The sequence below is a fragment of the Leucopleurus acutus genome (assembly GCF_964270905.1).
Source record: "Leucopleurus acutus genome assembly, chromosome: 17".
In the NCBI taxonomy this organism is placed as follows: Eukaryota; Metazoa; Chordata; class Mammalia; order Artiodactyla; family Delphinidae; genus Leucopleurus; species Leucopleurus acutus.
Window position 1 is genome coordinate 18,059,977 of NC_139159.1, and position 144,179 is coordinate 18,204,155.

The 144,179-nt window shown below is 41.3% G+C and overlaps 3 protein-coding genes across 5 annotated transcripts; 2 read left to right on the plus strand and 1 right to left on the minus strand.

Moving 5' to 3' along the window:
- Positions 1-284: 284 nt before the first annotated feature.
- ELOC (elongin C) lies at positions 285-16,705 on the minus strand. Of its 3 annotated transcripts, XM_082859028.1 has the most exons (5): positions 16,514-16,546; positions 8,644-8,728; positions 7,432-7,485; positions 5,385-5,528; positions 285-502 (listed from the first exon to the last, which is right to left on the minus strand). In XM_082859028.1, exons 3-5 carry the CDS (start codon positions 7,433-7,435, stop codon positions 312-314), a joined length of 339 nt encoding a protein of 112 aa, XP_082715154.1. In that variant the 5' UTR covers positions 7,436-7,485; positions 8,644-8,728; positions 16,514-16,546; the 3' UTR covers positions 285-311. The 3 variants fall into 3 exon arrangements, with proteins under 3 accessions (XP_082715154.1, XP_082715155.1, XP_082715153.1); XM_082859029.1 differs by lacking the exons at positions 8,644-8,728; positions 16,514-16,546 and adding an exon at positions 16,687-16,705; XM_082859027.1 differs by lacking the exon at positions 8,644-8,728 and having other exon boundaries at positions 16,514-16,624.
- Positions 16,706-22,757: 6,052 nt separating this feature from the next.
- On the plus strand, positions 22,758-29,173 carry TMEM70 (transmembrane protein 70). Its single transcript, XM_082859024.1, has 3 exons — positions 22,758-23,074; positions 24,325-24,430; positions 28,542-29,173. Exons 1-3 carry the CDS (start codon positions 22,865-22,867, stop codon positions 28,997-28,999), a joined length of 774 nt encoding a protein of 257 aa, XP_082715150.1. The 5' UTR covers positions 22,758-22,864; the 3' UTR covers positions 29,000-29,173.
- Positions 29,174-34,344: 5,171 nt separating this feature from the next.
- LY96 (lymphocyte antigen 96) lies at positions 34,345-64,990 on the plus strand. Its single transcript, XM_082859025.1, has 5 exons — positions 34,345-34,916; positions 47,801-47,890; positions 52,920-53,048; positions 63,858-63,910; positions 64,545-64,990. The coding sequence occupies exons 1-5, from the start codon at positions 34,805-34,807 to the stop codon at positions 64,641-64,643; spliced, it is 483 nt and encodes a 160-aa protein (XP_082715151.1). The 5' UTR covers positions 34,345-34,804; the 3' UTR covers positions 64,644-64,990.
- Positions 64,991-144,179: the final 79,189 nt, after the last annotated feature.

A 144,179-nucleotide genomic window follows, 5' to 3' on the forward strand; every position in this document is an offset into this window, starting at 1 on the left:
CCTAAATTTCAGCATTTACTATATCACCACTGCTCTAATTTTAAAAATCACATCCAAAGGATAAGGCAAAACCACCTACGAATTGGCATATTTGTTTATTTCTCAATTTGTGAAAATGTCCTTAATTTGTTGATGTAGCAAACAAATTTCAACTCTGATTGCTATGCAGAAGAACAGAAGATAATCTGCTTTGCAACGAACTTTAAAGTTCAATTGCACACAGGCAACATGCTATATATGAAAAAATTACTAACTGAACTACAGGTATTAAATACTGAAAAAAGTTAACAGTTTATTATAATTTATTTTATTTAACAATCTAGGAAGTTTGCAGCCATCAGCAGTTCCAGTGCAATTTCAGGTGCAATTGGAAATTCAGGAATCTCCGTGGAGCTGTTAGTGTAGCGAACCTTGTAGGTAAAATACATGCATACTTTTGATAGCACATGTGAAGGGATCTCTCTAAAATTGACTTCATTAGTTTCGTTCTCAGCAAATTGACCTGGAAAAGAAAAGGAATTTGTTCGTGATACATGGGCTGACCTGTGTTCCTCCAAAATTCATATGTTTAAGTCCTAACCCCCAGTACTTGAATGTGACTATGTTTGGAGATAGGTAATTAAGGCCCTAATCCAATATGACTGGCAGCCCTATCAGAATAGGAGATGAGGCTGCAGACACACAGAGGTAAGACAACAATGGGAAGACATAGGAAGAAGACAGTCATCTACAAGGCAAGGAGAGAGACCTCAGAAGAAACCAACTCTGTCAACACCTTGATCTCTAATTTCCACCCTCCAAAACTGTGAGAAAATAAATTTCTGTTTAAACCATCCAGTCAATGGTACTTTGTTATGGCAGCCCTAGCAAAACTAATATAATGCAAAAAGGATAAACCCAACTAGCATCAAATGAAATATGTAGATTTCTGAGTAGAAACATAAAAAAAATCTTTATTAAAACGATTCAGTCTAGGGAATTAAGTACTTATAGACCAGCAAGAGCTCTGTGCTATGTTGTCATGTAAATATAAATGATAAGTGAAAACACTATCCTTAAAGAATCTTTTCAAGAGAGTAAATGCATTGTTTTCCCCTTTAGTTTTTAAAAATACGGTCATGTTAATGAGCTCTCATAAGCTACTTCCTCCCTTTGTTTAATAACAGTTCATACACTGTTTTTAGTGATGTCTCAGAATTTCTTTAGCTCTATGATTTCTTTACTATTGGGATAAAATATTTTCTTGGCAGTCTAACACTAGCACTGTGCACTGAATATAAAAGGCAGAAAAATGTACTTTCTGAGAATGTAGTATTTTAAAAGTTTTCTAGTAATTGTCTATTGGTTGGGGGTAGGATGGGATGCGGAGAAAGGAAAGAAGGATTCAGCAGATAATTCATAGCAATGAGGTAAATTTTTGTTTGCCAATAACGAAAACTCTCTTTCTTAAATGTATGTATGAAATATTACCAATAGGCACTTATTAAGCCTTTGACACTAGACAAACATTAGTGTTTTCTTTAGGTGAAATTCGTATAACAGGTGGGAATATAAATTGGTATAGCCACTATGGAGAACAGTATGGAGGTTCCTTAAAAAACTAAAAATAGAGTTAGCATATGATCTAGCAGTCCCACTCCTGGGCGTATATCCAGAAAAGACGAAAACTCTAATTCGAAAAGATACATGCACCCTTATGTTCACAGCAGCACTACTTACAATAGCCAAGACATGGAAGCAACCTAAATGTCCACTGACAGATGAATGGATAAAGAAGATGTGGTACATATATATATTGGACTACTACTCAGCCAAAAGAAAAGAAAATAATGCATTTTGCAGCAACATGGATGGACTGAGACACTGTCATACTGAGTGACGTCAGACACATAAAGACAAATATCAGATGATACCGCTTACAAGTGGAATCTAAAAAAAAAGGGTACAAGTGAACTTATTTACAAAACAAGTAGAGTCACGGATGTAGAAAACAAACTTATGGTTACTGGGTGGGAAAGAGGGGGTGGAATGAATTGGGAGATTGGGACTGACATATATACACTGCTATGTATAAAATAGGTAACTAATGAGAACCTACTGTAGAGCACAGGGAACTCTACTCAATGCTCTGTGGTGACCTAAATGGGAAGGAAACTAAAAAAGAGTGGATATATGTATACGTATGACTGACTCACTTTGCTGTACAGCAAGAAACTAACACAACATTGTAAAGCAACTGTGCTCCAATAAAAATTAATAATAATAAAAAAAAGAAATTCATATAAAAGCCACCAACTTAAGATGTACAATTCAGTGTACATTCACAATGCCGAGCAACCATCCTCTCCATCTGGTTCCAAAACATGTTCGCCACCCCAACCTCTGGAAAACACCAACCTACTTTCTTTCTCTATGTTTTTGGGGGCTTTTTTTGCCACATTGCGCGGCTTGCACGATCTCAGTTCCCTGACCAGGAACTGAACCCAGGCCACAGTGGTGAAAGCACCGAATCCTTAATCACTAGACCACCAGGGAACTCCCCTCTACTTTCTGTCTCTATGGATTTATCTATTCTGGATATTTCATACAAATGGAAGTATACAACAATGTGTGTCTGGCTTCTTTCACTCAGCATAATGTTTTAAGGTGCATCCACCTTGTAGCATGCATCAGTACTTCATTCCTTTTCATGCAAACATTAGTTTGGTGCCGAAAGTTTGAAGCTTCAAAGATAAAACTCTTGTTTTTAAATTAAAGGAGATCAGACTTTGTAAAAATCCTTTAATCTCAATTTTTAGTTAAAATTTTGTTGGCATCGGGATTTTTCCCCTAAAGTACATCCTAGTTCTGTCCAGTAGAAAAGTCTAAAAGCACTTCAACCCAGGAGCAATGAGTATTGCTAGCACCCACAGTGGGGTATCTAAGTACCATTTTCCATTAAAATATCAAACCGAAAAAACCCACCCCCCCAAGCCCCAGGGCTCTTTAATGAATGGCTGTTTTTAGGATTGAGGAATAATGTACAAAATGAACCTGAGAAATTTTTTTATTACAGAAAGTAGTATAGCTATTCAAGACTAATAAAACTGTGTCAAAAGGACACAGGAGCCAACCTGATGTGCTCCTTCTGGCATAAAAACGGAGCCGTTTGAGCATCAGTAAGAATGACTGCACCTAACTGAAAAATATCCAATAAAAAGTATATATGCAAAAAAAACAAACAAAACAAACACTCTTTACTGTTGGAGGATACTGGAGAACCAATTCTTTACTCTGAAAAATTGCATGTAAAGGGGAAAAAAAAAAATCAAGCATTTATCTTTTCTTTCCCATACAGACTATATTTCAGCGTAACCAAATAGTTCTTCTTTATAGGAGAGTTCTAACTAATAAATGCAGAAGAAATTACAGAATTAGAAAATCTCTGTTTTATAATTCCAAATGAAGTAAATCTCAGCAATAATCACAGTGAATGCTAAAACTAAATATTATATGAAAGTCTGACTGGGGAATTGCTCATGGACAAACCAGCTTGATAACTCTGGAACCCACTAATCAGTCTTGACATTGCTAAAAGACGTGATACAATAGGACTACAAGAGTTCCACCTATAAAGTATTCTTGCTAGAAAGATAAACTGGATTCTGTTCAAGGCTCTAGAGTTCTAATTATGAATTTACAAGATGAAACATGATTAAGTATAATCTGGATGTGGACATTATACAAATAACTTTGTTTCTAGTAAAATTGATAGTCTGAAAAAAAAAGCAGGGGGGAGGTTGCAGGGGGACTATCATAGATTTTGCAAGTGAAATAACCTAATGTCAGGAATTTGCTTGAAATACTCTTTTAAAAAAAGTTAGGAAAAAAAAAAAAAGTTAGGATAATAGACAAAACAAAACTGGCAAAATGTTGACAACTATTGAAGCTAGTTGATGGGTACAGGAAGGTGTGTTATGCTATTCTCTCCAAGTCTGTGTATGTTCTAAAATCTCCATAGTAAAAAATATAGAAAAGGGATTGCAAAGGATCCGAAACAGCCAAAACAATTTTGAAAAAGAAAAACAAAGTTGGGGGCCTCACACTTCCCAATTTCAAAACTTACTACAAAGCTACAGAAATCAAAACAGCGTGATACTGGTATAACCACAGATACATAGATCAATGGAAAATCGAGAGCCCAAAAATAAACCTACATATCTATGGTCAGCTGATTATCAACAGGGATGCCAAGACCATTCAGTATGGTCTCTCTGACAAACAGTAATGGGATGTCCACATGCAAAAGAATGAAGCTGATTCACACTATATGCAAAAATTAACTTAAAATCAAGAACCTAAATGTAAGTGCTTAAAACACAGCTCTTGTAAGAAAACATAAGGTAAATCTTCATGACATTGAATTTGGCAATGCATTTTTAGACAGGACTCCAAAAATCAGAAACAACAAAAGGGAAAATAAATTGGACTTCAACAAAATAAAAAACTTCTGTGCATCAAAAGATACTATCAAGAAAAAACAGCCTACAGAATGAAGAAAATATTTGCAAATCATTTATCTCGTAAGGTATAAAGAATTTATAAAGAACTCTTAATAAAGTTCAGAATTTATAAAGAACTTATAAAGTGTCCAGAATTTATAAAGAACTCTTAAACTCAACAACAAAAAGACAAGTCAATTAAAAAATGGGCAACAAAATTGAATAGATATTCGTCAAAAGAAAATATACAAATGACCAGCAAGCACAAGCAGATATATTTAACTTCATCAGTCATTAGGGAATTGCTAAGCAAAATTACAATGAGATACCACTTCACACCCACTAAGATGGTTACAATCAGAAAAATGGAAAATAACAAATGTCAGGGAGGATGTGGAGAAACTGGAAGCCTCGTACACGGCTGGCAGGAACGTAAAGTGGTTCAGCCACTGTGCAGACAGTTCAGCGTTTCCTCCAAGAGTTAAACACAGAACTACCCTATGCTCCAGAAATTCCAACCCTCAAGAAAAATTTTCTTGAGGTAAAATGGGAACAGTAGATATGTGGGAAGCAATAACTTCTATAGGTAAACTTTACATGTAACCAGGAGCAAAAATCACCAGAGTCCTTCTGTGGTGAACTGACCATGGAAACATAGGAAAAGGATCCTTCCTACTACAAAAGAATCAATTAGGTTTTATTGAAACTATGGTAAATAACTGAAAACAGGAAATAGCAGAAGCCACTTTTTTCCCAATGCAACATAACCATGCAGTAATTAATGTTATAACAGTTACTGTCTTTCTTTTAATGTTATGAGTCATTTAATTCAACTTGAAAACACATTCATCAAACATTAAAAAAGTGAGGATATATTAAGAGGAAATAAAGAAATGTACCTACCTGGGCCACTCAACATGGCTTTTATTGTTCCTGATGTTAGCGCATGTTCTCTTTTCACAATAAATTCATGACCATCCGAAGATATCAATTTGACATACATGGCGTCAGGGCCCTCACAGCCACCATAGGTTTTCTCTTCTCCATCTAAAGTATGTAGTAAGATAATTTTTGAATCACAAAATTTATTAAAAATAAACAGGTTTATCAAGGTTAGTATATGAATAACTCAGAGCAGAAACATTTCTGGAGAGTAATAGCCACCAAGATTTTAAACTTTTTAACTCCTTATTATTCTCTAAATATTTTCCAATATCAGAATAAACTTTATATTCAAGGATGTTTACTTTATTTATTTTTATTTTTAATTTTTGGCCACATGGCTTCTGGGATGCTAGTTCCCCAACCAGGGATTGAAAATGGGCCACAGCAGAGAAAGCGCCAATTCCTAACCACTGGACCACCAGGGAACTCCCAAGGATGTTTACTTTAGATGAAAATTTACCAGTATTTTTCATGGAAGTATTAACAATTTGTGAACACAGCAGCACATTTAAATTTGAAGACTAAAAGAAAATATTCAAATAGTAAAACTTTAATTCTATGACCTGAAATACTCATTTTTAAAGTAAGATGCATAGTGTGTTTATGAATAAATGTTCATATGCCATGTGAGCGCAACTTCTGACAAGCCCCGTATTCTAAAATTTAGGGCCTTCTTTACTCAGCATTTTACTCTTGATCCATAAAAAAACGATCAAAAATTTTTACTGCCCAGTTTAAATTATTGCATGAATATTGAAACAATGACTACAGACAATCAATCTTTAAAAATTCAAAGTAGAGGTGAGGTAGCTACCAGCTATCCTCAATGCCACCATGCCGGCTTCAGCCACAGGAATTGGCTCAACGTAACTTTCTGAGGGAGTATGTATTTTTATACAACCCTTTAAGATCTTTTCTCACACGTATAACTTTACAATTTTGTACTGACAGAATTTTAATTTTTATGGTACCAATATCTGAAAGAAAATACCTTAAGGCTTATTCTAAAAACTTAGGAAGACTTAGCAAGGAGAAGTACAGAGGATGAAGCTGAAGTACTGTTCAGTTACAAACATCCATTTACTCATTCATTTGTTATTAATTTAGAAATCCCTAAAACTGAGATTAACAAATATCAAAGTCACTTATGTACTATCACTGCCAAAAATGTTTAACCTGAATCTAATGAGGAGGAAATACTCAGACAAATCTAAATTTAAAAGAGTCATGAAAGACCTCACTCCTCACCCAATCCCAAAAGTAGGGAACTGTTTAAAGAACACAAAAGAGATAAATTAATGGAATAAGTAAATTCTTGATTGGACCCTGGATTTAAAAATAATAAACCCACTGTAAAGAACACTATTGAAAAAGCTGAAATTCTGAATATGGACTGAATTACGAGATGCATGCTTAAGCATTTAGGTGTGGAGTATTACATGTACAATTAATAAATAGAACAGAAAAAAAAGCTTATGTGTGTTTTTGTGTGTATATAAACACATACAAACATATACACGCAGGAAAAGCAAATATGACAAAACGTTAACTAGTGAAGGCTATAGTGTATTATTCTTGCAATTTTTCATAATAAAAAGCTGGGGGACTCATAAAGATGCATGTAACTTCTAATTATAGACTATTCAAGAGTACAGATTTTTAGCAGTTTTTGCCAACCTCTGAGAACAAAAATAAAAATTATCAATTATTTAAATTTATACTTCCAGTATTTTTTTTTTTTTTTGGCAAGAGAAACCACTTTCTATGTATGTTGGGAGAGTTTCTAATTTCCTAAGGTACAATAACTAGCAATCACAAATTAAATTTGGCATAATAATGTTACTGATCTGCTTTTCAGAAATATATAATAAACATAAGCTGCTGATTTAAACAACTAATTTCAGTCTACTCTACTTTCTTACTTGCATTCACTGACTTCAAAGGCCTATCTTTGAGAAGAAAGCTTCAACTAATTGAACTACAAAATGACTTTTATATAACTTACCCATTATGTTCTTATGAAATTCTACTTTGAGTCCACAGGAACTTTAGTAGTTTCCTGAAATATAACAATACTATATTGAGATTAAGGCCAGAATAACATGTTTTCCCATTATTTTTTAATACGTCCTTGGTGTTACAAGTGCAAGGACTCTCTCTCTCTGCTATGTAAGTTTCCCAGCCACCACAATATGGAACAGTATCAAGTTTCTGAACATCTGAGAGAAGATGATCACCTCCAGGACAGTAAAGTCTAAATACAGATTCCCCCCCGCCTTTTTAAGTTAACTATTCTGACAACAGTTCAAAAACACATATGTTGTTCCTTAGGAGCTGAACTGAACTTGAAGGAGACACCCTTGGCCTTAATCATCTTTGTATACTATAGCTACTAGATACTGGTAAACATTAAAGCAAGTATCTGCTAAATGAATGACAACATGATAAATCCAAGGACGTGAGGTAGCTTTCCTGTGAATAAAAAAGGTAAGGCTTGCCCTCTTCTTATGTAAGTGTGCACATCTATAATACATTTTACTGTTCCATCCCTTCTGCACAGAGGCTACCAAAGTTCTGAGATTTAACAACGAAGTGTTAAAAAAAAAATTAATTTTTGAGAAATCTTAAATTTCATGAAAGAAATGACTACCAAAGGAAAAGAGCTCATGTTTTAAGTAATTTGTATTTTAACAGCATTTCTTCGAAGGAGGATTTTTTTATCCGAATATTATTTTTTATGTCATTATCAGAAAAACAGTGTATCCTAATTATCCTGTTCTCTAAGAAATTCCTGACCAATAAACCTATGTAATCCCTCACCTTAAAAAACATCATTGATGTATAGAGAAGCTGAATGCTCCAGGTGTTGACAGAGTCAGGGGAAAAATTAAATGTTAGTCTAGAACACTCCCCACGCATGTAGGGAGGTATTTAAAGTACCATGTCTAATGTGAGAGAAAGGCAGCAGGGGCAATGTAACGTTTTTACCAACCATTTGAGGGCCTAATGAGTGTAAACATTGCATTAAATGCCTTGCATACATTGTCTTATTTTAAAACAACACTTCCACAGGGGAATTATCATTCCCATTTTAGAGATGAGAAAACATGAGGAGGCTGCTACCTGCTCAAGGCTTCTACAGCTTAAGTGGCAACATGAGAATTTAAACCTGGGTAGGTTTGCTTTAGAGCCCACGCTCCCTTCCATTATTCCATACCACCATGGTAACAAATTCTGGCTCCTGTTAAAACTTCTTTTCCACTACTGCTGAGAGGTGCTGATATAAATCCTTAGATAGTTAGCTAAAATTTAAAAACAGTACTCTGTCATTTTTTGGTCATAGTAGTAAGCAATTAAAAAATTTATCAGTCATTATTATTTTCTTCTGTTCATACTGCTTTGTACTCCTTCTAAAACACAAAAAAAGGAAAACATGCTAGAAAAGCTAGAAGAAGAAGAATTTCAAGTGCCAACTTTTCTCTGGAAAATCTCCAGAGCAAAACATCCAGGTTGTTTACTTAACCAGCAGTAGCTAAGCAACCACGAAAAGTCACACCTTAGAAGCCCTTTGGGTAGCAACAGTTTTTCTACAGACTTCTTAATAGAGTAAATCAATTGCATCATTTACACAAGGGTCAAGGTTGCGGGAGAAGGGAGCTCCCCATCACTAACAAAGAAAGAGTAAATCAACACTAACAATTAGGAGTAAACACTGATTCCTACATGGAAGTTAAAAATATTTGAAATATGATTAAATTTGGACTTAACCCACAAATAACCTATACAAATCTAAGTTTGGGGCTACAAAATCTCAGTGTGAACATCTGAACATCTACTCCATAACCGAATTAGGTATATATGAATTAGGTAGGTAAGAGGAAGTGGCTCAACAGTGGCTTGAGAATAGTTCCAGGCAGAAGACATGAACAAAGGCTTGATGTCATTGTGCTTTTAGAGTGTTATATATAAACATTACTTTTTTATAGTTTTTTATTTTTTAGATTTTTATTATCTAACAAATACTTAGAAATTCTAGGTGAGCCTAGGGCCTACACTGAAATCAGTTTTTATCCTAGTATCTTTGAACACCGAAAAGATCTTTAAACAGCCCATCCCTTTTCTGATTTGAAATGTTACCCTTATCATATACTATATTACTACATGGATTTCTAGACTGTATTCTGTTCCATCAATCTGTTTATACCTGACCAACATCCCCACTGTTTTAATTACAATAGTGTGATAAACATGTTTTTGCTAAGGAGTTGGCAAGTCCACATTTCGTTATTACACATTTCTCATTAGGTCTACTTTTAGGTACTTTACAGTTCCCATTATGAATGGGATCTGTTTTCTCGATTATACTTTCTGAAAGGTTATTGCTGGTGTTTTAAAAGAAAACCTTTTAAATTCGGTAAGTTGAGCTTGTATTCCATGATCTTCACAAACTCTTATTAGTTCTAATAGTTTTTCAGCTGACTTGCTTGGATTAGCTAAGTAGATGAGAGCAACAGCTGCAAATCTATTCTTTGTATCTTTTTGCTTTTTTACATTGGTTATTTACCTGGAAAAAATAAGGTTAGATGTCTAACCGACATCACTCACAAAAACACACTACAGTTTAAAGAACCAAATGTAAAAAAACCCACTGAACTCTAGAAAAATAGCAGAAGAAAAAATACAAATAGCTCATAGACCTGTATAAAAATGTTTGACCCCAATGATAATAAGAAAACTAAAACATTAAAACTTGCTAAGAACCAAGTTTTGGAGGGAAGGGGAAATGGGTGATACTAAACAAAAATAGTATATTTATACTTTTGAAATATTATGGGGCAGTGAAAAGGAAAAGTTAAACCTATGTATATAATAACATGGAAATACCAAGATAAACTGTTAATTTTTTAAAAAGCAGATTAGAATGATAGGTACAGGTTGATGTCATTTAAGTAAAATGAGGGATTTCTCACCTATTAACCTCATGTTTTCTGCTGGAAAAAAAAAATATAAAAATAACCCTGAATAGCCAAAACAATTTTGAAAAAGAAGAACAGAGCTGAAGGTACCATGCTCCCTGATTTCAAATCACTACTACAAGCTACAGTAATCAAGACAGTATGTAAAAAACAGTCACATAGATCAATAGAACAGAACAGAGAGCCCAGAAATAAGCCCACACTTATATGATCAATTAATCTATGACAAAAGAGCCAAGAATATTCAGTGGGAAAAAAGACAGCCTCTTCAATAAATGGTGTTGGGAAAACTGGACAGCTACTGCAAAAGAATCAAACTGAACTACTGTCTCATACTATATATAAAAATAAACTCAAATACTTAAATGTAAGACCTGAAATCATAAAACTCCTAGAAGAAAACAGAGTGCGTTCTCTGACATTGGTCTTAGCAGTATTTTTTGGGATATGCCTCCTCAGGCAAGGGAAACAAAAGCAAAGATGAACAAATGGGACTACATCAAACTAAGTAAAAAACTTCTGCACAGAAAACAAAACCATCAACATAATTAAAATGCCACCTACTGAATGGGAGAAGATGTTTGCAAACAATCTGTCTGATAAGGGGTTAATACCCAAAATATATAAAGAACTCATGCAACTCAACATCAAAAAACCCCCAAACAACCCCAATTAAAAAATGAGCAGATGGGCTTCCCTGGTGGCGCAGTGGTTGAGAGTCCGCCTGCTGATGCAGGGGACACGGGTTCGTGCCCCGGTCCGGGAAGATCCCACATGCTGCGGAGCGGCTGGGCCCGTGAGCCATGGCCGCTGAGCCTGCGCATCCGGTGCCTGTGCTCCGCAGTGGGAGAGGCCACAGCAGTGAGAGGCCCGCGTACCGCAAAAAAAAAAAGTGCAGAGGACCTAAATAGACATTTTCCCAAAGAAGACACACAACACACAGACAGCCAACAAATACATGAAAAGATACTCAACATCATTAATCACCAGGGAAATGCAAATTGAAACCACAACGAGATGCCACCTCAGACCTGTCAGAATGGCTATCATCATTTTTGGCAAGGATGTGGAGAAAAGGGAACCCTCACGCAGTGCTGGTGGGACTGTAAATTGGTGCAGCCACTATGGAAAACAGCATGGAAGCACTACCATGGATCCAGCATTCCACTTCTGTGTATTTTTTATAAAGATAACAAGAACACTAATTCAAAAAGATACACACACCCCTACATTCACTGTAGCATTATTTACAATAGTCAAGATATGGAAGCAACCTAAGTGCCCATCGATAGATGAATGGATAAAGATATGATACACACACACATACATGCTACAAGATTACTCATATAATGGAATATTACTCAGCCATAAAAAAAGAATGAAACCTTGCCATTTGTGACAACATGGGTTTTATACTAAGTGAAATAAGTCAGACAGTGAAAGACAAAAACTGCATGATTTCACTTATATGTGGAATCTAAAAACCAAAATGAATGAACAGACACAACAAAACAGAACCACACACTCACAGATACAGAACAAACCAGTGACTGCCACGGGGGAGGGGGGTGGGGGAATGAGTGAAGTAGGCAAGGTACAAACTGCCAGTTAGGAGTCCTGAGTCATGGGGATGAAACCTACAGCGTGGGGAATATAGTCAATAATATTGTAATATCTCTGTACAGTGACAGATGGCACCAGACTTATTGTGGTGATCATTTTGTAATGTATAGAAATATAGAATCACTATGCTGTGCACCTGGAACTAATGTAGTGCTGTGCGTCAATTATACTCCAATTTTTAAAAAAAAATCATAAAAATACGTGTTTGAAAGTACAAATAACTAGGAAACTATGATTTAAAACTGATTTTTAAAAAGAAACAGGTATGTGGAACTAAGCCACTCACGAAGGAAACAATCATCAGTCAGCGTGATGACTTATTCTTAACAATACGTAAGAATATGATTAATTTGGAAAACAAAGTAAATTACATTAACCAAAAATTATCTAATGTTTAGGCCTATTTGAAGAGGCAAGAAGAGCGGCTTTGGCCATTAATACAAATTGACAGAAGTTACACAATTCCAGTTTGTAACAAGACATCAGAGTATCTTGCCTAGAATGTGCTTATAGTGTCGCTGAATTTATTTATCTCAGGATGAGATAAAATTCTCATTCTGGCTTATTCAACTTATAACAATGCTCCTATAGTACTTAACTCTTGTGCAGGCAGTTTTAATACTTTTGGCAAAGTAACTCAGTGTCGTTAGAAGTCCATATTTGAATTTCTACTCTGCGCATTTCTATCTTGAGACCCAGATAGGTCAAATGATAAGACTTCTGTTTCTTCATCTCCCAAATGAGGAAATTGGACTCAACTGTGCCTAAAGTTCCTTCCAGCTCTACCATTTCATGACTGAACCCATGTGAAATTCACCCTCCCTCTACAACAAACTGCCCATAACTCCCAATTTCCCACTTTATTAAGCAAGAGTCACTCCCACACAGCACACAACTCAAGAGCTCTAGAGTGCTGTGTGTTCCCACTGAGGCTGTCTTGTCTGCCTTACCCTGTAACCTACCTAATCTCCCTCTTAGACAATGATCTCTGAACTCCTTTGTTTTGGTCTAAAAAGTATGAACAAGTACTTCACTATATACTGTGTACCTAATTATAGATTCTACACACAATAAAATAATTAAAAAGAACCTTTAAATGATGGGCTGAAAGTAAACAAATATAAACCCAACCCTGACCTTGCTTCATCCCACTGTGAAGAGTTCACGAAGACTGGCACCATGCGTGCCTCGCAGCCCTTACACCCTTAACTCCCTGCCCTCTCCTCTGACGTAGCTACCCACCCAAATCTCAACCCTGGCCAAACCCGACTCTCCACCGAGTTCAGCCCTCAACCAAAGACTGAATTGGCTGAAGAAAAGTCACAACCATTGTGACTGGTCTCAATTTTAAATTTATGGCCACACACTTTAAACAGATACTTGGTGTCGGACTGATCTTCCTACCTAGTCAACTGGCTTTCCTACTCTGAGAAAATTCACGGCATCCCCTAAACCTCCAACATACCTCTCCTCCCTACCCTGACAACTTCACTTATTTCACCAGCAAAACAGAAACAAGTCACTTCAACTGCCTTATCTTTCCACCTTCATCCTACCTGCATCTATATACCATATACTTCCTGTTTCAAAAGTTGAGTAAAAATCATCCTTCCTATGCAAGGCCAACCTTTCCAGCTAAGCACAGTGATCCAAGGACTTTGTCCTGCCACAATTCAACATATCAAAATGCTGTAACATCATCACTACCATACACTTCTCTGTAACCCATACTGATCAGACTTTTTAGACCTCTAGTCCATTCAAAGTGCTCTTGTCAAATTTCAACTACTTGGTCACTGGGTCAATTTTTTTTTATTAGTTTATTTATTCATTTAAAAATATTTATTTATTTATTTGGCTGCACGGGGGTCTTAGTTGCGGCATGCATGTGGGATCTAGCTGTGGACCAGGGATCGAACCCGGGCCCCCTGCATTGGAAGCGTGGAGTCTTGACCACTGGACTGCCAGGGAAGTCCCCTCTGGGTCAATTTTTCATCATCATCTTACTCTTAGGGTTTTACAGTTGACTCCGCCCTCTTTTCTGAAACATTTTCTTCCCTTAGCATTACAGATGCCACACCCTCCTGGCCTTTCTGCTTCTGTCACTGTTTGCTCTTCCTCTGACCCGAGTGCTCCCAGACATCTGCCCTCTTCTCCATTAATACTCTTTACTTGATGTCCTCTGGTCCATAGTTTTAAATATCACATGTAAAATATGACTCCAAGATTACCTCCCTAGCCTGACTTCTCCCCTGAGCAACAGCAGTGGATATCCTACTTGCCTACTGCACATATTCTGAGCAGTATAAAGTCATCCACCTGAGTACACTCTATACAGAACTCCTGCTTTATTCCTCAGAAACCAGTTCACCTGCCCCAGTCTTCCTCATTCCAGTAAATGGTGCTACTGTTCACCCAGATGCTCGGGCAAAACAGGTGACTCCTCCAAATTGTTTTTCGTCCTGGGGCAAAGGTAAGAACCATTTGGCTCCACCTTCAAATTACATTCCAAATCAGACCACTTCTCACTAACTTCCAACTCTACATCTCTAGTTCAAGCTACCACATGGCAACTGAACTACTACCAGCCTCCTTAGGAGCTGGTTATTCCACTTTCCTCCAACTCTCAGTTTGCCACTCAGCAATCAGTCATCAAAAGCATAAGCCAGGTATCACTCCCCTGCACAAAATCCTCTAATGGCTTCTCGTTACAGACAGAACAAGGACTGTAAAGTTCCATCTTATTTACTCCTTGCTAACCACTCTGATCTCATCTCCCATCACTCTTCCTTCATTAACGTCCAGCCATACTGGCCTTCTAAGTATTTTAATAGGTCAAGTTCATTCCTCCCTTAAGGTCTATGCATTTACAGTTGCTGCTCTCTGAAAAACTCTTCTTTCAGATCTTCATTATTTTAGTCTCCAGGTAAAGCATTAACTCCTCAGAGAGGTAGGTCTTCCTTGATCACTTCCTTTCAAAAGCAGACACCACACCCTAGTCCTCTAACTTAATCTAACTCTAATCTAGATACAGTCTCTTCACATTTATCACCACCTGAAACTGTATTTGCTTACATAATGTATAGCCTCTTTCCTCAAGCTCGGTGAGGGCAGGCCTCATTTAGTACCTAGCATACAAAAGATGCTCAATAAAGAGTTGAGTGAATGGCACTACTGTTTTCTTAATCACCAAGGCTTGAAATTTTGAGCATCACTGGGTGAGCTTTTTCTGATCTTATTTAATAATGGAACAGTAAACATTTAGGACAGGTTAGCTGAAATGCATTAACACATACTAGTGTAAATACAAAGATTTTCCAGATTATTTTCTAGTACTGAAAAAAATCTACCCAAAAAACCCAAACAAGCAATTTATAAGATATAAATATTACTTTGGAACTTGATATATAGAACTGACTATAACTTCTGACTACAAACTACTGACTATATTACAGAATTACCATAATGTAATGAAACTAGTATCTTCCATTTGAAATAAATTTATATCCATATATATTTTTTGGAATGGTAGATAGTTACTAGGTAAATCTCACACTTAAGAAAAAAAAGGACAGTCATTTAAAAATTAAGTATGAAGCCAAAATCATCACTGGCAATAAGCACTTAATACCCACGATGACAGGGACCATAGTTGTCTCCTTGCCACTGTATCTCCAAAATGAATGAATCCACGTGTGAACAGTGATATTTCAACATCATGAATTATACCACAACTATAATGTCAACGAGATCCGAGACGTATCATTTCAGTCCACTAAGCAAAAAAGGAAACTAGTTGGGGATCAGAAAGCAAATCTGGCAGTTTGAAAATGAGGTTTTAAAACTCTAAAGGATTGCGGTTGTTTTCCACACTGAAGGCGATGCAGAGTAGAAATGCTCGCACTAATACTTCAAACTCCATAGCTGTATTAAAGAGGTTCCATAAGAGAAACTTAATGGCCACTGTACTTGACACTAGATACCTCCTTTCAGATGAGACTGGGAGGCAGATGCACGGCAGCCCCAAAACACCAAGTCGGGCACAGATCACCCAACAAGTTGGTAAACTTCTCGGGGTCCCGCAACTGGGAAGAGCGAAGGCCCTCTTCTATAACTAGGGGCTGACCCCAAGGAAAGAACGAATCTGAGTGCACCCGGGGAAAGCAAAAAGGGAAAGAGACAGGGCTGCCATGCTCCTAACTCCACCCTGCCCGCGTTTAACCCCGAGGAGGCCCAGTCTCGCCGGCCGCCGCCCCTCCTTCCACCCTTTTCCAAGCCCACCGAGCGGCGCCAGGAAAGGTCCCGCCGCCCTCCTCTCCCCTCCCCCAAACCAAGAGCCGAAGAGGCCAGGGAAGGTTAAGAGCTTCCGTTCCTTCCCCGCCCAAATGGGAAGGGGTGGGAAGTGGGATGGCGAGCGCGCCCACTAGGAGCCTCCCCCGTCCCCCACGCAGGCCCGGAGCTCCGTTCCCACCCCAGACCGAGACTCACTCGTCAGCCACGCAGCAACCACAGCCACCGCACCGGGTCCACGCGCACCGCCACAGCCCCTACACCAGGGCCGCCCCCCCACCCCCAGCTGCTTGCCGCCGTGGGTTCCGGGGCAGTTGGAGGAATCACTTCCGCTGGGTCACGGACGCTTTCTACGCGCGGGAGATTAGTACCTAGTGAGGCGGGGACTCCCTGAGTCCGTCGCCCGCCAGCGTCTACAGGAAGTGCGCAGCGTCCCCTCCCTTCTCCCACAGGCCAAGCCTAAAAGGACGGTAGTCCCTGGAAAGTCTCAACCAATCCTATTCTGGGTCTTTTGACTCCCAGCATGCAGCGCCAATCCTGATCTGATTTCCGCGGGGACTGCATCCTCAAAGAGGTGCTGGGGGTCGGGGGGCTGGGGGGGTGGGGGCCGAGGCAGCATTGCATCCTGGGATTTGTAGTTTATCTGGCGGGTAGTGTCGTGTTTGGTTGAGGCAGCACTGCAACCTGGGACTTGTAGTTTCTCACGCTGAATGTTAAGAACCTTGTAATTTTGGAGGTTGTTCCTGCCGCTCGTTTGGGGGTACGCGTAGAGGTCGGAGACTATCTGCAGAGGAAAGATTGGATAGTGGGAGTGCGGTTGCTATGCTAACAAGATCTTTATGAAGTAGCTTGTCTTTTGTGAAAAGTTGCAGAGCTTGTTGAAGAGCATCCCAACAGCTCGCGAAATCGCTGGCCTCATTTCCTCTCTTCCCGGTACCTTTCAGTGTTTACTGAAAACTAACCACGCCCCCACCCCCACTCTGAGGCCTTTCCCCCACCTCCTGCCCCCTCCCAGCCACAGGGTTGCTCAGCTTCTGGATTCTGAAATCACTCACCGAAAGTCCTGCCACCAGTAGTCAGTTCTGACACCATCTTTGTCACTCCACGCCCCCTTTGCCCCTCCTTCCTCTCCTCGCTCTCCCGGTCTCTCCCCGGCGCGCTTCCCCCCAACCCCCATCCACCTATCATTTTTACAAATCTTACCTCCACTTAAGATGGGGTTATGTCCTGATAAGCCCAGTGGAATTTGAAAATGTCGTAAGTCGAAAATGCATTTAATAGACCTAACATAATTTAGCCTAGCTTATCTTAGAATGTGCTCAGAATGCTTACATTAGCCTGCAGTTGGGCAGAAATCGTCCAATGGAAAGCTTATTTTATAATAAAGTGTTGATTATCTTAGGTAACTTATTGATTACTTGTACTGAAAGTGAAAGACACAATGGTTGTATAAGTGTATTGGTTGTTTACCCTCCTGTTTGGGTGGCTGATTAGGAGCTTCAACACCGGGGAGAGAGTTTCATACTGCATATTGGTAGCCCAGGAAAAGATTAAAATTTCAAATTGTGTATGGTTTCTACTGAATGCATATAGCTTTGACACCATCGTATAGTCAAGAAATTGTAAGTCGAACTATCGTAAATCAGAGCCGTTTTTGCTCTCTTTCCCTTGGTGAAATTTAGGCACCCTTCCAGGAAGGGTGAAACAGCTAAATAAAGTTTACCCTCTGTTTACCGGACTGTGGCATGAAAGGAATGTAGGGCCAAGACTCTCACCATTGCAAGTTGCTCAACTCCTGCTGTTGTGTAATGATGTCCGCAAAAGGAAAACAGATACAGGCGATCCAAAGTTTGTTGACCTAATTAGTGACTTTTGCCTGCAAGACTTTTTTAGTTCATCTGGCAGATAAAAGGTGTTGCAAAAGCAATACCGGACAGACCGTCCTGGGTAAATTTTTCAAAGCCTTTGCAAAAATTATTAAACAAAGTTTTTTGGTTATAATAGCTCAGAGTAGAATTTGGTGGGGAGGAGAGGCAATGGGGTGAGAAGAGAAGGATGTGGGCCCATTTTCAATTATACTTTTCCTCCTCTACTTCAGAAGTGTTGTTTTCTCCAAAACTTTCCCTTTTCCTCATTGCATTATCACATGCTATAAGGGTCACTCTGTTAGTTGCCTAGAGAATGATAGAATTTTCCAGGTGAGGCTACTGAAGCCAGCTAATGCCAGATTTAGGGCTAATCTAGTCTAGGACTGTTTTTTAAAAAACACAAAATTTTACTTAAAAATTTTATTTATTATGTAATCAATATAATATATGCTTATAAAATGCAGAAATTGCAGATAAATTTGGTTTTTTAATACACTTTTACATAGATTATACAGTGTATATATATGGTTATTTATACTATTTATTTTCCAACTTAACAAACCTCAATAACCCACACTTCTGTAACCAAAATCTCAACAAGCATCATTTTTATTGTCAGTATATACTTACATTGTCTAAATGTACGACTCACTTAAGTATTTCCTTAAATGTTGGACATTGACCATATTTCCATTTTTAAATCACTTCATGTAATACTGTGTTCAGTATCTGCAGAAATCTTTGACCATGTTTCTATTTCTTTAGAATATGAACATTTTAAAAGATCTTGATAATCTGTTGACAAATTCTTTTCCCCGAAGATTCTCGTAGTTTATTTTCGAAACTAGTAATGTATAAAGAAGCATTTAGGGTCCTTATCAAAATACTAGCTTTACCACAATTTTTCTTTTCTTTTTTCCATCACACCATTCTGCCCTTTAGCTCATGTTAAAGGAGGGGAAGGGGGCTGGTGGATAGGGAGGAAAGACAGCCAAAAAACAAACAAAAAATACATACAATAATGGTGGTCATACATTCTACAAGTGATAGCCATTTTCAATTTTTCCATCACCCTCCATCTTTAAAGGGACCCTCTCAGATGATATGAATGGGGAATCAAGGCTTATTTTGTAAACAGCCTTAGTATCATTCTAAAATCCCACTCAAATAGTATATATTCAAAAATTGTCTCTAAACTACTAGAATCGGGAAATCTTTTTTTTTTTTTAAAGATGTTGGGGGTAGGAGTTTATTAATTTATTTTTGCTGTGTTGGGTCTTCGTTTCTGTGCGAGAGCTTTCTCTAGTTGTGGCAAGCGGGGGCCACTTTTCATCGCGGTGCGTGGGCCTCTCACTATTGCGTCCTCTCTTGTTGCGGAGCACAGGCTCCAGACGCGCAGGCTCAGTAGTTGTGGCTCACGGACCTAGTTGCTCCGTGGCATGTGGGATCCTCCCAGACCAGGGCTCGAACCCGTGTCCCCTGCATTAGCAGGCAGATTCTCAACCACTGCACCACCAGGGAAGCCGAAGAATTGGGAAATCTTTTTAACCATGAATGACACTTTCATATAATTCTATAGCACAGAATTTTCAGAATATCATCTCATTTTAGCTACTTAGAAACCTTGAGTAGACCAAATATTATTATTTCCATTTGCTTACAGTTTCTGTAGGAAGAAACTAAGCTTAACAGAAGATAAAAATTCAGGTTCTCTCTCTCTCTCTCTATATATATATATATTTAATTAATTTTTGACTGCGTTGGGTCTTTGTTGCTGTGCAGGCTTTCTCTAGTTACTGAGACTGGGGGCTACTGTTCATTGCGGTGCGTGGGCTTCTCACTGCGGTGGCTTCTCTTGTTGTGGAGCAGGGGCTGTAGATGTGCGGGCTCAGTAGTTGTAGCTCGCGGGCTCTACAGCACAGGCTCAGTAGTTGTGGTGCACGGGCTCAGTTACTCCACGGCCTGTGGGATCCTCCCGGACCTGGGCTCGAAACCCGTGTCCCCTGCATTGGCAGGCAGATTCTTAACCACTGCGCCACCAGGGAAGTCCCTCAATGTATTGTTGAAGTAATCATACAAAGAGGCCATTAGACTGAGATGGCTCTGATGCCTTGGTAGTTTAGTGAGCAACCCAAAAGCTAAGCCAGATTCAATTCTTATAAATACCTCAAGGTATTTACAACCAATCACAAACAACCAATCACAAACAGCCAACTAGATTTTCTCAAATAATGCAACAGCATAAGCTATAAGCAGGGACTTCCCTCGCGGTCTAGTGGTTAATACTCCACGCTTCCACTGCAGGGGGCATGGGTTAGATCCCTGGTTGCGGAACTAAGATCCTACATGCCTCACACTGTGGCATAAGCTATAACCAATCAAATAATTTCATTGCTTTGCATGTGCATCTTCTCCATAGAAACCTTGCCCCTAGCTCCTGTCAGTGGAATGCTCCTGACCATTTCCAGATTTGGTGCTGTCCGATTTGAATAAATTTTTGCTCAAATAAACTCAAAAATTTTAGCATGCCTCAGTTTATCTTTTTAAAGATATTAAAGAAAAACACTGTATGAACAGAAAAATTTACATACATATCAGTACAATAATGGCTAATTGATATTGTTTGTAATATGAATTACACTAAAACAAGAGTTTTTGAAAGGTAAGTGGAAGATAACTTTAAAAAAGGGAAGTTACAAAGCAAAGACATGGAAACAATCTAAATGTCCATCGACAGATGAATGGATAAAGATGTGGCATATATATATATGTGTATATATATGTGTATATATATGTATATATACAGTGAAATATTACTCAGCCATAAAAAAGAATGAAATAATGTCATTTGCAGCAACATGGATGCAACTAGAGATTATCATACTAAGCGAATGAGTCAGAAAAAGACATATGATATCACTTATATGTGCAATCTAAAATATGGCACAAATTAACCTATCTACAAAACAGGAACAGACTCACAGAGAACAGGTGTGGTTGCCAAGGGGCAGAGGGAGGGGGAGGGATGGACTGGGAGTTTGGGGTTATTAGATGCAAGCTATTACATTTAGAATGGATAAACAACAATGTCCTACTGTATAGCACAGGGAACTGTATCCAATCTCCTGGGATAAACGATAATGGAAAAGAATATGACAAAAGAACGTATATATGTGTGTAACTGAGTCACTTTGCTATAATATATAATGTGCAGAAATTAGCACAACATTGTAAATCAACTATACTTCAATGAACAAACGAAAGAAAGAAAGTGAAGTTATCCATGAAGAAATAATATAATTTTATCCTTCTGGATACCCAGAAAAAAGTAGACAGGATTTGGAGTTGCGAAGGTGATACTATTTTCGACTATTAGTTTGTTCTTCCCCTATGCCAATAACATATATATTTTATTTTATTTTATAAATTTATTTTATTTTTGGCTGCACTGGGTCTTCATTGCTTTGCGTGGGCTTTCTCTAGTTGCTGTGAGCAACTACTCTTGGTTGCGGTGTGCGCGGTTCTCACTGTAGTGGCTCCTCTTATTGCAGAGCACGGGCTCTAGGCACATGGGCTTCAGTAGTTGTGGCACTTAGGCTCAGTAGTTGTGGCTCGTGGGCTCTGGAGCACAGGCTCAGTAGTTGTGGCGCACAGGCTTAGTTGCTTGGCGGCATGTAGGATCTTCCTGGACCAGGCCTCCAACTCGTGTCCCCTGCATTGGTAGGCAGACTCTCAACCACTGTGCCACCAGGGAAGCCTGCCAGTACCATATTGAGTGAAAAACATGGTTCTGAAATAGCAAGCAAAAGCGTCCTTTACTAGTTGGATGCTCATCCCTCAATACTCAGCTGAAGCTGAAGCCTTTGGGCATTCAGAGGCCAAATTAATCATTCTGTCTCTCGGGCCTCTGCAGCATTTTGTAAATTGGTATATGTCAATTATATTTAAGCATTATATTTTAGCTTATTTTTAGGTGTTTCCCTCACTATGTAAGCATTGTGGATTTCCAATTTTCTTCAGTATCTTTGTATCCTCTGCTTCCAACTTAGTCCTGGTAGTTGGCGAGGCGCTCAAGATCTCTTTAACAAATAATGAACGATTGTGTAAACGGATGAGAGTGATTTCCGAAGACAAATTGGACAAGTATCAACATTATATGAACGAGTTCCACTCATTTTCTACCAACCTATTGGTTGGATTAAATTACTATTCATTTTTGTTCAAACGTGCACTGTATTATTCCTCTGTGCCAACAGGTTAGAAACATTTTCCGCAGAGAAAATGGTGTTTTCGGCACAGAAAATGATGCCCACGAGAATGAAAGATTTAACCCTGCTTCCAGGCTTTGTCCTTCGCGCGTGTCTCTCCCCTCTGTCCTTCCACACGGTTGTAAAGAGCGCCAGACTCGGACGAGGGGAAGCAGCGCGCAGGATGGCCGTTTGCTGGTCCTGGCAGCGAGGGTCAGGTCGGATTCGGATCTCAGCGCACAAGGAACGCGTGTGCCCGGGCAGGTTGCCGGCGGGCCGTCCATTCTGCGCACGCGCAGGCGGCCAGTGCGGCCCGCGGACCTGGCGGCGGCGCTGAGTGCGCGGCTCGTTTCTGCCGCGGTCTGGTGAGGAGCTGCGCCTCGGCGTGCTCGGCTGCCGCCGCAGTGCAGTCGCCGTTTCTGGTCACGCGCGGGATGCTGCTTCTGGCGTTGGGCGGCCCGTGGGCGGCCGGACTGCGGCTTGGTGGGAAGAGGACGGCACCGTGGGCAGCCACTGCGCTCCGAGGCCCTAGGGCGGCCGTCTGGCGGGCGGCCTCCTGCAGAGGCTCCTCGGGGCGGGGCGGCGGCGGGGGCGCGGGGCTGTCGGCAGCCGCGACGCTTCTGCCGTGTCGGTTGCGAGCGCAGGTCGGCGGTCAGAGGGCTCGCGGACCCGAGTAAGGGTGGGGGTGGGAGTAGCACCGGGCCTGGGGAGCCCGGCTCTCCCATAGCTTCTCCCCGGCCTGCACGGCGGCTCTGGTGCTGAAGGAGCCCCGTGCTATGGGGCTGGTAGCAGTGGCCGGCCTCGGCCTGGGCAACAGGCCGGTGCTCCCGGGGATCGCAGCCCCCGCGAGTCCAGCAGTGTCCCTTGGAAAGTGCCTATTTTCTGAGCGATTCCAGTCACTTTACAGAGATGGTTGCAAATCCATTGGGCTTGTGAGGACTCTTTTTTTTTTTTTCTGTCCTTGAGCGCAAGCTCGGAAGGGTTAATTTGCAGCGAAATTTAGATGCTCCACGTGGAGACCGAACTGAAAGAACTCGGGAAACCTGATTTTGAATTTGTTCTGCTTTTTATTAGGTGGCTCTATTTTTAGGAATTCCTTTGCTCCCTGGAAAAATGGGATGGAGACGTTAATCCTTCTCATTTTAATCTGAATAAATTGTCTCCTAATCCTGCCCTGTAAAATATTAGGATTAGCAAACATGGTTGAAACTTGGGAGGAAAGGCCAACGCGGGAATTGGAATCTCATTAAATTTCAGCATAAAGGGATTAGGCATGCTTTTTACATCTTGAAGAGTGTGTGTTGTGAAAGTCATTTTCAGAGGTTCGGGCAACTCTTTTGTTCCTGTGAAATTTGATGTAGGAGTTCAAGTAAAATATTTTCCTTGCGAGGAGCAAGGGATGGATACAAGACCCTTGGGGAAAGAGTTATTATTATTATTTTTTTAAATACTAGCTATAGTATAAATATTTTAGAAGTATTAAAAGCAGTCTGGACTTTAAACTTTCTGAATTTGCAGTATTTTACTTACATAATTAAACTTAATTTTTTAAAAAAGCTAATGCATTTAAATCTTTGACAGTTGGCCGAAAGTGATGTGGAGTAGGAGAAACTATTCCACTAACTTTTTACTTGTTTAAGGTCACACTTTAAAATGCTTCTAGCTGGGATGCAAACTTAGGTCTTCAAACTCCCAATTCAGTGTCTACTTGTGAGTGGAATTAAGGAAAGCCATTGTGTTACTCAGTTTGCTTTCTTTAGCTTTGTAGATGATTTGGAAGAATTCCTTACATCACCCCATGTGATAAGTTTTCTTTTTATTATATTTTTCAAAATAAACTTAAAAAATTTAAAAGTTTATCATGTACTCACATTATAATGGTCTCTTTCAATAGATACCTGTTTCTTGGGAAAGATGTGTTCGATGTTTACATACACAGCTTGAAAAATCAGAAGATGGAAGGCTGATTTATACTGGGAATCTGGCCCGAACAGTATTTGGTGGGTAATCAGAAGTGAGGATATTTCCTTTTTTCTCCCCCTTGTACTTATAAAAAAAGGTTCTTAGCATATGATAACTTATTATTTTAGCACTTCGTAATTGCAAGACAGAAGGAAAAATTATAATTTTTTTCTTGTGGTCTGTTGATAAAAGATTTAGAGGTTAAGACCTTTGCATTTTTAGGAGATTTTTAAAAGGTTTTTGTAGACTCTTATGATTTTGTGATCTTATGGCTGGGCACTAAAGATTCCATCCTTTGGTCACCTCTCGGGATGTTTAGCAACAAAATAAAACAACAAAAAGTGTATGTAATGTTTGAATATGCAAAGGAAAAAAATATGGGCGAATACCTCTTAGGAGTAGTTATTTTGGGTAAGTAGACATTTACAGTATATGTTTTTAGATTTTGCAGTTAAAATGAGCAATAATACTTTTATAATTCAAAGATATATTAATTTTACATTTTTTAGGTCATCTTAGAATTTTCAGCAAACATATTTACTTAGTGGTTTTCTAGGTAGTAGGGAGTTATCGTGGAGAAGGAAAGGGCAGTGTATTAGATAGCTACAAGTTTAAAGCTCTTTCCTTAGGTCATAATTCAGTATTTGGTATGGAATATTTTAGTAGGGAAAGTCAGAAGAACTTAGGTTTGTGATTTGTTCAAGTTCCTGAGGTTGTATTTCATTTTATTAATCTTAAAAAAAAAAGTATAACCTGAAATATCTGGAGGATTATTTTATAGCCAAGTTGGCCACAAGATTTCTGTGCCCCATTTGCATGTGTGTTTTTGATCATGCTGGTGTTAACCAGTTGTCTGAAATTTAATCTGGAAATCTGTAAGTTCTCAAGAGTGTGACATTAAAATAGAGTATGTTTAAAATACAATTTTAGCTATTTAAAACTTTCTGGGAATAAGGAGTGATTATAATCACTATTGAGTGGAGTTCTGAAGTTACTGGAATAATCAGTTTTGGATGGTAGAAATTTCTTCAGAAGTCACAACATGAGTGGGCCACTGAGCCTGTGTCTCATCTCTGGATTGAGGCTGGGATCCCTAGACTGATGCCCTTGAGATGTGTTCACCGTGACCCCCGTGGTACCCTTCTTTCTGAATACAGACACCGTTCCTTCAAATGAAGGGAAGGCTTAATCAATTTTTCTCATGTTCCCACTTGACTCAATTCTGAAGAGAAGAGAATATAAATAGGAATTAATTTTAGTGTGGGTACAATATAATATTTGTGGAAGAGCAGAGCTACGCATGATATTCAAAGTTCTAGAACTGTAACCTGTAGAAGAATTTAATGTTTGAGTTCCTTCAATATTATAGTAATAGAAAGTCACTATACTTATCAGGGATTAATATTTTTTCTGTGTAAAACTGAGTGAGAGACATTAACATAGCGGTACCATTTAAACTACCAAATTGGGTCCTAATTTAAAGATATTTGAAGGGACTTTTAGTTGATGGTTCTTGTTAATTCAGCAACAGAAAATTACGGATGTCATAGTATTCTCTTTTTAAGATGAGTAGAATTTGAACATGAAGATGTTGTGAAAGAAGGGCATCCCAGGCACGGAAGTAGTATGAGCAAAGGCATGAGAATATGTTTAGAAAATAGCAATTGCTTCAATCCAGGCATAATAAAGTATATGTATGTATTAGTTTCCTAGGGCTCTTACAATACATTTCCACAGGCTTGGTGGATTAAAACAACAAAAATTTATTCTCACAGTTCTGAAGGCTAGAAGTCTGAAATCAAGGTGTTGGCATTCCGTGCTGTCTGAAGGCTCTAGGAAAGAGCTTGTCCTTGTCTCTTCCAGCTTCTGGTGGCTCCCAGCAATCCTTCATGTTTCCTTGGCTTGTAGCTGCATAACTCCAGTCTCTGCCTCCTACTTCGCACGGCGTTCTCTGTGTCTCTGCTTGTCTTGTTCTGTCCTTTTAAGGATACTCTCATTGGATGTAGGGCCCACCGTAATCCAGTATGATCTCATCTCAACTTTTAATTGTCTGCAAAGACCCTATTTTCAAATAAGGTCATGTTCTAAAGTTATAAGTGGATGTGAATTTTGAGGGGACACTGTTCAACCTACTATAGTGTGAAAGAGTAATGGGGAAAACAGGTAGTTGGAAGGGCTAAGGAGGCTTTTATATAGAAGGCAACTTGGTCCCCATTGAATCCCATGTGTACCAGTGTCATGGCATCTACCTGTGGGGGGAAGGAATTATTTTAAAATTACTAATGCAAGATAATTAAGCCTTCAAGCAAGAGTGATATATGAGAGTGTCTGCTTTGTTATAGCCTCACCAACAGAGTATGATGTCATATTTTCAGTTTTTGCCAGTTTGGGGGAAAAACGGTATCTCACTGTGTTTTTATTTTTTTTAACATCTTTATTGGAGTATAATTGCTTTACAATGGTGTGTTAGTTTCTGCTTTATAACAAAGTGAATCAGTTATACATATACATATGTTCCCATATCTCTTCCCTCTTGCGTCTCCCTCCCTCCCAGCCTTCACTGTGGTTTTAATTGAATGTTTCTTATGATTGAGGCTTAGCATCATTTCATCTGTTGAAAGGCCGTGTGCATTTTTGTTTCATTGAACTGTCTGCTTATATTTCTGGCATGTTTGTTTATTGGGTTGTTGATCTTTTCTTCCCATATACTAGAAACCTTTTGTGTATTGGGGATATTAACCCTTTGTCATATAAGCTGCAAATATTTTTCTCATTTGTCTCTTTGTTTACGGTATTTATGTCCATGTACATTTTAAAAAGATGATCAGATTTATCAACTTTCCCCTTGATTGCTTCTGTATTTTCAGTCATAATTAGAAAAGTTTACCTATTCTCAGATTATAAAGGACTTCACGGGTATTTTCTTCTTATACCTCTCTTATTTTATACACTTAAATCTCTGGATTATTTGGAGTTTTCCTGGTATGTGGTATGAGGGATCGATTGAATTTTCTCTGAATCTGGTTGTCCCAGCACCACTTATTTTAGATTGTATCTTTGTACTATACTAAATTTCTCTATGCAGTTAGGTTTGTGTCTAGATTTCCCGTTTTTTTCCATTGATCTGTTTATGTACGGAGCCACTACCACACTGTTTTAATTATACAATCTTATGTTTTAGTATCTAACCCTCCCCCCTTTTTTTCTTCCTTTGTTTTTCCAAAATGACTTTATAATCAACCCTTCTAGGATCTCAACTTGCCTGTTTTCCAAACAGATGGTATTTGATCATGTTAAAATTGTACATTCAAACTAAGAAAATTTACATTTTAAGTTATTTATTTATTTACTGTGGTAAAATAGACATAAAGTAAAAGTTACCATTTTGACCATTTTTAAGTATACAGTTCAGAAGTCACTGATTTTTTAATCTTTCTAACGTGATAAGTAAAAATATCTCACTATTTTAACTTGAATGTTTTTCCTTGGTAAAGAAGTTGATTACCTTTCCCATATGTTTCTTAACCACTGGTGGTGTTTTTTTGTTTGCTTGTTTTTCAATTTGCTGTTTTAATGCTGGGCACTTAGCCTGAAAAAGCCCCATATTTCAACGTTTTATGTTAGATCTGTGGAAGTGCTTGTTAATAGAGAGCTTTATTTGATTATCTGCTGACTGAATTAACTTTTATAGTATTCATAAAGATTTTTGAGTAATATTAAACCTTTTATTGGGAGCTGAGATAGAAGCCAGTTAACCCTAAAGCGGACTTCCCAGCTGGAGAGGCAGCGCATTGTAATGGCCAACAGCCTGGACCCTAGAGTCAGATTGCCTGGGTTTAAATCCCGACACAGCTACTTGGTAGCTATGTGACATTGAGCAAGTACCTCATATTTTCTCATCTTTTAAATGGGAGTGATGATGATGATAATTATACATCAGTCTCATAGGGTTTTTTCCTAGATTTCATGAATGAAATATGTAAAGTGCTTAAAACAGAGCCTGGAATGTAATAAGCACTATATAGGTGTTTTGGTTTTGTTGTTTTGATGATGATATTGTAGGGAGAAAGGTGGAAGAATAATTGGATAGGTTGATTCTTTTATAAAAGTTAAAAATGTTAATCTTCTCCCATTTTTTTTCTTATTTAGGTGTGAAATGTTTTTCTTACTCTACAAGTCTGATCAGCCTTGCATTTCTACCGTACATTTTTGCACAACATAATATTATATTTGGAAGTCTGCCTTTGCAAATCTTATTTTATGGCATCATAGGAAGCTTTACAGTGATCACTCCAACACTGCTTCACTTTCTTACAAAAGGCTATGTCGTTCGGTTGTACCATGAGGCCACAACAGACACTTATAAAGCCATTACTTATAATGTTGTGCTTTTGGAAACGAGTACAGTGTTCCACCAGAATGACGTGACGATTCCAAATAGCACACATGTGTTTACCACATTTTATGCTAAAACAAAATCACTGTTAGTTAATCCAGCACTCTTTCCAAACCCTGAAGACTATAACCATCTAATGGGTTATGACAAACCATTCACTTTTGATGTGGAAGAAGCCAGTGAAAAGAAACAGCTTAAAGAAGAGAAATGAGTCTGTCATTTTTATGTTTGTGCTTAAATGTGATTTATGTTCCAGTGTATAATAATTGCCTTTACTTATGATTTTTGTTAGTGACTGATTGTTAAAAAAATAATTTGAAATTGTATCACAGAACTTTCCATTTCCAGAGAATTATGTTCCTTTATAATAAAAAAAGTTACATTTGAAAAACAAAACATACAGTACTCTATCATTTGTGTTAAAAGGGTGTGAAAATACATGTATATGCTGACATATGCATGGTTACTTCTATATAATAAGTGTGATTGCCTCTCAGCTGGGGATTGGATGTCAGAAGCAAATGGGAAAGTTATTTTTCCTTTGTGTTTGGATTTTTCTAAGGATATAGATATTACCTTTTCCCACATTGAAAACTCTTTAAAAATTCACGGATTATGGGAGACTGTTAATCTGCTTCCTTTGGCTCAGAGCACAGGTTTTTGCCTATCATCTCTGGCATGGCTGCCCACGTTAAAGATATCCATGTCCAGTAGGGTGTGGTTAGCTCTTGGGGAAGTGGTGACCTAAGTAGTATCGTCTTCAGTGGTTCCATTTGTCCCTCCATGTACACTCTCCTTTGTTACACCCTGACACAGTGGGAAAATTGTATGTACTACACAGATGGATAGTACCTTTTATAAAATAAAAGTCTCCGTGCTAATGTTAAGTTGGTTCTTGTGAAGGATTTTCAGCCAGGAACAAAGGGCCTCAAATCATGCTATTTAGACTAGAAGATACTGATTAAGTGCCTAGAGGGTGTCAGGTACTGGGCTAGTTGCCAGCGTCACAGTTGAGAACAAAACACCCAGTCTGTAGAGAGCTGCCTAACATCTATCACCTGCCACGATGATAAATCTAATCTTTCTGGCTTGCCTGTGGTATGAGGGAGGTGGATGGAGAAGCAGCAGGGACATCACTGGTTCTTAGGGGAAAGATCAAGTCCGAAGCTGCTAGAAGGTTATAGGAGACAGCTTAAGGTAGAACAGTGCTCATCTTTCTGAGACTTAGAGCCTGCCCTCTGCTAGGATCAGCCAGCTTGTGGCCTTAGTAGAGGGCGGGCTCTATTCTTAGATGAACAAGCTGCCACCACCTCTGTCCTCAGTTTGGGCCTCTGCCTGTCTGCTTTTCTGTCCTTTGTCACCTAGATGTGGACCTGTTGCTATCTTAGCAGTTAATGTGATTTATATCTTTCTGTAGAAAGATTATTCCAGGGCTTCCCTGGTGGCGCAGTGGTTCGTGCCCCGGTCCGGGAAGATCCCACGTGCCGCGGAGCGGCTGGGCCTGTGAGCCATGGCCGCTGAGCCTGCGCGTTCGGAGCCTGTGCTCCCCAACGGGAGAGGCCACAACAGTGAGAGGCCCGCGTACCACAAAAAAAACGATTATTCCATAATCAAATACTCATTATCAAATGTTAGATAAATATTAGAAGAAAACAGTGTTGTTAACATGTCAAAGTTTTCTCTCAAGGGTCAGTTTTCTCATAACTTGTTTTTAGTACATCCTGTCTCTTTCTTTAAATGTCCTATAGCCATGCAACCATTTTGTCACCTGTGGAGTGGAGTGAAAATCCTATTTTTATGAGTATCAATAATTCCTCAATTGTTTAGAGAAAAGAAAAAAGGCTTAAAATACTACATGAGAAAGATGACTTCTCAAGGGCATGATTTGGAGTGAGACCAAGATGTAGAAAAGGATCAGCATGCGTAGGATACCATAATGGTTCATCACTGAAATAAGTCCGCAGAAACAGCTCAGGCCAAGGTAAGAAATATATGCACGTCCTTCCATGCTACTTAACCACCCTCTCCCCAGGCAGAGTAATCTTGGAAAGATTAGGAAGGTGGTGAGTCTCCCTCTACCTATGGGAAGGATATTGAGTCAGTTTTATTTGAGTCCCAAAAGGCAGGGTGATCCCCTTGGACCTCTGGGTTACATCAGATAGTGTACCCTTTGATGATAAGATATAATCCTTTTCCTCAACGTAGATTACGTCATACTGAAAGACTTCAGCTTTTGGAAGCAAAAGTAACAAAACGGTCATTAGGTATGAATGACAGCCTTAGCTTGGACACATTCGTTAAAATTGTACTCTGATTTTTTCAGAAAAAGTGACTCGTCATCCAGATTCATTGTTTCATCTAGACCACTTGCCGTCTACTTTTATTTGGAACCAAATCCCAGACATCATAAGATTTCTTTCTTAAATATTTAATTTTGTAACTCTACAAGATAAAGACTTAAAAAAATAACAATACCATCATAATACCTAAGCTGCCCTTGACCCCAGTGTTATCAAATATCCAGTCTACTCAAATTTCCAATTGTTTCATAATTTTCACCCCCATTTTGTTTGGATTAAGATCTAATTAAAGTTCCCACCTTATTCACACTTATTTTCTAAGTGTCTTTTAAGACTTCTAATATATGGGCCCTTCTATATTTTTCACTTTGTTTTTGTTTTTTTAGGCCCTGCCACATGGCATGTGAGATCTTAATTCCCCAATCAGGGATCAAACCCGGCCCCCGGCAGCAGAAGCATGGAATCCTGACCACTGGATTGCCAGGGAATTCCCTCTTTCACTTTGTTTCCCCCGCCACCCCCTGCCCTTTGCAAATCATCTGTTGAAGAAACTGAGTTTTTTGTTCTATATATGTTTTCATGGTCTAGATTTTCTGATTATATCCCCAAGGTGTAGTTTAACATGTTTGTCTGTCTACTGTATTTGTTATAAATTGAGGCTTTATCAGGTTGAGGTTTGATTATTTTGGACAAGACTGATTCGTAGCTGATGTTGTTTGTATTATTTTTCTATTGTTGCATAACAAACTGCCCCTAAAACTTAGAGGTTTAAAACATCAACAGACATTTATGATATTGCACAGTGTCTGTTGGTCAGGTATTTGGGAATGGCTTAGTTGAGGGGGTGTGGCTCAGGTTCTCTCATGGGGTTGCAGTCAAGATATCAGGCGGTGCTCCTGTCATTTGAAGGCTGGGCTGGGGCAGGAGGAACTGCTTCCAAGGTGGCTCACTCACATGACTGACAAATTGGTGCTGGCCTTTTGGGAGGATGTCTTGGTTTCTTACCACATGGATCTCTCTTTAGAGCTACTTGTTTCCCCCAGAGCAATTGATCCAGGAGAGCAAGATAGAGGGCAAAATGTCTTTTATGATCTACTTTGGAAGTTGCACATTATCGTTGTGCAATATTTTCTTAGTTACACAGTCACCCTTATACATTGTTGGAGGGGACTACACAAGGATTTGCATACCAAGAAGGTAAGGATCATTGGGAGCCATCTTGGAGGTTGGCTACCACCATGTTCACCCATCAAGAAGAATACAATGTCTTTCTGTCTCTCTCTCTGTGACGTTAGCGACTACTAATGCTCAGTGCCCACGTTTACTAATTCATTAGGTGTTGCAAAATGGTTATATTCTATCATTCCTTTTTCATATATTAGCTGAAATACTTCTAAAAGTAGAGAAAAGAGTATGAGAAGGCAAGGGAAACTTGCCTCTCTGTACTATTTGGTTACCGGTAGTTCAGTTTCTATAGAAAAGTCGGGATAAATGCTTGATTCTTTCCCTTTATCAGTTTTCAAAATAGAGTTGGTTTCCTAGCATCATCTGCTGATTAGACTTTAAAAAAATTATTATGAGCTGATTGATTTGAATATATTTGATGTATTTCAGTTCATCGCAGTTACTATCTTATTAATGATCGTAATAGTCTACAGGTAGGCTGAATGTTCATGTCTGGAAGCTGTGAATGTTATGTTAAATGGCAAAAGGGATTTTATAGGTGGATCTTGAGTTGGGGAGATTATCATGGATTATCCAAATGGTTCTACTGTAATCACAGGGCCCTTATAACAGGGAGGCAGGATATCAGGGGAGAGGCGATGTGACGATGGAAGCAGAGATGACAGTGCTGAACTTTGAAGATGGAGGAATGGAAGGATTGCAGCTCTCAAACTGAAAAACGCAAGTAAACAGAGTCTTCCCCTGGAGTCTCCAGAAGAACTAGGTATGCTGACTCCTTGCTTTTAGCCCATTGAAACTGATTTCGGACTTCTGACCTCCGGAACTGTAAGAGAATTCATTTGTATTGTGCATATGTGTGTGTGTTTTCCGCATAGCATGGCTTGTGGGATCTTAGTTCCCCAACCAGGGATCGAACCTGGGCCCTTGGCAGTGAAAATTCAGAGTCCTAACCACCGGACTGCCAGGGAATTCCCCATTTGTATTGTTTTTTTTTAAGGCACTAAGTTTGTGGTTATTTGTTACAGCATCAATAGGAAACCCATCTTTGGTCAATGGGACTGTCATCAAATTGGGTGTCTAATATGATAAGATGTTTTAGGCTCATCTTGAACCTTTTCTGCCTCAGACCTGGAAACAGTAATTTCTCTAGAGTATTTGTTCCTTTTAGTGGGAAATGGTATTTTGAGACTACTAGAAGCATTCATGGATTTGTCCTCTTTTTTTCCCCCACTTAAAAAATATGTAAAATACATATAACATAAAATTTACCATCTTAACAAAATTTTTCTTTTTTTGGCTGCACTGGGCAGCTTGTGGGATCTTAGTTCCCTGACCAGGGATCAAACCCATGTGCCCTGCAGTGGAAGCATGGAGTCCTAACCGCTGGACCTCCAGGGAATTCTCCATCTTAACCAATTTTAAGTGTACAGTTCATTAGTGTTAACTGTATTCACATTGCTGTGCAACAGATCTCTAGAACTTTTTCACCTTGCCAACCTGAAACAATACCCATTGAGCAACTCCCCATTTCCCCAGACTACGCCCCACCCCATGGATATTTACCTTAAAAAAATGGGAAAGTAGTACAGTTCTTTAGTAAAACCTTTTACGAATATGATTATTTTCCTCTAAACCTGTAGGTTTTTAAGGCCCCAACTCCATGCTATTTTTTGGCTACTAATCCCAGACCATGTCCTTTAAAGAATTTCAGGTAGCAAAGCACCTAAAGGGGTGGCTGTTTTTCTAGAACAAAGTGAGAGTTTTGGAATGAAATACATTCCACACACAAAATAATGACCATTTTAAGGTATTCCCTGGACCTGTAATTTGCTAAAGTGAATGCATTCTCAAGCCTGGTGAGACCCCCCCGCCCACCATGCAGAACTACAGCTAATGTCCTGTGTCTGGGGTCTCATCCAGCTGGGCTCTACCCTCTGGCTGAACCTGTTGCCGAGCAGAAACACTTTGTGTGAGCCTGTTCAGTTCAGAGCTTTAGGTTCTGCTTTCTGGCCGTGAGAACTGTTGTATAAAGAACTTGTGGGAGGGAATTCCCTGGCAGTCTAGTGGTTAGGACCCCACGCTTCCAAGCCCAGCGGCATGGCCATAAATAAAGAAAGAAGGAATGGGAGAGGGTGCTTAGGGTTTAAAAAAAAAAAAACTTGTGGGAGAGAGAATAGCAATGCAGAGGGATAAAGAGTGCTAGTCTTTTGATCTTTTAAAGAAGACCTACAGGCTGGTTTCTTTACTATTGATCGGGAAATACCTGATTTTGTTTTTAAAGCTCTGTGCTCTCATTTGTATCACGTGTTCGCAAAGAGTACATTCCGAATCATTTTCCTTTCCTCTTGCAGCAAGTGCTCAGATATTAAACACACACACACACACGTTCAAAAGAGGAAACAGTCGGATAGGAACTCAGAAATCATGTGACTGATGACTAAGTTAAATTTTTTCTACTTATTAAAAAGGAAGAGTCTGATGATTAGTTACTGACTGTCCTTGCATTTTTAAAGTTTTGAAGATACTGAATCATGTTCCCATTTATGCTTTTTTCCGCCCTGTTTTCTTCCACATTTACTGAACCTGCAGAGAAACGCTGGATCTGTAACTCCTCTGACACAAGTGTTTGGTACTCCTACTGTGGTAAGTACGAGGGCAAAAGCAGGTACTCATAATGTGAACTGTTCCAAGGGCAAGTTTTCACAGGAACCTTTTTCTGCTGTCGCCGGGATGCAGGAAATGACCGTATGTTCCGGCTGCTGGGGAGGCTGCTGGCAGCAAAAGTGATGTCTGGTTCCTGCCCTGGGTGGATTTTCTCGATCCGTCACTGGCCTCACAGGTCTCTGAACTGTGTTGCACTTGACCTCCAAGTGCTTCTGTCCTTTCTTGTGGTCAGCTATCTCTACCTTGAACCCAGTTTCAGATTCTTCCCAGTTTGGGCAGAACTATCTGCTTCTGAGATTTTGCCTCAGCCCCAAGACTGACCGGGTCTTCTTGAGAAGGTAGAACAGTCCTAAATGCTGCTTGGAATTGATTATAGCTCCAGGCCATGATTTTTTTTTTTTTTTTTGCGGTACGCGGGCCCCTCACTGTTGTGGCCTGTCCCATTGCAGAGCACAGGCTCCGGACGCGCAGGCTCAGCGGCCATGGCTCACGGGCCCAGCTGCTCCGCGGCATGTGGGATCTTCCCAGACCAGGGCTTAAACCCGCGTCCCCTGCATCGGCAGGCGGACTCTCAACCACTGCGCCACCAGGGAAGCCCAGGCCATGATTTTTTGTTTTCAACGTTATGTTGGGTGTATAACAGGTGCTCTGTGTTTCAGGCTGTGGTTTTTGAAGGCTCTTGGAATTACCTCCCTAATTGGATGTAAGGCTGATTCTGTCCGTTATTGTGTGACCTTGAGCAAAGTCTTGAGCCTCTCTGTGCCTCAGCTTTTTTTATCTGTAAAGTGAAAGTGATTTCCGAACCCATTTTACAAGGATTGTTTTGAGGTAAAATTTTTAGCACAGAGCCACATAGAAACAATAATATTGATTACTTAAAAAAAAAATCAAAAAAAAAAAATCAGCCACACTCTAATGCTATTTACTGGTTGGATCACTGTTGTTTTGTGTCATCTTGTTTGGTTTGGTTTTCCCTCTTCCTCTACAAATATCTGCTGGTCTGAAAGCACAGCTTCGGGGCTTGACTACTGCTTTGGTTTGGTGCTTGCGTTGTGTTGCTCACTATAGGTTGGTTTCTACTCACTAGTGGTATCAGGAAGGTTTAAGGGGATGCTCCCGAAAATACTTGCTAGCTGAAATCCTCATGGGAAAAAAGGATTTATGGTCTAATCATTTGGGGGAGATTTACAAATGTACTTTGAGTTCTGAGAAGTTCTGCAATCAAGAAACCTGTTTAATGCCCCGATTTTCAGTTTTATTTTGTTTTACTTTTTGAGTGTGTGTTTACAATCCTGCAAATACACTCTGGCAAATATTAATATAAAGTTACTTCTGGGGGGCTTCCCTGGTGGCGCAGTGGTTGAGAGTCCGCCTGCCGATGCAGGGGACACGGGTTCGTGCCCCGGTCCGGGAGGATCCCACATGCCGCGGAGCGGCCGGGCCCGTGAGCCATGGCCGCTGAGCCTGCGCGTCCGGAGCCTGTGCTCCGCAACGGGAGAGGCCGCAGCGGTGAGAGGCCAGCGTACCGCAAAAAAAAAAAAAAAAAAAAAAGAAAAAAGTTACTTCTTGGGAATTATGGTAATTGCCAGATGTGGGAACAAGACCTAAGTGTATGACTAGTCTCAGGCTGGTGGCTTTTTTTTTCTGTTTGTGATTATGCTGCATTCCCTGAAAATTCCCCACCCCGCAAGGTCAGTTTACACTGCCCTGTTCCAGGCCCTCTTCAGTGCACTCGGCGCTCTTCTCTCCACTTCTTTGGCGCTTCTGCTCCATGCACTGATTATGCCACCTTCTCTGTGCTGTATTTCCTGTGCCCTTTATTTATATAACACTTCATATTATTATTTAGCTTTTAATCTTCCAGTAACACTAACTCAATTTGTCTTCTGATTTGATTTTTGAGGAGAGAATTTATCTGTTTCTCTCCAATGCTGAGAAATTCTGTGGTCCTTTCCTGCTGCCCCATGGATATAGGGACCGTGGAGAGCAGGTGGGATATACAGCTAAGCGAGACCCTGCTTGCTGCCATGCCCCTCTCCCCTGCCCCTGCCACATCAACCTTTCCCTGCCTTAGAGAATCCATCCTGACTGAGATGGAAACGCGTCATTTGTGGGAAGCACTGATCCCTCTGGGTATTATTGTCAGGAAGTTGGTGACGACAATTCAGTCTTTTCTGTGAGGATGATTCCCATTTGGCCAAGCTACTGGGCATACACGGTATACCTGTTTGCTAGGGCTGCCATAAAAAACATCACAGACTGGGTGGCTTAAACAGCAGAAATTTATTTCTCACAGTTCTGGAGCCAGGAAATCCAAGATCAAGGGTCAGTTGGTTTGATTTCCTTCTGAGGCCTCTCTCCTTGGCTTGCAGATGGCTGTCTTCTTGCCATGTCTTCAAATGGCTTTTTCTCTGTATGCACTCATTCCTGGTGACTCCCTGTAGGTCTAAATCTCCTCTTCTTCTAAGACACCAACGGTATTGGATTAGGGCCTACCCATATGACCTCATTTTAACTTAATCACCTCTTAAAGGCCCTGTCTCCAAAGACAGTTACATTCTGATGTACTGGGGGTTAGAACTTCAACATATGAATTTAAGGAGAACACAGTTCAGCGCGTAACATACAGAAATGGCAAGAATTGGCTGTTTTATCCTCCACCTTTGGAAAAGGCAGAAAATGTGGCTGTCTGAGTCAGTCCACAGAGCCCTGGACATACACCGTCCTGTAACCTAGAGTTGTGAGACTCAGCTCTAACCTTTTTCTGGGCTATGGCTAGTCCTGAAACTCAAGGAATTAATGGATTATTTAATTAAACCAATATTCACTGAGAATCTGTCATGTGCCTGTTCTAGACACTGAGGATATTATCTAGCAGTGAACAACAAGACAGAAGTCACGGGGCTTCCCTGGTGGCGCAGTGGTTGAGAGTCCGCCTGCCGATGCAGGGGATGTGGGTTCGTGCCCCGGTCCGGGAGGATCCCACATGCCGCGGAGCGGCTGGGCCCGTGAGCCATGGCCGCTGAGCCTGCGCGTCCGGAGCCTGTGCTTCGCAGCGGGAGGAGGCCACAACAGTGAGAGGCCTGCGTACCGCAAAAAAAAAAAAAAAAAGTCACGGCCCTCCTGGAGTTTCGATCAGTGAAATATTCAGCATGTCAAATGGTGGTGATTGCTGTGAGAGAAAAATAAAGCAGGGGAGGGGATAGAGAGTACAGAGATGGGGATGGGGGTTGCATTTTAAATTAGGACAGGCAAGGAAGGCCTTACTGAGAAGGTGACTGTTTAGCAAGGACAGGAATAGTTGAGGGAGTGAGCCACGCCCATATCCAGCGGAAGGGGTGGAGGGAAGAGCAAGCACAATGGCCTTGAGGTGGGAACGTGGCTGGTGATGGAGGGATAGCAAGGAGGCCAGTGTGGCTGCGATGGAATGAGCGTGGGGGAAGTAGCAGAAGATGACATAGAAGGGAATGGGGAGAGGGTGAGGGCCATGTAGGTCAGGGAACGACTTTATCTCTTACTACGAGTAAAGCCTGGTCTGGCTCCTGGGTTGATAATAATCTGTAAGGCGGCAAAAGTGGAAGCAGGCAACCTGTTGGGAAGCTGTTGCAATAATCCAGGCGAGCGAGAGAATGGTGACTTGGACCAGAGGGGGAGCATTGGAGGCGATGAGGGGGGGTCCGGTTCTGGAAGTATTCCAGCATGGTCCTCTCAGCTAAGTGAGTGTATCTTGACATTTTGAGTGTCCCCCCAACTCCAAGCAGGCCAGCCTCTTTACTGGCCTTTATTTATACTTGCGTTGATATATATGTGTACTATTCTCTAAACTGAAATATTCGTGTCCATCTTTCTGTTTCATGGAAACATCTGAGGTCCATCAAAAGTCCTGCCTCCCGTACAGAGCCTAGTCAAGTCAGTTGAATTTAATCCTGTTTACTACGTCTTTAATAGGCATTAGGTTTCCTTATTATGCTGAGGAATACTGAGAATGCAAAGGTTATGTTAAGATGTAGCTGGTATCTTCAAGGAACTTCTGGCTTTTGTCTTACTTATGTGTAGTAGGAGGGATAACTAAACATATCACCAGGATTCATTTGTTTATTCTACAAATTCAACATGGCCACTGGGAAGTCTAAGAGCCATTTGGAACTAGGACTTTTATACTCCTTTCCAAATCTGTTTCTTCCTAAATCTTCCCTATCTCATCATCCACCTAATTCCTTACCCCCCAACCAGGGGTATCCTTAATTATCTCCCTTATTTTTTACATCGTATTTATCGATGATTCCATTTTTAATATCCCCAGAATATATTCTAAAGCCAACTACTGTTTTTTTTTTTCCTGGCCACACTGTGTGGCTTGTGGGATCTTAGTTCCCTGACTAGGGATTGAGCCCAGGCCATCACAGTGAAAGCACCAAGTCTGAACCACTGGACTGCCAGGGAATTCCCCAACTACTTTTTTTTTTAATTTAATTTTTATTTTATATTGGAGTACAGTTGATTTACAATGTTGTATTAGTTTCAAGTGTACAGCAAAGTGATTCAGTTATACATCTACAAATATCCATTCTTTTTCAGATTCTTTTCCCATATAGGTTATTACAGAATATTAAGTAGAGTCCCCTGTGCTATACAGTAGGTCCAGTTGATTATCTATTTTATATATAGTCCCAAACTCCGAATTTATCCCTCCTCCCTACCTTTCCCCTTTGGTAACCATAAGTTTGTTTTCTATGTCTGTGAGTCTGTTTCTGTTTTGTAAATAAGTTCCTTTGTATCATTTTTTTAGATTCCACATATAAGTGATATATGGTATTTGTCTTTCTCTGTCTGACTTACTTCACTTAGTATGCTAATATCTAGGTCCATCCATGTTGCCACAATGGCATTATTTCATTCTTTTTTTTTTTTTTTTTTTTTTTTTTTTGGCGGTACGTGGGCCTCTCACTGTTGTGGCTTCTCCCGTTGTGGAGCACAGGCTCCGGACGCGCAGGCTCAGTGGCCATGGCTCACGGGCCCAGCCACTCCGCGGCATGTGGGATCTTCCTGGACCGGGGCACGAACCCGTGTCCCCTGCATCGGCAGGCGGACTCTCAACCACTGTGCCACCAGGGAAGCCCTGTTTCATTCTTTTTTATGGCCGAGTAATATTCCATTGTATATTCCACATCTTCTTTATCCATTCCTCTGTCGATGGACATTTATGTTGCTTCCATGTCTTGGCTGTTGTAAATAGTTAAAGCCAACTACTTTTCACTGTCCTTTGCTCACCACTCATGTCACCTTCGTCTCTTCTCTGGCCTCTGCAACATCCTCTTAAATTGGCCTTTCTCCACTTTAATTCTTGCCTCCATACAATCAGTTCTTAGCATAGAGACCAGAGAGATCTTTTAAAAATGTAAATATGTTATATAATGTTATTTCAGTTGCTTAAAGCCCCCCAGTGGCTTTTCACTACAATTAGAGTGAAATCCCAACTTTGTACCAAGGCGTCCAAGACCCCTTGAGGTGGCCCTTGCCTACCTGTCTGATTCCTATGATTCCCATGATTCCCACCCTCCTTCATTATTTTCCATTTACACTGACCTATATTATTATTACGGTTATTGTTTGTATTACCAATATAACAAGCATAAAATTTACCCTTTTAATGATTTTTAAGTGTACAATTCAATGATATTAAGTACATTCACATCACTTTGCAACTATCACCATTATCCATTTTTGGAATTTTTCCTCATCCCAAACAGAGACTCTGTACCCATTAAACAATAACTCCCCATTTCTCCCTCCCCCCTAGTCCCTGGTAACCTCTACTCTCTGTCTCTGTGACTTTGTCTATTATATGTATCTCATGTAACGGTCTTTGTGTATATATGTGTGTGTGTGTTTGTTTTTGTTGCTTGAACATGTCAAAGTCATTGTCACCTATGAGTCTGTACTCCTGATTACAGTGTTCACAGGGTTGGTTGCTTTCTGTCACTCACTTACTGGATACTGTAGTTGAGGTGTCTCTACCCATTGCCACCCCCAACTCCTCCGTCCCCACCGTACACTCAGTCTTTCTCTCATGGCCCTGTTTGATTTCTATATTAGAGTGTCCATTTATCAAGAGCCGGGCCCTTGCCTGTTTTGTTCATTGTTTCTCTAGTGCCTAGAGCAATATTTGGTGCTAAGCAGAAGTGAATAAACACACATTTATTATCTACAGTGTGCTGTGCGCAAGAGACATGAAAAATGAATGAGACATGCTTCCTGCCCTCAAGGTTTGTGCTATTTTTATGAGGAAGACTGACATGCAAGCAAATAATTGTAGTAAACATTTTTTTTTTTTCTTGCGCTATGCGGGCCTCTCACTGTTGTGGCCTCTCCGGTTGCGGAGCACAGGCTCCGGACGCGCAGGCTCAGCGGCCATGGCTCACGGGCCCAGCCGTTCCGCGGCATGTGGGATCTTCCCGGACCGGGGCACAAACCCGTGTCCCCTGCATCGGCAGGCGGACTCCCAACCACTGTGCCACCAGGGAAGGCCCTGTAGTAAACATTTTAAATGACCATTGAAGGATGATCAAGTACTGTGAATGATAGTGTGTTTGTGGCTGTCAGGCTGGGGAGGTGTGGAGGAGTCAAGGAAGGCTTAACAGCATTGTTGATATTTGAATACATTTTGAAGGCAGACAAGGAGTTTCTAGACCGATGAGGACAGGGCATTCCTGTCAGAAGGAACTGCATATTTATGTAATGGAAATTCTGCTAAAGAGGTAAAATGAAGTGCTGTGGTGGTTCAACTCCAGCTAATGCTTCCTCCCTTGATCTCCAATAGTACTTAATACCAACACTCAGGGTGGCACTGGTTTCATTTCCTGTGCCAACTGCAGTTGCCTGGACTGTTGGGTTAAGAAGGATTCTGAGGCAGAGCTCAGTGGGAAAAAGTGCTATGATGGATTCACAATGCTGACATTTGTGGTTGCAGGGGAAACCGGAGGCTCTTGTACTGTGCTTTTGCTGAACCTGGCCACTGCTTTCTTTGGTATTTAATAAACCAAATGTAGAATTTTACCATAAACATGGTGACTTTAAAGTAATAAAGCTATTTTCTGTTAGTTCCCCAACCTTTGCAAGTAAATTAAAAGTCACATGCTATGTACTGTTATGTGATCTTTTGATCCTTACATCTAATTTTTTTAATGTATGGTGGTCTCGTCTTCCTAGAAAAATCTTAGGCTTCCTGACATAAAGATTAAGGTTACACTTCTATGCTCTGCCCTCACTCCACCCTACCCCACTCTGCCTTGCTCTGGTGCTGGCTTAACACTGAGCACCCATAGGGGTATTCTGAACATTTGTCTGATTGCATTGACTTGTCGATGGTTTCATCATAATCAGACCAACTTCAGACATGTGGGAAACTTAACTGAAAATAGAGAATTGCCCTTATGACATACAACATGGCCCTGGTGATTCACTGCTTTTAACGTGTTCCCGGCTTTGCTCCAGAGTCTTGGTTTTCTTGCTCTGAGGGTCTTCTACAAGCTTATCACTGAGAAAGAAGAGACACATTGCACTGTGCTCGGTAATGCATATGGAAGTGCCCACGTTTCAATACCATGTCAACCTTTCATGGTAAGAAAGTTAATAAGTATATTAATTATGCAAACCTTCAAAAATATAGGTGAATAAAAAAGAAAAGAAGGCACCATAAGCCTATCACAGTTAAGAGTTAACCACTATGAACATTCTGATATTTTGGTAAATATTCTTTTAGATATATAATGATATATGTTGAAAACAGTAAAAGTAGAACCATATTGTATATACTGTTGGGTAACCAGCATTTTTTAAACTTGATAGTATACCATAAACATCTATAACATTAAATATCATAAAAATTCATATTAATGACTGTATATTAATTCAGTAAATAGATGCACAATATTTATTTATTCAGTCACCTCTGAGCATTTTTTTACTTGAGATATAATTGATATATAGCATTATATTAGTTTCAGGTATACAACATGATTCGATATTTGTATATATTGTGAAGTGATCACCACGATAAAGCTAGTTAGCATCCATCACCTCACATAGTTAGAATTTTTTTCTTCTTTTGGTGAAAACTTTTAAGATCCACTTTCTTAGCAACTTTCAAATATGTAAAACAGGGGGCTTCCCTGGTGGCGCAGTGGTTGAGAGTCCGCCTGCCGATGCAGGGGACGCGGGTTCGTGGCCCGGTCTGGGAAGATCCCACATGCTGCGGAGCGGCTGGGCCCGTGAGCCATGGCCGCTGAGCCTGCGCGTCCGGAGCCTGTACTCTGCAACGTGAGAGGCCACAACAGTGAGAGGCCCGCGTACCGCAAATATGTAAAACAGTATTATTAACCATAGTCACCATGCTGTACATTACTTCCCCATGACTTATTTATTTTATAACTGGAAGTTTGTACCTTTTGACCCACTTCACTCATTTCTCCAATCTTCCACCCCCTCCCTCTAGCAGCCTGTGTGTCTGTGAGTTTATTTTTTGTCTTTTGAGTGTGTTTGTTTTTTAGATTCCACATATAAGTGAAGTCATACAGTATTTGTCTTTTTTTTGGCTGTGCCACATGGCTGATAGGATTTTAGCTCCCCAACCCGGGCCCTCGGCAGTGAGAGCTCGGAGTTCTAACCACTGGACCGCCAGGTAATTCCCTGTCTTTCTTTGTCTGACTAATTTCACTTAGCACAGTGCCCTCAGGTTTCATCCATGTTATTGCAAATTGGGCAGGTTTTCCTTTGGTCATAATCCACACAGGAATAAACATCTTTGCATCAGATGTTTGTGAACATCCATGATTCGATGAAATGACTGTTAATATAGCTCATTCTGTGAGACTTTTATTGCAGGCAAACTCAATTCATTGAATGAGAGATGTTAACATTAATTTTAAGGGTTGCATTCAGGAGCAAATTAAATAATACTGGTTTAGTCTCTTTCCCCTCCTCCTCAGTGCTTTTATAAGCTCTTCTACATCCTTCTTGAAACTTCTTATTTAGGAAGATTTGTTTATTAACTCATTCATTCATGTATTCAGTCACTTACCATTTACTAGAATTCTAAGTACTTGATGTGTATTTTCTATTTTTAACCAATGGAACATACAGAGAGGTGAGGAGAATATAGAAAGGAAGAGCAATGTAGAAAAGAACAGGTTAAAAAGTATGAAAATGGAACAAGTAATTTTATGAAAATATGTTTTGGGGAGTTCACCCCCTTCCCCACAGTTTAAAGTAATTCACTACCTTCAACCTCCACCTTAACAATGTAAGGGCATTAAAATACTAATCTGTTTACATTATAGGGAGTTTTTTTGGTATTCATACAGTATTTTAAATTTTATTTTACTGTGGTAAGAACATTTTACATGGGATCTACCCTCTTAAATTTTTGAGTGTACAGTACATCATTGTTGACCACAGGCATGAAATTGTACAGCAGATCTCTACAGCTTATTCAGTTGCTTGACTGAAACTCTATGCCCATTGATTAGTAACTCCCCGTTTCCCTCTCCCCTCAGCCACTGGCAACCACCATCCACTCTTTGATTCTATGAATTTGACTATTTTAGATATGTGGGCTCAGGCAGTATTTGTCCTTATATGACTGGCTTATTTCCTTTAGCATAATGTCCTCAAGGTTCATCCATATTGTAGCATATTGCAAAATTTCCTTTTTTTTAGGACTAAATAGTATTCCGTTGTATGTATAGACCACATTTTCTTTATGCATGTATCTGTTGATGGACATTTAGGTTGTTCCCACATCTTGGCTATTGTGAATAGTGCTGCAATGAATTTAGGAATGCTAATATCTCTTTGAGATCCTGATTTCAATTGTTTTGGATAAGTACCCAGAAGTGGGATTGCTGGATCATATGGTAGTAATATTTTTAATTTTTTAAAAATTTTTTTTAAAGAGTAGCCAGGGTGGCCCTTTATTTTATTTATTTATTTATTTATTTATGGCTGTGTTGGGTCTTCATTTCTGTGCGAGGGCTTTCTCTAGTTGTGGCAAGCGGGGGCCACTCTTCATTGCGGTGCACGGGCCTCTCACTGTCGCGGCCTCTCTTGTTGCAGAGCACAGGCTCCAGACGCGCAGGCTCAGTAGTTGTGGCTCGTGGGCCTAGCTGCTCCGCGGCATGTGGGATCTTCCCAGACCAGGGCTCGAACCCGTGTCCCCTGCATTAGCAGGCAGATTCTCAACCACTGCGCTACCAGGGAAGCCCATATTTTTAATTTCTTGAGGAATCTCTGTATTGTTTTTTAGAGCAGTTGTACCATTTTGCATTCCTACCAGCAGTGTGCAAGCATTCCAGTTTCTTCACATCCTTGCCAACTCTTGTGCTTCTTTTCTTTTTTTGATAATAGCCAGTCTGACTGGTGTGAGGTGATATCTCATTGTGGTTTTGATTTGCATTTTCCTGATGCTTAGTGACGTTGAGCATGTTTTTATATACCTGTTGGCCATTTGCATGTTTTCTTTGGAGAAATGTCTATTCAAGTCCTTAGCTCATTTTATTTAATTAATTAATTTATTTATTTTTTCACACACACTGTATTTTATTTTTACAAGAGATAAAGAAACTGACATCAAGCATTGTAAATGGATGACCACAACAAAAGCAACAAGGATTGCAATTACCAAACATGAAACACACTCATACTATGTCATAATGTTGACATTCAGTCCAGTAATCCTCCATTGTAACCGCTCCTTTACTTTGCAGTGAAAATTGATTTGTATATTTTTTGCCTCTGAGTCCTTGTGGGATTTTTTATTTTTATTCAAACAGAAAGTCACAAAAATTATAATCATCCTCATCCTGTATTTTCTTCTAGGGTTTTTACAGTCTTAAATCTTATGTTTAAGTCTTTAATCCATTTTGGATTGGTTTTAATTTGTGGTATAAGATAAAGGTCCAGTTCTTCTTTTGCATGTTTTGCCAGCACGATTTGTTGAAGAGACTGTCCTTTCCCCATTGTGCATTCTTGGCATCCTTGTCAAAGATTAGTTGACAAAATACACATGGATTTACTTCTGGGCTCTCTGTTCAGTTCCATTGGTCTATATGGCTGTCTTTTTGCCACTACCATACTGTTTTGATTACTGTAGCTTTGCAGTATAGTTTGAAATCAGGAAATGTGATGCTTCCTCTTTCTCAAGATTTTCTTGCCTATTTGTCATCTTTTGTGGTTCCATATGAATTTTAGAGTTGTTTTTTCTATTTCTGTAAAAAATGCCATTGAGATTTTGATAGAAATATATTGATTCTATAGATTGCTTTGGGTAATATGGACATTTTAATAACATTAATCTTTCAATCAATGAACATAAGATATTTTTCCATTTGTTTGTGTCTTGTTTAATTTCTTTCATCAATGTTTTGTAGTTTTCAGCATACAAGTCTTTCACCTCCTTAGGTAAGTTTAATCCTAGATATTTTATTCTTTTGGTGCTATTGTAAATGAGATTGTTTTCCTAATTTCCTTTTTGTATAGTTCATTGTTAGTGTACAGAAATGCAACTGATTTTTTTTGTATTTTGATTTTGTATCCTGTAACTTTACTGAATTTTTTGATTAGTTCTGACAATTTTTAATGGAGTTTTTAGGGTTTTCTAGATATAAAATTATGTCATCTGCAAACAGAAAATTTTACTTCTTCTTTTCTGATTTGGATGCCTTTTATTTATTTTTCTTATCTAATTCATCTGGCTAGGACTTCCAGTGCTATGTTGAGAGTGGGTATCCTTGCCTTGCTTCTGATCTTAGAGGAAAATCTTTTAGTTTTTCACTGTTGGGTATGATGTTAACTATGGACTTTTCATATATGGCCTTAATTATGTTGAGGCCATTTCCTCTAATTCTAGTTTGTTGAGAGTTTTTATCATGAAAGGATGTTGAATTTTGTCATCTATTGAGATGGTCATGTGATTTTTATTCTTCATTCTATTAATGTGGCGTATCACTTTAATTGATTTTTGTGTGTTAGACCATCCTTGCATCCCACGGATAAATGCCTCTTAATCAAGGTATATGATCCTCTTAATGTGCTGTTGAATTCAGTTTGCTAATATTTTGTGAGGATTTTTGCATCTAAACTCATCAGGGATATTGGCTTATAGTTTTCATGTAGTGTCTTTGTCTTGCTTTACTATCAGGGTAATGCTAGCCTCATAAAATGAGTTTGGAAGTGTGCCCTCCTCTTCATTTTTTTGGAAGAGTTTGAGAATGTTTGGTGTTAATTCTGACTTAAATGTTTACTAGAATTCTCCTGTAAAGCCATCTGGTCCTGGACTTTTCTTTGGGAAATTTTTGATTACTGAATCAATCTCCTTACTAGTTATAACACTGTTCAGACTTTCTTTCTTTAGTCCTCTGGGGATCTCCTTGGAAAAGTTGGGGCTCTGAACGCATGAACCAATCTCTTCGCTCTGAGTGAAATTGAGGGGTAGGTTAGCTCTTCCTAATTATTCTATGCCAGGAGCAGTGTCTCTTGTGAGAGGTGTCCCGAACCTCAGTACTGAATTGGTGAGTCTGGTTTTACATTCTCCTGGGTGCAGGAAACTTTCGGTTGGTTTCTGATTTCTCACAAAGGGAAATTGTCCGTAAATTGTTGCTGAACTGGTGTGTTTGTCAAGGGAAGAAGGACTTTTTACCCTACCATCTGGCTGACTTTACTCCTCTGGGGAGGGAGATATTTTTAACTACCCTTAATTTTTCTCATAAAATTTTAATACTAAAGGTAGTTGGGGGGGGCTGATATTCAGAATACTTATTGTAAATGATTTATAGTAATTTTATTGACATTTTCTTTATTCCATTTAGATAACTTGAAATTCCCTATTTCAATAAATGCCGAGCCCTGTATAACTTTGAAGGGAGGCCGTGGAAATCTGTATCTTTACTACATTCCAAGTAAGTCCAAAGTTTTGTTTTTGTAGATTACAATTAAAAGGGTTCCAGAAATATCAATGAAAAATGATGGTGTTCTAAATGTATGTGTATTAGTTTTCTCTTGCTATGTAACAAATTACCACAATCTTAATGGCTTAAAACAGGACATATTCTTTATCTCATAGTCTTTGTATGTCAGTAGTCTGGGCATGGCTTACCTGTGTCAGCTTCAGGAGGTCTCCCACAAGGCTGCAATTAAGGTGTTGGCCAGGGTTTCTTCTGAAGGCTCAACTAGGGAAGGACCCAATTCTAAGCTTATGTGGTCGTTGACAGTGTTCAGTTTCTGTCTGACTGTTGGCCAGCCCTCAGTTCTTTGTCATGTGGGCCTTTTCATCATGGCTTCTTGTTTCCCTGAAGTTAGCAAGGGGGACAGTTAACTAACAAGATAGAAGTCACAGTCTTATGTAGCCTAATGATAAAAGTGCCACCCTATCACCTTTGCTGTATTCTGTTTGTTAGAAGCAAGTCCCTAGGCTAGCTCATACTCATGAGGAGGGATTACATAATGGCATGGTAAAAATTGAAATAATTTGAAACTTCTAACCATCTACTAGGTACATCCATTGTCAGTCATTAGATATTCAGCTGATAAGTAAACTTGGGTTTCCATGAGTCAAAGATTTGTGTATGAGTAAGCAAGGACTTTTCTTCCTAAAGGTGACCTTTCTAGAAAAAAATATGTTGATGATATGAAAAAAGGCAATGATTTTTGTTTTGTTTTGTGTTATTTCTTCGTCTTCCTCTCTATGATTTTACTTGCCATCATCTTATAAAAGTTAATTGGGTGATGGTGATAGCATTGGGCTGGATCTGAGTGTTTGTGAAAACGCACACAAGTTTCATCCTCTCCTACCGGTCAGCTGTTGCCTGTAAGGATCCCAGGAAATTCAGTTGTAATCATCATCATTCTCATCGTTGTTTTCATTATCACTATTATCATTTACATCCTAGCTTATATTTGGAGCTTATACTTTAAAATGTGCTTTTCCATAAATAAACTAAAGAAACATATCCCCCTGATTTTAGTTCTCCAGCTTACAGGAAAAAAGGTAGTTGAGAATCTAGAAACGATAGACGATAAACGTATGCTTTAATTTTCCTGAAAACCTGTATCTTGATACTTTGTTTCTGCATTCATTTATTCATTAAAAAATACTTAGTAAATGTATAGTTTATTTCAAGTATTATGCTAGGTGCTGTGAATTCATTGATAAATAAGACACTCTCTTGACCTTCAAGAATCTCTCAGTGCAATAGAAGAGGCAGATGTGTAGATAATATAGTACGATAAGTGAAATGATAGCAATAAGGCTTAGTGGTAGCACAGAGGAAAGAACAATGGGCTGCGTGCTCCACTTTCTTGGCCAAGGGGGAAATAAATAATCTAAATTTTTTTTTTTTTTTTACTGAAGTATAGTTGATTTACAATACTATATTGAGTTCAGGTGTACAACATAGTGTTTCAGTACTTTTACAGATTATACTGCATTTAAAGTTATTACAAAATAATGGCTATATTTCCCTGTTCTATATGATATATCCTTGTTGCTTATTTTATACATAGTAGTTTGTATCTCTTAATCCCCTAAAATAATCTAAATTTTTGCCCCACAAAGGCTCTACAATTTCTTCCTCTTTTCTCAGGTTTTGTTTTCCGGTCTATGTGGGGTGCTTAACCTCTAGGTGTTTGCAAAAGTGATTATTTACATAATGAATGACCTCATTTTCAAGTGAGCCCCTTCCCCTTAACACACAGGAAACAGGCCTTCCAGACCCAAGTAATAATAATACAACACAGTTTCACTTAGGGTTCTCTGAAGAGCAGATACCAAGAAGGAATTAGACATACAAAGGATTTTTGGGGGGGGGGGGGAATGTTTGTGAATAATAAAGGAAAGAGGAAGCTAGAGCAGGCAAGGAGAGGAGGCAGATTGAAGTGTTGGTCCGATACCTTTGAAATGAGAGAGAAGGAAGGAGAATTTGGTAGGATGGTCATCAGACCAAAATGCATCCCTGAGACATCCTCAGCCAGGTCAGTGGGGAGTCTTAGAGCAATGATTGCCTGTCACACGTGTTCCATGATAGGCAGGCGTAGGCTGGCTCTAGTGTCCTTGTTGTGCTCGGTCATTATAGGAGCAGACTGTTCGAGTCTGGCCTCCGGATGAGTGCTAAGATATATCTAAAAGTGCAGTAGCTGGTGGCTGTCTGCCCACTGCCCTCCTCCGCACAGATTCTTTAGAAGGGAGTTTTAAGCAGCACACCTCCATGGCCACCACAAACACCCTAATCACTTACTAAATATGACATTTATATAACATGATATTAATTCAGTAATGAAAGAATGATTCAGTCATGTTTGTTTTTTTTTTTTTGCGGTTCGCGGGCCTCTCACTGCTGTGGCCTCTCCCATTGCGGAGCACGGGCTCCGGACGCGCAGGCTCAGCGGCCATGGCTCACGGGCCCAGCTGCTCCGCGGCATGTGGGATCTTCCCAGCCGGGGCACGAAGCCATGTCCCCTGCATCGGCAGGCAGACTCCCAACCACTGTGCCACCAGGGAAGCCCCGAGTCATGTTTTTTTATGATGCTTTGTAGTTATGACCTGAGTTTCCCTAGAATATACTAGAACATCTGTATAAAATGTGGGCCACATTCATAGAAATCAACCTTATTTTTGTGGCCCTATCGCTACTTAAATTCAGTAAGAGCTATAAGAGCAATCTTGTACCAAAAATAGGTTGGGAATGGAAATGATTTGAGACTTCATAGCCTTGCTAATAAATTATATGTCACTATTAACTAATTGATGTATACAGCTGGTTCATAAGCCTTCCTCAACGTTATTTTCAGAAGTTCCCAAAGTTGTGTTAGGTGAGCTCAAAAACAGTCTTCTTTGCTAAACCCCCGAGAGCCACCACGTTTCTTGTCTCTCACTCCAACACCCACATTGATATCTCTGGCCTGCTGATCCATGCAAGTGGTACCTCACTTCAACCACTGTTCACGTGCCTAACATGACCACAGTGATATCTAAGGACAAGAAGCTTCTCAAGATGTAAAGGGTTGAGATGTCAAAGCAGCACTTCCTTTCTTGGAATCATTGAAGACTGGAATCATAGTGTGTTCCACACAGAAATGGAAGAAGATTCTTTGTTCTGCATTATCATTGGATGCCACGCTACCATGTGCTTGTATCTCAAGGCATCCCTTGTGAAAACAGCTCTTCAACTTCTATACACATCCCTGCTTTGAGAAAGGTTCAGGTCCATGTCCATGGCGTGGGCCACGGGGCCACTGTTTGAAACAGACTGTATAACGTTCTTCTTCTCTACACTTTACCCTGAAAGTAGAGAAGTGGAGACAAGTAAGGAAGTTTGGTGGTACTTTAGGCTCAGAGTAACGAGAGGCTGCATTAAGATAGTGGTAATGGGGATAAAAGGGACACCAGTAGGATCGACCGGGATTAGGAATTCTAGTGCTGATTTGGTGATGAAGATAAGGAAATCAATTTTGGATCTTTTGGGTGTGGTAATAAGTGACATTTGAGTAGAGATATTGAAGGCACACAGGGGACAGATGCTTAAAAGAAAGGTTGAGACTAAAGATGAAGATTTGGGAGTTATTACCCTATGTGGTATTTAAAGCTGGGGAGAGTGTGCAGTGTGAAAATTGAGAAGCACTGAGATTAGAATCCTAAGAAAGATGAGTCAGTGAGCTAGACTGGGGAGAGGAGTCAGAACGCAGAACGGTTGGAGGACAACAAGAAGAGAGTGGTAGCGCCAACACCAAAGGAAGGACAGGGTTTTGAGGAAGGAGCTAGCAGTTCTGTTCTGCATAGCCAAGTTCAAGGTAAAGATGGAAAAACTTTTTTTTAATTTTTATTATGGCTACAGTGAGTCATGGTGACCTTATTAGGAAAATACGTTCCATGAGGTAGTGGTTACAATAATTGTTTTCATTATAAAAGAGATTGTGCATCTTGTCCAGTTGGGCCAACTGAGTAACTTAGAAGAGTTGAGCAAAATGCATTTCTTCCTGGAATTTTCCATCTTCATTGGTAATAAAGAGATCCTGAGGAAATAATAAATAGTGGTAGTGGTTACAATAATTGTTTTCATTATAAAAGAGATTGTGCATCTTGTCCAGTTGGGCCAACTGAGTAACTTAGAAGAGTTGAGCAAAATGCATTTCTTCCTGGAATTTTCCATCTTCATTGGTAATAAAGAGATCCTGAGGAAATAATAAATAGCTCATCTATTTAATTTTTAATCAAAAGGTTCAATTTTGTTCTCCAAGAAATCTTTCATCAAAACAACCTTCTTGGTCTTCCCTTGTGGCGCAGTGGTTGAGAATCCACCTGCCAATGCAGGGGACACGGGTTCGAGCCCTGGTCTGGGAAGATCCCATATACCGTGGAGCAGCTAGGCCCGTGAGCCACAACTACTGAGCCTGCGCGTCTGGAGCCTGTGCTCCGCAACAAGAGAGACCATGACAGTGAAAGGCCCGCGCACCGCGATGAAGAGAGGCCCCCGCTTGCCGCAACTAGAGAAAGCCCTCCCACAGAAACAAAGACCCAACACAGCCAAAAATAAATAAATAAATAAATATATAGAAAAAAAAAAAAAACCTTCCTTTCCCTTCCCTCTCTTTTGAATTTCCTAGTGGAACTATGACTACAACTGGAAATTTTATATTTTCATTTGATAGTTTTCTCAAAAATATAGGTTATTCTATTTTTAGGCATAGCCCACATAATTCTCACTGTGGAACATTCTATTTGATTACAATCAACTAGTGGCCCTCTCAGAACTTCAGTTTTCTCGTCTACAAAACAGGATAATAATATCCACATTATAGGTAGTTGTCATAATTAAATGAAATAATGTAGGAAAAGCACAGGGCATATTTTAAGTATACAGTAAATGTTGGGTTTTAAATATTTATTAAAAAATACCTTATTTGAGTGGCTAATGAAATTTTTTTCTTTTTAAGGAAGAGACATAAAAAGCTTATATTTCAATATCTATGTATCTTTTAAGTCCGTGAATTTCCCAGTGCGCAAACAAGTTATTTGCCGAGGATCTGATGATGATTATTCTTTTTGCAGAGCTCTGAAGGGAGGTAAGCATTCAATTCGTATTACCCTCAGAATAGAGTATAATACCTTATGAGAACGCTATGAAAATTAAATACATTAAAAATGTGAAGTTCCTTTTCTGATAATAATTCTTTATTTCCATCCAAAGTTTTTCTTTTAGCAGTTTAAACAATATTTTACAATTATGTTACTGGATTGTTATTAAGATGACACTTATTTAGTGTGTTTGAGGGATATTAAAATTTTTACCTTGTTCAGATTAATACTGTATATTTACCCTTGGTTATGGTTCTCTGTTTCTAAATATTACATTTATTATTTTTCATAAAAACACAATAGATTTTTCTATGCACTTACATTTGTTCCCTCAGTGTCTTTTCTCCCCTTTTTTCCACCCTGGAATTATTCACAGAATCATAAAATTTCAAACTTAGGAACTTAGAGGTCACTTATTGCAAACCCATGAATTTTTCCTTAATAATTTTTAAACTAGCATTTTAAATAGTTTAAAAAATTCTATGTATCATATTGTCAGATTACCAAAAATTAGAAAATGAAAACAATCAAAAAGTCACAGAATCATATTTCTAAGAACATTTTGTTCTCATTTTTTAATTCATGCATATTGTTATGCAGTTGTAAGTATACTGTACTATAATTATTTTCTCTTTTTTTTTTCTTGCGGTATGTGGGCCTCTCACTTTTGTGGCCTCTCCCATTGCGGAGCACAGGCTCCGGACATGCAGGCTCAGTGGCCATGACTCATGGGCTTAGCCCCTCCGCGGCATGTGGGATCTTCCTGGACCGGGGCACGAACCCGTGTCCCCTGCATCAGGAGGCGGACTCTCAACCACTGCGCCACCAGCGAAGCCCTAATTATTTTCTTTTTAAAAATTAATTTATTTAATTATTTGACCAGATAATCCATGTGGTTTAAAAATCAGAGTATAAATGTTACATAATGAAACATCTCCCTTAGTGGGTGTGCCCTGGTTTACTTAACTATTTTCCTATTAGACATTTAGTCTTCTTCTGATATTTTTACTATTATAAATAATATTATAATGCATATATAAATATTCTCATATTTTAGATTTGAATATTCTCATGTTTGGAAGAAGGAGTTAACACATAACTCCAAGGGAGATTCCTGAGCTTAAATGGTTTGAATCTATGTGGTTTTGTTTACATAAGGCTGAATTACTTTTCTGAAAGATTGTATCAGTTTACACATTGTACCACTGGCAATGTATACGTATAGTAGTTTAATCTCTGTCTTGTTAACGTTGGGCATTATCATTTTATTTTTTAAAATTTTTATTGGGGTATAATTGCTTTACAATGGTGTATTAGTTTCTACTTTATAATAAAGTGAATCAGCTATACATATACATATATCCCCATATCCCTCCCTCTGGCATCTCCCTCCCACCCTCCCAATCCCACCCCTGTAGGTGGTCACAAAGCACCGAGCTGATCTCCCTGTGCTATGCGGCTGCTTCCCACTAGCTATCTATTTTACATTTGGTAGTGTATATATGTCCATGCCAGTCTCTCACTTTGTCCCAGCTTACCCTTTCCCCTCCCTGTATCCGCAAGTCCATTCTCTATGTCTTCAGAACCTTTTTTTTTTTTTTAGATTCCATATATATGTGTTAGCATATGGTATTTGTTTTTCTCTTTCTGACTTACTTCACTCTGTATGACAGACTCTAGGTCCATCCACCTCACTACAAATAACTCAATTTCGTTTCTTTCTATGGCTGAGTAATAGTCCATTGTATATATGTGCCACATCTTCTTTATCCATTCATCTGTTGATGGACATTTAGGTTGCTTCCATGTCCTGGCTATTGTAAGTAGAGCTGCAATGAACATTGTGGTACATGACTCTTTCTGAATTATGGTTTTCTCAGGGTATAGGGCATTATCATTTTAAAAAAAGAAGTTTTAAAAAAACTTTATTAGGTTAAAAAACTTAAGCCTAATTGTTTTTTGTTTGTTTGTTTTTAATAAATTTATTTATTTATTTTTGGGTGTGGTGGGTCTTCGTTTCTGTGCGAGGGCTTTCTCTAGTTGCGGCGAGCGGGGGCCACTCTTCATCGCGGTGCACGGGCCTCTCACTATCGCGGCCTCTCTTGTTGTGGAGCACAGGCTCCAGATGTGCGGGCTCAGTAGGTGTGGCTAACAGGCCTAGTTGCTCCGCAGCATGTGGGATCTTCCCAGACCAGGGCTCGAACCCGTTGTCCCCTGCATTGGCAGGCAGATTCTCAACCACTGCACCACCAGGGAAGCCCCCAAGCCTAATTGTTTTTTATTAACATTTAAAAAATTACTATTGCAGTTGAATGTTTTCCCCTATAATTATTTACAAGTAACCAGTGCCGTCTCTTGTTTAAAAGCAGATTTCAGGCAGTTTACATGCATACGTTAATTTGAGCAACATAACATAAATTAGATAGACAAAAATTAGTTGGGACAAAAATGGAAAATAAGGGTAGAGAATTAATGGAATGAGAGTAATATAAAAATTCTTGACAGAAAGGCTTATACTTGCTTTGACAGGGACATCAATTGGATTATACATTTTTTAGCAGTCAATAAAAAAAAAAGTTTCTGGGAGTTCCCTGGCGGTCCAGTGGTTGGAACTCTGCGCTTTCATTGCCGAGGGCCCACATTCGATCCCTACTTGGGGAACTAAGATCCCACAAGCTGTGCAGTGTGGCCAAAAGAAAAAGTTTCTAAGTAAACCAATCTGCTTGTTATGCAAATGAAGCTTCAAGATATGTCTCCCAGCCAACCAACTCTCCTCATCTCTAACTTGTCTGCCACCCCCAAGCCACATACACATTGTGGAGCTGGCATTGCTTATGAGTCTGGGCTCAGAGCCATAAACACCTGAGTCTGTGTCCCAGCTTTTCCACCTATCAGCAACGTGACCTTGGGTGTTATTGATAGAGGTTAACTCTATCAACCTCGTTTTCCTCATCTGGGAAATGGGGACGGTGAAACCTATTTTACATGGTTTTAAGGATTAAATTAGAGAATGTGTGTTAAAAAGCTTAGTACAGTGCTCAGCGTGAGAATTCTAGAATTATGGTGATTAAATATTCATGTGCATAATAGGATCCTTGTTTTGTTCCTGACTTTATTTATAGTCCTGTCATTTTTATAAGTGAGGAAACCGATGTCTGCAGTGGTTCAGTAACGTGCCCTTGGTCATTTGGAGATCTGGTAATGGAGTAGCCTCCTAACTCTTAAGAACTACTCTTCCACTGGCCATGCTTTCTTTCCCTTTGAAAGAAATCCTCGGGACTTCCCTGACGGTCCAGTGGTTAGGACTTCACGCTTCCACTGCAGGGGACATGGGTTCAATCCCTGGTCAGGGACCTAAGATCCTGCAAGCCTGCACTGTGGCCTAAAAAAAAAAAAAAAAGAAACCAAAACAACAACAAAAAAAATGAAAGAAATCCTCTTGGTAAATTACTGTTGTTTAAAAAGTGTCCATTTCTCTCATACAACAGCTTTACAATTATTTCACTTAATCTCTGTGGGATTATGTTGACATTTATGTGACTTTTCGAGGTTTCACTTTCTTGAGATCAAAGATGTATCAGACTCAACCCAGCCTGCCTGCTTCTTCCCACCTCCCCTCCCTGCCTTCCACAAACATCTGTTGAACCTAATTTGAGCGAGTCATGATTTAGGTTGTGGTGATCCAAAGTTGAATGATAGGTTCTCCCTCTTCAGAAGGTCACTCTGTTCTGGGAAAAATAGTCATGGGAACAAATGTTACAAGGAAATGTCATAAATGCTAATAGATTATATGCTCTTAGTCTTAACTGCATAGTTACCAACTTACTGTGACAGGAGAACTCAGATAAGGCTTCAGAGAGTCTTTTATTAGAATCTTGAGTCTGAGAACATCAGAGAGTGAGGAAAAAGGACATTCCCTGAGAGGAAACAGCATATGCAAACGTATCTAGCCACGAAGGAATATGTTTTATTTGGGGAGTATCTTTTTTGTAGCTGGAGCAGAATGTGTTTGTGGGGAATTGCTGGAGGTGAGCCTAGAAAAAGGGGAAGGAGCCAACATGTAAGTCATGCATAAAATATTGGCCTGCATCTTGTTGTTAGTGGGTGGGGATGACCCACTGAGATTTCCATTTTTGCACATAACTAAGGTCCTTATGGAAGTGTTACCGACCAGGGTTCTTAGCCTTCCCTGATCGATAGAAATTGATAAGAGGGACTTCCCTGGTGATGCACTGGTTAAGAATCTGCCTGCCAATGCAGGGGACACGGGTTCGAGCCCTGGTCCGGGAAGATCCCACATGCCGCGGAGCAACTAAGCCCGTGCGCCACAACTACTGAGCCTGTGCTCCGCAACAAGGGAAGCCACCGCAGTGAGAAGCCTGCGCACCGCAACAATGAGTAGCCCCTGCTCGTAACAGATTCCCTTGCTCGCTCCCTTCCTGAGGTGGGGCGAGCTGGCCAGGGGTCGGCCAGAGGCGTGGCTTAGGTGGTCTGCCCACCCCTTAGGTGGTGGTGTGTGCAGGGGGCATGCGCAGTACCCTGCTTTTGCTTCTGACACCCAGTTTTTGCTTCCGGCTCTTCAGAAGTGGCAGTTGGGGGTTTTTTTGGCCTTTTTGTATCTTGTTGTACATAATTTGCCCCAACTGGGCCTGCATGCAGTTATTTTCCCTCCCTTACAGTTTCTCTATGCTTTGTTGCTGGAGGAGACGTTAGTCCAGGTGCAAGCACTGCAGCAAATGGTCCCAGATCCCAGCCTGTCTCAAAAGGAGGTGGGGTTGGCTGAGGCAAGAAACTTGGATGGAAGGAAACACAGCTGGGAGGTTGTTGAGGGACCGCGAGGGCGGCCCTGGGAGTAAAGAGGAAGAGATGAAAGAGAGCGTATTGAGGAACAGGACAGGCGGGAAGTACTGACTGATCTCATGTGGCAGGCAAACATTAGATCAATCAACAACTGCTCCAGGGCCGTTGACTGGGTGGACGGAAGTGCCTTTATCAGCAATGATGTGTGCAAAAGGAAGGGGCAGATTTTTAAAGAGAAGGATAGCGAGTTCTGGTTTGGCACGTTGGGCTCAAGGCCATTTGGGAACATTCAAATAAACATGTCCATCTGGCAGCCGAATATATGGGCTTAGAGCTCAGGACATTCTGATTTAAGAAGCATTGATGCTGTCAACCGTCCCTTGAAAATTTGGGAATCAAATGAGTAAGGAACATACTCACCAACTTTTAAAATAACTTTCCTTTTTTGGGTTGTTACAAAGGTCATACATTTTTAGGATATGATATTTAGAAAATATGGGCAAGTGAACATAAAATAAAAATTACACATAATCATTCCACTTCTTTTATTTTTAAAAATATTTATTTAATTAATTTATTTTGGCTGCGCCGGGTCTTAGTTGCAGTACGTGGGATCTTCATTGCGGCATATGGACTCCTTAGCTGCGGCGTGCATGTGGGATCTAGTTCCCTGACGAGGGATCGAACCTGGGCCGCCTGAATTGGGAGCACAGAGTCTTACCCACTGGACCACGAAGGAAGTCCCTCCACTTCTTATACACACACACACACACACACACACACACACACACACACCCCTTCATTTCTTTCAAAAATACATTTATGAATAAATAAATGGATATTTCAAAAGTGTTTTAAACTTAATAAGTCTGTTAGCCTTATTTTCAGGATTTTGCAAGGGTTGCTGTAACAAGGTACCACAAACTGGGTGGCTTAGAACAACAGAGATTTATCATCTAACAGTTCTGTAAGCTAGAAGTCTGAGATCAAGGTGCTTGTAGGGCTGTGCTCCCTCTGAAGGCTCTCGGGAAGGATCTGCTCCAGGCCTCTCTCCTAGGATCTGACGGCCCCAGGAGACTCTTGCCTTGTAGATGACCTTCTTCTTCCTGTGCCTTCATGTGGTCTCCCCTTTATACACGTCAGTCTGCATGTCCAAATTTCCCCTTTTCATAAGGACACAGTCATATTCAATTAGGGTCCACCTTAATTACTTCATCTTAATTTGACTGTCTGCAAATATCCTATTTTCAAATAAGGCCATATTCACAGGTACTGGGGGTTAGGACTTGAATATATCTTTTGGGGGGACACTGTGCAACCCCATAACACCATCCCAGGCTTGGGTCCTGCGTCCTGCATAGTTGCCAGGAGACCTGGACTGGACCACTGGTGAGCTGCGTGGATCCCTTTCGGGAACAGCAGAGAAGGGCCTAAGCTGAGGTTCTGTCTTCCTCTTCTCTGACTCTACCTGGGTTCTCTCTTGGCTCCTTCAAGAGGCTTCAAGCTAACTTCCCATAAGAGGAGAGTGGGAGATATGTCTTTCTCAGAAAGAAAGACAAAACAGTTGAAAAAAGAGGGCTACTCCACAGAAGAGGTTAGAGCTCCTTCCCGCGTGACCTGGTAAACATTTGGGCAGTTCCCCCAGATAGAAATTTGGGAGTTACTTTTTTTTTTTTTGGCTGCACAGTGTGGCGTGCGGGATCTTAGTTCCCTGACCAGGGATTGAACCCGTGCCCCCTGCCATGGAAGCTCCGAGTCTTAACCACTGGACCACCAGGGAAGTCCCTTGGGAGTTATTCTTGATTTCTTCCTCAAACTCAAGTCCCATCCATCTCCCTCCCTCCCTCCCTCCCTCCTACAAAGCTGACAGGGTTTGCTTCACAACCAGGGCCCTATACTTAGAAGGGCTTCACATTTGGGGTGTACTATTCTGGGATCACAGTCTTGAGATGCTTAGTCATTTTATCTTTGAGCGTGTGTTTTGTACACAAAGTGTGATGGGACAGTGGTGTATGTGCCCACCTCCCCTGGACAGGTTTTGGCTCCCTGCTGCTCACTACCTGCTGGTGCCCTGGGCCCTGTCTGGCATCTCCCCTCTCATCCCATCCAGTGACGCCTGCCACCCTGTGCCCCTGGTGGAGGCCTGGAGCAGGGAGGGTCAGGGTCAGGCATGGTATCCTGCAGTGTCTGGGCTGGGGTATGGCAGTGGCCGCCCCACCTAGGCTGGCAGCACCGCGGCCCTGTTTAGTGGGTGACTAGGTGGGGGCCAGACGGTCTCCCCCGCGGCAGGCAGCTCGTGGAGTTATTGCACAGAGGTTGCAAAACCTTTGAGGGTCACTTGTGGATCTGCAGGCCTGTGGTAAAGAAAGATGCCCGATTTGGCTTCCTTGCCCCGCTCTGGGGTATGAGGCATCTGGCAGCATGTGGGAGGGCGACCCTGTCAGGCCAAGGCTTTGCACAGGTGTACCCCCCCCACACCCCCAGGTCATTGTGGAGCAGCCCCTGGGTGCCTGTGAGCTTCTACACTTACCTTGCGCCCTGTGCCAGGGAACATTCCCTCGGATTCTTTCATGCCTGGGGTACCTTCTCTTCCTCCTTCCAAACTCCCTGAGCCTGGCTTAGGTCCCTTTCTCCTCATCAGCTTCAGGCACCTTCTGGGAATGAGCCACGAAATATAAATTGCGAAACTTCAGTGATTCTGCCTCAGAGTTAAGTGCTCTGATATTTGTGTTTACAGTCGGCATTGTACAATATAAAGGGGAGTAGTAAAATTCATGCTAATGATTAAAATTTTTGTTTTATTTTGAATACATTAAATAGGAAACAAAAAATATGGCAGTGACTGTAGTTAGCGCTGCTGTGTGGTGTATCTGTAAGTTGCTAAGAGAGTAGATCCTAAAAGCTCTTATCACAAGGAAAAAAACCATTTTTTTCTTTCTTTCTTTTTCTTTTTTTGGTTTTATGAGGTGATGGATTACCATGATAATCATTTGGCAGTGTATGTAGGTCAAGTTAATTATGCTGTACACCTTAAATTTCTGTGCTATATGTCAATTATATCTCAATAAAATTGAAAGAAAAAAAGTTTAAAACTCATGACAAGTCTAGAGAGAGGGAGAGAGAGACTATGGAAGAAAGGAAAAGACTTTATATTTTAGTACCTTTAATGGATGTTTCCCGTGCTTTCTGAATAAGTGCCCTCCCATTTTCATTTTGTGCTTAGCCTTGCAAATTATGTAGCTGATCTCGGAGCCAGGTATGCAGGGACCAGGTAGTACCAAGAGCTGGAAATTCAGAAGTGGCCAAAGCAAAGCCCCTGTCCTCATAGAGCTTGTAGGCCAGTGGAGGAAACAAGACGGTAACTAGGTCACGAAAGAAGATAAAGATGAAAGTGAAATAAGATTCAGTTTACGATAAGTGCTCTCAAGGAAAGCAGCAGGATGACGAGACAGAGCATGATGAGGGAGGTTACCTGAGATGGAGGTCACGGGAGGCATTTACCTCCTTTTCTCTTCACCACTGTCACTGCCTCCTGGACTCTCACGGATATCCCTGACTTTCAGTGCTCCCCTTAAATCCAGCTACTATACAGTCACATGACTCATCTCTCTAAACAAACTCTGACCATTTCACATCCTTGGCTGTTTCCCTATCACCTCCATTCTCTTAGTGTGGAACCTGAGTGCATTCACGCTTACTTCTTAGCACTCCTGCTGCTTCTTTTTTTTTCTTTTTTCTTTTTTTTTTTGCAGTACGCGGGCCTCTCACTGTTGTGGCCTCTCCCATTGCTGAGCACAGGCTCCGGACGCGCAGGCTCAGCGGCCATGGCTCACGGGCCCAGCCGCTCTGCGGCATGTGGGATCCTCCTGGACTGGGGCACGAATCCGCGTCCCCTGCATCGGCAGGCGGACTCTCAACCACTGCGCCACCAGGGAAGCCCCCTGCTGCTTCTTTGCTTTAATAACATTGAGCCCCTTGCAGGCATACATGTAAGCTATACTGATTTTCACCTTCCTGCCTTTGCTCCTCTTTTTCCAGCCACCTGGAATGTACCCCCTGCCTTCCTTCCTATCTTTTGTGACGGACCTACTGTCACAATAACAATAATATTAACATCAACTATAATATTCATAACATTATCATTATTATTTGCAAGATGCCATGGGAGGGGGGTCTAGAAAGGAGTAACATTTAATGTTATAATAAATGACATTTGAATGTTAATGACATTTAATGAGTGCTATGTTCCAGGCCTTGTTCTGAGCTCTTACATGTATTAACTTATATAGCCCTTGTGGACAGAGAATGTCACCTGCCATATCAGTAAACAAAGAATGTTGTGGCCATCAAGGCTTCAGCCACTGCAGCCGCCCCCTCCCTTCCCTCCCTTTCCCCCCCACCATGGTAGACTCTGAGGGGTTTCAGGATGGAGAACATAGGATACCGGCCCTAGATAGTTAAGGTGCACATCAAAGGAATGATTCAGTGAGCCCAGACTCTTGCATCTTCCCATACATGGAAAAGTGCTAAATTCATGAACTTGAGAGGTCTGGTTTTTCTTTAATTTACAGTAATCTTTTGATGTTCCGACTGCCTCAGTTTTTTTTTGGAAAAACTTCTATACATTCTGGCTCCTCGCTTACCCCTTTGGAGCAGTGCCTCAGAACTATCTGAGAGACTGTCTCCCAGGCTTAAGTCCTCAGTACATCCACCGAATAAAGCATAATTCTTAACTATAGGCTGTGCATTTTTTTCAGTTGACACTCTCAGAATAATCCTATGAGGTAGGTGTTATTATCCACTGCCTCATTTCACTGAGGCACAGAGAAGTTGAGTGACTTGTCCAAGGTCACACACTGAGTAAGTAGAGGAGCTGGGATTCAAATCCAAGCAGTTCAGGTCCCAGAGCCATCACTCTTAACAAAAATGCTATCCTGCCTTTATCCTTACTGCATCTTTTCATTGCACATTGTATTTGGAATGGTTTCTTTTCATGTCTGTGTCCCCAAAAGACTTTAACTCTTTGAGGGAAAGGATGGTATTGTACTAACCCTTGTATCCCCAGTCCCTGGTACATAGTAGGCTTTCGATAAATATTGGTTGAACTATTAAATTTGAATTGGATTAGCCTTGAATGAAGGATCATAAGATCATGAAGATATGATCACTTTACTAAGTTCAAGAACCAACATCTTAATGTATTAGTACCCCTAATAACAATACTCCCAGAAGCAAATAAATAAATGCTTATTTGTGAGAAATGAAGGTATAGATGTAGACATAATCTGTTCATTTGCTGGTAAGGATTGTCTTTAGCCAACCTGGAGAAAAATAATCAATACAGTTTGCACTTGACTATTTATATTACTTTAAGAAAGATTTTTGGTCAATACTGCTTTTGTTAGAGGTTCAGAACATTTCTCTTTCTATCCCTACCCTGTAAGTTCACTCCTTTGTTGTTTCTGACTGGGTCAGTGGAGTGTGGTTTTTCCTGCATTTCTGACTCTGTCCCACAGCTTCCTCAGGGCCAGGCCCATGGCTGTGCATTTCAAGTGACTACATAGCTAGGCTTCTCGGTGGTGGGATTGGAAGGAGATTTGGTATCCTGGCTGCCCTCCCAAATCTCTCCTCCACCTTTAGGAAGATTTTTCTTTATCATTCCCTGCTAAGAGGCAGCAACAGTAAATATGCACATACGTAACTTGGGATGAAGCATATTAGCACTAGCTTGTTCATCATTCATTCATCATTGAGACCAGTGGGCCTTACAAGTTTGTATCCGCTAAGGGATGAGATATAGGCTGATACTGAGAGGGGCTCAGTGTGGCAGAAGAAGCCACAGGAGAATCGTAGCCAGGGTATAAGATTCATTATTTCTCTACGATTTTGCTTGGGATTGCTTCTGCCGGTAGTAAAATTGTAAGAGGTGCACTGCGGACTACAAACAAAAAAAATCACCTGATGTTAGCCAGTAACTTTTTGTATTTTGGTTGTAGAGACTGTGAATACAACAATATCATTCTCCTTCAAGGAAATACGATTTTCTAAGGTATTGTTCAAGTCATTTTGTACTTCCTTAACCTTTTGCAGTAACAGATGTGTTAAGAATTTGAAACAAGCGATTCACAGCTTCTAAAAATATCGATTCAAGATTAAGATGTTCAAGGCTTTTTTTCACTTCTTTTTGGTTTTCGATATTTTGCTCTTTCTTCTTTCTGTGGAATATGGAAAAGATAGAAAACTTACACCAAAGAAAGCCCTTTTTAAATTTTATTTTTTCCTTCCAACATACCTTGCTAAAAGTAATGCTCATTGTTAATATGTTGAATGATCTTTGGGTGAAAGCACTGTAGGACCATTGTGTATAACTCAGTGACTGCCTCCATGGATAATAATGATGTAATTTTAGATATTTGCATTAGAAATGCAATGAAATTTTGCACATGTTTCACTTCTGGTAACTATTTTAAGATAAACATTAATAATGCATATTCTTTACCTATTTTGTTACAAATTATATCTAATGTTTGAAGATTTCATAGGCTAGGCTAGAAAACTGAGAAAGTAAAAACCAATTCAATTTAAATGGCTTTCTCCTAGTAAGATAAAATTCTTATAAAAGTCTTACAAAATAGAAGCATCTAACATTTTATATTACTTGTATTTCTTACTACTCGTTTTAGGGACGATACGATTGTATTACAGAAGCCATTGCTGGGAACACTGAAGAAAGGCTCCTTTGCTTGAACTTTACCATCATATACCACCCTGATTTCAGTTAGAATAAATCGAGTATATGTTTTTATTTTTCAAAGGTTTCATTCTTCATTTAAAATCTTTTTTTTAATTAATTTATTTTATTTGTTTATTTTTGGCTGTGTTGGGTCTTCTTTGCTGCGCGCAGGCTTTCTCTAGTTGCGGCGAGCGGGGGCTACTCTTCGTTGCAGTGCACAGGCTTCTCATTGCAGTGGCTTCTCTTGTTGTAGAGTACGGGCTCTAGGCGTGCGGGCTTCAGTAGTTGTAGCACATGGGCTCAGTAGTTGTGGCTCGTGGGCTCTAGAGCACAGGCTCAGTAGTTGTGGCGCACGGGCTTAGTTGCTCTGCGGCATGTGGGATTCTCCCAGACCAGGGCTCAAACCCGTGTCCCCTGCATTGGCAGGCAGATTCTTAACCACTGCTCCCTCAGGGAAGTCTTTTCACTTAAATTTTTTTTTGCACAGTGTATTAGTTTGCTAGGACTGCCATAGCAAATACCACAGACTGGGTGGCCTAAACAACAAATTTATTTTTCACAGTTCTGGAGGCTAGAAATCTGAGATCAAAGTGTCAGCAGATTTGGTTCCTTTTGAGGCCTCTCTCCTTGGCTTGTAGATGGCCTTCTCCTCCCTGTATCTTCACATTATCTTCCCTCTGTGCGTGTGTCCTAGTCTCCTCTTCTTATAAGGACACCAGTCATATTGGTTTAGGGCCCCCCTGAGTGATATCATTTTACCTTAATTACCTGTTTAAAGACCCTGTCTCCAAATCCAGTTGCATTCAGAAGTACTGGGGGTTAGGGCTTCAGCATGTGAATTTTGAACGTTCACAGTTCAGCCCAGAGCACACATAGACACATAGCCCATAATACAGCCTCTTCAATCGGTCGACTTCTCTCCATTTCCTGCCTCTACTCTGGGACAAGTTGCCAGCATTTCTCCCCTGGACTCCTCTGCTGCCTCCTGACTGATTGTCCTGCACCTGGTCAGGTACCTCAGGTAAGTTATCCTCCACAAAGGTAGTTTCAATAATACTTTCAAAATACAGGTCCTGTCACGTCACTGCAGTGCAAATGGAACAAAACAAAACAAAAACAAACAAGGCCCTTCCTGTGGCTTTTGATGCCTTTCGGGATAAAGCTGGAATCTTTCGGAGAGTATGCCAGGCCCTGCCCACCCTTTCCCTCTCCAGCCCCTTTTCCCACCACCCTCCCCTTGCTCTCTGTGTTCCGGAATGTGCCATACTCCCTCCTACTCCAGGACCTTCACCCACACGGTTCCCTCTACCTCAGCCCCATGCCTCCACATTACCCGACCTTTACCCCTTATCAGTAACAGGTGTGGATCTTCACTGGCTCAGGTGCTACTTTCCCAGGGAATTATCATCAGGTAGCATGAAGCACACCTCTTACACTTTTTTTTTTTTTGTGGTACGCGGGCCTCTCACTGCTGTGGCCTCTCCCGTTGCGGAGCACAGGCTCCAGACACACAGGCTCAGCGGCCATGGCTCATGGGCCCAGCTGCTCAGCGGCATGTGGGATCTTCCCGGACTGGGGCACGAACCCGTGTCCCCCGCATCGGCAGGCGGACTCTCAACCACTGCGCCACCAGGGAAGCCCCTCTTACACTTTTGATACTGGACAGAGGCAGTCCTGAGTAAAATTCTGCAGAAACTATATAACATGGAGCCAGGCTTCCAGTCTCCTGTGGCTTTCTTGGTCCCCCAGATCCCTTTCCTCCACCCACCTTTACCTTATCCAGGCAGGGCCAGCTTTCTTTGTGATATGCTTTTGTCTACCTGTGTCCCTTCCTTCCAGTTCTTGACACTCCTTTTGTCATTATATCAATCATCTGTCACAAGACTCAACTCCATGATCCCAGGCGGGGTAGTCAGCTCAGTTTTGCTCAGCACTCTTGACCCAGCACCTAGCATAGTACTTAGGCTTGAATTTGCTCTGAATCCATATTTGTTGAATGGATAAACAAACATTTTCTTCTTAGAAAATATTCAAATAATAGGTTAACTAGAGAAAGCAATATTCTGCAATCATTCAACTAGTATTTATTGAGCTCCTGCTATATGTCAGGCCCTGTTCTAGATGCTGGGGATACAGCATTTAACAACCCAGGCAAGACATATCCCTGCCCTCATTGAGTTTATATTTTTGTGGGAAGAGACTGACAACTAAATTACTTTAGAAGTGAGCATGCTTTGTAAGTGCCATGAAGAACAATAAAGCAGGGCAGGGTGTAGGGACCCGGGTGGGGAGGTAGTGATGGTTGTGCTTTCAGATAGAGTGCTCAGGAAAGGCCCCACTGAGAAGATGATATTTGAAAGAGTTGAGGGAGCAGGCCATGTGGCTTTCTGGGAGTAAAGGCATTGTAGCTGAGAGAACAGCTGATGGAAAGACCCAGGGGTCAAGGAAGAACAGGGAGCTGTTCAGATGAAGTGAGTGAGGGGAGATGAGGTCAGAGAGGTGTACGCGTTGGCAGTGGGTAAGCACGTGCGGTAGAGTTTGATAGGCCATTGGTAGGGCTTTGGCCGTTGCTCTGAATGAGATGGAAAGCTCCTGGAGGGGTCTATGTGGGAGAATGATGTCAGCTCACATTTTAAAAAGTCTTATTCTGGCAGCCATCTGCTTAGACATGGGAAAAAACTAGGGAGCTTTTTGTGATCATCTAAGTAGGAAAGGAAGGAGGAAGTTGGGAGACTTTTGAAGTAATCCAGGTAAAAGATGATGGAGGAGGTGGTGAGAAGTGACCTACAGTGGATATATTCTGTAAGTAGAGACAACTCCAAAAGTACTTTTGTCAATGGATTGTATGTAGGACATGAGACAGAGAGTGGAGTCAGGGATGATTCCAACTTTTTTGCTTGAGCAAATGGAAGGATGGAGTTGCCATTACTTGAGATGGTGAAGTCAGGGAGGAGCACGTTTTAGGGGGGGAAACCAAGAACTTCGTTCTGGACATGTTGAGATATCGTTAGACATCCAAGTGGAGACTTCCTAAAGGCACTGGATAAATGAGGAGAGGTCTCCTGGGCCGGAGATCGACACTTGGAAGTTGCCAACATGTAGAGAGGGGTGTTGAGAGGGAAAGTAAGAGGTCCAAGGATTGAGCCCTGGGGTTCTCCCTCATCGGGGAGTGGGAGGTTTAGGAGGAGCCAGCAAAAGAGAGGGAGTGGCCATGGAGGTAAGAGGAAAACCTGGAACGCTGGCCTATTGGAAGTCAGGTGAAGAAACTCTTTCCACAATTTTGATCTGCTGATCTGTTAAATAAGATGAAGACTGAGTGTTGACTTGGATTTTGCATTGTGGAGGTCTGTGATTTGATAATGTCGCCAATAGAGAGTCCCCTGAATTTTCTAAGCATCAGTTCCAACCATGTGCCGCCCAAATGTAGGGGTCATTTATTAAGCTCTCTGCAATGCTCTGTGCAATCCCCACTCACTAAGGTTTGAGGTAGGAGGGCAGGTCCTTACCCACCTCCATTTCGTCCTTTAAGAGGAGGGGTTTGGGTTGAGGGTCACAGCACAGCTTTCTCTAAAAACACTTCCACAAATCTCCTTTAAGATCCTCCCTTGCATAAAAGATCCCTTGACCCTTTTTTATACTTGATGGAAATACTTTTATTACTTGATGTAAATATTTTTTATATACTTCATGTATGATAGCTCATTCTGTAACTTTTGAACTCTTGAGGGGGTTCCAGAGCTGGGGAATGGGTTATCAGACATTCCCTATTCCTTGATGTTGTTCTGCTATAGCCACAGCCCTAGCTCCAGGAATGGATCCTGATTTGCTAGATCAGCCAGTCTGGGGTATTCTCCAGGGAATTATTGGTCCAGTTGGGCACATGACTGAAATTGGCTCAGTCAGACGGCAAAAACATACTAAAATTCCTTGGCCGGCTCACTGGATATAAACAAGGAGGATATTGCCTCCATTTCTGCTGACAATCATCTGATGACCAAAGGGGAACCAGACTTTAGATGAAGCCAATGCTGTGGACAGAAGAATAGAGAATTAGAAAGAACCTGCCACTCTGCAGACACTGTTGAGTCACTGAGTTAACTAAGCCAGACCCTGCCATACCTCTGGACAGTCCTGTTATTGGTTTAGTGAGTTGGAGTCAGGACTCTATTACTTGCAGCTGAAAGCATTCTCGTTGATTTACAACTACGCGGTCTGACTCATCCCAGAAGTCAGGTTAATTTCAGATTCTGTAACTCCCTTTGTTCCCTTCTCACTTTTTCCATTGCTTTTTTTTAAAATTTAATTTTAAAAAATTGAGGTGGCATTGATTTATAACCTTGTATATTTCATGTGTACATCATTATATGTCTACTTCTGTGTACCCTGCAGCAGGCTCACCACCAAAGATTTAGTTTCCATCTGTCCCCGTATGGTTGATCCCCTTTACCATTTCACCCTCTCCCCACCCCCCTCTGGTAGCCACTACTCTGTTCTCCGTATCTACAGTTTGTGTTTGTTTTTTCCATTGCTTTAACCCTTCCATTGCTGATACTTGTGGGGCAACTTATCTATTAGGCATAGTGGGCACAGTGCTTAAGGCCCTCAAAAATGTTTTAAAATTGCCCCTCCCCCTTCAGTGTTGACCCTGAACCCTCTTTTCTTTTTATGTTTTGGGGGAGGAGCCACCACATCAGCAGCCATCATCAACCAACCAGTGGGATCTACTTAGTGGTAAGTGGATTAGCTGTTTAAATGCTAAGGGTCACTGGCCTGACCACACCACAGCAAGGCCACTCAGGTTCCTGCAGAGATGGCCTCAGTTTCCACCTTTGCCCCCAAATGTTTACTTCTTGCCTGATTGAGGAGGAGGGTTTCAAGACCCCAGATTGGAGGCCATTGAGCTCTTACCCTGCCTTGCTGTGTAGATACATGATATGAAGTGGGGATGGGGGGCTAAGGGGCTCTGACTGTCAGCTGGAGATACTTGCCTCACGTAGATCAAGCCTTAATGTTTTTCTCACATCCTAGTGATAGCAGACCCTACACCAAGTGGATATCAGAGTTAATACTGTGAGGAGACAAAATAATGAGAGTAGTTTTACCAAAGATCATAAAATATCACATCATGTCTGCATTTTACCACTGATTTGAGTACATCCTTAGAAAACTGAATGTAGCAAAAACCCAGGACATTTTTAGAAATTGTATGCTCTCTAGCAACTTTGTGTGAATTTTTTTACAAGCACTGCTTTTTGTTACATAAAATGTTATAAAAATAGAAGCAAATGTTTAAAAATTTTAATTTTTCTTAAAATCAGAATTTAAAAAACAAATATAATAACAATGAATATATAATAATGAATCTAGTCTGGGTTATATTCATCTTTATGCCAAGTCAATTATAAAATATACTTTATTGTTTTTTTTTTTGTGGTACGTGGGCCTCTCACTGCTGTGGCCTCTCCCGTTGTGGAGCACAGGCTCCGGACGTGCAGGCTCAGTGGCCATGGTTCATGGGCCTAGTCGCTCCACAGCATGTGGGATCCTCCCGGACTGGGGCACGAACCCATGTCCCCTGCATCAGCAGGCGGACTCTCAACCACTGCGCCACCAGGGAAGCCCCCTAAAATATACTTTAAAAAAAGTTTTATTTGTTTATTTATTTGGCTGCTCTGGGTCTTAGTTGTGGTACATGGGATCTTCGTTGCCTCGTGTGGGATCTTCAGTTGCGGCATGCTGGATCCTTTTAGTTGTGACATATGGGATCTTTAGTTGTGGCATGCAGCCTCCTTTAGTTGTGGCACGTGGGATCTTTGGTTGTGACATGCAAACTCTTAGTTGCAGCACGTGGGATCTAGTTCCCTGACCAGGCATTTAACCCGGGCCTCCTGCATTGGGAGCGCGGAGTTGTAACCACTGGACCACCAGCAAGTCCCTAAAATATACTTTTTAATATATGTATTTTTGAAGCAGAAAGGGGGCCCATGAAAGCAAAAGCACTAGGACCCAAGAAAGTCGTAACATGGTTCTGATGCTTGGTTACTACACTCTCTGCTTTGGGGACTTTTGCTAATATTAGAAGGTTGCTAGATGAATAGACTTCTTCAGTGTTTATTTAATGCCTATTTTTTTCCAGGCACTGTGCTAGGCCTTGAAGATGTGGAGGTAAACAAGACAAACAAGAATAGCTCCTCCCTTCACAGAATTTTTGATGTAGTAAGAAAATCGAACAACAAAACAAGTGATTATTGGAAAATATGATGGGGGGTCATTGTTGGAGGGGAAGAATAGAGTGGTGGGGCAAGAGACAAGAGGAGAATTGAATCTAGTCTAGGGGATGGGAAAAGATCTCCTGGAGGCAGTGACATGGAGGCTGAGAGTTGGAGGATGAGTTTGAAATTAATCCAAGTGCTATATTCCAGGCATAGGAAAGAGCAGGTGCCAGGTAGAGAGGTGAGAGAGATACAGCATATTCAAGATGTTGAGAACGCCTAATAGTTACTGATGCTTATCATGCCAGATGGTGGCCACTTTTCTAGGCATTTTGCAAGTAATAAAGCATTTAATCCTCATAGCAATCTAAGAGATATGTACTAGTATTATCACCATTTTACAGGTGAGGAAGATAGAGAAGAAGCACAGAAAATTAAAGTAACTTATTCAAGGTTATGCACCTAGTAAGTGGCAGAGCTGGGGTTGGATCCTGACAGTCTGGCTCCAGGCTTAGGTTTCTCCTCTTCTTTTCAGGTATAGCTGGGAGTTAAAAAGTGAGAGAGAGAGAGTTGTCGGAGGTGAGGCAGGGGACAGCGCTGCATTGCTGGGCTGTCCTTTGCCCTCTTTTTTTTTTTTTTTGCAGTACGCGGGCCTCTCACTGTTGCGGCCTCTTCCGTTGCAGAGCACAGGCTCCGGACGCGCAGGCCCAGCGGCCATGGCTCACGGGCCAAGCCGCTCCGCGGCATGTGGGATCTTCCCGGACCGGGGCACGAACCCGTGTTCCCTGCATCGGCAGGCGGACTCTCAACCACTGTGCCACCAGGGAAGCCCCTACAATTGACATCTACTCTTCTACTCTTGCCTCTCATTCCCCAAACCCTCCAATGGCCAATCTAATCATCCTTAGAATGAAATCCTACCATGTGGCCCATAAGACCTGGCATATTCTGGTCCCCAAAGTCCACCCTTCCAACGTCATGGCCTACTTCTGTTGGCATCTTTCATTTGGTTCTGGCCACACTATCTCCTTACTTTTCCTCCAAAATGTTTAACACATTTTTATCTCTGATCTTTGCAATCATCCTTCCCTGAGCATGAAATGTCTTCCAGATATTTACATAATTTATTCATTCTTTCCATTAAATTTTCTGCTCAAATATAACTTCTTCAGAGAGTCCTTCCCTGGTCAGTCTATATAAAATAGAACCCACGGGCTTCCCTGGTGGCGCAGTGGTTGAGAGTCCGCCTGCCGATCCAGGGGACATGGGTTCGTGCCCCGGTCCGGGAAGATCCCACATGCCGTGGAGTGGCTGGGCCCGTGAGCCATGGCCGCTGAGCCTGAGCGTCCGGAGCCTGTGCTCTGCAACGGAAGAGGCCACAACAGTGAGAGGCCCGCGTACTGCAAAAAAACCCAAAAACAAACAAAGAAAAAGACACTCAAAAGCTGGCTTGAAATGTTCACTGTCCAAAACCAGGTCATTTAGTGCATCAAAATATATAAGAACAGTAATAGATTATTATCTATTAAAATATGAAGAGTCTTTAGAGGTGTACAAGTAAGTAAATAAAAGAATAAAGAAACAGGAGAGAAAGGAGTATTCTTTCTTACAGTAGAATACCAACTAGTAATGAAGTTAGAAGGAATAATGGAGTTACAAAATTACCAGATTTTAACCATCACAGTGAAGTTTTATTCAGGCAAGAATCATCAATGAAAAAAAAAAAAAACATCATCAATGGATGCTACATCTAGGGAGGGAAAGCCTGAAGAGAAAGGAAGTGTTTACCCAAAGTATCCTCCACCGTTACTTATTAATTACAACAGGAAAAGTAATAACTATCGAGTGGAGAAATGAGAAAACACCTTCACAAAGCAGTCACAGTTAACATCACCAATAAAGTGTAAGTGGACATCATGTGTCTCCCGATAGGACTCCTTGAAAAGGACACAATGCCATTCATCTAGCATTGCAGGCAAAATGCACTGAACTTATCATGAGGACACATTAAAGAAACACAAATTGAAGATTATTGTATAAAATAACTGTTTTCTTGCCAAATGCCATGTCATGAAAGACAAAGAAAGGCTGAGACATGGCAACTAAATGAAATAAGTAATCCTTCATTGGATCCTAGCCCAGACAAAAATTGTTCATAAAGGAAATTATTAGGACAATTGAGATGAAATGTGGACTACATATTAAATTCAAATTCCTTATTAAATTTCTTGATTTTAATAATTATACTATGTTTATGTAAGAGAATATCCTTGTTTATAAAGGGTAAAGGAGCATGGTGTATATAATCTACTCTTGAGTGGTTTAGAAGAAAAAATATATATGCACAAACATATTTTATATATGTACACATACACACACATATGCAGAGAGAATTATAAAGCAAATTAGTAAAATATTAAAAATTGGTTAATCTAGGTATACAAGAATTTAACCATTCCTGCAAATTTTCTGTAAATTTAAAACTAAATTCTGAAATTAAAAATTTATTTTAAATGATCTGTAAATAAAAATTTTAAAATTAATTTGAAAAAAAGAAATAAACGGGCATTGGCGTTATACTTATTTAGTTAAACTAACAGAAGTTGAGATGTGGACTCACTCAGAATTCTGCTCCCTTACACAAGAGCCCCAGTGTGTTCCAAAAAGAGTATAATACTCAGGTAAGATGAGAGAACTTGGAACATGGTAGGTTTACCATAAATATTATTTGTCTCCCTTAACGTCCCACTTCCATGTTTTCTTTTTTTATATAATATATTATAGTAATCACACTATATTGACAGTTTTTTTCTTTTTTTAGTAATTTTATATTTATTTATTTATTTGGCTGTGTTGGGTCTTAGTTGCAGCATGTGGGATCTTCATTGTGGTGTGTGGGATGTTTTTGTTGTGGTGCACGGACTCTCGTTGTGGTGCACAGGTTCCAGAGAGTGCGGGCCCAGTGGTTGCGGTGGGTGGGCTCTCTAGTTGTGACGTGCGGGGTCCAGAGCGTGCAGGCTCAGTAGTTGCGGCATGCGGGCTTAGTTGCCCCGCAGCATGTGGGATTTTTGTTCCCTGACCAGGGATCGAACCCATGTGCCTTGCATTGGAAGACGGATTCTTAACCACTGGACGACCAGGGAAGTCCCATGTTTTCTTTTATAAACTACTCAAAGATGGAAATTTCCAGTGCTTTAGAGCGGAAATCAGAGCCTCTAGGCTGCTTTTTTTTTTTTATCTTCATATATATACATATATTTTAAAAAATTTTTAAATTTTTTTAACTTTTGACCCCCTTCACCTATTTCTCTTACCTTCCACACCCGGCCTCTGGTAACTACCAGCCTGCTCAATGTATCTATAAGCTTGGTTTTTGTTTTTGTTTAGATTCCACATATAAAAGAGATCATATCTATCATATTTGGCTTTCTCTGTCTGACTTATTTCACTTAGCGTAATGCCCTCCAAGTCCATCCATATTTTCACAAATGGCAAGATTTCCTTCTTTGTTATAGAAAAATAATATTCCATTGTTTACATATATGTGTGTGTGTGTGTACAAATATATATCTTACATCTTCTTTATCCATTCGTTCATTGACAGACACTTAGACTGTTTCCATGTCTTGAGTATTTATTGTAAATAGTGCTGCCATGAACATTGGGGATCATATATCTTTTCAAGTTAGCATTTTTGTTTTCTTCAGATAAATACCCAGAAGTGAAATTGCTGGATCATACAGTAGTTCTATTTTTAATTTTTTAAGGACCCTCCATACTGTTTTCTATAGAAGCTGCACCAATTTACATTCCCATCAACAGGGCACAAGATTTCCCTTTTTTCTACATTCTCTCCAACGTACTTGCTATTTTTTGTCATTGTGGTAATAGCCCTTCTAACAGATCTGAGGTGACATCTCATTGTGGGTTTGATTTGCTTTTCCCTTTCATTGTGGTGTTGAGCATCTTTTCATGCACCTGTTGGCCATCTGTATGTCTTCTATAGAAAAATGTCTATTCAGATCTTCTGCCCATTTTTCAATTGGATTGTTTGTTTCTCAGGCCTCTTTTTTATGTCAGTGGCTTTGTCTGTCACCAGTCACTACTGCTTGTACTGCTGTGCCAGCTCCAGGGTCTGGCCAGTGCCTGTCAGCCACTGGGTGGGCTTCAGATCATGACTGGGTCATGACCAGGTGGGCAGAGTTCTCTGTCACTGGTCTAGTCCAGGTGCACAGAGCCCTCGCTCTAGTTGGTTTGCTGATGGAAACCAGGAAACATTGATCCCAGACCTGGATCCATCACGCATCTGACCTCAGGCTTTATCATCCTCACCTGTCAAGTGACAGGTTTGGACTGGATCATCTCTAAAGGCCATGGCTTGAGGAAACAGGAAAACCTAAAACATGATTTACCCTCTTAAAGAATTCTATTACTTTCTAATTTTATCTTGGGTGTTTTATGTTCTTAGAGCATAGAGAGTTTATATAATGTGAGTCAAAAATTAGACATGAACCCAAACCCTCACTTTCCATTTTAAATTAAATTTTTGTTCACAGAGAATAGTGGAATATTAGGAATGTAAAAGAAATCCTTCAAGTTGACAACCCACTGGGTACAAGACGGCTGAAATGTATGAGACAGAAGCCATTTCTTCTTCTTTTTGTTAAAAGTAAGTTAATGTGGTTAACTCATGACTGTTTAAGAGGGATAATTTGCTCAGAGGGAAGAAAAAGTGGTCAGCTTTGAATTTTTAAAGGGAAATTATAAGGCAATGTAAGTCTGTGAGCATCTCAGCTTCTGACTGTCCCTGATCAAGCTCTTATATGCTTTGCCTTCTACCCAGACACACCTCTTCATCTCTCTCAGAAGAGTACTGTCTGATGATCTTTGTTCCCTAATAACTGTGCGCAAGAATAGATATGATTCCCCTTTCATTCAAAATATCTGCCCTGAGTTCTATTCTGTGCCAGGTGCTGTGCATGGAGGATACAAATAGAAAACACTTCCCTGGCTGCAGGGCCTTCACAGGCTTGTCAGTCCAGAAATTAGAGGATAAAAATTGAATCAAGCAAAGATCAAATGGGAAAGAGTGGCTTCATGCCCTAACACTACTTAACAATAAAAATCTCTCAAAGAACAACAGGTGAAAATGAAAACAAAAACACAAAGGGTACAAAAAAAATGCCAGTGACAAGAACAAAGAGATTGTTCGTTTCCACTTGCAGCATGGTGACTAAAATCAAACATGGACATTTGCATTGTGTCCATGGTCTATTGTTTTTTTAAAAAAAAAACAACTTCAGAAAGAGTAAACCAAGTACAAATAAATTACTGAGAAACTTTAAAAGCTCTTACCTGTAAGTTATTATTACTGTCAGTCAGGGTCCCAGCAGAAAACATGGCACATTTAAATTAGGATAATTTAAGAAGCCTTTAGTAAAGAAAGAGTTTGCCGAGGCCCGGGTGTGGGGAAACCATGAAGATTAGTGCAGGACCCCAGGGCTAGGAGCAGAGGAACTCCATTATTGCTTTAGGTCAAGGGTAGGGGACCATGTACAGGAACTGGGAGGTAGAGGGTCTGTCTGACGGAAGCAGACATCCCCTACATCCTTTATGCAGCTAGACTAGCCAGGAGTAACCCCACAGGGAGGGACTTCACTCTGCTTCCTCCCTCAGATCTCCTGCTGGGGTCCCCGCTGGCTGAACCCAGTGGAACCAGAAGGCGTGGAAGCAAGCTTTATCCTTACAGGTCAGCCCCCAGGGCACAGAGCAGGGCGGAGAAGGGAGGGGTGAGTGGAAGATGTCCAGAACAACTCCATGACAGGAAATTGAACGTCAGCATTCACAGCCAATGTTTGACAAAATCCTAGAACAGGTCACTTAATGGTTACTGAATGTGGATGACACACCGTGACAGGGCATCCATCACAAATTTTGCCATGTATTAGGGACACCTTTTCCAAATTAGTAAGGCAGTGTAATCTAAACAAAAAGGGTGTTCTGCATGTGAGAAAAACCACTTCCTTACTAACCATAAGCAGGAAGCTGTCCTGAATATTTTTTGGTATTGTGTGATCAATAACAAAGACCAGGAAAGCCTTACTAAGAAAGTCAGCCTATTCTTGGAGCAGGCTCTGCTAAATCGTGAAGGGCAAATGATGAATTTGCCTTTGTCATCCTTCCCCCTTTCTTTCAGCAATCCCCCATCTCCTTTCCTACATGGCTGTTTGTGTGTTTGTTGTTTATCAGAACTTTTTATCTTCATGGCCTTTTGCGGAAGGTGAGCATGTTTCCTGATCCACTCATCCTTTGGGGATTTTCTACAGGAAAAGATTTTGTTCTAATTTAATGGAGGAACCAGTTTCCTGAACCAGTTCCCATCCTTAATAAGCCCCCAGGAACAACAACACAGAATCAGAGGGTTCAAACAACATCATTTGACTTCTTTTTTTTTTTTTGAGATAAGCACTGTTATTTTTCCCATTTTAAGGAGTATCCACTGTCTATAACCATGCATTCTATTTTCATTTTACTTTTAAAATTTTATCAAAGTATAGTTGATTTACAATGTTGTACTAATTTCTTCTGCAGAACAAAGTGACTCAGTTATACATATATATATTCTTTTTCATATACTTTTCCATTATGATTTGTCACAGGATATTGAATATAGTTCCCTGTGCTATATAAACAGTAGGACACCTCGTTGTTAATCTGTCCTATATATATAGTTTGCCTCTGCTAATTTCAAACTCCAATCCTCCCCTCCTCTCTGCCTCCCTCCCCCTTAGCAACCACAAGTCTGTTCTCTATATACGTGAATCTGTTTTTGCTTTGTAGATATGTTGATTTGTGTTGTATCTTAGGTTCCACATAAAAGTGATATATGGTCTTTGTCTTTCTCTTTCTGACTTACTTCATGTAGTATGCTCATCTCTAGGTCCATCCTTGTTGATGCAAATGGCATTATTTCATTCTTTTTGATGGCTGAGTAATATTCCATTGTATATATGTACCACATCTTTATCCATTCATCTGTTGATGGACATTTAGGTTGTTTCCATGTCTTGGCTATTGTAAACAGTGCTGCTATGAACACAGGAGTGCATGTATTTTGAATTATAATTTTGTCTGGGTATATGCCCAGGAGTGGGATGGCTGGATCATATGGTAGTTCTATTTGTAGTTTTCTGAGGAACCTCCATACTGTTTTTCATAGTGGCTGCACCGATATACATTCCCATCAACAGTGTAGGAGGGTTCCCTTTTCTCCATACCCTCTCCAGCATTTGTTATTTGTAGACTTTTTAATGATGGCCATTCTGACTGGTGTGGTGTGGTACCTCACTGTAGTTTTGATTTTGACCACGCATTCTAAAACACCCACTATTGCTTATATATCATGGCTTAAACTAAATCTTGATTTATTAGTTGTAATTTACCATTTGACCTCTTTACACAGCCAAAGAGGCATGGTGGACCCTGCCCCTCACACTGTGCTTCTGGCCCCATGACTTATGGGTGAGCCCAGAGGCCGACCCAGGAGTCTTTCTCCACTGGAAACAGTAGAAAGACTCAGCACGGAGTGACTGAAGGATGGAAGAAGATCTCAGTGGATCAAGTTGCCTCATTTTGAAAGTTGGGTAAAGCATGGTGCCCAGTAACACAATCTTTGTGCACAAGACACAAGAGAAAAGCTATTCTGCTACCTGAGTCCAGTGACAGGCAACTGGTGAATAAATGCCGGGTGTACTGGTCAGGCCTGGCTTTGCATCCTGGCTCACCGCGAACTGTGTGATTTATGCCTCCATTTTCCACTCTAAAATACGGCTGATAATAACATTTACCAGATCAGGTGATGGTGAGGATTACCAGCCAATGCATGTAAGGTGCCAGTGCCTGAGGTGCAGTCATCTCTCCACAAATGATGGCTATGAGGATGATAATCAAGATAATTCAATCAACCAAAGTATCGAGTCAGATCCAAGTCCAGGTTATTTTAAATCTCAGGCATGTTTCCCATTTGCTCTCTTGCTTCTAGTCTCAGGCTGTTACCCAGGCCAGGCTTAGATCTCTCTCTCTGCTTAACTGGTCTTCCCGCTTCTAGACTTGTCCCCTCTTACCTTTCCGTCACTCTGCAGCCTCAGATTCTTTGTCCTCACCCCTTCCCACCTATCACGTCTCTCCATTGAGTTCTACTTCTCCATCTTTCAAACCACTCTTCTAGGTCTTTTTCTTGCTTGCTTGCTTGTGAGATACAGCAGGCATGCAAAAAAAATGTACAAACTCTGTACACAGTTTAAGGAATGATCATAAACTACTCAACAACACTGTTGCTCTCCAGAACCCTCTCCACTCCTGTGTGCCCTTCCTTGGTTACAAAACCAGCCCTCTCTCCAAGAAGTAGCCACTATCCTGATTTCTGTGATAACGGTTTTGCTTTTCTTTTTAGTTTTACCACCTATGTATGATGAATCACTAGACGATATATCTCACTTTAGTGAATCCAAGAAGTTCTCTTTTTTTATATTTGAGCATATCTGAAGTGGAGACATGCTTCTGATGATGGCTTGTCAAGGTTTCATTGGCAGCACGTTTTTTCTTTCCTAGAAGAAGAAGTATAAAATATAAATACAATAATATAAAATAATGGTGTGTTTTACAATTAGTGGCACCTTAGAGCTGATGTAGACTAGTTGTGCTTGCTTTTGAACCATATGAATGAAATTATACTGCACGTGTCCTTTGACCTCTGTCATGTTTCTTTTTTGGATCAGCAGGATGCTTGTGAGACCCTTTCACTGTTACTGCAGGCAGTTGTAGCTTGTTCATGTTGTCTACTACAAACAACAACGCTGCCATGAACAGTCTTGTGCCAGTGCCCTGGGCTCACAGGGGTTGCAACACTAGGAAAAGGCACCATAATTTCTCTCTCAACCACTGCATTTTTTTTTGTTTCTTTTTTTTGGCTGCCCCGCACCGCTTGAGGGGATCTTAGTTCCCTGACCAGGGATTGAACTCAGGCCATGGCAGTGAAAGTGCAGAGTCCTAACCACTGGACCGCCAGGGAATTCCCTCAACTACTGCAGTATTATCCAGACATGAGCTTAACATTGATCCCAGCTAGAGCAGTGTGTTTGAAACACAAATCTGATCATCTTATTCTCCTGCTTAGAACGTTTTGATGGTTTCCCACTGTTCTCAGACTAAAGATTGACATCTCTGATACAGCTTTCAAGCCCTCCAAACGCAGTGCCAGCTCCCACCATCATTCTTCTACATTTTTCCTCTATGCTCTACAGCTACAGCGGTCTTCTTTCAGTTTTTTCAACAAGCCTCCCCCAGGCCACTCCTACCCACCCCACCCCAGCTGGTTAAGTCCACCCATCCATCAATCTAAGCTCTCACCTCAACTCTTCAAATAAGCATAGGTCATGACCCTTTACTGTGTCTCCTCGGAGAACTCTCTTCCTTTTAGAATATGTATTAGATAGGACATGGATCTGCTGGTGCAACAGAGACTCTGGTGACATTAATGTGATAGAAGTTTATTTTTCGCTCAAAATACACCGTGTGCCTAAGGAGCTGAGGACTTGTCTGGAGGCTCTGTTCTGTCGGGAGCCCAGGATCCTTCTGCCTGTTGCGTTGACATCTCTAGATTGTTGCTTACCAGCCTGCTCTAAGATGATTCACCACCATCTCACATTCCAGCCGGTGGAAGGAAGAAGGAGGGAAGGGAGGGCACAATCACTCCTTTTAAGTGTATGACTCAGGAGTTCCAATGATTACTTTTACTCACCTCTTACTGATCAGAAGTTGGTCATGTGGCCACACCTAGCTGTAAGGGAAGCTGGGAAAAGTAGCCTTTATTTTGGTTGTCATATGCCTGGCAGTGAACCTGGAGATCTGTTCCTATAGATGGAGTGAATGGATATGGGGACACCTAGTGGTCCCTGTGGCATAACACCCAACCCTGACTGCATTAATTAGTCAGGGTTAATGTATACACTACATTAATTAGTGTAATTACTTGATTGACGTCCATCTATCCCACCAGACTGCAATCTCTACAAGAGCAGGGACCATATCTATTTTTGCTGACCATTGTGTCCTCATCATCTATCCCCATGCCCGACACAGAGTACGACCTTAATAAATATTTGTTGAATGCATGCATGAATGAAGAGATTGGGTCTCTGACTACCTCTTGTTATTTCTGGTGTCACACTTGACACTCCAGCCAGACCAAACCACTTGTGGTTGCCTTAATCCATTCTCTATTAAAAAAAAAATTTTTTTTTTTTTTTGCTAATCTGAAAAGCAAAAATAGTCACCTCACTGTTTAACTTTCTTTGAATTTTGAGATTACACACATTTTTCACATATTTCCATTAATACTTCTTGTTTTGAGATTTGATATGGCCAATTCTAACAACATCCTTTGAAGTACACTAAGAGCTTAACACAGTAGATTTTAGTCAAAGTTAGGCAGCATACTCAGGCACCTGCTTAATGAGGAGTAAAATATAATAATGCTTGGATTAGAGCTTTCGTGCAATTCCACCTGAACGCTCTTTCTTAAACCTGAGCTTTCCACAAGAGTTGAGAAGCAAAGAGTTAAAGGTTACATTCCCTGTTTAGAACCTGGAAGGTTGGCGTGATGTTGTGATTTATAATAAGAAATCTGTATTTGGTCTTCCTCTCCTTTCTGGCACAGAGCTCCTAAAATCCTTGGCATTTCCTAAGTGTTAAGAGCAATTAAGGTGCCTTGATAGATACGCATAACAAACCCCTTTCAACCACACCTGTTTATGTTAATGAGGTGACTTTTGGAAAGGATCTAAGGTTAGGGGCTTGTTGCCAGGGGAATGTGATTGGAGGGTTGGAAATTTCAGTCCCACCCCCTGACCTCCAGGGATGGGAGAGGGGAGAGGGGCTGGAGGTTGGCCAATGGCCAATGATTTAATCAATCACGCCTGCATAAAGAAGCCGCCATAAAAACGCCAAAGGAAGGGGTTCAGAGAGCTTCCAGGTTGGTGAATGCAGCTACATTCGGGGCCTTACACTCCACGGGGACAGAAGCTCTTGCACTGGGGACCTCACCCTATGTATCTCTTCATCTGGCTGGTCATTCGTATCCTTTAATATCCTTTGTTATAAGCTGTTAATCTAGTAAGTAGACTGGTTTCCTGAGTTCCGTGGGCCATTCTAGCAAATCAATCAAACCTGAGGTGGAGCTTGTGGGAATTTCCAATTTACAGCCAGTTGATCAGAAGCACAGATAACAAGCTGGACGTACGACTGGCATCTGAAGCGGGTGAGTCTGGTGGGACTTGGCCACTAACCTGTGGCATCTGAGGCTATCTCCAGGTAGATGGTGTCAGAATTGAGTTAAATCGGTGGGACACCTGGTAAGTGTCCTCTGAGAATTAAGTTAATTTCCTGATGGTGTGGAAAAAAACACACCCATTGGAGATGGTGTTTTAAATTGCTCTTTAAGGTCATATCCATGAGTTTCAGCAGTCAGTAAAGATTAATGTTGTATTGATAACTGAATAAGTCTGATTAAGGCACGGTGGGAAGGATGGCCAGCTCGCCCACAATTACCCAACCACACCACCGACTACCAGATATTTTCCTTTTTTAAGAGACAATAGGAGTATAGACGCACAGGGATTAGAAAGGGTGGGATTAGAGCACCAGAGGGAAACAGTCCTTGAAAACGAGAGAAGCGCAAAAGGGCTGCAGATCCAGCCACTGGTTGAGTTCGCACTTGGCATGAGGACCTGTTCAGGTCACAGCAGCAGTGATTACCAAAGGAGACAGACAAAAGACAAGTACAAGAAAGAGCTGAAACCCCTAGCTCTGTGCTGACTGCCTTCGCGTCTGCATGTCTCCGGCAGTCCGTATGCGGGCGGCCGCCATGATGCTGTGTCAGTTCCAGGCCACAGCCACCAGCCGCTGCAGCGCAAAAATAAACAGAGGAGAAGGCCGGCTTGGAGCTGGAATGGGGAGGTCGGCTCTTCCGGTGGTCAGCAGGCTTTTTGCCTGACGCTGATTCTCCCAGCTCTCTGGGTGATCTCACCACTCAGGGGGAGGCGGGAGTTCATGTCAGCAGAGTGGAACAGACTCCTTGTCCCTTCAAAGTTGAGAATGCTACTTTCTAGACCCTTCCATATCTCCATATAAATAAACCAAGCCTGGAGAGTCTCCAAGTCACCTCTGTTAAACAAGACAGAATTTAAGCTTCTCCTGAGAGCTTTCTGGTAACCTGATTTCCATTCCGGTGAAGAAGTAAAGGTACGCCCACCAATGTGGTGGTGACAAAGCAGAAAATATATGAGAAGCTGCCTGTGGACACGTGTTCCAGTGGTTACATCACACACATGAATTTCCTGTTTCTTAGTAAAATAGATACGAATACTGTCACATTGAAAATTCACAAAGTTCCACGTGTTTGGTTTCATCCTCACCTTCTTTGTTTTTTTTCTTTTTTTATAAATTTATTTATTTATTTTTGGCTGTGTTGGGTCTTCGTTGCTGCGTGTGGGCTTTCTCTAGTTGCAGTGAGCGGGGGCTACTCTTCGTTGCGGTGCGTGGACGTCTCACTGCGGCGGCTTCTCTTGTTTTGGAGCACCGGCTCTACGCGTGCAGGCTTCAGTAGTTGTGGCACACGGGCTCAGTAGTTGTGCCTCACGGGCTCTAGAGCGCAGGCTCAGTAGTTGTGGCACACGGGCTTAGTAGCTACGCGGCATGTGGGATCTTCCAGGACCAGGGCTTGAACCCGTGTCCCCTGCATTGGCAGGCTGATTCTTAACCACTGTGCCACCAGGGAAGTCCCCTCACCTTCTTTGTTGATGAAGTAAAGTAAGAATTTTCTATCCAAAAAAAAAAAAAGATAATAAGAGTATAAAAAATATGAAAGACTTTAATATGGACACACTGAATGAAGCTATAGGAAAAAAATGGAAATATGTGACGGTGGTGGGATTTAGGTTTTATTATCGTTATTTTAACATTTTTTAAAATATTGTTGCTAATGAAGGTAAATCACAGCACCATCACCATCTCCAAAACATAATTACCACCACCAGTTCTGTTAGCAATGTCCTTTTAAAAATACACAAGACCTGGGAATTCCCTGGCAGTCCAGTGGTTGGGACTTGGGCGTTTTCACTGCTGGGGCCTGGGTTCAATCCCTGGCTGGGGAACTAAGATCCCGCAGGCCACGTGGTGCGGCCAAAAAAGAAAAAATACACAAGATCTATAAGATATTATGGATAATAGAGAAAAGGAGACGGGCTGTTCTAAATATAAGCATGAATGTGGCCAGTGTGCGGAAGACACATTTTCCTGTATAAGATTCAATTATAATTCTGAAAGCCAAGAGAGGAAGCAATAATTCCAGGGAAAGGAAGTAAAGGGCTTCTATTTCCTTAGTGTTCATGAGCAGGCATGGACATTACTACTAATGAGAACAGCATGCTTTCAGACATAAAGTACGTGCATGCGTGCCAAGCTTCTGTGTGCAGATACCCAGCACAACTCCAGCAGTCGGGAACTCAGCAGTTTTGCTCCTGAGCCACACTGAGAGTGACCGCTTAAAAAATTCTTCAGTGACTGCTCAGAAATGCATTTGACTATAGATGCCCCAGTGCACGCATATTTCCCGCTCATCATGTCGTTTAGGAAGCTTCTCCCTCGTAATGCCAAAATCTTCAGCAGGGTTCAATTTTACTCACTTCTCAATTCAAATGCCTGAGTTTTTCAAGTTCAACTACTGTCTGAATAAAATTTACTCATACAGCTGTTTAGAGAGGCTGAATGTGCAGAAAAAGAAAAAGAAAATGACTTGGTAATATCGTTGGGGAGAGAAGATTATTTCAGAGCAGGGAAGGAGATTTGGGTAGAAGGACAATTTTGACCAGTCGGAGGATACCACATGAACATGTACATGTGAGTGTGTGTGTGGGGGGGCAGATAAGAGGGGCTAAGAAAAGAAAGTAGACTTGTGACATAACTGCCTCTATTACAGTTTTATAAAAGCACTGGTGGCAGCCCTGCATAAGCAGATGTATCTGGAAGGCGGTAACTAGCTTCCTCCAATTTAGCCCAGTTTGCCCTGACTAGGCTGATGGATTTCTGACCCTTCCTTTCCTCGTCTGATGGAGGCCTACCCCTCTGGTATTGGAAGGGACAAGGGCAAAAAAGACAAAGGAAGGGGCAAATGCTCAGAACTTACAGGCAGTGGCACCTGGAAACCAGGCACCCCTTTGGGGACATAGTTGAAGCTTCAAGCCCAGCTACAGAAGGAATGAGTGGTTGGTCGTAGCAGGGGCTCCAGATGCTACTAGAAACGCACCTAGAAAGTGAGGCACCTGGGAATGATGGGAACTTCATTCATAGGATGCTTACTTCTCTGACACCAATTGCATCAATAAGAGGGATTGCAAATTCAGATCCCAGATCAGACCAGATAGAGCCTGCTGCGTGTAAGATAACGGGGAGGGGTGTGATTATGGTGAATAGAAGCACTTGAGGACATTGTAAATTTACTGTAGGGAGATGTAGAGAACAAACGTATGGACACCAAGGGGGTGAGTGAGGGGGTGGTGGTGGGATGAACTGGGAGATTGGGATTGATATGTATACGCTAATAGGTATAAAATAGATAACTAATAAGAACCTGCTGTATTAAAAAAAAATTTACTCTAGGGGAACAAAATTTGCCACCCCAAAATGTCTCTTTGATATGCAGATTGTTTCAGGCTGAAAACAATCAAATTCCAAAGAACTCAAGAAGAGACTTTGACCTTCCCCCTAACTGCCTGAAAAATGTGGATAGAGGACCTGTTCCAGGAAGGGAACCATCACCGTAGATAACTATACAGATGACCTAGGTGTGTAGACGGGGAGGAATCTAGCAAAGTCTGTTTGTTAAAATTCCTCTCTGTGTCCCACTGTCCCTGCATATTCCGGAAAACATTTGTTTACCAAGCATTTGCTTTTTCATCTCCATGTCAGTTGCCTTTCTCCCCTTCAAGTTCCCAAACCACTATCCCCAACATCCTCTTTTGTCTTTAGCTGAAAACAGTATTTAAAGTGAGGTTTCAGCCATTTTGGTGAGTTACTCAGTTTTCCTGGGTCTCTCACATGTATACATGTTGTTAAACTTTTGTGTGATTTTTCTCTTGTTAATCTGTCTCATGTCAATGTAACTCTCAGACCAGCCAGAAAAACCTAGAAGAGTAGAGGAAAATTTCTTCCTCCCCGACATCATCATATGAGAATCCCGGCCCAAATTATTCAGATCTTCTGATATTTCAGGAGAAAGTATAAATTTGAATTTTTATGCAAAAAATTTAATCACAGAATGTTGGCAATTGATTTTAAAAGTTTAAAAGTACCATGTGGGACAGATTTTGGTGTACCTGCCAAACCACATGTGCACATCCCACAGCCCCTGAAACTCAATATGCCAAAAATGGAACTCATTAGTCTCTGTTCCCCATTTCAGTGAATGCTTTCACTGACTGCCAGTAGCTCAAGCTAGAAAGATGGGCATCAGCCCTGATTCCTCCCTCACCCTCACTCCTTACATCCAACTGGTGACCTAGCTATGTGGATTCAACTTCTGAAATCTCACTTATATTTGTCTCCTGACCTACTCTCACTGGCTTTGTTTAGGTTTTCACAATTTCTTTCCTGGCCTAATCCATTTCTCAGCCTTTAGTCTCATCCATTTCTTTTTTTAAATGAAGATTAAAAAAAAATTTTATTTTGGCTGCACCGGGTCTTAGTTGTGGCACGCAGGATCTTTGTTGCAGCACGCGGACTTCTTAGTTGCAGCATGCGTGCGGGCTCTAGTTCCCTGACCAGGGATTGAACCTGGGCCCCTGGCATAAGGAACGTGGAGTCTTACCCACTGGACACACCAGGGAAGTCCCTAGTCTCATCCGGGAAGTCCCTAGTCTCAACCATTTCTAATCCTCTAGTGACCTATCTAAAATAAAAAAATTGAAGCAAGTTATTGCTTTGTGCAAAAAATTCCATCTTCCCTACTACCTGTTGGGTAGTCAGTGTCCCCTGCATCGGCAGGCGGACTCTCAACCACTGCGCCACCAGGGAAGCCCTCAAGTTAATGATTTTAGTGCTTTTCCATGTATGGAAAGATGTAAGAGTTGGGCTCCTTGAAATTATTCCTTTGATATGCATCTTAACTATCTAGGGCCAGCGTCCTGTTCTCTGGCCTGAATTTCCCTCAGGACATGCAGCTGTGGGAGACTGTAGTGGCTGATGGCTTGATGTTGGGCAAATTTCATTGTTTACACCTTCCTCCTCCTGTTTCATGCTCAGATGCTGACCTGCCTGCAGTTCCTCTAAGGGTCGAGCTGTTTCATTCCTCTCTACCTTTGCTCTCACTGCTCCTATTATCTAGGATAAATGCCCTTGCCTTTCTGTGTCAGGATGTGTTCAGTTCTAAGTAACACAAAACCCAATTCAAACTGGCTTAAATAATAAAGTAGGTTTATTGACCTATGCAAATAGTAGGGTAAGCTTCAGGGTTGGTCTGATCTAGTGGTTCAGTGATGTCACCAAGGACCCAGATTCCTCTTTTTCCAGCTTCTGTTGTCATGTCTTCATCTTAAGGCTAGCATTACAAGACAGCCGCTGTCAACGCCTGGGCTACCTGCCTCTTTGGCCACATCCTAAATAGGGGTAGTGGTAGAGGAGAGAAGAAAATGAGGTAAACATACTTTAAAATCTTTGATCTGTACAATTAAGATACGTGCCTTTTATAATATCTAAGTTATAGCAATAAAGCATTTTAAAAAATTCTACATTACTCATCGATACATTCTTTCTTTTTTTTTTTTTTGTGGTACCCGGGCCTTTCACTGCTGCGGCCTCTCCCGCTGCGGAGTACAGGCTCTGGACGCGCAGGCTCAGCAGCTGTGGCCCACGGGCCCAGCCACTCCGCGGCATGCGGGACCCTCCCAGACCGGGGCACGAACCCGCGTCCCCTGCACCGGCAGGCGGACTCTCAACCACTGCGCCACCAGGGAAGCCCATCGATACATTCTTAATTGGATCTGTGTCTGTGTTTTTGATTAGACACTTCTGAGACTGAGCAGATGTAGCCTAATAAGACACAGTTACATGTGAATATTATATATAAGTAATCATAATAAAATTACCTTTGCAGGCTTATCTCTAGCACTTCCCAGCATATACATTCCATTCCAGCCAAATTGGATTACTCATTCTTCCTTGAACATCCTGCCCTCACTTCTTTATCTTTGCTCATATTCTCTTTATATTAATTTTTCATAAGTTAAATCACATTTTAAATGAACCCAAAAAGCTTCCTTTTGAAAGGAATCAACTTGTTAGACCTTTTGCAAAATGAAAAATCTTAAATTCTCACTATACCATTTATTTTTTGGAAAACCCCAGATTTTCATATATTGAGCTTGTACAAAATGAAAATCTGGTTATCCAGAAATGTTCACAAACAATAGCTAGTAAAAGTTAATAGCAATAATAAAACCAGCTAAAAGCAATAATTCCGAGAGGCAGTGTAATGTCGAGGAACAAGCATAGACTTTGATGTCAGACGAATATGATTTTGATTAGTTTTTGCCACTTACCAGATGTGAATTCACCTAAGTCAATTAGATTCTTTTGGATAAATAGCAGTAGCTTCCAAAAATCACTGATAGTAATGGGTCTATGTCTCCTTTCAGCTTTTCTGTCAGTTTATAATGATAGCAAGTTTTAGACCAATTTCAGTCACACAGAGATATTTATTAATAAGTGGACCCGGGGCTTCCCTGGTGGTGCAGTGGTTGAGAGTCTGCCTGCCGATGCAGGGGACATGGGTTCGTGCCCCGGTCCGGGAAGATCCCACATGCCACGGAGCGGCTGAGCCTGCGCGTCCGGAGCCTGTGCTCTGCAACGGGAGAGGCCACAACAGTGAGAGGCCCGCATACAGCAAAAAAAAAAAAAAGTGGGCCCCAAAGAGTCATTTATACATTCTGTGCTCTGTGCCCCTGTTCTTTTAGGTCTTCCAACAGCATCTTGCGGTAAATGCGACAACCGTCTAGGGACAGGATCCAGCTCATTGGCTAACTGAAGTCAGATGACCAAAAATCTTCTTAATTGGTGGCTAAATTTGGGACTATTCATTCAGGAATCATGCACCATTTCTAAGGGTATGAATACCAGGGCTTGCTGGATTTCTATGCCCTGGTCACACATGGATGGAAAAGCCTGTGAACTAGTTCTTGAACCACTAGTTTCACCACTGAAAAACCATTTATAACCCCACTTTGCTAGTAAGTCACATTCTGTAATTGATCAGAGAAAACGATTGCAGAAGCTCTGATAGTCCTATATTGGAGCGTATCCTTTTGCTGCCGTGTTAGCTTACCACCCTGAGTTCATATGCCTAATAAGACAATCCATTGCTTCTTGGGTATAGTGAAAACGAATACTCGTACTTTACCCCATTTATGCTGAAACATTTGAAAGTAAATTATAGACAAAACAACAGTGTTGGTAAGTTATTTTTCCTCTCAGAACTTGAGACCCTGAGATGGGTATCATATTTTATTTTATTTTTTTTTAAATTAATTAATTTATTTAGGTTGCACTGGGTCTTAGTTGCGGCACATGGGATCTTCCTTGTGGCATGTTTAGTTGCGGCATACGGGATATTTAGGTGCGGCATGAGGGCTTCTTAGTTGCGGCATGAGGGCTTCTTAGTTGCAGCATGCATGTGGGATCTAGTTCCCCAACCAGGCATCGAACCTGGGCCTCCTGCATTAGGAACGCAGAGTCTTACCCACTGGACCAGCAGGGAAGTTCCTCGTATTTTCTTTCTCATCACTTCTACCATCCCAAATATCTGATGAGCTCTGATAGTTTGCACAGCTCTGGATAGGTGCTACACATGATATTAAGATTAGGAATAGAGGAACTTGGACTTTTGTAACCTCTTGGCCAGGGTAATGTCCTCATTTTACATTGTTCTGTGTAACGCTGTGTTGAGAGTGTTCCAGTCTCTGCCCCATCACACCTAATTTTGACAGGAAGAGCAGTATAGATACATGAATCATAATACTAAAGTATAATTTTCAAAAGGTTAAGAGACATGGATTTTATGCAAATGTAAAATAAATATGTCAGAGGTTTTATTCAGCTCATTCATTAATGGGAGAACAAGTAAGATGTTGTAACCAGTTTAAAGGGAATTTGAAGAACCGACATGCATAGGTAATGAGGAATGCTGAAATGAATTTACTACTGGATCCAAATCTGGCTAATATTCTATAGGGCAATAAAGTGAAATATTTGGGGCTCATCCTTTTTATAGGATGGAAATCAATTTTATCTCTATTGGCGAAATTCGTTTGCATTGCTGCAGACAAGAACGTATGCCTCATTACATCTTAACTTTTAATTCCACAGAATTGAAAGAAAGCCTAGTCAATAGATAGACACCCATATAGAATCAATAATTGGGGAGGCTCTATACAGTGTTTAAAAATATGCCCACAAATTCTTTGATACTCTGTGCTTCAAGAGGTGGAGCTTAACTCCTCTCCGTTGAGTGTGGGCTGGATCTGATGACTCACTTCTAACCAACAAGATGGTGGAAATGAGAGTGTGTGATTTCTGAAGTTAGGACATAAAATACATTGTAGCTTCCTTCTTCCTCTTGTTTATTTTTTTTTTTTTGATACGCGGGGCTCTCACTGTTGTGGCCTCTCCCGTTGCGGAGCACAGGCTCCGGACGCGCAGGCTCAGCAGCCATGGCTCACGGGCCCAGCCGCTCCGCGGCATGTGGGATCTTCCTGGACCGGGGCACGAACCCACGTCCCCCGCATCGGCAGGCGGACTCTCAACCACTGCGCCACCAGGGAAGCCCAGTAGTCCTAACTTTTGACGAGCTTGTGGCTGGATGGTGAGGCATAGAGGCAAGGGTAAACTGATATCTATACTACGTTCAGAGATGAGAGAGTGGCATAAATCATGTGATGGAGTGATGCATGTCACGTGCTGTCACATTTAGAGAAGAGAAACTCTTCATGGTTGAGGCTGTCAGCACATTCATGGATGTACAAGAGGAATATGCTCTTGGCTTCTGCTTGCCACCTCTACTTCTTTTTCCTCTCTCTCTCCTGTTTTTGTTTATTCCTGGGTTCAATATTGTCATTGTATCATCACAGAATTCTGAAGTCTTAAAGGAACTTAGAGATTATCTACTTACAGATGAAGAAACAAAACCAGAGAAGTCAAGTGTGTCATCACAGCTAACTTCAGTAGATGCACAGTGAAAAGGATTGATCATTTGGTGGCCATTAATATAATAAGATTACATGAATAATAATATTGATTAATAATTATAAAAATTAATTTTATGGGTAATTGGTAATTTCAGTCCAAAAAATCACTAGTTTCTTAAATATTTTCCATCCCGAAAGATGGGGGAGCATGGGTGCTTATGTGTCATGCACTCATAGGTTTGCTTAGTAGATGCCAATAAAATTCTTCATTATGACTATTTCAAAACTTTCTGTTCTCCTCCAGCCCGACCCAAACCCCATTCTGTGATTTGAAATCACTGGGGTCCCAGCAAAAACAGATAATACTCTCAAAGCAAATTTGAGAGTTTAATAAGAGGATTTTTATAAAGATATGTGCAAGATTTAAGAAAACCAGTGGGGGATTGTGCAGTATCTCAAGAGGTAGCAACAGCAGGGGAGCTATTACCACCTTAGTCCTGAAGGTACAACAGGGGGGAATGGTTATCAGAACATTGGGAGGGCAGTTACATGGAGAAGCAGCCTGGCAACATTTGTGGCCTCAGGTGCAGGTACATGGCCAACTCATGGTAACTGGCAGGGAGGGAGCTGGGGGAAATACAACCAACGTCAATCTACTCCATCCCTTCATCTCCTGTCAAGGTCTCCCATTGGCTGATCACGTCCTGATGTGGAGGCAAGGGTGTCGTTGACAGAGCTCATACAGTTCAGCCTCCCAGGCTCAGAGTAGGGTAGAGAAGGTTGAAGGTCAGACAAGATATCCAGTACACCTTCTCTTGACCCAAATAAAGATGTCTTCTATTTTCCTGAAAATATTAAGGCTTCCTAAGTTTAGATGTTTCCAATTCTTTCAAGTCTTTGGATATTTATCCATCCTTTTTCTTTTTCCCTCCTATCCCACAGGAAGTGCTTTTTTTTTCAAGGTTAAAATCATTCTCTTCATCTCCCCTCCATGCCCGCTTCCATTTATCCTCCCCAGATGGGAGGATAAATAGTTGCTTCAGAAATTCTCAGGGCTCTTCCAGTAACTCCTAACACTCAGAATGTAAAACAAATACCATAATTGGGACAAATTTGGATATATTCTAATTTATGTTAAATAGCAAATCAGCAGCATACTTTAATATTCCCCCTCTTAGCTTAACAAATTATCTGTTGCCCTCATCACAAATGATCATGACATAAGACTGGGATTGATGAACTCCCGCAATGATTTAAAGGAGAGTGGTAACCTGTATTTTAGAGCAGTCATTGGCCATGTTAGAATGGATGAAAGACCATTGAGATTAGAGGTCGGGTGGTTGAGTCTACTGTGGTAACCCAAATGAAGGCCACAGCAGCGGGGATGAAGTGAGGGGCAGAACATGGAGATTTCAAGGAGGCATCAGGACAAACATAAGGGAAGTGGGGATGAAGGACAGGAATGAGTGCAGGATGACTCCTGGGTTTTTATGTTGGGTGGCTAAGTGGATAATGCTTGGAATTAGTCATTAGCCAGATAGTAGGATGCTTTGAGCTGCAAGGAACAAAAGCCCAACTAACAGTGGCTTAAGCCAGTGTTTGCCAACCAGTGTGCCTAGCACCATAATGCGCAGCAGGTGTGTTCCAGGTGCTCTGAGATATTGACCCACTTAGTCCTTGGGGCAACCAGGTGAGAGCCTGAGGTGGCCGGGAGCCCCTGGAGACAGTTACCTCTAGCCATGAGCATCCTCATCTGCTGACCCAAGTGTATCATATGAACATCACTTTTTAGTATGTGGTATGAAATAAAAAAAGCTTGGGACTGGCTTAACCATAAACCACATAAGTTCTGGTTGAAGTTAGATCCAGGATTGGTTAATTAGAAGCAAAACACAGTTGTCAGGAACCCAGATGATTTCCATCATTCCATTCCACCTTCCTCAGCATGTTAGTTTTCATCTTCATGCTTGTTCCCAGATGATCCCTGGATATAGGTCAGTTGTTCCCGTAATGTCCCTTGATTTGGGCTTTTCCAATGTTCTTCATGATGGAATTCCGGCAGGAACATATCTTTGTCCCCACCCCCCCTCCCACAAGAGGAAGGAAATACTTCTCAGAAGCTCCTCATGAGACTTGGCCTTATGTCTCCTTGGCAGAACTTGGTCACACATTGCAGGCCAGTCCTGACAAAGGGGAATGAAATCACTGTGACCTGCTTGCCACAGGTGTGCAGCCACATCTTCCCCTGGTGCTAAGCTCTCAGAGTCATCTCCACATTATGAATCAGATTCTCGTGCTCCTACCTTCAAGCCCTGCAATGCTTTTCCGTTCACCTAAGCCATTAATTTTGATCTGACATTTGCTGTTCCTGTAATCTCTTCCACCACTACTCTTCGTTCTAAGTGTTTAGTCATAATGAGCCTTTGAATGGTCTTCTGAAGAACCAGCTCTCTCTACCTTCTGGTTCATACATGGTATTCCTATTGTCTATTGTTCTACTTGGACAATTCCTATTCCTATTGTCTGAAACATTTTTACCTCCTCTTTGCTACTCTTTGTCTTTTCTCAGCCTTCAGGTCTTGGCTTAAAATTCACTACCCCTGGACATCCTGACCCTCAATTTGGTTGTTATATCACAACACTTTTCACTGTTATACCATCTTTGCTGTTGAACACCTAGGGAGTAAGCTCTTTGAGAGGAGGAAACAGTGTTTCTTTTTGTTTTTATTTTGTTTGTTTGTTTTTTCTTCCCACTTTCGAATCACTGTTTCTTGCACTGAGGTGCTCCAAATAGTTGTTGCAAGACTGACCAAACTGGGGCTTCCCTGGTGGCGCAGTGGTTGAGAATCTGCCTGCTAATGCAGGGGACACGGGTTCGAGCCCTGGTCTGGGAGGATCCCATATGCCGCGGAGCAACTAGGCCAGTGAGCCACAACTACTGAGCCTGCGCGTCTGGAGCCTGTGCTCCACAACAAGAGAGGCCGCGACAGTGAGAGGCCCGCGCACCGCGATGAAGAGTGGCCCCTGCTTGCTACAACTAGAGAAAGCCCTCGCACAGAAACGAAGACCCAACACAGCAAAAATAAATAAATAAATTACTAAAACTCCTACCCCCAGCATCTTCTTTAAAACAAAAAAAAGACCAAACTGAATGAATAAATCCGGATCCCTTGAGCACCTTCCAGGCTCACATCTGCCTTTACTTTGCGAACTTAGGGGTGGATGTTGGAACTTACAGCCAACTTTACTTCAGGTGACTCAAACAGATACTTGTACACCAATGTCGACTGCAGCATTATTCATGATAGCCAAAAGGTGGAAACAACTCAAGTGTCCATCAATAGATTAGTGGATAAACAAAATGTGGTATACACATACAATGAAATGTTATTCACCCATAAAGAGGGATGAAGTTCTGAGTGTGCCTTTGAACACATGGATGAACCTTAGAAATAAAGTGCTAAATGAAATAAGCTGGACCTAGAAAGACGACTATTGTATGATTCTACTTATATGAGGTACTTAGAGTAATTAAATTCATAGAAACAGAAAGTAGAACAGAGGTTACTAGAGGGGAGTAAGGAGGAAGAGTTATTATTTGATGGTTATTGTTTTAGAGTTTCTGTTTGGAGTGATGAAAAATTGTGGAAATAGTAGTGACGGTTGCACAGCATTGCGAGTATACTTTTTTTTTTTTTTTGCGAGTATACTTAATGCCACTGAATTGTATACTTAAAAAATGGTTAGAATGGCAAATTTTGTATTATATATATTTTACCACAATAAAAAAGATTTTTTTAAGTACTGGATTACTTGTAAGACAATCCCCTCTCCCACTCTCTTTCCTACTCCTAATACAACTCATTCTTAATTCCTTTTCAGGTTTTGAGTCCTTCTGCTTTTTTTTAAAAAAAAAAACCCTGATTACTGTTTATCTAGGAATTCTCCTTTTCAGAGGCACATAACAGAGTGCTCAGCATGCCAGGCATGTTTTACATGCTGTCCCTGAGGCTGGAAGCAGAGTGATCATTTCTCTCTGTTACGTTAGACTTCTTAAGAATATAAATGGGTCCAGGGTCACAGAATTTTATGACTGGGTTGAATGCTTCCCTTCTCCCCCACTTCGACATCTTAACAGGAACGAAAGTTTAAAGAAGATACAAAAAAATGGATAATGAAAGTCTGTATCCTATTACTCAGGTAAAACCTTACTTGTGAATTTTCAACTTTGCTAGTATTGCCAAATTGCTCTCTAAAATAGCTGTACCAAGTTATACTCTCACCAGCAAGATATGAGAGCTCTTGTGTTCCACATCTTTGCCGATATTTGATATTAACAGAGCATTTTCTGGGGCTAAGGGTAGAGTGAGGGTGAGGATTGGCTTTTTGTGGGTATTGTGTTATTTATTTAAATTTTTGAATTGAAGTATAACATGTTTGCAAAAAATGTCTCATATCAGAGACAGACATGTTGGTAAATTATCATGCAGTGAGGATGCCCATTTTAGCATCACTCAAGCTAAGAGTTTATGCTTTTTGCTGATTTTATGGGGAACAAATAAGTCTCATTGTGGTTTTATTTTGTTTCACTAATTTCTGGTGAGGTCGATCAACCAATTTACATTCAGATTTACTCTTTTGTAAATTGATACCAGCAGCTAACACTTCCCGAATGCTTCCTGTGTGCCAGATATTCTTCTAAGTGCTTTACTGTATCAACTCACTTAATCCTCACAGTGGTCCTATGTGGAATGCTATTATTATCTCCACTTTACAGATGAGTAAACTGAGGTCATTACATGGCTAGTCACTTCCCATAGTCACATAGTTAGTTAATGGTGAAGCCAGAATTGGAATCTAGACAGTCAGACTTGGCATTTGGGTTTGTAGTCACTATGCTATTACTGTATAACTTCATGTACTAGTTATCTATTATTGCATAATTACTAGTTATCTATTATTGCATAATAATAGATAATTCCTAGACACAGCAGCTTAAAACAGGAAACATTTATTAACTCATAATCTCTGAGTGTCAGAAATCTGGGAGTGGCTTAGCTAGGTTGTTCTGTCAGGATCTCTCATGAAGTTGCAGTCAGGAAGTCAGCTGGGACTTTGGTCGTCTGAAGATTTGACTGGGGCTGGAGAATTTGCTTCCAAGATGGGTTACCCATATGGCTATTGAATGGAGACCTCCATTCCTTGCCACAAGGACCATTCCCTAGGGCTGCTTGAGTGTCCTCATAACGTGGTGGTTAGCATCTTCCAGATCAAGTAGTCCAAGAAAGAGCAAAGAGAAAGTCATGATGCCTTTTAGGACGTAAAAGTCACACATAGTCATAGAAATCACACACATGCTTCCCATCATTCCCATCTTATTCTGTTTGTTGGAAGTGAGTTAGCAAACTCAACTCACACTCAAGGAGAAAGAAATTAGCTCTATCTTTTGGAGGGAGTATGGACAGAATTTGTGACTTTTTTTTTTTTTGGCTGCTTTGGGTCTTCATTGCTGCGCACGGGCTCTCTCTTGTTGCAGAGAGTGGGAGCTACTCTTCATTGCAGTGTGCAGGCTTCTCACTGAGGTGGCTTCTCTTGTTGTGGAGCACGGGCTCTAGGCACGTGGGCTTCAGTAGTTGTGGCATGTGGGCTTCAGTAGTTGTGGCTCGTGGGTTCTAGAGCGCAGGCTCAGTAGTTGTGGTGCTCAGGCTTAGTTGCTCCACGGCACGTGGGATGTTCCCGGACCAGGGCTCGAACCCATGTCCCCTGCATTTGCAGGCAGATTCTTAACCACTGTGCCACCAGAGAAGTGTGGACATATTTTTAAACCACCAAATATACTGCCTATATTCTTACGGTTTTATTTGTTTTTTTTTTTTACTTTGTCTTTTGTGATTCTTTTTTTAATTAAAATTTCCCCCAATTTTATTGCGATATAATTGACATATAGCACTTTATAATACGTTCAGCATAATGATTTGACTCACATACATCATGAAATGATGACCACAAGAAGTTTAGTGAACATCCATCATTTCAAATAGATACAAATATTTTTTTGCTTGTGATGAGAACTCTACTCTCTTAACAACTTTCATATATAATATACAGCAGTGTTATATTTATCATGTTGTACATTACATCCCTAGCACTTATTTACCTTATACCTGGAAGTTTGTACCTTTTGATTGCCTTCATTCAATTCCCACTCTTCCTGTCCCCTCACCTCTGATAACCACAAATCTGACCTCTTTTTCCTTGTTTATTTGATTTTAAAGTATAATTTACCTACAACACTATGTCCATCTTGTATGATCCTTTATATATTCCAGATACACATTCTTTGTCGGATAAATGCATTGCAAATATTTTCTCCGAGATCTGTTGGGATTATGATTGGAATTGTAATGAATGTACAGATTACTTTGAGGGAAACTAACAGCCTTATATTACTGAGTCTTTCCATTCATGAATATAGTATATCTCTTTATTTAGGTCTATAATGCATCATATGATTTTTTTCACTAAAGGCCCTACACATCTTTTGTAAAATTTATTCCAAATTATTTTTAAAATTTATATTTCTAATTATTTTTGTCTATAGTATAAGAATATTATAGACTTTAAAACACTGAGTTAATATCTAGCCACTTTTGTTGAACTCTCTTATTACATTTTGGATTTTCTCCATAGTCAACTAGATTGACTGTAAATACTGGCAGTTTAGTTTCTTCCTTTCTAACTCGTGTGCCTTTTCTTTTTCTTGTTTCACTCTGTTAGCTAGACTTCCAATATAATAATGCACATACTCACTCTTAAGAGAAATCCCTTTCTTAAGTTCTTAGTAAAGAGAAATTCTTGCCTGAGGAACCATCTATAACAAGTAGCTTTTGCTTCTAGCCAATAAAAAACAAAGCAAATAGAACCAACCAAACAAAAATAAATAAATAAATAAAACATAAAATGAAAGCCAAAACGAGAAAAAATCCAGAATTGTTAACAATATCCATTAACAAGGGAATGAAGGAATAAGCTGTGACATAGTCATTCAATGAAGAGTTATACAGCAGTGAAAATGAATAAATAAGACTACATGTATCAACATAGATAAGTCTCAAAAATACAATAGGAGGGAAAAATGCAAATTGTTGATGAATACATACCATGTGATAATATGTTAAAAATATGGAATAATATTATACCTTGTATGCCACATATACACAAATTGGAAGGATCGGGACCAACTAAACATGGTGTTTACTAGGTGAAGGGAATGCTACTGGGGGTTTCAGCTTTATTTGTGTTGTATTTCTTGTGGATGGTGGTACATGAGTCTTGGTCATATTATCTTTTTCTAAGACATCACATGAGGGAAAGAAAAGAGAATTGCAAAGTACTATGCAGACAGAAGTAGCTGTCAAAACGCAAAGCTTAATCATGTGGGCTCTGCTGTGAGACTATTTAGCTTCAAATTCTGGTGCTCCCCCACTTATTATATTACCTTGGCCAAATTCTGTAACTTCTCTGTGCCTTAGTTTCCTTGTCTATAAAAATGAAATTTAATAACATTACCTAATTTTTTTCTTCTCTATTTTTAAAAAATTGAAGTATAGTTGATTTACAATGTTGTGCCCATCTCTGCTGTATGGCAAAGTGACTCAGTTATACACATACATACATTTTTTTTTATTCTTTTCCATTATGGTTTATCCCAGGAGATTGGGTATAGTTCCCTGTGCTATACAGTAGGACCTTGTTGTTTATCCATTCTATATGTATTAGTTAGCCCCAAACTCCCAATCCATCCCTCCCCCACCCCCCTCCCCCTTGGCAACCACAAGTCTGTTCTCTACATCTGTGAGTCTGTTTCTGTTTTGTAAGTAGGTTCATTTATGTCATATTTTAGATTCCACATATAAGTGATATCACATGGTATTTGTCTTTCTCTTTCTGACTTGCTTCACTTAGAATGACAATCTCTATTTGCATTCATGTTGCTGCAGATGGCATTATTTCATTCTTTTTTATGGCTGAGTAATATTCCATTGTATATATGTACCACATCTTCTTTATCCATTCATCTGTCAGTGGACATTTAGGTTGTTTCCATGTTTTGGCTATTGTCAACAGTGCTGCTATGAACATAGAGGTGCATGTATCTTTTTGAGTTATAGTTTTGTCCAGGTATATGCCCAGGAGTGGAACTGACTGATCATATGGTAGTTCTATTTTTAATTTTCTGAGTAACCTCCATACTATTTTCCATAGTGGCTGCACCAACTTACATTCCCACCAACAGTGTAGGAGGGTTGTCTTTTCTCCACACCCTCTCTAGCGTTTGTTATTTGTAGACTTTTTTTTTTTAATTTATCTATTTATTTTTGGCTGTGTTGGGTCTTTGTTCCTGCATGTGGGCTTTCTCTAGTTGTGGCGAGCCGGGGCCACTCTTTGTTGTGGTGCGCGGGCTTCTCATTGCGGTGGCCTCTCTTGTTGCGGAGCATGGGCTCTAGGCGTGTGGGCTTCAGCAGTTGTGGAGCACGGGCCTAGCTGCTCTGTGGCACATGGGATCTTCCCTGATCAGGGCTCGAACCCATGTCCCCTGCATTGGCAGGCGGATTCTTAACCACTGCACCACCAGGGACGTCCCTGTAGACTTTTTAATGATGGCCACTCTGACCTGTGTGAGGTGGATAACATTACCTGTCTTATAGGAGAATTGAGATGATAAACAAGGCCATACGAACCACTTATGAAGCATTGAATAACAGTAGCTATTAAAACAATCTTCATAGCTGAGAGTGCGTTTCTGCATTTCTTTGACATGCATTTCTGTGACATTTAAAACAAGAGGCCACATTCTGTGCTCTGGTGATGGAGAGATGCTCTTGGAGTTGAATGCCAGCCCTGAATTTTATTTGTGAGTACAAAGGTGAAATTGTTAACATGGTATACTTAGACATATAGGACAATTCAAATCTATCTGGGCCGCCTATGTTTTTATTTGGTAAATCTGGCAAACCTGGATGTGAGGGAAGGGCGCTTGAGGCATGAAAGAGAAAGGTGACTATGGGAAGTATCACAGAATTCAGTATGGCCTTGGCATAATGTGGGCATGGGGAAGGTGGATGTGCATTTGTATTTCGTGTGTGGGTGCAGTGTGGAGAAAAGAAGCATGAAGCAAAGCTGGAAAATAGGTAGAATCCAGGGTTTTTTAAGCCTCATACCTTTTTTCAAAAATTAATTAATCTATCTTGGCTGCGCCGGGTCTTACCTGCAGCACGCGGGATCTTCGTTGTGGCATGCATGTGGGATCTAGTTCCCCGAGCAGGGATCTAACCTGGGCCCCCTGCATTGGGAGCATGGAGCCCCACCCACTGGACCACCAGGAAAGTCCCAAAGCCTCGTATCTTATACTATGGAATTCATACTTTAACCTGTTACCATTGGAGAAGCATTGAGAGATTCAAGGAAAGCAGGGAAGTAACATGAACAGATTATTGTGTTAAAAGATCCCCCTGGAGGCAGAATGGGGTGAAGGTGAGAAACTGGGGGCGAGTGGGCCAGCAGCTACAGTTTAGGCAAGCTGTCTAGGTAACAGTCTGGGTAGGAGGTTGGAGGCTTAATGGAAACTGTGGAAGGTGAGGAGTGCCCAGATTTAGCTGATGCTCAGGGGCAGACTTGGCAGAATTTGAGACCATTTGGATCTAATGGTGGTGAGGGAGGTGGAGGCACTGGGTGGATTCTGAGGCCGGTGCCTTGGTACGCAGGTGAGCGTTGATGACTTTTTTAACAAATAAATTTACTTATTTATTTTTGGCTGCGTTGGGTCTTCGTTGCTGCGTGCAGGCTTTCTCTGGTTACAGCGAGCCGGGGGCCACTCTTCCTTGCGGTACCTGGCTTCTTATTGCGGTGACTTCTCTTGTTCGGAGCACGGGCTCTGGCATGCGGGCTTCAGTAGTTGTGGCGCACGGACTTAGTTGCTCCGCGGCATGTGGGATCTTCCCGGACCAGGGCTCAAACCCGTGTCCCCTGCATTGGCAGGCGGATTCCTAACCACTGCGCCACGATGGAAGTTCCGAGCTATGATATTAACAATGGCGAGGCACAGGCTGAGGAAGGCGTTTGGTGAGAGAGGGACAGTACCTTCAGTTCTGGGCATGCTCAGGTGGCATTTCCTGGAGCAGAAGCAGGAGAAAGGTGGGGTTTGCGGGGGTAGGGGGAGCTATCATTGTCTAATGTGGCTGCAGCCATGGGGTCCCTGAGATCTCCTCTGGGAGAGAGGAGCCTGAGACGGGTATTTGAAGAAGCAGAGGGAGACCTGGGAAGATAAGTATCCCTAAGTGAGGTGAGGGGTAACAAAAGCGGTGTCAGCTATGAAATCAGCCAGAGGTTAAGCTGAAAAGAGGCCAGGGGCTAGCTAGGGTGTCGCTGGTGACCTTACAGAGAGCAGTTTCCCCCAAGCGCCCCAGGGCAAAGTCAGAAGGAAAGATGAATGCAAAATGCTTGGGGCCCAGTGTTCTTCTTTTTTTTAATTTAGATTTTATTTTATTTATTTACTTTTTAACTTTTTTTTAAACATCTTTATTGGAGTATAATTGCGTTACAATGGTGTGTTAGTTTCTGCTTTGTACCAAAGTGAATCAACAGAGAAGAGACTCAAAGCACAGAGAGGCTGAGTGATTAACAATGTGATTATTCACAATGCACGGCAGCTGAAAATTTCCTTTAACTTGTTTTAGGTTGTGCTCTGGCATGAGAGGCTGACTCATATTTAGCCCGTCTCCCCCCATTTTGTTGCAAAATCAACTTTGTTTCCCCCTTCCCAATATTTTTCTGAGAAAACAATTTTATGTGTCTTTATTAATAATGTATTTTATACCCTAAATCAGAAATTTTGCCCAGCCCTTAATGAACTGCTGAATTTTTCATGACACTGTGCATTGGGGAAAACCTATTCAATAATACAATTCTTGAATGATAAACATAAAATGTAGAGAATAAAAAATAATTAAGGAGACAATTTTACCTCTCCTGTATGACAAATTAAATCCCTAGACATGATTTCATTAAATAAAAGCCTCCTAACTCTCTCGTTCATTGTTGTATCTCAGATCCAATCTTGTGCCTTGCACTCAATAAATACTTGTCAATGAATTAAAGATATCACCCATTTGGTATTAATCATATGTTGCTTTGCATTTAAAATGAATATGTTTAATAAGTCATGGGGATGTAATTGTGCAGCACAGGGAATATAGTCAATAATGTAATAACTGTGTGGTGACAGATGGTAACTAGACTTATCGTGGTGTCATTTTTAATGTATAAAAATATCAAATCACTATGTTGTACAATTAAACATATAATATTGTAAGTCAATATTACTTCAATTAAAAAAATCAAATGAATATGTTTAAATCTCACTCCAAATGAGGATGTTTCTTCAATGACTATGTTAAAACTTTATCACCAGATTTTTTGTATCCCTGAAGTCAGGATCTATAAATTATATCTCCTTGCATCCCAGATCTGGAACTTGGTAGGTTGAACAATGCTTCTTGAATTGTAGAGCAAATCACATTAGCTATAAAATGGTAGCACCTATATGTATATTTATAGCTAATACTAACTAAAAACTTCCTGCTGGCTTTCGTGGATCCCCTTTATCAGGGTAAGGATGCTCCCTTTTGTCCTAGAGCACCAAAATTAAAAAAATTATGAATGATCGTTGGGAATTCCTTGGCAGCCCAGTGGTTAGGACTCAGCGCTTTCACTGCCAGAGCCTGGGTTTGATCCCTGGTGGGGAAACCAAGATCCTGGAAGCTGTGCAGCGTGGCCAAAAAGAAAAAGAAATTATGAATGATTGTTGAATTTTACCAAATGACCAATTTCTAGATAATCATATATTTTTCTCTTTTAATTTGTTAATATGGTAAATGACATTAATTGTTCAACTAATGCTAAACTGATTTTTATTCACATACTACAACTAACTTGGCCATGAGAGTCTTTGTTTTGTTTTCAATGAGTTTTTGTTTTTTGCAGCACTGGATTCAGTTTGCTAATATTTTTAAACCAACTTTATTGAAAAATAATTTACATAAAATACACCCATTTTAAGTATATAGTCTGAGGAGTTTTAATTAAATATATATATTTGTGCAACCAATACTGCAATCAAGATATAAAATATTTCCATTACCCCCCAGAAGTTTCCTTGTTTTCCTTCTGGTCAGTGTCCTGCAGCCTTGGGTCTGGCAATCCAGTGGTCTGTTTTCTGTCATTATAAATGAGATTTTCCTTTTCTAGATCTCATATAAATGGAATTATGTAGACTGTGCTCTTTTACTCAGTATAATTCTTTTAAGAGTCATCCATGTTGAGTGTATCAAGAGTTTGTTTCTTTTTCTGATGAGTAGTATTCCATCGTAAAGATATACAGGCATACCTCGTTCTATTGTACTTCACTTTATTGCACTTTGCAGATATTGCATTTTTCACAAATTGAAGCTTTGTAGCAACCCTGCATAGGGCAAGTCTATTTTCCCAACAGCATTTGCTCACTTTGTGTCTCTGTGACACATTTTGGTAATTCTTGCAGTATTTCTATCTTTTTTATTATGATTTATATTTGTTATGGTGATCTGTGATCAGTGGTCTTTGATGTTACCCTTGAATTGCTTGGAATGCCATGAACTGTGCGATATAAGACAGTGAACTTAACTGATAAATGTTGTATGTGTTCTGACTGCTCCACTGACCAGCTGTTCCCTCATCTCTCTCCCTCTCCTCAGGCCTCCCTATTCTTTGTGACACAGCAACATTGAAATGAGGCCAATTAATAACCCTACAGTGGCCTCTAAGTGTTCAAGTGAAAGGAATCGTTGCACGTCTCTCACTTTAAATCAAAAGCTAGAAGTGATTAAGCTTTAGTGAGGAAGGCATATTGCAAACCAAGATAGGCCCAAAGCTATGTTTCTTGCACCAAACAGTCAAGTTGTGAATGCAAAGGGAAAGTTCTTGAAGGAAATTAAAAGCGCTACTCCAGTGAACACACGAATGATAGGAAAGTGAAACAGCCTTATTGCTGATATGGAGAAAGTCTTAGTGGTCTGGAAAGAAGGCCAAGTCAGCTACAACATTCCCCTAAGCCAAAGCCTAATCCAGAGCAAGACCCTAACTCTCTTCATTTCTATGAAGGCTGAGAGAAGAGAGCAGGCTTCAGAAGAGGTTTGAAACTAGCAGAAGTTGGTTCATGAAGTTTAAGGAAGGAAGCCATCTCCATGACCTAAAAGTGCACGGTGAAGCAGCAAGTTATCCAGAAGATCTAGCTAAGATAACTAATGAAGGTGGCTAAATTAAACAACAGATATTCAGTGTAGATGAAACAGCCTTATATTGGAAGAAGATGTCACGTGGGACTTTCATAGCTGGAGAGGAGAAGTCAGTGCCTGCCTTCAAAGCTTAAAAGGACAGGCTGACTCTCTTGTTAGGGACTAACGCAGCTGGTGACTTTAAGGTGAAACCAATGCTCATTATCATTATGAAAATCCATAATCCTTAAGAATTATGCTCAATCTACTCTGCCACTCTATAAATGGAATAACAAAGCCTGGATGACAGCACACCTGTTTACAACATGGTTTACTTGAATATTTTAAGCTCAGAAAAGAAGATTCCTTTTAAAATATTACTGCTCATTGACAACGTACCTGGTCACCCAAGAGCTCTAATAGAAGTGTACAAGGTTCATGTTGTTTTCATGCCTGCTAACACAACATCCATTCTGCAGCGCATGAATCAAGGAGTAATTTTGACTTTCAACTCTTATTTAAGAAATCCATTTTGTAAATCTACAGCTGCTGTACATAGTGACTCCTCTGGTGGATCTGGGCAAAGTAAATTGAAAACCTTCTGGAAAGAATTTGCCATTTTAGATACCATTAAGAATATTCGTGATTCATGGGAGGAGGCCAAAATATCAACACCAACAGGAGTTTGGAAGGAACTGGTTCTCACCTTCATGGATGACTTTGAGGGGCTCAAGACTTCAGCGGAGGAAGTAATTGCAGCTATCATAGAAATAGCAAGAGAACTAGAATTAGAGATGGAGTCTGAAAATGTGACTGAGTTGCTGCCACCTCATGATAAAAGTTTAACAGATGAGGAGTTGCTTCTTGTGGATGAGAAAGAAAATGGTTTCTTGATATGGAATCTACTCCTGGTAAAGACGCTGTGACAATTGTTGAAATGAAAACAAACGGTTTAGAATATGACATAAACTTAGTTGATAAAGCGGTGGCAGGGTTTAAGAGAATTGACTGCAATTTTTAAAGACGTTCTAGTGGGTTAAGTGCTTATCAAACAGCATTGCATGCTACAGAAAAGTTGTTAGTGAAAGGAACAGTCAATCTGTGAGATGTCAAGATGTGGCAAACTTCATTGTTGTCTTATTTTAAGAGATTGCCCCCGCTACCCTGCCAACCTTTAGCAACCACCATTCTGATCAGTCAGTAGCTGTCAACGTTGAGGCCAGACACTTCCCCCACCAAAAGATTATGACTTGCTAAAGACTCAGAGGATGGTTAGCACTTTTTAGCAATAAATCATTTTTAAATTAAGATGTACATTTCTTTTTTAGACATAATGCTATTGAATATTTACTAGACTACTTCTACTATAGTGTAAACATAACTTTTATATAAGCTAGGAAACCAAAGAATTTGTGTGACTTGTTTTGTCGTGGTGGTCTGGAACTGAACCCATGATATCTCTGAGGCATGCCTGTACTACAATTTTTTATTCATTGAAGGGGATCAGATTATGCCGCTTCAGAATATGCCACTTTGGCATAAGGATTATTTTGATCTGAAGGCAATTGAGAAACAGCAGTGTGGAAAGAGTTCTCTGCCCTCCTATCTGCCTAAAAGCAGGGCATAAGTTTCCCTTTGTGAAGGTGTCTTCCCTGCTCTCTCCCGTATCAGGAAGGGAAAAACAACCCTTATTCCTGGAGACAGAAAGTTGACATCAAGATGGGTCTTCACAATAAATATTACTAAAATAACTTTTCTGTTAGTTTCCCGTATGTTTACCTTCTCATAATTTACCTCCCCTAGAAGCCCAAAGCCCCTTTCCTATGTCTTGCCATTTCTTCACAATTTATCACTGTTTCTTAAGATGGTATATATAAACCTCAAATTCTAACCACCCCTTTGAGTTAGTCATCACTGAATTCTCCTGCATGTATATGCATTACACACATAAATAAACTGTTTTTTTTCCCTCCTGCTAATCTGTTGTTTGTTAGTTTAATTTGCATGTCCCAGCCACCGAATCTAAGAAGATAGAGGAAAAGTGTGTTTCCTCCCCTATACCATTTACCTTTTGACAGACACTTGCATTGTTTTAGGCTTATGCTATTATGAATAAAGTTGCTATGAATATTCATGTACATGTCTTTATGTGAACAAATCATTTCTCTTGAGTAAATGTCCAGGAGTAGAGTTACTGGGTCATATGATTAGTATACGTTTAACTTAGAAAAAACTGTCAAAATGTTTTCTGAATTAGTTGTGCCTTACATTCTCACCAGCAGTGTGTAAGAAGTCCAGTTACTTCACATCCTCTCTTTAACACTTGATATTGCCAGGCTTTGGTTTTAGCCATTACTGGGTGTGCAGTGGTTTCTCATTGTGGTTTTTTGGTTTTTTTTTTTGCGGTACGCGGGCCTCTCACTGTTGTGGCCTCTCCCGTTGCGGAGCACAGGCTCCGGACGCACAAGCTCAGCGGCCATGGCTCATGGGCCCAGCCGCTCCGCGGCATGTGGGATCTTTCTGGACTGGGGCACGAACCCGTGTCCCTTGCATCGGCAGGTGGACTCTCAACCGCTGCGCCACCAGGGAAGCCCTCTCATTGTGGTTTTAATTTGCAATGATGTTGAGCATCTTTTCATGTGCTCCTTGGTCACTCATGTATCTTCTTTAATGCACAGTCTGTTCAAATCTTTTGCCCGTTTAAAAAATTGGGTGGTTTATTTTCTTGTTACTGATTTTTAAGAATTCTTTAGATATTCTGGGATAGAAGTTCTTTGTCACCGAAGTATATTGTGAATATTTTTGCTATGTGATTTCTCTTTTCTTTCTTTTAATGATCTCCTCTGAAGAGCATAAAGTTTTAATTTTCATGAAGTCCAATTTATTATTTTAAAAAATAGTTTGTGGCTTTTGTCTTTCCCAAGGTCATGAAAATATTCTCCACTGTTTTCTTCTAGAAGTCTTATCATTTTAGGTTTTGGACTGGGATTTATCTCAGACTAAAGGTATGAAGTGGACATTTTTTGGCTCGCATGTGTCAGAAGTGTTGTTGTGAACTCTGTATCCATATCATCAGGGATTTGGCTGTTGGGGGGACAGCAACCTGATCAGCAGGGAGCATTGACATTCCTTGCTTGTGACCGAGAAGAGTCTATGTGGTGTTCTTTTAGCATCATATGAAGGTCCATTTGCTTATCAACCATTCTCCTAATGCTTTTAACATCTGTCAGTCAACAGTCAATTCATTGATTTATTGAAAAACAAATCAATAATTTCATTAGGGGCTGTGAAATGAAAAATTTTAATTAATCCTGTTATTCCTTCTATATTTACTAGCTGGCATTCTTCTGTAAAATAGAGCCACTTGGCTCTCCTAAAATACATTTTATACTAGAAAGCCAAGGTAAATGCTTAATTTCTTCCCTTTACCAATTTTCTCAGTAAGAATTTGGTTTAACAGCTTCTTTAGAGAGCGACAAATGAGTTCCTCCTCCCCCGCAGCTTTATTTTTTTCAATACAATGGAATTTTTGGTTTTAATATAGTCAATGTGTGTCATTCAACTATAATCATTTTTTTGATGCTTATAAGCCCTTAAGATCCTCTTCAACTTACTCCTGTGTCTTTATTTTTAAAAAAAGAATTGGCTTTTTATTATTTTTTATTTTATTTATTTACTTTTGGCTGTGTTGGGTCTTCGTTGCTGCACATGGGCTTTCTCTAGCTGTGGTGAGCAGCGGCTACTCTTCATTGTGGTGCGTGTGCTTCTCACTGTGCTGGCTTCTCTTGTTGCAGACCACGGGCTGTAGGCGCACGGGCTTCAGTAGTTGCGGCACATGGGTTTAGTTGCTCCGCAGCATGTGGGATCTTCCTGGACCAGGGCTCGAACCTGTGTCCCCTGCATTGGCAGGCGGATTCTTAACCACTGTGCCACCAGGGAAGTTCCACTCCTGTGTCTTTTTGTTATGATCCCATTAATCTTTGCAAGTTTCCCTGGTTTCAAGAACTACAAAAATGTCACAGGCTCCCTTTGTATCCTTCCCGTCCTCCCTCTGAATCAATTCTTTCTCTAAGGAGTCCTCATTTCTTTTCATGGGAAATGGTACTAGAGACCAAAATCAGGATACAAGTTGTTTTTATTTTCTTGCCAGTTTATGGATGCATTTTAAAAAGTAAAAAATATTTTATATACAATATTGTATATTGTTTTTGAGTTTGTTTTTGGCAGGAGTGTTGTTCTGGGTACTAGTGTACCATATTGCCAGAAATGATAATTTTCTTACTGAATATCCAGTGTCAAGCATTTTACTACACAAACTATTCTCACATCCGTGAAATGTGGTGGAACTCTTATTATCATGCTCATTTTAAAGATGACAAAATGAGACTGAGAGACTAAGTGGCTTACCTCAGGTTAAGTGGCAGGGTGGTCTTTGGAGCCGGGCAGTTGGACTTGGGAACATGGGCTTGTTACCACCATGCTATGATGCTGTCCAGCTGCTCAGAAGTATTACTCACAGGAGGCTTGGCAGGAAGTAATTTACATGGCATCGATTGACTTGCAAGAATTTTTTTTTTTTTTGAGAAGCAAAGCTTACGAAATATGCAGAAACACGGTTAGAACAAACAGATAAAGATGTTTCTGTAGAATCGGAAAATCGTCCTAAATAGTCCTCCTTCTTTCAGTATTTTATACTGCCAACAGAGTTAACCCTTCTGTTGTGACACTCCAACCAATCCTCCTCTGGTCACTCTCAAAACTGAACACACCTGACTCCAGAATGTCATTATTTTTTAAAAATTGATATATACAGAAGATTACATGTAATTTGATGTTAGTTCTTAAGCATAACAATACAATGAATACTGTGTACCCACCACCCAATCCAAGAACTAGGATATTACCAGACGGTTATATCAATGTTTCTCTATCCTAATCCCCTACCTCTCATCCCCAGGCCCACTTTTTTTTTTTACTGTTATTTATTTACTTTTTATTGAAGTATAGTTGATTTACAATGTTGTGCCTATCTCTGCTGTACAGCAAAGTGACTCAGTTATACACATATAGACATTCTTTTTTATATTTTCCATTATGGTTTATCACAGGGTATTGAATCTAGTTCCCTGTGCTATACAGTAGGGTCTTGTTGTTTATCCATTCTATATATAATAGTTTGCGTCTGCTAACCTCAACCTGCTACTCCATCCCCACCCCCACCCCCTCTGCCTCGGCAACCACAAGTCTGTTCTCCAGGTCTGTGAGACTGTGTTTCACAGATAGGTTGATTAGTGTCATATTTTAGATTCCACATATAAGTGATATCACATGGTATTTGTCTTTCTCTTTCTGAGTTACTTCGCTTAGTATGATAATCTCTAGCTGCATCCATGTTGCCGCAAATGCCCAGGCCCACCTTTGAAAGTAAAATATGGTCTTAGCTGTCATGTATGTCTGTTTAAGAACCCTATTGCTCACCTTTGCTTGTTTGGTGCACTGTATAAATGATACATAGTCTTCTGTCACTTGTCTTTCCCTCCTCAGCATTGTGTTTCTAATATTTATCTATATTACGTGTAGCAGTGGTTCATTTTCTCTGCTATATCTATCATGTTGTATCATGTGGATATACAATTTATTGATCTATTTTTCTGTTGGTGACCGGTTGGCTTGTTGCCAGATTTTTTGCTATTGCAGACACTGCTCTGATCTTATATACGTCTCTGGTACACAAGTGCCAAGTGCAAGCATTTCTCTGGGATGTACAGCCAGGAATGCAATTACTGGGGTATGTGAGCGTTCAGCTTGGCAAGATAATGCCAAACAATTTTCTGAACTGATTGTACCAGTTTACACCTTACCACCCATTGATCCACAATATCTCTAATAGGTGATCTTGTCAAACTTCTAAATTTTGCTAAACTCATAGGTATAAAATTGCATCTGATTGAAATCCTGGTTTGCTTTTCCATAAATCCTAATGAAATGAGCATTTTTTCATATTTTTATAGGCCATATATGTTTCCTCTTCTGTGAAAAGCCTGCTTCTTGCAATTTTTTTGACTATTTTTAATGGATACATTATAATCCACCATATGGTTAAAATATAATTCAATCAGTCCTCTGATTGATATTTTCCCAATATTTTGCCATTATAAATTAAACTGACATGATGATCCTTTGTGTACATCCAAGATTATGTCTTTCAAATAAATCTTAAAAGTGGAGCAGGCTGTGGTGGCAGATATGCTCATTTTGAAAAGGTTTTGGTATACACTGACAAATTACTTTCTGAAATGGTGACCCTCTACGTGGAGAGATTTGTCTTTTAAACCTGTGATAGAATTCGCCTGTGAAGCCATCTGGTCCTGGACTTTTGTTTGTTGGAAGACTTTTAATCACAGTTTCAATTTCATTACTTGTGATGGGTCTGTTCACATTTTCTATTTCTTCCTGGTTCAGTCTTGGAAGGTTGTACCTTTCTAAGAATTTGTCCATTTCTTCCAGGTTGTCCATTTTATTGGCATAGAGTTGCTTGTAGTAATCTCTCATGATCCTTTGTATTTCTGTGGTGTCAGTTGTAACTTCTTTTTCATTTCTAATTTTATAGATTTGAGTCCTCTCGCTTTTTTTCTTGATGAGTCTGGCTAAACGTTTATCAATTTTGTTTATCTTCTCAAGGAACCAGCTTTTAGTTTTATCGATCTTTGCTATTGTTTTTCTCATTTCTATTTCATTTATTTCTGCTCTGATCTTTATGATTTCTTTCCTTCTACTGACTTTGGGTTTCGTCTGTTCTTCCTCTAGTAGCTTTAGGTGTGAGGTTAGGTTGTTTGTTTCAGTTTTTTCTTGTTTCTTGAGGTAGGATTGAAAAATCTAAGCAGTTTTATGGCTTTTGACAAAGTTGCTGTCAGCTTAAAGATATAGGGAGGTCCTGGGAGAAGCTGAAAGGGAGTGAGGCCATGCTCTCAATGGCTCTTCTGAGGAAGGTGGGGAGTGAGCATGAGTTTGGAGGTAACTGTGCATCAGACCCGATCCAGCCAGAGAAGAAGAACCAGTGGCAGACGTAGACAAAGAGACTTGGCCTTATGCAATCATGGGAGCTGATTACACGGTCTCTGTAAGGCTGTTGTCACTTGTCTGTCTGATGTAGGAACTTGCGGTCCATGGGGCAGGTGGTCAGGAATTGAAGATGGATGGAAAGATGGGGAGAGTGAGGGAAGTGTGGGCCCCACAAGCATGAGTGAGAACTGAACCCACGTTAGTTCTTGTTGCCGCTCACCTCGATGGTGTGGGCCTCCCTTGGAAGCCCAGGATATTTGTCAAGGACCTAAACACGCACACCTGGCTCAGGCGTCAGAGACCCTGAAGGTGGGAATGGGAAGGTGGAGTATTTGCAGGTCCAGCTGCTGTTCCCAACAACAAGGTGAGTCAGCAGATTAGCAACGTGTGTGCGTCTGTGCGTGTATGTGTGCGTGCGCAGGCAAGGATTTACAGCTGTGGGCATGTAACAGCATAAAAGACACTGTCTCATTCCTTACCCCATTCAGCCCTCACAACAGTCCTGTGAAGTTGGAAGTGTAATTGTTTCCAATTTACAGGTGAGTCAAATGAGATTCTGGAAGGAAGGTGGCTTGCTCATTTATCCAGGGAGAGACGGAGTTGAGGCTGCTTTAGGTCAGCCAGTTTTCATTCGTATGAACCCTGCAGTGGAAGTGCCGAGTCTTAACCGCAGGACTGCCAGGGAAGTCCCTAGGACAGGTTTTGAATTCTAATTCCTGCAGTTTCCCTACAATCTGTGGTTGCTCAAGTTGGCTCTTGCTCTATTAGGGATAAGAAAGAGATCGATGAACATATAATTTACACATGACAATAGTTTTTAATAGAAATCTTGGCCTTTTCTTCTTTGTGGCTTATTTTGGTAACATCAGCAGTTCAGTAGACATGTATATGAAATAGGTCAGCTTTTTAAGAAAATGGAGTGGAAGTGTTAGGGTATATTGTATTTATCTTTGATTTCTTTTTTTAGTTGATCAGAAATTTCTTTTAGTGAAAATGAGAATCTTTGGCTTATTTCAACTCTTGAAAAATGAATGTGGGGATGCTGAAAAGAGTATTTTATTTATTTATGTAATTGACATATAACATTAGTTTCAGGTGTGCAACATACTGTTTCAATATTTGTATATGTTGCAAAATGATCACCACAGTAAGTCTAGTGAACAGTATTTTTAAATATAAGGTCAGTCCTAGTTTCTTCCAACTAGTCAGTGATATGGAAAAGGAAAAGAGCTATGCAAACTGCATTCTCTAGAAGCAGGTACTGGGACACAGTTTGAGTGCAAGGTGATTAATAAGGGTCGACACCTGTAAAGGAAGGGGCTGGGACGCAGGGGGCAGAGAGAGAGGGCCCACGTAGCAGGCCTAGCAAAGCCTTGGTCAATCCAATGGGTCTCTCTGGAGCAAATGCTGTCTGTCCTGTGTCAGGCCAGGAAGTTGGGCCTTTCTACCCTGCCTTGACTGTGGGCTACTTGGGGAAGGTGTTTACCATGGGTGAAGAGGCTTTTGGAATCGACCTCATGCTCTGCAGCTGGGCTGCAGGTTCTCCTTGAGGGGATCTGGGTGGTGCACCTCCATGGCTGCTGCAAGACATGTTACAGATTAAAAAAGACTTAAGGGGGCTTCCCTGGTGGTGCAGTGGTTGAGAGTGCGCCTGCCGATGCAGGGGACGCGGGTTTGTGCCCCGGTCCGGGAAGATCCCACGTGCCGCGGAGCGGCTGGGCCCGTGAGCCATGGTCGCTGGGCCTGCGCGTCTGGACCCTGTGCTCCGCAACGGGAGAGGCCACAACAGTGAGAGACCCGCGTACCGCAAAAAAAAAAAAAAAAAAAAAAAAAAAAAAAGACTTAAGGAACATTAACCAAAGGCAGGGGATTCCTGATTCCAAGAAACAACCATAAGAAGACATTTTTGAGACAATGGGGGAATATCGACTGGGTATCAAATGATAGTTAGGATCTATTATTAATTTTATTGGTTGTGATAATGATATTGTGGTTATGATAGAAAATGTCCTTATCTGTTAATGACATATCTTGAAGTATTAATGGTGGTATAATAAGATGTCTAGAAAAACAGTAACAGCAACACAAGTGGAAGGGTTACTGGTGAAACAAGAATGCTAAATTGTTGATAACCATTAAAGCTAGAGATGGGCTCACACGGGTATTTTATATCATTCTATGTATATATTTGAAATTTTAAGCATAATAAAATTCTTTTTCTCTTGGTAAAAGAATTATAATAAATAGAGTGGGCATGTTATTGGGTGTCTCATATTCTAGAGCTAGACATGAATCCAGAAAGAAGTCAAATTGAGTACCATGTTCATCTGCACTGTTCAGGAAACAAAGCATCCTGCAATGTCAGCCCATAGCTTTCAGTGGAATTTGAGGATTTCCCTGAGTGAGGCCGAATGAATAACTGGGAAAGGAAAGATTGAAATAATAGGACGGCAGTAAGGCAGGGAGAAAGAAAACTACTTAATTCTGAGAGCATCCAGCCACAGTACTAGGGGCGTTCCACACTTCATCTTATTTAATTCTCACAGTCATCACCCCATGCTATTGTTCAAGATTTCCCAGGATATGATTCTCATTTTGCAAATTAGAATATTAAGACTCAGAAATGTGGGAGCTCATCCAAGGGCTGGAGTTGGGATTCCAAGTCGGGTGGTGTCTGGTTTCTAGGCCCTTGCACTGGGCCACTGGGGCTCGGAATGGGTGACTTCTCAGGCTCCTGAGGCGTCTGGCAGGTGCCGCAGGAGTGCGAGCAAGAGAACCGTCATGCCTCAGGTCTCGCGTGAGCTCCCGTGATGGGCCGCCAGGTGAGGGGCCTTGGCTTTGCGCAGGAAAGAATTCAAGAGCCGTAATGAAGTGGAAGCGAATTTATTTAGAGAGATACACTGGCCTGGGGCATGGGGGCGGTTAGTGTTCACGGGCGGGGTAATTTCGTAGGCTAACGAGTGGAAGGATTATTCCGACAATTTGAGGGAAGGGGCAGGGGTTTCCAGGAATTGGACCATCACCCACTTTTTGGCCTCGGAACTGTTTTGGCGCTGGTGGGTGTGTAACTTAGCATATGCTAATATATTACAATGCGCGTATAATGAGGCTCAAGGTCTACAGGAAGTCGAATCTTCTGCCATCTTGGGCCGAGTTGGTTCTAACTAGGTTTTGTTGTATCCTCAACAGCTGCGTCATTTGTTTAATGCTTGTGCCCTGCCCCCTTCCTTCCTGTCTCAGCAGGACCCCTGGGGCAGCAGATTCTCCCTTCTGGAAAATGCAGGAAGTACACATCCTCCCTTGGCTACCAGGCACTTGCCCAGACCTTCCAAAGGCCGGGCATCACCCTCTCTGCTCATGACATTCCTCCTGCCTTATTTCCCGAAACTAGAAAACTTAGATGAGAAGAGAGATACTACTCTGAATCCTAATCAGAAGAAGTTGTGAGGTTTCCCTCTTCCCCCGGAGCTTTTTCTGTTTCTTGTTCTCTCTGCCCACCTTCAGGTAACGCCCTTTGTGATTTGTTGTCTGCCTGAAACCAATATCCTTTGGTCTTCCATGAAGATTGTCTAACAACTCTGGGACAGGGTCATGGGAGAGTTATTTTAGAGCTGGCAGCGGATTCTTAGGACAGAGCCTGGAAACTGTGTTACAGGTCAGGAGGAGGAGACGATCCTTCCCTACATCCAGGTGTGGGATATGCAGTAGGGCCGACGAGGAAGAAAAGTCAAGGAGGGCAAAATCCTTCAAGTCCACGCCAACGCCATTTGCAATGAGAAGGGAGAAGGGGTGGAGGCTGTGCAACTGAAATGAGGGGGAAAGTGCATTTCTCCAGATGACAGAGGAACTGTGCAAACTCCCCGGGGTCTGTGTAAAAACAGGCTCTTCCCGAGTGGGCGAGGGGGCGGGGCGGGGCGCCGGCTCTGGGTCGACCTCGGGCGCCAGGACTCTGAAGCAAGTTGCGAGGTCTGTGCCTAAGTTGGCGCCGTGTTTAACCTGATCAAATCAACACGGTTTATTACCAAGGCCTCAGTGTCGCATCAGAAGTTTTTTTTTTTTTGCTTATGGCCTTGGTTGGAGAAAGCATCAAGGAATCCAGGGAGGAGACCTTCAGTAATAAACTGACACTTAAAAGTGCTTTCAGATGATTTTGCTGAGTCACTGTGGTGCTGGGCATTAGGCTTTGAAATGCTGTTACGTGGTCATGCGCATGCGCTGAGAGGGAACCTGCAGAACGATTTGCAACTGAGGTTTCGCTAAGGGTCAGTTTTCAGGATGTTTATATGAAAAACTTTCTACGCGATAATCTACCTGATCTGCTCTCACTTTGTCACAGCAATGTTTATCCCTCCCACACTGCTACCGATTTCCTGCTTCCCAACATTCCTCCAAAAAAGCTCCTTTTTCTTGCCCAGTGAGAGAGGTAGGCACTGATGCCAAAGCTGGAAGTTCCCAGCAGGAAGTGCTGACGCCCCACCTTGCTGATGCGGTTTCCGCTTCTCTTAAGACATTAGCTCTTTGCTGCCCCCTGTGGGTGGAGCTTTCTTTCCCCTCCAGGCCCTTTAGTTCCCAGTCTCACCTGGGGATGCCAGACTGAACGGAGCAGAAGAGAGACCGAACCAGTTTAAAGTCAAACCACGTCCTCTGGTTACTGACTTTCGTCCGTTTTTGGTCTGTGGTTTTCTTCAGGTAGATTGAGTAGAGTCTTGTCCCTTCGCTGTTCCCTGGGGCAAGTCCAAGCAGACTGGCCTCAGCTTCTTTCTCCCAGCTTTAGATGTCAGAATCCCTCTCTTACTCTGTGTTTCCACGTTTTCCTTTCCTCCTCATTTAGTGACGCTGCACGGGCCAGGCTTGGTAAGTGGACCCGGCAAGAGGAAGATGAATAAAACGTGGTTCCCTGGTTTCAGCAGCTCACAGTGAGCTGGGGGAGACAGAAATGCAACTCATGGTGAGTGACTCTTCTTTCTGTCGTTTGTTTGTTTGTTTGTTTTCAGGGCGATGGCATCAGTTTTCTGGCTGAGTATGTTCCTGGACTGGGTCTAGTCAAATTGTATAGGTTATCAAGAAATGTTAGTGGTCGTTATTATTATTATCGTGCCACATGTCAAAAGCTTTTAAATGCCTCTAACTCGCAGAGTCCTTGGTTACCAGTAAAATGTGTGTAGGGAACGGGAACCTTAAGGAAAATTGTAAAGTTATTTTTAGATATTTCTGATTTTATTTTAGTTTTTGTTATTTTTGTGTTATTAAAAAACAACCGCCCTCCTGGATTAATTTGAAGCAAATCTCAGATATTATATATATTTCACATGAAAAAATATATTTATAAATATTTATAAATGTAGATATATTTAAATATATATAAATATTTCAGTATGTATTTCTAAAAGCTAAGGACTTCTTTTTTTTACATCTTTATTGGAGTATAATTGCTTTACAATGGTGTGTTAGTTTCTGCTTTATAACAAAGTGAATCAGTTATACATATACATATGTTCCCATATCTCTTCCCTCTGGCGTCTCCCTCCCTCCCACCCTCCCTATCCCACCCATCTAGGTGGTCCCAAAGCGCCGAGCTGATCTCCCTGATCTCCCTGTGCTATGCGGCTGCTTCCCACTAGCTATCTATTTTACGTTTGGTAGTGTATATATGTCCATGCCACTCTCTAGCTTTGTCACAAGCTAAGGACTCTTTAAAAAGTAACCACAATACCATTATTACACCGAAAAATGTAGCAGCAATTCCTTAATGTTGTCAAGTATCCAGTCAGGTTTCACTGATTTTATCATCAGCTTTTAATTTCATGGTTGGTGTGTTTGACTCGGGATCTTTTGATAAGTCCATATGTTGAGGTTCCTCTTAAATCTTTTTTTATCTACAGGTTTCCCCTCATGTTATTTTTCCCCGCAATTTACTTGTTGAAGAAACTGAGTAATTTATCCAAGAGGGTTTTTCATAGCCTGGATTTTGCCAGTTGTGTCCCCTTGATTTTTAATATGTTCCTCTGTTATGTGTAGTTACATAAAACCGATAGTTAGAGCTAAAGGTTTAGGCTTGAGTTTAGAGTAGAAATGCCTCATAAGTGGTGGTGTGTACGCTTCTATCTGGAGACACAGAATGCTCGCTTCTTTCTGTTTGTGATGTGAGTGGCCCTTCATGGTTATTACCTTGACCCAATTTAGCTTGTTAGAGGTTGCTAAATGGTAATGTTTTAATTCTATCATCGTTTCTTATGGCTTAGCTGGAATACTTTTCATAAAGAGAAGCTTCTGTCATTTGGTTACCCTGAAATGCACTTTGTATGGGAAAGGAAAGTAAAGGCTTGATTCTTTTCCTTTATTAATAGGTTTTAATGAATTTAACTACTGTGAAGATTTCAGAGGCTATAGTCTTCCTCACCCCTCTCGTTTTTCCTTTCCTTTGGTTGCTCTGAAATCTAGAATTTCTCTCATTCATATTCTCTCTCTCTCTTTCACCCAACTTTGTGGAGCTTTGGAGAAAGAATTGCAGACTCCTTCACACTAAAGTACAAATGACTAATAACAACTTATAGTATGACTATTTCAGAGAGATTTTCTGTTGAGCTTGCATCAATGTCTTAGAGAAATGAAAAGAAACTTCCTGGATAAGAATAGCATTTGTATGCACTTACTGTTCTGTGTCAGCTGCTCTAGTAAATGACTTACATATGTTGTAAGGTGTTCATGTTACCCCCATTTTACAGATGTGAAGAACAAGGCTCAGGTTGTTTAGGCTCAGCTAAAAAGTGGCAGAGGTGAAACTAAAACCTGGGTTGTCTGGCTACAGAGCCGGAGTATTGAATCTGCCTTTTCGATACAATTTCAGGCATCTTGAACAGGAGGAGAAGGGGATGAGGGAGAGAAGGGCTTCCCAAGCTTGAAATCATCAACCTGACAGACCCAAGTTATTCGTTGTGTCAATGTGTAAGGCAGAGCCTGGCAATCACCCACAAAACCAAAGATTTGCCCCCAGGAGTGTTAACTGTGGAATGGTTCTCTGCCTCTGCAGCAGTAGTGATGATACCTCTGCCCCGTCAGGATCCTGTCTACTTTTCCAGCTTCTCCTCCATCTTGTTCACTTGGGCCAGCCCCAGTGGCCTTTCTCCTGTTCCTCAAACACACCAACCTCCTTTCAGTCTCAGGGATTTGCATCTACTGTTCTTTCCCTGGATCTTTACATGCCTGGCTTCTCCTTGGCATTTAGGTCTCAGCTTAAATGTCAGTCTTGCAGAGACACTTTCCCTGACCATCCTCTCTAAAGAAGCCACTCCCTACCCCCCAATCACCCTCTCTTTCCCAGTTCTCAGTGTCTTTTCTAGCTCTTATTACCACTTGAAAGTATCTTCCATCTTTGGCTACCAGAATGTAGGGGGAACATGGCCAGTTTTGTCCACGGCTGGGACTCTGGCACATGGTAAGCACTCAGAAAGCCTTTGTTGAATACATGAATCGGTTCAGGCATCCTTTGCTCGTTGCCTTCTACACGGAGGCCTCACCAGCCCAAATCCATCACCACTGGTTCCAATTAATCACCAGAACTGCCACAGCTGTTACGATCTATGCTTCCATCTAGAAAGTCAAAGGTTTCTGCCTTTTGTGTTTATACCCAAAGCTTAACAAAAATGGTCAGATTTAGTTCCAGTTATGAATTAGGCTGAGGTCCAAGATGATTCATATTTTAACTGAAACCTGTTTGCTCAAGCTAGTCTGTTTCCTCTGACATAGATTGTGCTGGGGAGAGGAAAGAGGTAGGGGAGCATGTTTTTAGGCCACGTTTCATAGCAGATCCATCTCACTCCTCAGTTTTGAAACGTGGCATCTGTCTTGTTCGGCTTGGGTTGCTCTAACAAAATACCTAGACTGGTGGCTTAAATAACAGACATTTACTTCTCATAGTTCTGGAGGCTAGAAGTCCAAGATCAAGGTTCTGGCAGATTCAGTTCCTGGTGGGAGCTGTCTTCTTGCTGTGTCCTCACAAGGCAGAGAGTGAGAGAAGGAGCTCTGGACTCTCTTCCTCTTCTTACAAGGCGGGTAACCCCATCATGTGGGTCCCACCCTCATGACCTCATCTAAGCCTGATTACCCCTCAAAGACCTCACTTACAAATACTATCACGTTCAATGTATGAATGTTGGGGGGATACAAGCATTCAGCTCATGGTAGCATCTCTCGAATTCTCCCTTCTTGATGTGAACCTTGAATGCCTCTAGGCGAAAGAAAATGATGACAGAAATGGAAGCATCTCAGACGTTCTTCCAAAGTTGGATGGCAAAAGCTCTTGATGGCCCATGAAAATAAATTGGAAGCTGATGGGTTTGCTCAGTTAACCGGTGGCTTAGGAGACAGTTCACAGGGCAGTGCAAAATGCAGTCCTAGATACACCTGTATCAGAATCACCTGGCAGGGGGAGGGGGTGTTTAAATGCCAAGTAGTAAACCACAGAGCTGCTGAATCAACATCTTGGGGGATGGGGCTTGCGGGCCCCATTTGACAGGTACTCAGGTGTGTCTTACGTTCCCTAAAGTTTGAGAACCACTGTCGTTAGAAGTGAGATTGTACTTTATCACAACCTACTTATCCCGAGGAGCCTGAGGTAAGTCGCCTCGATCACGATGCCATTTCATGCTAGGGTTTTTGCTTCTGACCTGCTTACTGTCTATGTCACAGGGGTGTGAAAAGTGAGACTTCCTGACCAACAAACGATGTCTCCAAACATTGCTAGAAGCCTCCCCTGTCAAGAACCTCCTTTGCTTTTTTAGATGCTGCCTTTATTTTATTTATTTATTAATTATTATTATTATTATTATTATGTTGGCCATGCTGAGCCACTTGCAGGATCTTAGTTCCCTGACCAGGGATCGAACCCAGGCCCGCTGCAGTGGAAGCACAGAGTCCTAACCACTGGACCGCCAGGGAAGTCCCAAAATGCTGCCTTTCTGTTTCTTACCGGAGGAAAAGCATAGTTTATCCTCACCTAGATGTAAACGTTGTTTAATATTCAAAGTAATAATTGGACTCAGACATCTCTCTCCTGTTTCTTCTTGTCTGTATGGGTCTTTCTCTGAAAGATTCTCCCCCGACCACTAATTTCTCTTTATTATTTTCCCCCTGCTGCTCTGAACCGTCTTGATCCTTCGAGAGCAAATTCAAGTCTGTCTTCGTCCGCTAAACTCCCGTCTAAGTCAGGCTTTTTTCCTCCCTCGAATTCCCGAACTTGTTGTACCATATTGCTTAGGACTTAATTGTGTTCTCCTGTGGTATAAATTTGAAGACAAAGAGCTTGAAGGTACCTTTGCTGAGTACTTGGTAAACACCTGATAAGGGCAGGTTGATTGGTTGGTTGATTGGATCGTTAGGTGAACATTGCAGAACAATGGGGTGGGACGCAGCTGAGTTGAGCTCATGAAGGAGGGAAATTCAAAGGGAAACATTAGGAAGTTTCTGGTATATATTTATACTACTGATGGGAGGACTGATTTTTTGGCAGCTGTAGACTTATTAGTCTACCTAATATGTTTAAAAACAGGTCTTACCTAGAAACATAAATCTTTATGCCTTTATTTCCTCAAGTTTAGTAGTGAGGCAATACCAATGTGTATTTATAAAAGTATGTTTTTTAGGCATAAATGAAGCAGGGCTTTTTAGAAAACTTTAGAAAGGAACTGAAAATTAATTCCTGTTTCATAAATAAGGTTATATACATTTTCTTGTTCCATCCTAAAAAGGTTTAAACAGTTCTCTGCAAAATTCTGTCCAGATATATTTCTTTGGATCTAATGAAAATGAGATCTAATTTTCACCTTATGTTTAATGTTGCTGAGGGCTGACTAGAGAAGTTACTGGTAACTACTTTTTTATAAATTAATTTTTATTGGAGTATAGTCGATTTACAATGTTGTGTTGCTGGGAACTACTTTGAATGTAAGACGTGCCTTTTTGTCTGGCAACTTCTCATGACTGCCTTCAGTCAGGGAGGGAGGAGAGAAGGAGACTGAGAAACAAAGTAAGCATCTTAAAAGTTTGATGTTTTTCTGTTCTATGTTGCGGACTGCAGCCTTCCAGTCCGTACTTAAGGGTCTCAAAGAGATGACGCTATGATACCATTCTAGCCCCTCTCTAAAAACATGAGCTGCTCTCCTCCCCTTTCTGTTTCTACATGGATCACCAAGTAATTATCCTGTTAAGAGAACTAGGTTTGAAAGTGTTCCTTAGCCTTATCTTATCACCTCCCCCACTCCCAGGCATCTGGCTTGTTGTGTGGGCATCCATCACTCTGGAAAAACCCTTCGAGGCCTTGCCAGCCCTGCGCACAGACGTTTTCTTCGAGAGCCAGCAGGGGTCAGCTGGAACATCGGCTGCTCTGGCCACTGGTCTTGCCAACACCAGGACAGCACAAGGAGCCATTTGTTGGTTCCCTGAGCTGAGACAAAGCAGTTGCTGAGTCTTCAGAGATGTTTTACGTGCCTTCCCTACCTTTTCGCACTGCCCCCTGCTTTGCACCACATCATACCCCTAAGCGTTCACTCCTTCCTGGGCTCAGTACCCTTTCTTCCCTCCCATCAACATCTAAGCAAATGCCACAAACCATCTCTTTTCCCCACTGGAGTGGAGCTTTTCTGTCTCTTTTAAATTTAAGCTCTGCAGTAGTTAATTTTACAGTTTTATCCATGTGAACGTGCTATGGCCTCTCTCTTGCCATTCGCTGACCTTGACCCCGGTGTGGGGGAATTCCAGCTTGTGGCCTAGAGGGAGGGAGACCTGGGGGGAGAGAAAGGTGCAGAGGAGAGATCTGCTGGGAACCATCCCATGACCCACCAAAGGGTTTTGGTGTCCTAGTCTGAAGAGAGCGGAAATCCCATATGCCTCAGGGACCAAGCTCCCATCCTTGAATTAGTAGTGACAGAAAAGCTGGTGGCCGTGAACTGCCCAAAGGGTCATGCATTGTGAGAACTGTTCCTTGCAATATTTTTTCAGTGGGCTATTTTACTGAGACATCTCTTACCTGAAATCCTCAAAAGTGGACCAGCTACATAATTTGTGGGATCCAGTGTAAGATGAAAATGTAGGTCCACTTGTTCAAAAACTATTAAGAACTTCAAGTCGTTGACAATAGAGGATTAAACCAAGCACAAGGCCCCTCTGAGGAGCCCGGAGCCCGGTGTGACTCCAGGTCCTACACCTATGATTCCAGCTCTGCTCCAAACATACGTAGGAAAGCCCTTCCTTGTCCTGGACCAGGGGCTCAGTGTGAGGGCTCCACATCTGATTTCTCCCCTGTCCTTAGGAGCCAGTGTCCTGGAGAGGGAGAGAGATACGCAGGGAGAGGGTGTGAGACTTTACTCGACACATACAGGACATACACTCTTTTAAGCTCGAGATTCTGCAGTAAACAGAACAAAATCCTTGCCCTCATGGGGTTTGAAATCTAACTGGGAAGACAACAGCTAACAAACAGGCAAATTACCTGCAGGTAGTGTGTCAGTGACAGGTACCACGGAGGGGTGCCAACGTGGAGGGGTGGCGTCTTGCGATTTTATGAGAGGTGGTCGAGAGGGGCTATTGGAGTAAAGGCCTGGAGGGAGTAAGGGAGTGAGTCATGCAGGTATCTGAGGGGTGAGCATTCAGGCAGAGGGTCTAGCAAGTGCAACGGCCCTGGGGCCTCTCAAGTTTGAGGGAGAGTAGGAGAACAGTGTGGCTGGCATGGTCGATGGGGGTTTGGAAGGGGTAGAAGTGGAGAGGGGAGGCGAGATCTCACGCAGTGAGGACTTTGGATTTTACTCCGGATCAGATGGAAGCTTTGGGTGTTTAGAGCAGAGCAGGGTCGTCATCTGACTTAGGTTAAAGGGCTCCCTCTGTACTCTGTTGAGAAGAGATTGTGGGTGCAGAAGAGTGAAAACTGGGTGACCAGTGAAGAGGCTCTTGCAGTAATCCAAACGGCTTTGACCAAGCTGCTCCTGGTGGAGGTGATGAGAAGTGGTCAGATTCTAGAAGTATTGTAATCTTAAAAGGACAAGGGTCCCGGTCTGTCTTGTTTATCACTGTAATCCTGTTGCCAGACACATGGTCTGGCACATGTAGGTGCCCAGTAAATATGTATTAATGAGCCAGGAGTGAATACAAATTAACACGATTTCTTATAAGATGTGAGAAATAACGTTAGAAGAATGAAATGAGGCAGAATACCTTGCCAGCGTTTTAGAATTTTTTATCCCCATTTTGCTTCAATGAAATCTGCAAAAATGTTAAAGGTCAGTTCAGCTGAAATAAATTACTCCTCTCAAGGCCATACAGCCCGTCAGCCTAAATACGCTAAAATGGACAGTAAGACTGTACTTCTAGTGTGTGATCCATAGGTGGTGCTGTCTCTTGTTAGGGCTTCCTCTCCACTAGGTCACGTGCATGAGGCCACTTACACAGGGTTAAATGCAGTTTTTCTTCCTTTTTTTGAAAGAGTGTTTTATCGCTTTTTTTTTTCATTTACTTTTTTTTGGCTGCGTTGGGTCTTCGTTGCTGTGCGCAGGCTTTCTCTAGTTTTGGCGAGCGGGGGCTACTCTTCGTTGCAGTGGGCGGGCGTCTCACTGTGGTGTCTTCTCTTGTTGTGGAGCACGGGCTCTAGGCGTGCGGGCTTCAGTAGTTGTGGCTCACGGGCTCTAGAGCGCAGGCTTGGTAGTTGTGCCAGGGCTTAGTTGCTCCGCGGCACGTAGGATCTTCCCGGACCAGGGCTCAAACCCGTGTGCCCTGCATTGGCAGGCGGATTCTTAACCACTGCGCCACCAGAAAAGTCCCTAAACGCAGCTTTAGCTGGAGTTTATACTTGGTCTGTAGAAAATTAGATTAGCGTCTTCAATAATATGGTAAGGCTCTCTCGGAATTATATGTACAAAACTAACATTTGAAAATGTCATTCTTCCTTAATGGAACACTTAGATTATTATTTAAATGATAGAAAATTCGTCTCAATATTGGAAATACAGCAGTGCCTACATGTTGTAGAGGCCTTCACTGATCGATGACTGTTTAATTTTATTTCCTTCTCTGTGTGATTCTGGTATATGTATGTATATATATGTGTGTATATATATATTTTTGAGGGGTTTTTGTAAAAAGACTATTTGTGAAAAGACCACATAAGGTATGATAAGACTTATTTTCCTTACTGAATTTGTGCAGGGAGTGGAAGTACGGGAAGGGGTGGCATAGGGAGGGGGTATCAGGAGGAGATGAAGCTGCAGTAAGATTTAGGAGGCTGTGAGGTTTTGTGGCACAGTCTGTGCGCACTCTTCAGATGGTAAGTTTCCTCCAGCTGTGGCCCTTCTCCAGCTGCTAGGCCATCTTTCTCCATCCAGAAAGCTTGCTGAAGCTGCACCACCTGGCAAGGTTGCTTCCCCTGGAGCCGTGAAGCTGGCTAGTTCTGTCCTGTCCAATACCCACCTCCTTGCCATTGGAGTTGGTCATCCCAGATGAAACCTGGCCGAAGTCAGGCGTTCTGAGATTCCTGTCTTTTCAGTCTTGAAGAATCAGACGATGAAAGATTCCAGCAGATCCATGGCTCTTCTCTGAGTCAGGAGGAATAAACATCCCCCTACAAGATGACTCGTGTCCCCTAGAGAGTCCCCGGGTGGTTGTAGAGCTGTGGGCCTCTGAGGATGAGACTCTGTTCTTCACAGGATTAGGATGCAGAGCTCCCAAAATGTAAGGCCTTCAGAACTGCCTCTGCCAGGACCTGTAAAAAGTGCTCAGGCCAAGAGAGTGGCTCAGGTTGCTTTCTCTCCCAGCAGTAGATTCAGCAGATGTGTGCTGTGAGCCTACCACATGCCAAGCATTGTGCTGGGGAAACAGCAGGACACAATTTCTATCCTTGACGTTCCCTTAGAATACGTTTCCCTCCTCTTGGACTCATTTGTAGCCTGATTTTCCTTTCATAATACTGCTTGTCTTTGGTTCTTGCTGAAAAGGTTCCTGCAGTCCAGGGCTGGACAGTGTTGTATCTTTTCACCTCCCCATCATTACTGTATTGGCTTTTTGCCATCTCCTGGGTGACAAGCCGGCTCCAAGAACCTCTAGGCATCATGTCATCGTTCAAGGCAGATAGAAGGGGCTGCACCAGCTACGTCTGTTTCTTTGATCAGAGAAGTGTGTCTTCCCATAGGCACTCAGCAGACTTCCTGTATCATTGCATCGCCATCTCTAACTAAAAGCAACACCAGGGGGATGGGTACCTGGCTTTGGGAAGAAGAATTTTGGGAACGGCTCCTGACGTAGCCAGCTGCGAACATCTGCCCCAAGGGCCATTCTCTCCAGGCAGATCATGCTGTTCCGTACAAGTTGCCGTAACATGTCGACATCCGGGTCATTCTGTCACATCCATTTGCTCTTGGGCCACCGTTTCCTTCCTGTCTCTGTTGCCTGTTTTCATCCTGGCTGCCTCTCTCTGCCGCATCAGTGACTCCTGGCCTTAGAGTGGCTTGACCTTAACCACCTGTTCATCCCTCCCCCACCTCCAGCTCTCAGGCGGCCACTGGACACAGTGCTGAGCAGACGTCTTCCCCCAAGCTTGCTCTCCTCCTCCTGGCCTCCCGTGAGCGGGTCATGAAAGTCTGTCTCCTCTGTCGCTATCATTGGAATCACTGGATTCAGCCTGCATTCCTCCCTCTCTTTCGCCTCTGACAACCAGAGGTCCCTGAGTCCCGTGCATCTCATCTCGGGAATAGCTCTTGCCGCCTCCACTCCCTTTGCCTGGCCCCAGTTCCTCTTCAAGTCCTGATTGCCTCACCCTGCTTCAAGCCATCCTCCAGACTGCCATGATTATCTTTATGTAACTTGATTTGATCGTTCTCTCTTGACTAAAAGGCATTCACGGTTCCTTATTGTTTGAGTATGAAATAGAAGCATGGCATTCAGATCCCATCCTGCCCAGCCCGTCACTCGTCACTCGAGGTCTTCAGTTTCCCAGATCAGTCTCAGGGCTTTGCTGTCGGGAACACTTGTTCTGCCCTCCCCGCTCAGTGACCTCCTTCTCAGCCTTATGGACCCGGCTCAAATATAACCTCTCTAGGGTGGTTTCTCTCAAACCGAATCATGTAGCCTTCTTGTCTCCTATTGTACTGTTGGTATCACATTTGCGACATGGTTTTTCACATCCATATCCATCTCCTTTGAGAGAATCATTCTCTCTCTCTCTCTTTTTTTTGGGGGGGGGGGTTGGCGTGCAGCATGCGGGATCTTAGTTTCCTGACCAGGGATCGGACCCATGCCCCCTGCAGTGGAAGCACAGAGTCTTAACCACTGGACCGCCAGGGAAGTCCCAAGAGAGAACCAATCTCTGATGTGGCTTCACATCTTCAATAACTGCCGCAGGGCCTGGTATCATAGCAGGTGCCCTGAAGATGTTTGTTGAACAGACATTTTTGAACTACTGTGGAGAGCAGTGGAGGAGATTTTCTGAATGTTGTGTGTTTGGTACATTCTTCACATGCGGTCAGTATGAATCCTGAAAGTTTAGTGAAGAAAACTTCAGAGAACAAATGTTTACTGCAGTGGAGAGCTCTTCAGTTTCCAGGATCGGAGGTGGTGTGTGTGGTTGGTGTTTTTAGAACAAGGCAGTGGCTCAGCCCCGTGGGAGCAGATTGCATGAGACAAGCACCCAGCATGGGGGAGATGATGCCAGCCAATCTGTCAGATTTCATCATCTGCTGGTCTTGGGCTGGGAAGATTCCTAATACACGCCTCTCAGACTTAACGTCTTGTGAGGGACCGCCTTCAGTTTTCATCTTCTGCAGGAGACGTATACAACCCATCTAAAAATAATATTTTAAGAAAGTATATTATTTATTTCAAGTCTAGTAAATGAATCTTGGTGTATTGGATTTATTAAACATGGATTCGGATCATTTCTGCCCTGTGAGGAAATCTACAGGCATGGGGAAGAGGCAGATCTCTTTTATGGTTATAGACTTCTTAGTCAGCCAAGAAATAACATTTGTTTTCTTTTAATTTTACACTGCTAAAATTGCAATTATATAATTGTGAAAAAGCAGTTTGGGTAGTAGTCCATTTAAGACTCAGTGATAGAGGGAGCTGTTACTGTGGACCAAAAAAGAAAAAGATCAGTGATTTTATTTATTTTTTTTATCTGGGAAACCTACTTGCTGGTGGGTGTGGGCATTGGCAGATAAAGTGTGTGGGTTGGTAAGTTGTTTGTATATACTTGCATGACTGTAGGTGAGTGTGTGTGTGTGTGTGTGTGTGTGTGTGTGTGTAGATCAGTAGTTACAATAAAACCTCTTAAGTTTAGAAAAACGGTGAGAATGACATCGTGAACTCATGGACACGCATCCATCGTGTGTCAACATATATACTGCCTTTCTGTACTAAAAGTACAGTGATTGCACTTGCCTTGTAACTGATCTCCAGGCTTCTGTCCACGTTCTCCTTAATCAGCTCAGAGAGCCTGTTAGGTTTTTCAATACACCAGTCAGATGATGTCACTTCTCTACTCCAAACCCTGAGCGACTCCCTATTTCTCTCAGAGTAAAGGCCACAGTCCTTCTCAAGGCCTGTAGGGCTCTCCTAGATCTGCCCTTTTCCCTACCCATTGCCTCTCTGGCTTCCTCTCCTAATAAATCATTCACTGCAGGTACAATGGCCTCTGCTTTTCCTTGACTATTCCAGATGTGATCTGTTTCCATTTTAGGGCCTTTGCACCTGTGTTCCATCTGCCTGGAACGTCCTTCCCCAGACATGTGTGTACTTAACTCCTTCATTTCAAGCCCTTTCTCCAATGTCACCTTCCTGATGACCCTAAGGGCCACTGCAGTCTGCAACCGCCCAGCACTCCTCATCCCCCTTTTCTATCTTTTTCCATAACACTTATCCTCTATTAACATACTATATAACATGCTTATTTATTACGCTTATTATTTTTCACCGTTAGCTTCTCCAACTAGAATGTAATCTTCACGAGAGCAGGGACTTTTGTCAATTGTATGTCCTAACATCTAGTGTGGTACGTGGCACAAGTTCTCAGTAGATACGTGGTGAATGAATAAAAGAAAGTTGTGGATGCTGGGAGCCACGGGCTGGCTTTCTCCCAGGTACTATGACTTGTTCTCTCTCAAGCCTTTTTTTCCCCTCAAGACCCCACTTTCTGAAGTGTTTGTTGTACGGGCTGGGGCAGGAGTGAAGTCTCCCTTGGGATGGTTTCTGGGAGAGGGAGGAAAAAGAGAGAAGGGAGCGCCTCTTCTGCTCGTGCTGTAATGAGTTGGCTTGTATCAACTTGAGTGATGGAGCCAGGTGGTCAGAGGGCCTGGCCTGGCCTGATGTAGTTTGTATTCTGATGTTTTTACTTAACGTTATGTCATGAGCACTTCCCCACTTTCTTCTCTTCTGTTTTTTTACGAATGTTATTCGGATGGCTACATATTTAAAATACAGTCCTGATGACTCAGCCCTGAAAGCTGACATATGTAAGCATGGAGATGATCTTGGATTGCTTTTAAGAACCAACGGGTAAGGTAACAGTTAAGAGCACTGGTTCGAGTTTGGCTCTCTGGGTGGAATCCTGCCTCTGGCCCCTCCCAGCTGTGTGACATTAGGCGATTCACTGAACTCAGCCTTAGTTTCCTCCTCTGTCAGACGGCAATAGTAACAGTGCCTGTACAGTACCTGGATCTGTCACGGTAACAGGGTTGTTCTGGAGAATGAGAGTTCACGGTTATAGAGCACTTGGAACCTTGCTGCCCCGTGTCTTCCTCAGACCAGCATGATTAACAAGCCCTGGCGGCGGGGGTGTGTGTGTGTGTGTGTGTGTGTGTGCTGGTCAGTAATGCAGACTCCTAGGCCCCAGCCCAGACCTGCCAAATCTGAATCTGTATTCTCACAAGCTCCCCAGGTCTTCCTGTATACACTAATGTCTGAGAAACAGTGACTTCAAATGGTGACTGGGACATATTGAATACTACATGATGTTGGTTCAGTTTTGGAGCAGTTCCAATTTTGGACCAGTCAGACCTCTGAAACTTCTTTCTTGTCTGTGTCAAGCAAGCTTTTCTAATAAGTACCTGTGGGATCCCAGGCCCCTCACTGTACATCTCTGGCCTTCAGCTTTCTCATCTGTGATGTGAAAGTCAGAAATGAGTAATTTCAGAAGCATCCTGCCAGCTCTGGCCTTCTGGGATTCAGTACTCCTTATCAGTTCACATTTTACCGACCAGAGAGTTTAAAAAGACCAGGATTTCTTTTGGAAACTGGATAAGAGTAAGGCCTTGGAAAAATGTTCACAAATATTCTTGTGGTGCAAGCTAACCATGACAGAGTTATTGGTCTTTTTTTTTTTTTTTAATCTCCCAAGTACATCTTATTCTGTCTTAATGTCTTTGACATCACTCTCTAAGAACCAGCAGGATCTTGGTGCTTTTGGTGGAAGCTACTCCATCATTAACCTTTTTAGAACAAAAAACAGTGCCTTTAAAAATTATCTATCTTTTGGTGACATAATTGCTTCATAGGCTATATACTAGAGAGAGCAACAAATTCTAAGAGATTAATCTTCTAAAATGTAGTCAGTAATCATGGTCTGTTAGTCTGGAAAGGCTCCTAGAAAATAGCTCTTATTTTATAGACCAGGAAAATGAAAAGGATGGTGCCTCTCTTGAAAACATTTGCATAACCACTTTCAAGATTTCCAGCATCTTTCCACCATCACCGTTGACAGAATGGAGGTCAAACGCCTTGGGCTAGTTGGTAGTCTTGACTCATCTTGATTTGGCCTCAGATCATCTGTTGTGGACTGAATCGTGTTCTCCCAAATTCATATGTTAAAGCCCTAGCCCTCAATGCATCTGTTTTTGGAGATAGGGCCTTTAGGGAGGTAATTAAGGTTAAATGAAGTCATAGGGGGTGGAGCCCTAATCCAATAGGACTCATGTCCTTATAAGAAGAGGAAGAGACACCGGAGAGCTCTCTCTCTGTGTACACACAGAAGATAGGCCACATCTGATACACAGTGAGGGGGTGGTGGTCTATAAACCAGGAAGAGAAATCTCACCAGAAACCAACCCTGATGGCAGCTAATCTTGGACTTTTAACCTTCAGAACTATGAGAAAACAAATGTCTGTGTTTTGGTTTTTTTTTTTTTTTTTTTACAATTTAAAAGTTTTTTTTGTTTTATTATTTATTTTGGTTGTGCCAGGTCTTAGTTGCGGCAGGCAGGCTCCTTAGTTGCGGCTCACAGGCTCCTTAGTTGTGGCATGCGAACTCTTAGTTGTGGGATCTAGTTCCCTGACCAGGGATTGATCCCGTGTCCCCTGCATTGGAAGGTGGATTCTTAACCACTGCACCACCAGGGAAGTCCCAAATGTCTGTTGTTTAAACCACTAGTTCATGGCAGTTTATTACAGCAGCCTGAGCAGACTGACACATCATCCTTTCAACTTTGTTATAGCTCCCCTTGGGTCCTCCTCTCCTCCTAGGTGTCCAGGACTTGCCTTCTTCCATATCTTTGCTCCTGGATCCTCTTAGGGTAGCTTTCCTCTCTATTGATGGTGTCAAAATCTTAGTAGGGTCTTGGCAGATGTAATTAGTTAAATAGGGTCTCTGCAGATGTTATTAGTTCAGGGTTTTGAAAGGAAATCACATAGGGGAAAAGGCCATGAAGATAGAGGCAGAGATTGGAGTGATGCTGCCACAAACCAAGGAATGCCAGGAGCCACCAGGAATTGGAACAGGCAAGGAAGGATACTCCTCTAGAGCCTTCAGAGGGGAGCACAGCCCTGCTGATACCAATGTTAGCCTTTTGGCCTCCAGAACTGTGAGAGAGTAAATTTCAGTCCCCAAGTTTGTGGTAATTTGTTATGGCAGCCCAGGAAGCTAATATGCCTTTTTTTCTTTTATTCTTTTAATTTTGTTGAAGTATAGTTGATTTACAACGTTGTATTAATTTCTGCTGTACAGCAAAGTGACTCAATTATACATATATATTCTTTTTCATAGTCTTTTTCATGTTTTTTTCCATTATGGTTTATCACAGGATATTGAATATAGTTTTCCCTGTGCTATACAGTAGGACCTTGTTGTTTATCCATCCTGTATATAATAGTTTGCATCTGCTAATCCCAAACTCCCAATCCTTCCCTCCTCCACTCCCCTCCCCCTTGGCAACCACAAGTCTGTTCTCTATATCTGTGAGTCTGTTTTTTTTTGTAGACATGTTGATTTGTGTCATATTTTAGATTCCACATATAAGTGATATCATATGGTATTTGTTTTTCTCTTTCTGACTTACGTCACTTAGTATTACTAACTTCACTTAATATTCCATGTTACTGCAAATGGAATTATTTCATTCTCTTTTTATGGCTGAGTAATATTCCATTGTATATATGTACCACATCTTCTTTATCCATTCATCTGTTGATGGACATTTAGGTTGTTTCATGTCCTGGCTATTGTAAATAGTGCTGCTGTGAACATAGGGGTGCATGTATCTTTTTGAATTATGGTTTTGTCTGGGTATAGGCCCAGGAGTGGGATGGTTGGATCTAATATGCCTTTTCTGACACTCCCAGGGTGAAGTTCCCAGAAACCCTGTACTTTTTCCCTAGACTTTCCACCTTCTGGAATAGGATATTTAAGTGCATCCTATTGTTTCACCAAGACTGGCTTCTGGAGGGGAGGATCTTTGAGCCAAGAAAATGCTCATCACAGAGCTTTGGATATTGCAGCCTTCATGGTCCACAAAAATGTCAGTGCTGGACTGTTATATTTCCTAAGGGAAGTACTGTAATGTTAATTGCCCAGGACAAAAATCTCAGAATGATGAAACCTGCATGTGTTACTATCCAGGTTAATTTACATGGAAGCATATAGTAGAGAATGAGAGTTTTCTGTACAACTGATTTAGTGGTGGTTTATAGAAACTTTATGAGGAACATTATTATAGAGTAGAAAGGGCACCAGACTGGGAATTTAAAACTTTGGGTTGGGGTTTGAGTCAAGATCCTGCTTATTCATGGCCATGATGCATTGGACAAGTCACTCTCTGAGGCTCAGGGTCAGTATCAGCAAAATGAGGGAAAAATTGCCAATGCTGCCTGCCACATGGGGGTGTTATGAAAATTCTATGAGGTAGGTTATGAGAGAAGGCTCTGGAAGGTGCAAAGCCTCTAAGAGTGTGAGCTGGTTGACTGTTATCAAGGTGTCCCTGTGGAGTCATAGTCACAGAGATGCACAGTAAGCAGGAAACCTGCAAAGCTTCTGCTTTTGCACAAACTAACCAAACTGAGTTCACCTGACAGAATGGACAATTAGAACAAGTACACAGTTTCCAGAAACACAATAAGAACTTCATAGATAATGTTAAACTCATTTCATAAAATGATTCTTTGGAAGTCATTTTGAAGAATGTGATAAAAAATCTTAGCAATCACAGTCTGTTAAGGGCACAATTTACAATGGCATTTATTCAGGGCTTAGGTTGTAGGGTAATATTATATCCTAGATTATCTGACAGGGGTGTGGGTTTTTAAGGCAAGTGGATTAGATGGAGATGCCCATAGAAGACACTGACAAGTCAGCAGCTCTCAACGAAAGAGGAAGATGAATGATTGTGTCAATGATGTGATGTAGAGATTGACAGCCTAGTTCTTGGATCTGAAACTATTAAAATGCTAATTCTGGTAATCCCACATGCTTGCTGAGGAAGGAAGGATAGAAACATGTTATAAGGCACTGTAGTTGCAAGTGATCTGTTAACTTTATAATATCTTTTACTGTGGGAAGGAAATAACGAAGATCAGAGCAAAAATAAATGAAACAGGCTAAAAAGACAGTAGAAAAGATTAATAAAACTAAGAGCTGATTCTTTGAAAAGGTAAAATTAGCAAACCTTCAGCTAGACTCATCAAGAAAAAAAGAGAACACGCATAAAATCAGAAATGAAAGAGGAAATGTTACACGAGATACTACAGAAATATAAGCAATCATAAGAGAATACTGTGAACAATCACACACCAACAAACTTGACAACGTAGAAGAAATGGATACATTTCTAAAAACATACAACCTACTATGGCCGAATCGTGAAGAAGTAGAAAATCAGAATAGACTGATGACTAGTAAGGAGATTGAATCAGTAGTCAAAATGTCTCATCAAACAAAAGTCCAGAACCAGATGGTTTCGCTGGTGAATTCTACCAAACATTCAAAATATATAAAATATAAAAGAGGAGGGAATGCTTCAAAACCAATTTTATGAGGGCAGCATCACCCTGATACCAAGAACAGACAAAGCTGCCATAAGAAAAGACTACTACAGTCTAATGTCCTGATGAACATAGCTTCAAAAATCTTCAACACAAAATTTGCGAACTGAATTCAACAATACATTAAAAGGATCATATACCACCATTAAGTGGGACTTATCCCAGGGATGCAAGGATGGTTCAACATCTGCAAATCAGTCGATGTGATACACCACTTTAACAAAATGAAAGATAGAAATCATATTATCATCTCTATAGATGCAGAAAAAGCTTTTGACAAAATTCAACATCCATTTATGATAAAAACTCTCAACAAAGTGAGTATAGAGGGAAGGTACCCCAACATAATAAAGGCTGTATATGACAAGCCCACAGCTAACATCATACTCAATGGTGAAAACCTGAAACTTTTCCCTCTAAGGAACAAGACAAGGATGCCCACTCTCACCACTTTTATTCAATATTGTATTAGAAGCCCTAGCCAGAGCAGTCAGGCAAGAAAAAGAAATAAAAGGAATCCAAATTCAAAAGGAAGAAATAAAACTGTTATTATTTGCATATGACATGATATTATATATAAAAAACTCAAAAGATTCCACCAAAAAAACTGTTAGAACTAATAAACAAATTGAGTAAATTTTCAGGATAAAAGGCCAACATGCAAAAGTCTGTTGGGTTTCTATATGCTAATAATAAACTGTCAGAGAAATTCAGAACACAATCCAATTTACAACTGCATCAAAAAGAATAAGATATCCAGGAATAAATTTAACCAAGGAGGTGAAAGATCTGTTCACTGAACACTATGACATTGGTGAAAGAAATTGAAGGAGATACACATCAATGGAAACATATTCCATTCTTATGGATTGGAAAAATAAATATTGTTAAAATGTCCATACTGCCCAAAGCAATCTACAGATTCAATGCAATCTCTATCAAACTTACAAAGGTGTTTTTCACAGAAATAGAAAAAGTAATCCTAAAAGTTGTACGGAGCCACAAAGACCCCAAATAGCCAAAACAGTCTTGAGAAAGAGCAAAGCTGGAGTCATCATGCTTCCTGATTTCAAGCTATATTACATGGTATTGGCAAAAAAAACACAACAAAAAATCAGACACACAGATCAATGGAACAGAATAGGGAACCCAGAAATATACCCACGCATATATGGTCAGTTAGTTTACAAGAAAGGAGCCAAGAAAATACTATGGGGAAAGGATAGTCTCTTCAATAAATGGTGTTAGAAAAATTGGACAGTAACATGCAAAAGAATGAAACTGGACCACTGTCTTATACCATACACAAAAATAAACTCAAAACGGATTAAAGACTTGGACATGAAACCTTAAATCATAAAATTCCTAGAATAAAACATAAGTGGTTGGCATGGACATATATACACTACCAAACGTAAAATAGATAGCTAGTGGGAAGCAGCTGCATGGCACAGGGAGATCAGCTCGGTGCTTTGTGACCACCTAGAGGGGTGGGATAGGGAGGGTGGGAGGGAGGGAGATGCAAGAGGGAAGAGGTATGGGAACATATGTATATGTATAACTGATACACTTTGTTATAAAGCAGAAACTAACACACCATTGTAAAGCAATTATACTCCAATAAAGATGTGAAAAAACAAACAAACAAAAAAACCCATAAGTGGTAAGCTCCTTGACATTGGTTTTGGTGATGACTTTTTGGATTTCACACCAAAAGCAAAGGCAACAAAAACAAAAATAAGCGGGACTGCATCAAACTAAAAAAACTTCTGCACGTCAACGGAAACCATCAACAAAAGAAAAGGCAACGTAGGGAATGGGAGAAAATATTTGCAAATCATACATCAGATAAAGGATTAATAATCAACATATATAAAGAACTCATGCAACCTAATTGCAAAAAACAAACAATTTGATTAAAAAATGGGCATCTTTTCCCCCAAAAAGACATACAGATGGCCAACAGGTACATGAAAAGATGCTCAACATCCCTAAGCATCAGGAAAATGCAAATCAAAATCACAATGAGATGTCACCTCACACCTGTTAGAATGGCTGTTACCAAAAAGACAAGAAATTACAAGTGTTGGTGAGAATGTGGAGAAAAGGGAACCCTTGTGCACTGCTGGTAGGAATGTAAATTGGTGCAGCCATTATGGAAAATATTGGAAGTTAATTAAAAAAATTAAAAATAGAACTACTATATTGATAGCAATACCACTTCTGGGTATTCACCCAAAGAAAATGAAAACACTCATTTGAAAAGATATATGCACCCCTATGTTCATTGCAGCGTTATTTACTATAGCCAAGATATAGAAATGACCTACAGGGAATTCCCTGGTGGCCTAGTGTTTAGGATTCCAGGCTTTTCAGCCCGGAAAAAAAGAGTGAAATCTCATTATTTGCAACAACATGGATGGACCTTAAGGGCATTATGCTGAGTTACATAAGGCAGACAGAAAAAGAGAATACCTTATGATCTCACTGTATGTGGAATCTAAAAAGACAATTAAAAAAACCCAACATAAACCTCGTCTCATGGATATAGAGAACAAATTGGTGGTTGCCTGAGGTGGTTTGTAGGTGGGGCTGTGGGCAAAAGGGGTGAAAGGTGCAAACTTCCAGTTATAAAATATATTAAGTCACAGGGATATAATGTACAGCATGATGACTGTAGTTGATAACACTGTACTGCATGTTTGAGATTAGTTAGGAGAGTGAAGCTTGAAAATCCTCATCTCAAGAAAACAATTTTGTAACCATGGTGATGGATGTTAACTGGACTTAACTGTGGTGCTCTTTTTGTAGTATATACAAATACTGAATCGTTATGTTGTACAACTGAAACTAGATAACGTTATGCCAATTATTCCTCAAAAAACATCCTTTACCATTATTTAAAAAAAATTTATTTTTTACTTTATTTTTTGGCTGTGTTGGGTCTTTGGTGCTGTGCACAGGCTTTCTCTAGTTGCGGCGAGCGGAGGGCTACTCTTTGTTGTGGTGGGTGGGCTTCTCATTGCAGTGGCTTCCCTTGTTGTGGAGCATGGGCTCTAGGCGCGCGGGCTTCAGTAGTTGCAGCACATGGGCTCAATTGCAGTGCGTGGGCTCTAGGGTGCACGGGCTTCAGTAGCTGTGGCACGCAGGCTCAGTAGTTGTGGCTTGCGGGCTTTAGAGCGCAGGCTAAGTAGTTGTGGCCCACAGGCTCAGTTGCTCTGCGGCATGTGGGATCTTCCTGGACCAGGGCTTAAACCTGTGTCCCCTGCATCCGCAGGTGGAGTCTTAACCATTGTGCCACCAGGGAAGTCCCAACATCCTTTACTGTTGAGGAAGATTTCATGGTTCATTAGGTGAAAGAATGCTTTATCTTGCTAAGGAAATAAGAAATATGAAGATGAAACATGGGTAATAACGTTTTCGGGTGGGAGCTTGTTTTATTTTCTAAAGAAAACATTTGGTGGAAAGGTTCTGTGATTGTGGCAAGGTGTATGTCTCAAATTAAGGTTCTGCTTTGCTAGATCTATGAAGAGCTATGTCTTTAAATGACTTAACAGGACATTTTCAAGCAACTCAGCACTTGGCAGATTTCATTTTGACAAGCAGGAGCAGGTGGGTGGCTCAGGCTTCTCAACCTTGAAGAGATGACCCCGAATGACTTTGGTTTTTCCTGATAGTTGCAAGATAAAATAAGATTTAATTACGGAACTTGGGAAAGGTACCTCCATTGTTCAGGTGAAAGGGAGAGGAATTTGTGAGGAATAGAAACAGGTGTAAGGAAAGCACAAGATGACGTAAGCCCTGGGAAGCACACTGGCAAGGCGTCCCTGGGGGTGGTGGTAACTTGCAAGAACAGCTTCTTTAGACAAAGAAATGAAACCCAACCAGCAATAGCGCTCATACAAGCATGCGTACTTTTCTAATTTCTGAGTTTGAGATCTGTTTTTCTACAATTGGGTGAGAGACCTCAGGGCTGGGGGAAAACATCTTCCTGCCGGCTTGTGCCTTTTCAGAGCTCTGAGAGGCTTTCAGTGCTTTGAAAAAGTATGTAACTTTTCTGAAATTGTTTCAAATTGTAACCATCTTGACCTCATCTTTCATTTTATTCCTAATGATTCTATTTTCTTTCTTCATCCCCCTCCCTCTTCTGCTTCCTCTCCTTTCTTTCCCTCCCAGTCTGGGTAAAATTTCTGGCACCTGGCTTGTTTGCCAGGAAAAAGACAACTGCTTGCGCAGGAGAAAAGCCTTTTCTGCGTGCTGGGCTGTGCTGGGATCCGACCCTCCTGGCTGGGATGGATAGCTGGGCTGTGTAATGGCTCCTGGGCTCCTGCAGAGGGAAATGCCCCTCCTCGGACCCCTCTTCCCAGGATGTGGGCAAGTTCAGGGGTTTCCTGAAAGATTTTGAAATCCTTGAAGTCTGCCTGTGTTTCCAAAAAATGCTTTGGTAGGTTAATCATTTACTTAACATTTTGTACTTGGGAGCCTATGATGATGGTGACAGAACATCCTCTGTTGTTTGGCTTCTCAGAGAAATCTCTGCGCCCTGCAGTCTGGGGACATACGCAAAGCTGCGGTCAGCGACTGCTGGGAGAATCCGTATGTTGGACTGAACAGGGTTAGAGTGAGGTGTTTGATTTGCTTTTGTTTGTTTGGTATAAAAATTCTATCAGTTTCTCTTGTATTCAGATCTCACACTGCATTCATAAAAGCTTTGTAAACCAAGATAAAGTTACATTAAACTTTAAAAATTATGACTCCTATTTGTACTGTTTCTTCTTTCACATCACTTTCTCCCACTGTTCTCTTCTTAGATGTTTCCATGAGTCTATCTACACCTATGAAATAGAAAATTAACACGAATTGTTTATAAAACGTGAATTCCCAGAAGACTTACACATGAAGCAGTCAGATAATGATTTAAAAATTGTTCCTTCAGTTTTTACATTTCATTTTGCTTCCTCCTCTCACTTTCCTCTCCCTCCTCCTCTTCTTTTTTTTTTTTTTTTTTTTTTTTGCGGTATGCGGGCCTCTCACTGTTGTGGCCTCTCCCGTTGCGGAGCGCAGGCTCCTGACACGCAGGCCCAGTGGCCATGGCTCACGGGCCCAGCCGCTCCGCGGCATGTGGCATCTTCCCGGACCGGGGCACGAACCCGTGTTCCCTGCATCGGCAGGTGGACTCTCAACCACTGCGCCACCAGGGCAGACCCTGTGGTAATTTTCTTATTCCTCACCTGTTTGCTTTAGACTTCTCCTTTGTGTCTTACAGGTCTTGGACACATGAGACTTTTCTATTTCCACAGATGCATAATGTGTTGATTTGAGGGTTTGGAGAAGAACACCAAACATCATGATCCACCCAACTGCCCACGTTGTGGGGATGAAGACAAAGGTTAATATTCCCTTCAGTAAGACCAGAAAGACAAGAGACATTTCCTAGAACTCAAACCAAGGCTCTAAACATTCCACACACTTCTCCCTGTCAAATTTTGCAGGTGTCTTTAACTTCACTTAAAAGTTTTTGCCCCTCAGTGTTCCTAAATGTAGATGAAAATCTGGAACAAGAATGTGATTAGACAACGGGGAAGGTCTGGTTTGGGAAGGCTGTCTTGCCACATTGAAATAAGAAGCATTATAAACAAGTGCTTGAGTGACCAGCAGTGCAATCATGGAGAACCAGCCTGTTGCTAATCTTTTAAGTAATCAAGGATGTTTTGACAAAAGAGGGCCTGGACCACCTGATTAATGAATCTGTTATGAACAATAATAATGTAAACTAGTGAAAGGAATCTTAAGGGGAATTCTGTTTGAGGCGTTTTTGTTGACCGAGTTTGGACAGACATATTAACAAGGACCTGCCGTGTCACTATTTGTCATCGTTGGTGTAGTTGTTGAGTCAGTTTTCTCTATCTCTGCATCTTCCTCTTTTGCTTCTTCAGACCTCCCATAATTTGCTTTCTCTACTGCTTTCATGTTCCAACCTCTCAGACTTGATGAGTCTGATGTCTGCCTGAGCTGACCAAACGGTTTCATGACCTTCCTGCTCTAAAGTCACATTTACACATTTTCATAGGTCAGCAGCAGGGAGAGACTGGCAGTGTCCACCAAGTGAAGATGGGGTACGTTAATTTTGTGGTCTTTTGGCTCTGTAGGGTTTTTTTTCCTTTGTTCTTTCAGATTGTTTTATGCAACCTTCCCTTATCGAGGAGTGTCCTGGGTGCGTTGATCCGGGTTGTTACTGCTTGGGCTTGCGGTAACATAAACTGGCGTGACAGGACAAAAATGAGTTGATTATTTCAGCTGTGTTTGCTGGGAGTTTCATTCACAATAGAAGAGAGGCCGCGTGTGTAGAAAATGGGAATGCAGAGCTCCTTGGTAACCCTTTGTTGTATCATCCATTCAGCGAATGTTTACAGAAGTCCCTTTATGCTTCCTAGTAGGAGACCGTGAATATGGTATAGGAGGCAGGGAGGTGGTACAAAGAATTCGGGGAGGCGTTGGATGGCTTGCCCTGCTGGTGCCCCCTCTTACCAACTAACATGTCTGAACCTGAGGATCCTTAAAAAATTACCTGATTTGTCTACAGTCCAGTGTGATCGTGAAGGTCAAATGAAAGAAGAAAATTTCAAGTATGATTTAAAACATTTTTTTACAACAAGGCAGCTTTTTGAGACTTGGGAGCTTGGGGAGTCTGGGGTACAAGGGTGCTAGCCAACCAGATGGTAACTCTGCACCTCTCAGCGCCGCTGAGAGGACCACGCATGACAGAGGCACCCCTTTGAACGCCGGTGGAGTGGGCGAGGCAACGAGCTAGCTGTCCTATTGTCTCTTCAGCCTCAAGATGTCAGCATTGAACTCATCACAACTCAACCTTGGCTTGAGGCCACCACCTGCCCTTCCTGGTCCTCTCTGGCCCTAACACCCCAGCCTTTTGAAGTTGATGGCCCCGGAAGGCAGCCATGTCCTCCCCCAGTGTGATCCCTGGCTGCACCAGCAGGGCCAGACGCAGGGCCAGAGTGGACATGGCTTGGAGAGCTTGTGATGGTCCCCACTGCAGGCTCACAATTCTGTTTACTGCATCTGCCAAGAATGGAGACCGTGGAGAGCAGGTGTTCACGGAATAATTCAGAGTGTGTTGAACAAAATCAAACAGCAAATGATAAAACTGGAGAAAAAGAACTGAATTTAGGGTTAGACGATCCACGGTCGAGTCTGGGCTCTCTGCTTACCTCTTGTAAGGCTTTGGTAAAATTGCTTCATCTTTTTGCACCCCCGTTTCCCAATCTGCAGGAAGAGGCTAACGATGGGTGCCCCGATCCTGTTACAGAGCTATCGTTGAGAGTCAGGTGGAAGGGTGTATGGGGATGTTATCAGCCGAACTGTTCCCTGTGGCACAGTGAACACAAAGCAGATTTGGGTTGTTTCACTGTTTTTAAAAAAAAAAAAAAAAGCAACTGGAATTTATTGAGCATTTATGATGAACCCGACAATGTTAGACATTTTATATGTATAATCACATTAATCTTCATAACTATCCTCTGAGGTAGGTACTGTTATCTCCATTTTTGTCAGAGAGGTTAAGTAACTTGCCAAGTGTGTAATTCAAATCCAGGTTAGGCTGACTCTCACATGACACCCGCTTCCTCGTGGAACTAATATATACTTTGACCCTAGGCACTAAATTAGTGATTTCTGTGCTTGGATATACAGAGATAGAACGAACAAACAAACAACAAACCCTCATATCTAATCTTTGTATCTTAATCCGAAAAGGACTTCTGTATTTGAGAAAGGCCAGGCTAACCAAATGAATCAGGGAGATTAAAAACTGAGGGTTCTTCAAACACCACACCTAAATGGGCGTTTAATCTGGGAGTATTAGGAGGAGATGTCCATTGACGGGACTGCTGTGAGAGTCCATAGTGTGATTGCTTGGAGCCAAAACACATGCCGTCAGCAGGTGGTTGGATCCACAAATCCAGCTGAATCTGGCTGCTGGGAAGCATTTCACATCATCCTTTCTGGCCAGAGCTAAAACTTGCTAGATTTAAATGAAAACTACTGACAGGAAGTGCAGAGATTTCATGGAGAAATGTGTGAAGTGGAAACTCAAGTGTAAACCTCTAAATGTTTTGTTTCTAGGGATCTAGGGGAAGGTTTAAGAAGCTGGGTATTTCAGATTCATGGTCTTATCTTTAGCGTCGCATTTTAAAACTTGTCCGTGGATTGCAGGAAGACAGAAAAAAAACAATACAGCCATTTGGTACGACTTGTTATAAAACTTAGCTGTGCTTTTTAAAAATAGTTGCAAACCAAATTAGCTCTGGGCACCTGCTGGAGCTTAGCGTGTTTTCAGATAGACTTGTTTGCTGTCAGCCAAAAAAAAAAAAAAAATCAACCCAACAAAACCCTCCACCCACATGGTTTATTATAAAAGCTGACACTCCTAATGCTTTTCCAAGCCACTTCTCTTTGATCAAGTCATTCAAATAAAGAAAAAAGACATTTGACATTTTGAAAGAATGGGGCAAATTATTTGTTGTTAGGTGTGTTCTCAGAAAGGGTCAGGGAAGAAGAAAGGTAGATATTAAACAATGTGATGTATTAATCACGTGGTAAAAGTTTTTCTAATTCCTTATGTGAAAAATTTCAACACTGATATTATATTATGGCTGGAATTTGGGGGTTTACGGTTTTACTGGGCAGGCCCCTTAAAGCACCTCTGTTATCATACTATTTATCCAAGATGTGTACGGACAGCTGTTTCAAGCGATTTGGACATTTTATTTATTTATTGGACTGAAGAGAGATAGATGATGTCTAAATGAACAATGGCATCAATTATAGCAAACAAAAACGGCAAAAATCATTTCATGGAGATTTTATATTTTAGGCAATAGCAAAAGCTGTTAATTGCTCACAGAGGATAGTGAAATCTGGACCAACATTGACAAATGAGAAACTCATTTATGAATTCTGAGTGCTCTGGGAGTGACTTAGGCTTTGCAGACCTTACCTAAATTTTCACCTCCACTGGTTCTCTGACTGCAGTTCAAAAACAATTCTGTTTTGTGATACATATGTTTTATGTGGTAGAAAGGCTCAGAGGAGCCTATCTTACCATCATTAGGTGCATGTCATTGAATAAAATACAACTGACTGACTAGTGATTCACCCTGCTTTCCTGAATAATTTTGAATAATTTCTTTCCTAAGCACTGCAGGCTCTTGAAATCAAATTGGTATCATAGAAGTCCTGATGGTGGAATTGTAATAATAATAATATGGGTAACGATGCAGCTCCCGCTTATTGAATACCTGGTACTGAAATACTTTCTGTGCATTTTTGATGTACTTGATAACAACTCTGTAAGACAGTTATTCTTAGTCCAATTTTATAAAGGGGGAAACAGCATCTTAGCATCCGGACAGTTAAAAACAAGGGAATGTTAGAATTTGAATCAAACAGCCTGACTTAAAACAACATTGTTTCCATTATACAAGGGGCAAAAAAACGGTCAAAGAGAAGGGAAAATGAGACGTTTACTCCACAAAGTGACACAGAAAACGGCAAACTTGCTTTACTCCCTGCGGAGGGTTTTGAAACCCGAGACATAAATATGATATAGAAGCACATTCTCCTTAACTCTAAATGAGGAGATGCGGGTCAAAACTTGTAGAAATTCCCTAGACACCCTTCTAAACAGGTGTGGTTTAAATTAACCCAGGGTAGCAGAGTAACAAAAGCTGTATTATTTGTTTGCCAGTAGGACTGGTCAGATATAACCATTAAAATGTGTGAGTTCTCTGTTGAGTAATCCACTTTTGCCATGGAAATCTTAAAATAACTTCTTTTTCATGAAGGTGAAGGCTCGCCAATTCTCCTTTCACTGAACCCCAAACCCTATAATTTTTACTAAGTACCCGAGAGGCTCACAAATGCTAATACTAGAGCACTTTAGTCTATCACAGAGATTTTGTTTACATTATCATTGCAAAGTCGGATTCAGTATTTTCTACAACTATTTGAATTGAATCTAGATATACCAAATAAAGCAAAGTGGTTCAGTGGAGTTAGTCGCTGATCTGCCTTATGGGTAGCAATTGAGTTAAGCCTTTGGCTTTATTTCTCTGCACTGTTATTTAAGGTTATCGGATAGGGTTGAAGCATAGCATTGTTATTGATGTATTCAGTTATTCATCTCACAGTATTTAGATAATTGGCTTCGCAACCTGAAAAAATATATTTATAGGTCTTGGACTCGGTTTCTTTTTTCTTCTTTGCCGAGAGAATTCAAGCTCTGTGTACATCCTTGTCTGTACACCTGTGACCAGATCAGAATGTATGAGAAATTTGTTCAGCCTCATTTGTCACCACTGTTTATACAGCTGAATCAGGGGTTAAGTATTTGGAAGCATCTCCCACTACTAAA

What these genes read in the sequence shown, in the direction of transcription:
- ELOC (XM_082859029.1), bottom strand. An exon ending in AGCCATGTTGAGTGGCCCAG is followed by an intron (nt 503 to 5,384) that starts GTAGGTACATTT and finishes TTTCTTTTCCAG; the next exon opens with GTCAATTTGCTGAGAACGAA.
- TMEM70 (XM_082859024.1), top strand. Translation starts at nt 22,865, where the DNA reads ATGCTGCTTCTGGCGTTGGGCGGCCCGTGGGCGGCCGGACTGCGGCTT. An exon ending in CGTGTCGGTTGCGAGCGCAG is followed by an intron (nt 23,075 to 24,324) that starts GTCGGCGGTCAG and finishes CTCTTTCAATAG; the next exon opens with ATACCTGTTTCTTGGGAAAG. An exon ending in TCTGGCCCGAACAGTATTTG is followed by an intron (nt 24,431 to 28,541) that starts GTGGGTAATCAG and finishes TTTCTTATTTAG; the next exon opens with GTGTGAAATGTTTTTCTTAC.
- LY96 (XM_082859025.1), top strand. Translation starts at nt 34,805, where the DNA reads ATGTTCCCATTTATGCTTTTTTCCGCCCTGTTTTCTTCCACATTTACT. An exon ending in GTATCTTTACTACATTCCAA is followed by an intron (nt 47,891 to 52,919) that starts GTAAGTCCAAAG and finishes TTTCTTTTTAAG; the next exon opens with GAAGAGACATAAAAAGCTTA. An exon ending in AGGAAATACGATTTTCTAAG is followed by an intron (nt 63,911 to 64,544) that starts GTATTGTTCAAG and finishes TACTCGTTTTAG; the next exon opens with GGACGATACGATTGTATTAC.